Source organism: Parasteatoda tepidariorum, chromosome 2 (assembly GCF_982258835.1).
Source record: "Parasteatoda tepidariorum strain Cologne lab strain chromosome 2, Ptep-v5.0, whole genome shotgun sequence".
NCBI lineage: Eukaryota > Metazoa > Arthropoda > Arachnida > Araneae > Theridiidae > Parasteatoda > Parasteatoda tepidariorum.
In genome coordinates, this window is record NC_141756.1 from 28,375,787 (window position 1) to 28,496,250 (window position 120,464).

A 120,464-nucleotide genomic window follows, 5' to 3' on the forward strand; every position below is an offset into this window, starting at 1 on the left:
TTGTTGAACAAAAAAAAGGGGAAAAAAAGATTATTTTTTTATACACATGAGTAATTATTAAAAAGCAAAGAGAACCGAGTGCATTTTAAAATTAGTATAGCATCTTAAAAGGTTATTAGAATTTTGAACAACACTAATTTTTTCTTTATTTTGTAAAAATTACTTTAATTTTTATTCTAAGAAGTAAATAAAAAAAATTCTATTTTATAATAAGTACTTTCAATTTTGTAGTACTTAGTAATTACTCTTTTTTGTTTAACTTATGAAAAATAGTAAAATTCTATTGAAAAGTGTTAAATAAATTTTTCTTAATAAACATTGAACTTCATAGCAGAATAAGTTCTATTTAAAATCTAATAAATTTACTCAATAACCATAAGGAAAATGAAATATCGTAAGATTTTATACAAATTTTTTATGAGAAGCAATATTCAAAAACATTTTTTAAAATTCAATAAATAATGTCAAAATTATGAAAAATTCAAATGATTTATTCATGAAATTAGTTTTCGTAAGTTCAGAACTGTGGTATTATTAAATCGCTATGAGAAAATTGAAAAGCTAAGATATTAAATAACACGCTATTAAAGTAAAAATTTCATACAAATTGTGAAACACTTTTTATTCTACACACACAAGGAAAAGGTAAAAGGATTTAATTCCTCTTAAACACTATACTGATGAAAATTACAACTAACACCCTTGACGTCTTGAGCATTATTGCAATGTATCAAAATTTCGAAAACCTTGGCTATTTATTTACATCTAAGCTAACAAACAAGTTGTTCAAATATGTTTTCATAACATTCAATTTACACAAATACTGTTTCGCCCTGCATTAGTTTCATTCCTTTTAGGATATCAAAAATTTTTTATTGATGGACTGGTAAAAAAAAGAGCCTATTGAAAGAAAAAAAATTTTTTTTTGAACTTTATGATTTCACATTATTTAGAATCCAAATTTTTTTTCTTTCATAATCGTTTTCACTTTTAAACATTAAAAGTGAAAAAGATTCTGGAAAAAATCGTTTTCTTTTTTAATTGTTTATTAGAGTTACTTGAAACTCCTTTTCAATCAAAAAGAACAATCATTGATAAATAATTGAAACCATGTTTCAAAGCATTTTTTGGCGTTTCATAATTGGTTGACAGAAAACTAATCAAGAAATCAATTTGAATTTTTAATTATTGTTTGTCATTTGCCTTAAAATTTATTCTGTAACGTTTAGATCGCCCTTCTCGTTGTTTCCTTTCATTATTATTCGTACATATTACTCCTCTTTGTTTATATGTAAGAGAATTAGTTTTTAAAAAATTTTAATCTTTAGTATAAAAAAAGTAATAAAAGTAACTAACACTTTAGAATTCTATAAAATCTAAGAAGTAATCTAAGAAGTATGTTGTATATATGCTATAGAACTGTTGCAAACGATTCTAAAATTTCGTTTTTTTTTTTTTCAGATTTATTTAAATTTTAAAGGAGGTTTTCTTTAAATAAAGTCAAAAATACCAAGACACTTTTTGGTCTTGGTCTTAACTTACAAGTTTAATAAGTTTTGGAAAATTTTGATTTTAATTAAACAATTTTTTAATACGATGTTTTGATACATTTTAGCATTAGGAAAAAAATTTAAATAAATATGAAAACTTTACTCTTACTAACAGTAATAAGCTTAAATAAAAATAGACTTATTTTATTCTGAAACAAAAATTTTGATTTCCTTGTCAGAAAATGGCTTTCAAGTGCACCATTTATTAAAACCATTAATTAAAGCGATTTTTTTCCCTTTCTGACTTTCAAGTGATAATTTTTAGTAAAATAAGACACAAGAAACAAATTGTGAGTTAAAAATTGAACCTGGCCCACAACATGGAGCTTTTGGAGCTCGCTGCAGAACCTTTCAACTTTTGAAAAATAAAAATAATTTTGAAAAATGAACAACTTTCTGGTTGTGCCGGTTCATAGTTCTCATGTGACGTCGTTATTCTTTAGTTAATAATAATTATTTTATCAATTTTTTAATTAATTCTATCGGAAAGCAGACTACAATAAGAAAAGTTAAAATTTAAAAAAATCTTAAAATGCTATTTAAGATATTTTGAAACTCAGGGAACATTCTTGCTGAATTTAATTTGATCATTCTGTTTAAAATGCACCAATCGTATTCTCAAAATGTCTAATTCGTATGAATTTTTATTTTGGTAAAATAGTTATAATAAAAATACTGTTGGTTCAGTGTTAAAAAGTATTTTGTATTGAAATAAAAGTTTGTTTTCAAAACATTTTAATTCAAGACAGAATCATTTTTTTATTACTTAAAGAGAAGAATAGAATATTTCGACTCTTCTCTTAAGATAAAAACCAATTAAATTTGGTATCGTCAAATCATTTAGAAGCAAGCTCCAAAAATTATATGTCGGGGAATGTTTCTAAAAAAATTTCTATTTAAAATCGATGCATTTTAAATTTACATGCATCAATTGTGTTCTTGCTGACAAATCTAATTTCAATTCAATTCATAATTTTTACTTACAGTTCGAAATAAATTACTTAGTTCCAAAAGTCACTTTTGTGAAAAATAAAGTCAAAGTAACAGTTTTATATATATAGTTCCTTAAAGTTACTTTATGTATTTTATTTATTTTCGAAACTAAAGGCCACCATCAAAAATTTTATTACAGTTTATTAAATTAAATGTACATTTACAATTCTCCAATCCTCTATCCAATATCTTTTAAAAATCTACTGTAATTTTGTGGTAAATTGGATAATCATACAACACAAACTGATTGCTGAGCCAAGGGTTAGTTGTTGAACAACATTTGGAAGCCTTTACTACTGATTCACAACATACACAAGGAGTTTTACATGTATTTATAATTATTATATATGTATGTATATATATACTGTATTTACACACATAAAGCTGTGATTTTCAACCACTGGACCGCCTTTGAGCAATCATTTGTAATACGGAATGATGTCCATACTACTAAAAATTCAAAACATATCGTTTTCCAATATACAAATAGCTTTTCCTTAACTATCACCCTATAAATATATATATTTTTATAATCCTTGATAAAAAGAAAGTCATTGAATCCTACGCATTAAGAATCGCAAATTAACATTTAATTGGAGGGGAGAAAACGTCAAAATTTGTTGAATCATTATTGATAATGGAATCAAAATTGTCAAAAACCTGGCTAATTAGGCTTGTTTAACAAAAGTTTTAAAAGGTTTTCTCTCCCCCCCCCCGCAAAAAAAACTAAAAATTCGACAGGGTAGAAAGGGACTGGAGGAAAAATTCTAAATATGCCTTTAATCTTTTATATTTAATTTTCACAAATAAGTTGATGGCTGTTATTTACTCTGCTCGGCTCATGTAAAATACAAGGTCGTCATATAAACAAAATTTGAGTTATAGGATGTGTAGTATTTTGTATTCTTTATTCATTTTTTGCTGAAAAAATTGCTCCAATACAATTTATCTACCAGCATTTTTCAATTTGTAATTTGTTATAATTCAGTTTTCTGTTTTTAGATTGAAGATTCTTTATTTTTGCGTGATTGCCCCAGGGACCGATCAAGACAAATTCAGGCCCAAGGCCCAGCAAATTTTCCGGGCCCCTTACTAAATGTTATGAAATTAAATTACTGAAGAAAAGTGCTAGCAATAAAAAAAATCTATTGAACTGCATGATTCAAGAGACATGTTCTAAGAAATTTTGAAAGCAGGCAATTGAATATTATTTTTCTAAGATAATGTTTACGTATCTATAAATTAAAGCAAAATATAAAACAACAAAACGATGTTATGTCAAAATAAAAATAGTTTGGTAACACAAACAATTAAAATCAGTGATTTGTGCTAAAAGTCACTAATTAGCTGAATTATTTTTTATTGTAAGCGGTAATTATTTTTTTATTCAGTGCTTAAACCAACCCAAAACTAGCCAATCTTTCATTAGACTTTTTACTATTTTTTTGAGGCCCCTCAGAAATCGTGGGCCCTAGAATCATGCCTATTGGGCCTAGGCGATAATCAGGCCCTGGTGCCGTCAAAATAATTTTTTAGCGTCCTCCAAAATTCGAGATGGCGAAGGGAGAGCAAAAGATTTCAATATGATGATAAATATGGCGAGGAAAAAAAAATTCCCCTTCTGCAGTGATTTGGATGATTATTCGTCAGACATGAAAATAGCTTTTGTCTATTTTCTAACATATTTATTTTTCAACCTGTCCTTGTGTGTATATTCTTATGACTTCCTTTCTAAGAATGATTCTAAAAACATACATCCAGGGTAGTGATTCCGTAAACCCAAACATCAATAACGATGAAATAAAAAATAAAGAAATTAAATTTTGATAAAGCTTAACATAGAAACTATATCTTCATCGAAATAGCTTCCTTTATTTTAAGAATTCATATACAAAAAAAAATAGTAAATTGCATTTGAGTTGACAATTTTGATTCACTATTAAACAACCTGGTATCATAAATAAAATTAACATAATTATATATTTAGTGATATAAATTGTTTATGCTTCGTGATTGTAGATTTTTACAAGAATAGGCTTGTCATATTCTTTTTATAACTATAATAACTTCTTTGCATAAATGGACGGATTTTAGCAATTTATTTATTTTGATATTTGCTCCGTTTTCATAATCCGTTACATCGTGTTAGTAGTATTTAACGAGAGGAATTAATTTCTATAAATGTATGTATTAATAACGATTTTTTAATGGTGTTGATGTTAAAATATCTATTTAATGAACGAATTTAAATGCAACAAATATTTAAATTGATATTTGTTACAGTATTAACTGTTAAGGCTAGGTATTTTTCAATATCGAAAATATTAGAATGGATTAATACAGACCATTTAAAGTATAACAGTTATTTCATAAAAATTGGTTGTATTATAACTCTAATTTTATTACATTTAACTATTGGACGTATTCATAATTAATTAAAGTAGAACATAATAATTGGATGATTAATGTATTGTTGATTTTTAATACGCTAGATTTTATTATTATTATTATAAGACAGTGCCGTGTTTCGTGTGACATCAGTAAAATTAATGAAAAAATAAAATTTATGGAACAAAATTTTTAAAAAATCAATTTTTAAAATCTATTTCTAATCAAGTTCTGGCATTCTAATTATTGAATAATTATTCTAATAAAATAATATAAATGATTTTATTTCAGTTGATGGACTTTAGGTTGGATGACTTTGAACTATCTAAATACAAAAAATACGTAAGCCTATATTTTGCTGCCGATTATTTATTTATAAATGTAGTTATAATAATATATTTTTATTTAATTTGTTTTTATTTAGCGCAAATAATAAATTTTAAGAAATATTAAATTAGGCCGTTAGCTTAAAAGCCATCAGCTTAATAATGTTTTTTTTTTCTTCTTTTTCCTGTCTAACTTTAAATCAATTTTGCTCTCAATTCTCTTCAGAAAGTTGACACTACACTGAAACTATGACAAATGGTGAATCACCTTTATATGGTCTAATAGTGGAGGCATTTGCCTTCAGCAATGATGATTATTATTAAAACACCTAATTATTGGTAGCAAACCCTCTCTCTCTTTTTGTAGGATTAATTATGAAATATATATATGGACGGCCGTTTGAACGAAGTATTAATTAGCTTTTTTTATAAATTGATATAACATTTGATATTTTTCATCAATTAATATTATAACAAGCTATACCTAAAAATTACTTCCATTATTATTAATGTTAAAATGGACGGATAAACTGCAATAAATTTCTGAAGCATAAAATTTGTATTATTATGGACGGGCAACATGATATGTTAATAACTTATTTCATTTCTGAACATTTTTATGATAGAAGAAAAAGAATTAGTTCAATAATTATGTTTCTCCTTCAGCACTGATGTTACTTTATTTCTTTTAAACCCTAAACTTTAGTAAATGCAATGACCTGAGTACCACAAGAAGAGTATCTAAATTTTGGTATTATATAACTATTTAATTTAGTTATAATTTTTTAATTTGTATAGTGCTTATTCTTATTTTTTCTTGTAAACGGTACATAAAAATATTATATGAATTCAATTTTAATAATGTTATAAATGCTATAACTATTAGTATGGTAACAGCAAAAATCTCTATGGTAAATGATACATTTTCCTTACATTCCATAGCATTTCACTCCGTAACAAACACATTCTAAAGATGGACTCAACTTTAAAACACGAGCTTGAGACAGTACAAGTTTAGTATCACGAGAATCATCTCTTAATCTCTCGATTGTCAATTAAGACGGATGTACTTGCAGATGGTCAAAAGTGGTATCCGTCGTGAAGAAAATCACGGCACTTGAAAAGCAAAATATTTTCACAAACAGTTCATAATACTAGAGTAAACGACGCTGTATTCATCAGTATACGTGGACATGATCCAGATCACTGAGGTCGTCAAGATCGAGAGCTGCAGCTTCCAAAGCTGCCTTGCACTCGGCCCATGGCTGATTTTGCAGCGCATCTTGCTGCTGTTGAATTGGAGGCCTGTCTACCACGTAAGAGGCTGCATTCTGAACGTATCCATTGATAAAGATACCATTGTTATTATTCCCAATTACAGCGTTGGTGGTGGAAATAGGCGTTGCACCGGGTGTACCAAATGGCACTGAAATACTGAGCAGGGGTGTAAGGGTCACATCCAGAGAGGGGTGTTGAAAACCCCACCAGTCTGTTGTCGTTTGCATTGCATGACCACTTCCATTAGTAATGTCCAATTGATCTGTAGAAACCAGATCCAACTCTGTTGGCAAATCTGAACTGCTACCATCTGAGCTAAACAGATCATCATTGAGTGCCAGAGCTGTGTTTACCACAGAGGAAATGGAATCTTCTGGGCGATATTTATACAGGCTCTCCAGCTCCAAGTCAGGATCGCCGAGAACTTCATTCCAGCACAAATCATTATTTGACTGCCCATTCATGATTGCGGTATGAGCCACTCTCAATCCGTTATTCGCAATGTTAGAGTGAGGCAAAGGCTCCAACGTTTGAAGAACTTCCTCGTCCTGTTGACTGAGAGTAGTAGATTGTGGCATTTTGTTATTGTGTGGCTGTAGAAGAAGTCTCTCTGGTTGAAATTCACAGATATTATTGACACTGGCATAACCGAATACTTCCTGCTGCGATGGAGAAGATGACATGACTGCCAATGGCTTCAAATCCGCCATTAACTCAACTTCAGAATGCGATACCAGAGATCCGGCTGAACTGGGTGGAGTGTCTTGCTGAAATGTCTCTAAGACCCTTGTTAATGTGTCGTTTTGTCCTTTCAGTTTGTTGTCACGTCTGCACTTCTTCGCTGCTCCACTGCCCGCTTGCCGTTGTGCCGGTCTCCGTTTTTTAAAAATTCCATCTACAAGTGATTCGGCATATTGAGGATCAAGCCTCCAGAATCCTCCTTTTCCAGGTTCATCTTTGCTTCGAGGTATTTTTATGAAACATTTATTGAGCGACAGGTTGTGGCGAATAGAGTTCTAGAAGAATAAAAAAACTTTATTACAATCAATAATTCAGCTTATATATATAGCACATTAAAGACAAAAGAGATAAAAAGAGAAAAATTAAGAAAATTAATAAGTTTTATTTACTGCGCATAAGCTACAAGTATATAGAAATCATAAAATAATTTAAAAATATAGAGAAAACATGAAACATTTATATACATATAAAAATAACATTATACGTTATAGCAAGGCACGGGACCGAACATTTCGTTCACTATATCCGGGAGTTCACTATAAACCGTGTTCACTATAGCGGGGTTTGACTGACTGTATATATATATATATATATATATATATATATATATATATATATATATATATATATATATATATATATACATATATATATATATATATATATATATATATATATATATATATATACATATATATATATATATATATATATATATATATACACACAATAAAGCTTTATGGAAAAACATGTTAATATGAGCCACTGAAGCAATGCACTGCAAGTGATCAACTTACGCAGATTTCACTGTTTATCAAAAATTTCTACTAAAAGCTATAAAGTAATCGAATAAATAACAAAATACATTACAAATTTTACAAATACCACCGTAAATTCAACAATAAACACACCATAAACTCAATACTTGTTTCGTATAATTAATAAACTTTGTGTTAAGTTTTATTAATAATAAGAAATATTAGATTATTAATAATAAGATCATAACAATTACTTGGCGTTATTTTTATATATTAGTTTATTTATAAATTAAACATTTTAAATTCATCATATCTTTGGGCATAAATGTCAAGACTCGCATTGTTTACTTTTGATATTAAATCAGCAATTTAACGACATTTGTGCAGCATTTATTATTTTGATTTTTTTCATCGACCAAATTTTCAATTCAATTTCCGTAACAGCAAGTGTAGTCACTAATACTGATCTGATACTTTTATACTAGAGCAGTACATCATTTTGTTCTCATTTCACGCCCTGCTTCTCTATAGGCTATTTTTAGTTTCGCGGGACAGAGATAGATTTTATGAATAAAAACACCTAACATGAACTGCGAAATCATATCAATAAATTTCTTGAACAAGGTAAAAAATAAGCATTGGACTGCAGAACTCATAATGATATTTTTACGGTTTTATTTGTTAAAACTACTTTTGTTCTAAAGTTCAGCCACTTTAAACAATTTGCTATTTTTTAACCCTTTGACTCAAATGGAGCATTGGTGTACCTTCCATATATTTTTTTCTGACGCTCAAATTACAAGCAAAAAATATATTTTTGTATTTTTTAATTATAAAAAAACAGTCTAATAGTTATTAAAAAAAACCTGTTACATTATCGCAATCATATTTGTACTGAAACATAAAATCTAGTTTAAAAAGAATATAGTTTAAAAAGAATTTTTTTATTCATATTCAAAATTTTATCAATATTTGATTTTGTATATAATTGAATAATTGTTTCTCTTAGATCTAAATTATTGTTTGGAAGTGAGCCGCGATTGGAAGATTTTACATTTAATGCAGAAAAAAGCACCGGCTATATTTCATGCTATATTTCATAACCATAATTTATTGTAATAGCTAAATGTAATATTTTTCACTTATTTTGATCTAAATTAGTAATACAAAATAATTTTTAAAAAAATGAAAAATATGTTTAGTTAAATTTCCTTGTCAAATAGTTAAAGAAACATATTTTTAAAATTTGGATACAAATAATTAATATGTTTTATTTATTAGGGCAAAATTATTATCAGGTTAAAAATTTTAATTTATTTATATTTTTTATTTAATTATATAACTTCTATCGAGTAAATTTATTGATTACATAATGAATAAAAACATGTATATTTATTTTTAAGTAATTCTACATGTTTTATCTACAACATGTTTAAAATCCGTATTTATAAAAGTCAAAGTCCTCATTCACTCATACCCACTTCTTCCACACCCCATTAAGTTGGAAAGTTAAAATTTTTATGGAATAAATAGAAAAACTAAAAAGATTTCATTTTGATATTTTATTAGTGTCGGGGTAATTAAGGGTAAAAAAGGTATTTGACAGTCATGAGAAAGAACGCGTTCCAACCAAAATTTAAGTCTCAAACTTGAACAATGTGCTTTTTTATCAAATAAATAAAGATAAATTAGACAATTTTTTATTTCGATGTATGGTAATTATTGTGATAATTAACCTCATCCATCGCAATGCTATATAACACGTTTCTAACAATAATCAACAAGTATTTTGTGCAGTATAAGCTGATTCTGGCTCTTGTGCCACTAAACCGCGAAAAGGTGTGTTCGTGTAGATTAGCGGTTACCAAATGGCGGCCCGCGGGCCACATCCAACCAGCGAAGCCTTTTTTTGCGGTCCTGCGGAACTAAAATATATTAGTTGTCATTTTTTCGTAAAAGATCTATATATATTTTTAAATAACTTCTGCTTGCACCGACCACAGTGGTGAAGTGAAGTATCCTCAGTGGTAGACGGATCATGGGTTAGAGTCCCCTTGCCGTCAGGCTAACCATGAGAGGTTCTCGTGGTCTTCCTCTGCATGTAACGCAATTGCGGTCTAGTTCCATCAAAAAGTCCTCCACGAAGGCAAAATTCTTCCAATACTTGATCCAGGAGTTCCCTTGTCTTCTGGATTGGGTTCAAAATTATAACGACAGCGTTCAGTATATAATTTTAGAATCCTTTCACAAATATAAGTTTAAAAAAGTCAGGGTAATTTATTTGGTCCCACAAGTCAACGTGAGAGACAAATAACACAAGGATGAACTAAAACACAACAGAAATCTGAGGAATCAATGTGGGATAAAAAAAACATCAAAACCAATAAGATTGCCTGATGAAGCTTGGAAGTATATGTCTTTTTCAGTCTCGCCTTCCTTATTAGTAATTCGTTCGATTTTTGTTTTGTTTTTCTCCTTCGTGTTTATCTTGAATTTGTGGTTGAGAGCTTAATTTTCGTTAACCGTTTTTTTTATTAAATCGTTTTTGAAGATAGAGTGCTATTCAACAGCACGACACCTTTCAAAAACACATTTTTAAATCTTAAAATTGTATTTTAGGAATGTACAACTAATTCGATTTTAAAGATACAATTAATTCTGTGAGATACAACTAACTATATTGTGGAATTGAACTACTGAAAGATATTGTACAATTATAAGTATTATTACGCTTTGGGAGAAGGGGAATTGAAAATGTTCAGAGCTTCTGCAAAATTGTTTTAAATTCTTAAGCCAATCAAACTTATATGGTCAATAGCTCATGAATTTGATTTCGATTGAAATAATAAATTGTTTTAATTTCGGTTAGTTAATACTGTGTGGATGTTTTTGGGACTTTTTAAGATTGATCCATTTTCAAATAAGCAGTGATAAATAAAATAAATTGAAGCGTTTTCTTGTCATTCACAATTAAATTGATAATTTTTCGGCTTGAATTAATTTTATTTTATAGCATTGACTTAGAATCTCGATCGGAGTTTTCAGCTATATAAATGTACAATTCCGTCGCCTTGTAAATTTGGACCCAACTCAGCAGACTAGAGTGCTCTTAGATAAAACTATGAGACAGCCTTTGGGAAGGACTTAAGTGAAACCAATCCACTTTTGCGTTACATCGAGAGGAAAACTATAAGAATCTCTCACGGTCGACCGCAGAAGGGACTGCCAACCACTCTGCCAGCCACTCTTCCAAGCTCTCTTCCAACCACTCTTCCAGATCTGCCAACCACTGAGAAAAATATTGGTTTTTTACGTCAGGTCTGCGATAGGCCCGCGCCGGAAGTAGATGTCAGAATTTCAGGTTTTAAAGTACGAGAAACTCTGACATACAACGCTTTTCGCATCTCAGCTTTATAAATATTATATATCTTAAAAAGATTACATTAATTATATATTATTTATATTAATTATACATCTTAAAAAGATTTTATAAAAGAGCTTATAGTTACAAATTTATAAATTATTAAAATAAATAACGAAGAAAAAGAAAAATGTCATCACTTTTTTAACAAGAAATGTCATCACTTTTTTTCCTCTTTCTGAAAAATATTTTATAAAGAAGTAAAAATTAAAAATAGAACAATTTTGTTTAATTTTCTATATATTTAATTATTTCCAAATTTATTAAAATGCCTTTTATTCTCTATATTTAAAAATATACTATATTTAAATTTTTTTTTTTTAAAAAATCGTACGAACCAGATACATTTATGCCACACAAAGCGTATAAATCGAAGATATTGCCCGCAAATCGGTGCAAGTTGGCATCTTTGTTGATATATAATATTTTTTTCTTTTCACACAATTTATACACAGAGTACTATTACAATTTATCTCATGTCCTTCCTCCATGGTTATGGAGAAGGTATATGATTTGCGTGTCTGAAATTTATTGCACTGCGTGATTAAAAGAAACATTGAACTGGGCGTGGGTGTTTCTTCGCAGAAAACCTATCTGATGTGTGATCGCCTTTTCATTAAAAAAAAATTTTAAAGCATTTTTTAGAAAGAAAGATAAACTATTTTATAAAGCATACGCAATGAAATTTTATATATATATATATATATATATATATATATATATATATATATATATATATATATATATATATATTATCAACTATTAACTTTCTTTCATTCTCCTTCTGTTTTCGTTTTTATTTCCAGTCTTTAGAACGTTACGTGTGATTAGGATGTTGCTCTTTGAGCCTATTTTTATGGAATTAAACAATTATCACAATTTAGATCCTGGTAAAAAATGTGTTCAATATTTAAATTATTCTTCATGTTGTACCCGGTACGGAGAGCCTAAATCAGAGGGGAACTTCGGATCGACATCCTGCTACTCTGAAAGCAAAAGCGAAAGCAAACGATTTTTTGAATTGCATTCTATTCCCGAAACTTTACCTTCTTATAAAGCGTGTGATGATTAAAGATGCAAAACTTGCCCTAATATTGACGAAAAACATACTGTTCTTTATAACGTTAGCTCCAAATCTTTTTGTAAAATTAAAAATGTTATTTATATGTTAACCTGTGGTTTCTGTAATATGAAATATGTTGGACAAACTAGTAACTCACTTAACATTCGAATTAATCAACACCGTTCTGATATTAACAGTAATAAGACTATCAATAACCTGGAATTGAATCATTTTAAAGTACATAAATTTAACAGAGTCAAAATTAATATCTTAGATATTATAGAGGATTTAGATTTAAGACTACAGAAAGAAAATTACTACATGCTTCTATACAAAACAATTCTGCCGTATGGGCTAAACGATACCTTCCAACATACACAGATTAACTACAATAACTCATCAACTTATTCACTTTTTCATATTAAAGATAAGCATACAAATCGAGATAAACGGGGTTCAAGAAGTAATAGAAACTCTCTTAATAGTGACAAATTAAATATAAAATTTCTTTCTAATATGGAAAAAGACTTTAATAAACAATATAGCATTAAACCAATTAAAGATTTTGTCTTCTCCCTTAAGAATTATGAAATATATAAGTTCTACGATCTTATTATTAACTTTTCTTTCATTAATTTACATTTCAAAATTCTTTGTTTCGATCTTATAAAAGCCAAAATGAGCAAAATTTTGCCTAATAGTAATAAGAAAAGTTTAGATAATTTATATTTCGTTATTAACTTTCAAAATCCTATTTTCGATAAGATCAAATTTCAAAACATTTTTGAAAATTTTAAAGCTTTATTTCCATTAAAAGATTTTAACAGAATTAAAAGTTTTAAATATAACAAATCTCTTGGTAGAACCATATTTAACTATAATGATATAAGCAAAAATTTAGGGAGTATTAATATATCCGATTTTGAATGTCACTGTGAGGAGGATAAATATTTTGATTTTGTTGATAAACATCATAAACATATTATTACTGGTAATTTAAATATTATAGAAAACTTGGAACTTAGAAATTTAATGATAAAAGTCACAAAATTTAGACCCATTTACCATATATCAATCAATAAGATTCTAAAATACTTTCTTAATGATCTCAATAGTTTTTGTTTAAAGATATCAAATAGATTCTCTTTACCTTTAGGTATGCTAACAGAATGGAAATGGGGAGTTTATTATTACTTTAAAAACTTTATTTTCAATAATAAGGATAATTTAAATAAGAATAACAATTCAACAAATTTTTCTAATATTGTTCAATCAATTAAGCAACTTCAAAAAAATTTTGTAATTACTCCCATAGACAAAGCTAACAATAATTATGCTATATTCTGTAAAAAATTCTATGCTGAACTTTTAAATACGGAATTAAAAAATAGTAAAAATTTTGAACTTAGTAATTTCAATAATAATATTGCCATTAAAAAATTTTTAGCTTTTTACAAGAGATTAAAAATTAAAATTAGCAATATACAATTTCCTTACTTAATTATCAGTCCTAAATTTCATGAAATTCCAGTAAAATTTAGAACTATCACATGTGGGTCTAATACTTATTTAACTAAACCTGGCACCATTTTCTCTAACTACTTAAATAAGATTATTAACTATATTACTAAGGAAGGTTTCTCTTGGATAATCACTAATAATCAACCGATTTTAGATTTCATTAAACATAATAAAATTAATTCTATTGCGACTTTTGATTTCCAGGATCTTTTCAATAGCATTCCCCTTTCTAAACTAAAAGATGTCCTTTTGAATTATTACCATGATTTTAAAAATATCCTTTGTTACGATTTCGATTATTGGGAAATTCTGATTAATTTTTGTCTTTTTAGTAATTATCTTTACAATGGAAGGGATATTTTTCTTCAAATTAATGGAATACCACAGGGATCTAATTATTCATCTCTCTTAGCTAACTTATTTTTGCATTATTATGAAAAAAATTATACTCTGAATATTAAATTTGTTTTTAGATATATTGATGACTTAATTATCTTTAATTTCCAAGATTTTACCGTTTTATTGAGTGATATATACCCTGAGGAATTAATCTTACTTCGTAATCATGATGATAACATTAATTTCAATTTTTTGGATTTGGGTATTATGAAAGTTGAAAATATCTGCTTTGTTGATTTATACGATAAAAGAAATGATTTTAATTTTAATATTAATGAACTAGTTACTTGGAATTCTAATGTTTCTAGGAGCATCTATTTAAATACCACTTTTAATGAAATGAACAGAATTAAAAGAATATGTAGTAATATTTATTTATCCAAAAAACAAATCGATAAACTCTTTCAAAATCTGATAAAAAACAATGGATACCCAACTAATGTAATAAAATTTTATATAAAATCATTAAATTAATCGTATATTTTGGTGGATATATTTACTAAACATTTTTTTTTTGTTTGTTAATTTTTATGATTTTCCCATGTGCAAATCCATTTCAGGCCAAAATTCATTGCCAAAATTATTTACTAAATAATTTCTTTGTTAATGTATATAATTTTTCCATGTGCAAATCCATTTCGGGCAAATCCGTGGTTAGAATTATTTACCAAAAATTCCTTTACTAAATAATTTCCTTTGTTAATCTATACAGTTTTTCCATGTGCAAATCCGTGGATAAAATTGTTTGCTAAAAATTTCTTTATTAATTTATACAATTTTCCATGTGCAAATCCATTTCGGGCAAATCCGTGGCTAAAATTATGTACTAAAATTTTTTCTTTGTTAATCTTTCCATGTGCAAATCCATTTCGGGCAAATCCGTGGTTAGAACTATTTACTAAAAATTCCTTTACTAAATAATTTCCCTTGTTAATCTATACAGTTTTTCCATGTGCAAATCCATTTCGGGCAAATCCGTGTTAAAATTATCTATTAAAATTTTTTCTTTGATAATTTAAATAATTTTTCTATGTGCTAATCCATATTGTGCAAATCCGCGGCTAAAATTATTTGCAAAGCAGGCAATTTATGTTTCTCTTTTCTATTTTATATTTTTTCTTAAATAAACATCTATCTTCTAAAACTATTTATGATCAATTTTTAAAATTATCCAGTATAATATTACCTTGCGCACATCCATTTCGGGCCCATCCTTGGTAACTAACAAATCAAAACTCAGAATAACAAATCACTTCAGCAGTGCAGTAAGAACGACACTTTAAAACTCTCTTGTTACACTCAATTTGCGCTTTTGTTTTCATCTTCTGTTTTCATATTTTGTAATCTGGCAATCTTTCTGCGAAAACATTTTTAAATCATTCTTGAAAAATATCCGTCCATGTAAGTTGTTATGATTTTGCTACTCGCTTTATAGTCTCCCCTTTTTAATGTTTTTTCTTTTTCTTTGATTTTATTATCTGTTTTTACATGTTATTTTTACTTTTTATGATCTATTTTTTTGTAGTTATTTTATAAAAAAAAATTTTGAGTGCTCCTCACACTATTGTATTAATATATTTTGCTTTGGCTTTATTGATACAATATCAGAAAGCACTCTGTTTTGCGGATATAATCGTGTGGGCTGAAGAAAAGATTATATCTTTTTTTCCGGCTTTTTTTCCGGTTTTTTAATTAACATTTCATTTTTTTTAAATTTTTTTTTTAAATAAAATATTGTTTGTTATTTTTTTACTTATTATTTCCCACCCCCTTTTTTTCATATGTCTATAATTTTTCTTTGTTTTATTCTTCATTTTGAACTTGAGAAATTATATTAGAACATGTTATTTTATTTTTATTTTATAACCGCCGTTAAACAGCCGACCCAATTCTTTCGGGTTTACAACTACTAATGTTCAACTCCGTAGCCTTGTAATTGTGAAACCAATCCAGAAGACAAGGGAGCTCCTGGATCAAGTAATGGGAGAAATTTTTTTTCGTGGAGGCTTTTTTGATGGAACTAACCCAGCATTTGCGTTACATGGAGAGGAAAACCACCCATGGTTAGTCTGACAGAAAGGGGACTCTAATACATGATTCCGTCTACCACTGAGGATATTTTACGTCAGCACTGTGGTCGAAGCAAACTGGATGCGGAAAAGCTATCGCTGGGATCCTAACGCGGTTCACCTCATTGGAAGGCGAGCACTCTATCCCCTGAGCCATCACGACTTTATATAAAAATATTGTACTATGTGGCTTAAATGATTTAGTTTTTACCTTAGGTCAAACAGCATATGAAAGTACTCAAATGCACAAAAGGTAAAAAAAAAGAAAGAAAACAGCACTGACACACTACACAATGAAACTAGCTCTAGATTTAAGTTTTCTACTACTTTTTAAAATATTTTGAAGAAACAGTGTAGTTGGCCCCTCTAATTGCATTTTAACTTTTGTATACTCTGCATACCTAAGAACTGTCTCTTGTCCACAAAACAAATAAATAAATAAAAATGCCTTAATACCCTTTCCTTCTAACTGTCAACAAGTAAACGAGAAAATCTTTACCTTGATATCTTGGTACCCTAAGTGTCATTTCAAAACATGCTGAATTTTTGCTAGTGTTAGTTTTTCTGGTTGGGAAATAATCTACGCAAATAAGTATGCATATTTCATTTTGGTTGCGGATATAAAAAAAAAAAAAAAAATTAGATCCTCAAAAATAACTATAAAAAATTATTATATTATATAGGGAAAAAAACTTACTTTTGCCAAATGCGCGATACGGAATATAGTTGGAAGATTTTCAGACTATTTCCCGTGAGAATTTTAGTTCATCAAAAGCAAATAAATTATTACATTCCATATTACAGTTAAAAAATAATAATTAAATGTAGAAATATACAGAAGTACTTAAATGTGATACTCAAAATAATGAAGTTTCAAAGTGGAAGACGTAATAGCGGTGTTTTTCAAAACTTTTTCACCAAGGAAAATAAAAATGTTACAGTTAGGTGCCATATAACTACAGGCAAAACTATAATTTTAAATTATAAATACTATATTGACGGACGAAATGATCTGAACATTAAAAATTAAGTTAATAGTTCGTTCTAAAGTCATTAAATTTATTTAAAAAGTCGCCTATTTGGTGAGATATTTTTGTTTAAATGATAATAATCAAAATCAATGAATAATTTTTCAAATTTCGCAAATTTTTATGAGTCTAGCTCTAGATAATGCAGTGTTAGAATTACTTTTTAAATATTAAATAATTAGATCGCAAAAGATTTTTAGTTTCACAAAACTGTCTTTGACGCTTAGCGTTATTTTCAGAACTAGCATAGAGGGCGCTGGCTAAAGATAGGCAAAACTTGACCAAACAGTCATGAATAACAGTTTCAGACTCACAGCAGTTATAAAAGTAGAATATTATTTTAAAAAAAAACATTATTTTATGTGTAATACATATTTTAATACTTATTAATGTAACTTCGTTAAAAATACTCGCTTTTTTAGGTCAAAAATAAACTATTTTCACAAATTTGAATAAAAAAAAGTCCGGTTTCTAACAAAATGCTGAATAATTCTTTGTCTTGATGTTTATATTGATATAATACCTAAATTATGCACAAATTTAATAAAAAAACATTTAATGACAATCACACATTACTTTCAAATAAAGAAAAAACCTTATTAAAAATTAAACATAAATTCCTTGTTCTAAATATTAAACAAAATTCAAACGATCATTTTCACTGCAGTTCAGTTCTTAAAAATAGTTCAAGAGGACAAATAAAAATGTAGGTTCATGTTTTGGTTTTCTAACATCATGTGATGGCAAAGCATTCCGAACTCAACTGTCGAAGGTCTGGAGACAGGGAGGGAAAATTCTAAATATGCTTTTCATCCTTTTAATTGGGCCGGGATAGCCTGGTTGGCAGGGAGGTGGACTCATGTTCCTGATGGGAGTTCAAATCCAACCGGCCGTAATAGTGACTGGTGCACGTTGAATTTGTCGGATCACAAAGTCTTCCATGTTCCCATAACAAATTAAACCTCTGGGTGTACTGAATTAAAGATTGATCGTTTTCTGGTTAAGATCAAAGTAAATATCTTATTTTTGTACAATTTACGTTATAAGAATCATCCAAACCTGTTTTTATCAGTTTAAACAGTTTTTATCAGTTTTAATAATGAAATTAAATTTTAAAAAAATACAAAAATTTACAAATGTGTAGTATTAAATTATTGATTCAAAACCACAAATCACAGATTTTTATTTCTTTAATGTGTTGAGGAAAATCTCATAGAGAAAGTCTAAAAATTATAGAGCTCTATTTCTTCTGATCCAATAAAACGATCCTTTTATTTCCTCCTCTTTTGAAAGATATTAGCTATCGAACACTCTGTAATTAAAAGTTTCTTAAGTCAAAATAAATAAAAAATAAATAAGAAGAAAAAAAAACGAAATTCGAAAATTTAACCTGAAATCCTAGATGACGCGGGGGGACGCTTAAAGGCAAAAATTTAGTTTTTTTATAATTTACAACTTAGTAATTACTTCAAACAAAATTTTATTAGTTATTTATTAATCTGAAAATAAATAAATAAATATTATAAAAACAGCCCGATGGACACTTCGAGTACCTTTCTTGCAAGAATCCACAATAAAAATAAGCATATTTCAACCTTACCACTATTCCTGGAATAATCTGAAAAGTTCAAATAGAGTAAGAAAGAATATTTTTCGTTTATATACTTTCGCAGCTTAATCATGATTCTTCCGAGTTAACAACCAGCGCCAATTTCCGATAGAATAATTATGAAGACAACAAAGAAAGTTCGTTCAATAATGCATAGAATATAATCTCTAATCGATAGCAGCAAACATTTTTTTCTTCTTCTTCTGAATGTGCAATTGGCTGGGTGCATGCGCGGATCTGTTTACCCAATTTACTGGAACGTCTTTCTTGTTCAAGTCAAGATATCGACAGGACATGCTTTTTCATCGAAGTAATTATAGACTTCATCCTACAATACACGCAACATTACCGCATCTAAATAAGCGATTCCTAGATATTTTGCAGGACGGAAAAGGTCATGGTAACATATAAAGCCGATGATATCTTTTTATGGTTACAAAAATTCCAGAAATGTTTTGTCTCAATATACAAGTAGTTTTGACTTATTCTATACATGGACTTACAAATCCCATAGCTTGCCACATGTAGTACCTTCATATATATATATATATATATATATATATATATATATATATATATATATATATATATATATATATATATATATATATATATATATATATATATATATATATATATATATATATAAAATACATTTTGTTGACTAGTGTATTCTTCAATTTGATCTAACAAACTATAAATTTAGTTAAACAATATGATCAGAACTTTTTATAACAGTGAAATCTTTGTATTATTTATCTTTTTATTGATTTAATACTATAATTTTATATAATATTTTTTCCCGGAGATCCAAAACCAACGACTATATATATGTATATAGTCGGACTTCTATTTAACTAACTTCCATTTTGCGAATTTCACTATTTTGCGATTTTCTTTTGAGGAACCAAGAACATTTTGGAGATTTCTTTGTAAAATAACTTCCACATAGTGAAGTGAATTTTCTATTTAATGAAATTTTTTGTGAAATTCACTTTACCAATTTCCCATAATATTTCAAAACATTTCAAACTTGTCAACGCTTTCGATGGGGGAATGAACTTCGAAGCCTCTTATTTTTTAGAGCAAACAATAAAATACCTTTTCCTTTTTGTTGGCATTTCAAACGAAAATCTCAGGCAAAATTAATGAATTTGATCCGCAGCAATTAAACTTAAGAACGCATGCGGTAATGCATAATTAAAATTACTTTTATAATAAATGCAGTTATAATTATATGCATAAATACATTGCACTATAAATACATTACATTTTATACATTAGCTTTTCTTAATTGAAAATGTATGTAGCATGATAGTGTAACACTGGATCATATTTTGCTCCATTCTTGCTTTCCATGCAAATTTCTTTTATAGTTAAGATTTATAAAATAAACAGTAAATACTAGTTTACAAGATAAAGGTGCATCAATTGCTATTTAAATTATGTCTAGTGTTTATGAATTCAAAACATGTTTTGTGTTGTTTAAGTATTTCAAATTTTTTTATTTTATTTAATGAATTTTCCATATAACGAACTTATTATCGGGATTTAGCAACTTCGTTAAATGGAGGTCCGAGTGTATATATAAAATCACACTGCTAATAATAACCATCCTCAGTGGTAGTTAAATCGAAGATTACGAGTCGTTGGGAAAAGCTTAGAAACTTTTTTTTTGGTTTACCACTCTTTGTAATTATCTAATATATATAATTCTCTTGCGTGGCTCCCACATTTTAGCTTTATTTCTTTCCCACCGGTGGCAACGTTTGCTTTGTTTTGTTTACTTTACTATTTGTCTTACCCGGCGAATCGACCAATGATTGCCGCTAAAAATGTCACATGCCAAATCTAGCTGAGGTGGCTCAACATATAGCGCTTTTAAAAACGGAAACTGAAATAACCAGAGAGCATCAGCTGCGGCAATCTCCTACTATTAAGCTAAGCAGAAGTGAGTAGTCTTTGTCGATAGATCTCTATTTTAGTATTTTGTCGAAAGTGCTTTTTTTCACGAATTTATATATTACGAAATTTATTTGATGATTTCTCATTTATATCACGAATTATACTATAACACATTTCTAATAGGTTCAACGAATTACATGTCATTTATTTGAATTCAAATTTATTTTAATGACTTAGTATTTACTAAAAAGATGTAATTTTTTTTAAAAAAAAAGTCTTTATATGGATTTGATTGATTATTTTGAATTCTTAGAATTTTGTGCATTTGCAATGCACCTAAGTTAGTAGCGAGCGAAGCGAGTTTGGTTTGCGAAGCAAACCATATAAGATTACGTAGCAATTTTCAGGAGTTGGCGAGCGTTAGCGAGCAGGGGGAGCAGCCCACTAGTTCTTAATACTTTTCTTAATAATTGGAGTAAAAAAACATAAAGGATGAGACATATGAATTATGAACTACAATAAATAAAGGTTGAAATTAGAAGTATATTATGAACTTTTTATTAATAAAATGGTTTTTTCTTGATAAATTTGGTTCATTAATAGTTTTTTCTGTGCAATATATTGAATGTATATTGACACAACATATTGAATTAACACAAATATATTTGTTTTTCGTGAAAAACATGGACATTTTATAGCGAAACAATGATGAATGTAAAGCAATAATGGGGATTAGTAAACGGAGCCTCCTAACGCATAAAAAGTTGCATGTTTCCTTAAAAATTAAGTTGGAACAGATAAGTAATGCACTGAATTGGAATATTTCATACATTGACGTCACATTGTATTTCATTTAGAAAAGAAGTTAAAGACAAAAAACACAATCTAGAAAGAATAAAGTTAGTTACTCTCGAGTTAAATCTGTTCGTTTGTATCTAGCGCAACTGTTTCAAGATTTTACAAACAGCAGCTAGCTTGCACTTTTTATTATAACTGCTTCTTTTGAAACAATCATCCCATTAAAGGATATTTGGAGCAGGAACTGATTTACGGAGCACGTGCTCATCCACCCCCCCCCCCCGAGATTGTGAAAGGCACCAACACAAATTACACATGAAAAAAAGTTTCTTATTTATTTCTCTTAACTAAACTATTTTGCCCTTTAACTCGTAAGGGTTCTCAAATTTTTCCTTTAATTCTTTTTAGTAAAAATATTAAAAAATTTATATATATATATATATATATATATATATATATATATATATATATATATATATATATATATATATATATATATATATATATATATATATATATATATATATATATATATATATATATATATATATATACATATATTACAAATGATTTTTTTAATGCTATAGATATTTTGCAAGATAAATAACAAATAACTTTTTTCTGCATGTTTTTTTACCATTCTCACCAACAGCTCTATTAGTAAAATTTTAATACTTTGTTATAGTTCAGCTAAATTAAATTTTGAATTCCTATACGAGACCCTGATTTAAAATGCTCCGACAAAGCCTTAATTGCAATATGTTCGAAGCAGCTTAAAGCAACTAATTAATTGAAATAAAAAAACAATGTAATTTTAACAGGTGATGCAGTTTTAATTTTTAAATAATTATTTCTAAGTCATTAATATACAACATACATCACTACAACATTCCACCGATATTAAGAATTTAGGTATGGTATCATTTTATTGCAAAAATGAAAATTACTCAGTAAATTTTTAAGTTCAACAACCTACCTTCTAATTCTAAAATTAAGAATATTTAGCTAAGTATTTAGTGTGCACATCACATTCAAAACTTTTCAGGTAAGTATGTGTTTTTCGGAAAATCTCTGAAATATCTCAGTGGCTAATTCCATGTTATTTTTCATCCATGGTACCCATTCCGACATAATTAAAATATTCTTTGAATTATCAGCGATGAAATCTATCGCAAAAGATTTTAGACCTTTATGGGAAACCATGTCCGCAAGTGCTGCAATTTCACACGCATTTCTATCTGATATTTCAGACTTCAAGAAGGATGCACACATTTCCTTCAGACGAAGAACTTCATACTTTTCAGAAACGATTAATAGATTTTTAGCGCCGTCATAATCCAATTTTTCCACGATATCACAGTATATATAATTCATAAACGTTTTAAAAGTGTTAATATCGACATCTTGAATGTCCACAATTCCAGTTTTCGCTTCAACCATATCAAGTTGGAACATGGCATGGAATACTGGCGACCGGGCGGCTAGAATTGATTTGTGAGCTTGTACGATCTCATCCTCAACTCGTATCTTAACGTCGCATAATGTTTTATCAGAAAATAAATTTCGAATATCACTTTGCAAGGTGTGTAGACTACTATCGGTGTCGTTGACGTTATCGACAAGTATTTTTCTTTCGTTGTTTCCATATTTAACTGCTTGCAACTCTATGCCTCCAGAACAAAATAATTCGCACAAAATAAGCATTCTTCCATTTTTAATGTATTTATTTCGATTATGTTTTATTTCGGAGACGGGAAAGAAGGAAGGCATTGCCCACTCGTTATTGTCTTTTGAAAAGATAGTCTTGTCCTTTATAGAGAATATTTGATTCCCTTTGGCATCTAGCAAACTAATTTTGCAGACGATACATTGCGGTGAGTCATTGCCACATCTATTAATTCTTATTTGTACATCTTCTATCATTTTTTCAAAAGTGATACACCATTCAGTCATATCTGAAAAATAGAAAAATTTCTTCATAATTGACTGATTTTTCATGTCCAGCAGTGCATTTATCTCGTTTTTTTCCCAGGTCAATCGAAGGTTTAGTTGATTAACGATAATTTTAGTTCGAGCAAGGCAATCTGGAGAGTTCGCAACACTGGATTCTGTACTCGATATATGACAACAAACAGTCAGGAAATCTTTATTCACTCGAAAAATATCCTGTTCTACAATTGCACTTTCAACTAGATTACCTCCTCTTGACAAGTTACCTTCATTAAAAACTACATTCTTTTCTTCATAAACGCCTAGTAATTGACCACCTGGCCCGATTATTTCTATTTTAAAATCAATGACAATTTCCATCTCTTCTTCAACTGTCCATAATTCGCAATACACGTTTGATACACTGTCGTCATGCGATGGATCATCTTTTGAAAATAAAACCAACTGCCAATGAATTTGATCAAAATTTTCATCAGGGAAGTATGGGCTTCCGATGGAATTTTGAGGGCAAAAAGAGAAGTTTTCGATTTCCCAAGTAAAACTAAAACCATTCTTCTTAACGGCTGACATAATTTCAAAGACAGAAAACTCTCTATTGATATCAGAGTAGAAAATACTCCTCTTTTCTCTGCCGCTGATTAGGCTGTAACGTATACAATCTATTGTGACGATCTAGATCACATGTAGGTTTTATCTTTTTAACAAACGAAAGTTGCTAGTGATATACCTTTTTGATAAGGTAAAGGCTGGTGAAGAAAGAGGGATTTCAGTTTTAATTTCGTTTTTCATCATAATTATCTTCCCCATTAGCAAAACACTTTCATTGAAGTTGAATATTATTTTTCAAATAATGTTTTTTACGCACTCACTAACCAATATTTCGATTATTCAATATTAATTAAAGATTTCAAAAATAAGTTCTAATAAAAATGTAATTTTTTCATACTATTCATTGTGGAATTTTTAACGGTAGAATAAAAAATCGTTTTGGAACATTTTTATTTTTTATCTCTCAAATACATTGGAGCCTTTAAAATAAAAATTTTTACGCATTTCAATTAACATGAAAAAAAACAGAATGATGAATGGAAAAAATCATTTAGTTTAGAATATAAAGTATACGAAATATTAAAAGACAATACAAACTCTATAATTCTTCCTTAAAAAAAAAGTTAAAAAACAGATTACATACAGTTCTTATTACAGATTTTGACGAAGTTCAACGTTTTGAAACAATTTAAAAAGAGCGCACACAGACTTCGCCACAATACTTAAAGCGAGAGCAAATAAAAATTTAAGGTAAACTTAATTTGCTTAATTTGTATGCTCTTACAAACTTCATTACACAGATATTGGATCTGTTATGCGTGGGAGAGTGGGGTTTTCAAATTCAGCACTCTTCTATTCGACATTTTCTTAAATAATAATAATAAAACTCTATTTTTGTCTTTTTTTTTTTTTAGTTTAGGTAACAAATTTCAAATAAATAAATAAATAAATAAATAAAAGCTAGCATTATAATTGCAACCAAATACTGCCAAAAGGAAAAGCTAAATAAAAGAGAGCTAGTCGTTAAAGGCCGCTGGCATGTAAATTAGCCACCCGGTCATAACTTTTTTTTTAATGACGGAAATGCACCTTATGTGCATTTTATTGTCCTTTTGTTTGATAAACATTGAAATATTATGAATATTTTATAATATACTGAAAGTTACTTTTACCTCCCGCTAGCTTCTTATAATTTTCCTTTATTTTAGAAATAAACTTTGTAATATATTTTGAGAAATTCTTGTCTTACATTATTAATATACAGTTTTCTTCGTCGTTTAAAATTTCAACTGAAATGCCCAAAACATTTTCGATAAACAAAATATTAGATTAAGATGCTAAAAGGTATATTCCTTTAGTTCAATGGAGATTTCAATAATTTTTAGTCTTGAAAATTTTGTGTTTTGATACATTATTATCAACGAGTAACAATAAAAAAAATTTTTCGCAAAATCTTTCAAAAAAGTCTGATACCTTTTTAGGATTTTTTTTTTAAATTACTCAAAATATGATAGAAAGGATGCTCTTGATGAATGAAATACAAAAATTTATTTGATTCATAAAATCATCCCAGTTTATGCTTCCTCACACGAAATTTTTGTTTAAAAATGTGCTGAGAATTCTTTTGTAATTCAATAAATCGTAAAGGGTCATAATTGGTCACCGCAGGTGGCCAACCGATCCGCGAAACTGTTTTGCGGCGTTTCACGGCCATTGCGTAAAACATCAACCACTGCACTTGCGGAGGTCCGAGGCACCTAGACCCCACGGACACGGAAACCACACAGCCATCACCCAGAAGACGTGTAAATCCTACAACCCTGCAGACCTGCCAAAATTGAAAAGCATATTTAATTAACATTGTCTGATGGATGAAGGGTCATAATTGTCGTAATCATCAACATGGTGCAACATTAATATTGTATTATAAGTTTAATAATATTTGATTTTCTTGTAATGAACGTTGTTGAACAAGCGACTCAACTTTGGATTTACAGCTATTAATGTTCAACTCCGTAGTCTTGTAATTTTGAACCCAATCCAGAAGACAAGAGAACTCCTGGATCAAGTATTGGGAGAAATTTGCCTTCGTGGAGGATATTAATGTTGGAACTAACCCACATTTGCGTTACAAGGAGAGGAAAACTATGAAAACTTCGAACGGTTAATCTAGTGGTAATGGAGACTCTAACCCATAATCCGTCTACCACTGAGGATATTTTACGTGAGCACTGTGGTTGGTGCGAACCGGGTGCGGAATTCGTATCGACTAGCTATAGCTGGGATTCGAACCTGATTCACCTCATTGGAAGGCAAGCACTCCATCCCCTGAGCCACCACGACTCTAATATGTTTGATTTAAAGGAATTTTTAAAAACCATTATCCATAAATATTTTAAACATGTATATAAATGACCGAATAATCTATTGACATCGTAAAAAATTGCTTGTAAAAAATTTCTATCTTAAATTTGTACCATATTTCAAAAAAGCATTGGAGAGCCTGCAAAATATTTTGCTGAAATAGTATACAACTACATAGCTGCCAACCCTTTTGGATTTTATGAAGAAAATTTTTTCTTTCAATAACTTTTTTTGAAAAATCATTTTTCTGATAGTAGTGAAATTACAATTATACTGTGCGCAGAACAGTTTAAAATTTCGTCAGCATCTATAACCGCAAACACTGCGAGACAATGTTTTTTAATGTTACATGAAATTTTTGATCGGATCTTAGATATTTCCGCGTCGCCGCTACAAGCTACAGTTTTTATGCAATTTAATAATATATTCCTAACCAGGAGTTTTTAGGACTCACTCGAGTGAATATTAAGTTTCTCTACTTCTCTCATGAGTAGGGAATGGTGGAAAGTAGGCGATTCCACACTTCAGGATGCCATACGTTAAAGTTAAATGTTTTTTTTTTTCAAAGTGTGTATGTATGCATATAAACCTTTACCTTCTTTATAAACTTTTACATTCAGACATAAATTAAACTAAACTTAAAAATCATTTTGAAAAAAATATGTCAATCCAAACTAATTCAATGTTAGATATTTCCCCATCCGAATTAAGTAAGATAAAAAACTTGTAACAATGCAACGAAATGTCTTCTTCACTGTTTTCAGACATTTTATAAGCAATGTTTAAACTAATTAGATAAATGGTAAATATTAAACTTATTGTATCAAGAATAAACTATCAGAACATAAATTTCACTATCACTTCAGTCGGTAGTCCTAAGATATATATGGATTTGAGGGGATTTAATTTTAGACTATGTTAACCTTCATCTATCAAAAGGTACCTCTTGATAGAATCAAGTTAACATGTCTTGTATACAAGTGAATTGGTATTTAATATTTATAACAGTTCCACTATAAATAAATCCACTATAAATATTAAATACTAATTCACTAGTATATAACACATATTAACTAGTATATAAGAAAAATTCATTAGCTTTGAACTATTATTAATTAATATCCTCAATTAATTTAACTTAGATTTTTAAACTATTTATTAGAAGTGGTAGTCCCATCTCAAAGCTCAACCTTTGATACCACAGTTGAGATGCCAGTTACTCCGGATACGATTAAATATTTCAAAAAATAGTCGAGAACTGCGAACTGAAATTTGTAGATTTTCGGTTAATTATATGAGCTTTTTAAAGTCTCAACACGGTTGAACTGAATCGTTTTATTGAAATTACATACATTTGTAAGCTTGTGTGCTCAGTTTTTAGGCTTATAAACCATTGTGAAATAGAAGGACAGATGAAACAATTCAGAAAGACATAACGAAGAATACATCAAGGTTTACGGCGGGATTCGAACCCGCTACCTCCACGCTTTGCACAGCATTTGGCGGCGATATCGCTCGGACAGGGAAGCTCCCAAGGTTGAACTGTAGCTAAGTGGCGTATTACATAATTTTTTGGTCCCGCAGTGGACTGATCGTTAAGACACGGTTCCCAGCAGATCACCAAAGTCAAGCATCACTGGCTGCGGTCAGTGTGCGGGTGGGTGACCACTTGGATCAGTCTGAGTAGGGACCGAGGGTGTGCGGTATTGGTCCTCGTTAATGTGCTCGACTTCGCGCGCAGGTCGTCGGGCTACCGAAGCGGGGGTGCCATCCCCTCCGCAGATTATCAAAATTGTGATGGCATGTCTTCGGATCATTCTCCGGGATGCTTCCCAGACCGTCGCCAATAGCCCATTGTGCAGCTCTAGTGCGACGTAAATCAACAACAACAACAACATAATTTTTTTAATTATTTAAAAATAGTGGTAAGTAAAAACCCTATAAAAATCAAATTTACAAAGCCAAGAATCATACATTAAAAGACTACCATATATTCGAAAATATCTGCCTCAGGCAAAAATCAGCTGCTACGTTAATTTCGTAGCATTTGGAGGGTATGAAATAAGTTTAAAAATTAAATTTATTAAATTTCTTATAATACATACAAAAAGTAGAGTTTATTCCATGAGGAAAAACAACCTTAAGTAATAAAGTAAAAACGAAGAACAATGGACTAGATTGGAACAATTAATTAAAATTCCATTAGAATGCGGAAAAGAGAGTGTCCTTGAAGTAAAGTTGTGCCTCTTTAAATGCCAAATGGCCATCGACCTTTCGGCCACTGGACCGCGTCCAGTAAAGAGGGTGGGCGGAGTTCCTCTTTTTCCCATTCACCGAATATTGGTGGGTTCAAAAACCCAGTCCGGCTGATTTAAAGGGGCTCTGCATCTCTTATAAATCGGCGGAGAAGTACCCGTTAAGATTTCGACTGACAACCATGAATTTAAATACTTTTCGAGGTTAATGTTCGAGAATATTCGAATTTCACACGCGATCCAGATCTAAATTTAAAAATAACATCCCTACTATTTGGTATTTATGAGTGTTTAACTAATAGTTTGGGGGATGACGTCCCATATAAAGTGATATTTATTGAGTTGCAAAGCTGAAATCGATCTTTATTTGACAGAAATAGATGTTCGGTTATTACTAAATTCCAAGCATGGAATATTTCTGCAGATTTAAATAATTATCATTAACAGTCGTAGATATGTATTTGTAATAGAAAATAATTTTGAAATAGCTGATCAAAACTAATTTTTAAAAGCAATTAGAATTTCTTTGGTGCAGATTTATTGTGATTTCACTTCAAGTCCGATACAAAAGACGAGTTTTAAGCCATTAATGGAAACCAGAAACCAGGACATTGATAGTTTACTGAAGAGGTCTCCACATATGTTTTACACGGTTAGAAATTTCTCGGAAAAAATGGTAAAATAGATTATTAAATGGTTATTTAGTTTTAATTGTCAAATAACCATAAAAAATTATATTTAAACTGCATGTTAAGTGTGAGAAAAACATTTCCTTATACTGTTAAGCAACCAGAATTCTGTTTGCACCAACAAGGCCCACTTTAATCCGTGCAACTGGGTACATACTGCAGCTGAGATGGCTGATTGCTCAGTCTCATGATCTGCTGAACAAGGGTACGAACCCAGCGTTGAATCTACGCTATTTCTTTCATTCCTTCAATCCATGAAGTGTCCCGCATTCTTCAATCGGTGACGTTGGACTATTAGAATACGAAATTATCATTCCCGCATTAATGGCGCAGCACCCACAGGGCTCTAATGTCCGTTTAAGTTTCATTTTTATGATTTAGAAACAATGCCAGTTGTAAATCGTTACAAAACTGTATAATTTTGTATTTGCTGTTTTTTTTTAAACCGTATTAGTTGTAAGCGGTTTCAAAACCGTAAAGGTAAAAAATGTTCTTAACCATAAACTTTATTGTTAATAAGATGGACGGATTGCTGCCGGTCATTCTACCTAAATTATAGAATGAAAATTCGAACAGTACAGCAAGATGGCCACTCTTAATTCTCCAGTAAGTCCCAAACTACCTCCACAATTTAAGAATTTTTAAGAAATATTCTCATTTTACACTGTATTTTGATATTATTTATTTATTTATTATTATTTTTTAAATTTTCCAAATCACGACAATTTGGTTCTCATGTCTGTTTCTAGTAAGGGAACTCAAGTCTTATAAGGTATTGAGCATTTTGATTCAATAACTTTGCTTATTATACGGTAGTTTCGGAGAAATAAATAAGGTTAGATGTTAATATCTTGGATTAGGAGCAACAATAAAAATCATACAACTAAAGTGTTCAATTTCATTATGTATAATGGTCATTGTGTTTTTTCTGATTCAACATTGAATTGAACTTTCTTGCTGTAAGACGTGGTCTGCAGAGAAGGGGCAAGGGGAACGTGTGGCATTCAGTTGATGACTACGGAACCTTAAATCTATAGCTGCATTTACTATGGAATTAGGATTCAATTGACTACTACGGAAACTTAAATTTATAGTTTCTTTTACTTAGAATTCAGCATTCAATTGACGAATACGGAACGTTAAACTTATCAATTGACGAAGGAATTCACGACTACAGAAGCTTGAACCTATAATTAGTTTCATTACGAAATAAAATTTTTTAAAAGTTTAAATATTTGAGCCAAGCAAAATATTTTGAAAAGAACTAGCTGAATACCCGTTTTTCGCACAGGGTGTAAAAAGTAAGCAATCAATATCAGTTACTGAACTGCATTGCGAATTCCAGCACGAAACTGAAAGACATATACCAACACAATTAATAGCTAAAATAAATCCAATTTTAAAATTTATGATCGTATTTTGTCCTTTCTGGTGGCTTTATGTTTTTAGATTAAGCGAAACGCGTTCTTAGCAGTTCAACCCGATAAAATAAATTATTTACTCCAACGACGGTTACAAAAATAAAAAATATAAATTACTGTTGACTTTAAATTATTTAGTTTTATGAATTCACGTTTTAGGAGCATAACTATAAACAATTGGTTTCGAATAATTCTAGAAATGCTAAACTGTTGACGTAATCTACCAATGCTATCATGTTCATACTGATCAAGTTAATCTGACGTAACGAATAAAAAATAATTAATATTAAAGAGCATGCAAAAAACTTCCTTTTTTAATGAGAGCTATAAGCTAGCAAATTACGGTCCTTCCTTAGAAATAACATTAACGTTTCACGAGTGTACATTTGTATGTGAAAGTATGACCATAGTAATTATTTATTTTTCGTAATGGCTAGTTTAAATATTAGTTAAAGGTGTTTCTAAATATGTCCCGCAGCGGACTGATCGTTAAGACACGGTTCCCAGCAGATCACCGAAGTCAAGCATCACTGGCTACGGTCAGTGTGCGGGTGGGTGACCACTTGGATCAGTCTGCGTAGGGACCGAGGGTGTGCGGTATTGGTCCTCGTTAAACTGTGCTACCGTAAAGTGCTCGACTTCGCGCGCAGGTCGTCGGACTACCAAAGCGGGGGTGCCATCCCCTCCGCAGAGGATCAAAATTGTGATGGCATGTCTTCGGATCATCCTCCGGGATTTTTCCCAGACCGTCGCCAATAGCCCATTGTACAGCTCTAGTGCGACATAAATTAACAACAACAACAAATATGTAATTCTTGTTAACGCTCGGCCTCAGGGTCATTTTCATTGCATCCATTGATGGACCCGCGAAAATTTGAAATCATCAAATCAGAAAAATTAGTTGAGTTAGAGCCGTGTTTCCTTACTAAACTACGTTATAAGTAGAATCGCTGCAAATACTGTTTTTTTTTCGCACTACTCACTACACTAATTTCCTTTTAAAGAAGTAGCACACTTCACTGCAAACTACAAAAAAATAGCGACTATAGTAGTTTCACTACATGTAGTGTGCGACCTCCGACCACTGTTTTTATCTCTGCAATGATCAAAAAGAGCAGTGAATAAATGAAAAGCTTCACTCCTTTTTCAATACCACTATAATTAAAAAATTATTCCACTATGAATATTGCAATCCTATTTCATCGATTTCAAAATTGCTGGTATTAAAACTAGGAAGAAGTAATCAACTTCCTCTCCACATTTTGGTCGATTCAAATTTTATGAGGGTAAATATTACATAATTTCTAAAAAGCTTCAAGCATGGTCTTTCAAAACGTGCAAACAGTTTAGTAAAATATTACATGTACTAGGTGGCTTCGCCCCCTGCTCGCTGGCGCTCTCCAACCCCCGGAACTGCTTTCGCAGTTCATTTCGGATTTTGCTCGCTCATTGGATACGTTCTTAACGTCTAGCTTTTGTATACTTTTTTGAACACTGAAGTTCCGAAAACTTTTCACTGTAGAAAATTCTAAACCTGTGCATTTCAATATTAATTTGAAATCGCAAACAGTTCACATATTTTTCGTAATCACACTATTCTAAATTTCAGTTGTGCCGACCAGTCTGTGTAGGGGGCAGGGAACTGTCCTTGCATCAGAAAGGTTCTGGGTTCGAGTCCCGGGCAAGGCATGGATGTTTCTTTCTCTCTATCTGTGTTCTATGTCCTTTCTCCTTTGTGTGTGAATGTGACCCGCCCTATAAACGGGTTGTGGTAGTGTGACGTGGGCGACGCTGTTCCACCGCCGTGACTTCGCCACAGGTGCCCACTGGGTAACGAAAAGAGAATTAGCAGTTCTGGCACTTTCTGTGGCCAATGGACAATAGCTCCAAGTGCCCGCCATTAAAAAAAAAAAAAAAAAAAAAAAAAAAAAAAAAAAAATTCAGTTGTTGAGAAAAGTAACTGTTGTAAATTTTGTTTTAAAGTCTTTCCCACCAGAGGGCTAAAACCATGTATTGTAAAACAATATGAAATAGTACTGAATGCCGGATGTAAAGCATCGGCTTCGATAAAGATAATTTTGTGAGAATTTTTTTGATAATTCGGTGAGAATTCACTCGATTAGACATATGATGCTCACTACGTGCTCTTGCGCGCCGAAGACTATCAATTAAAACGTATTAGCGTTTTATATAATGTAGATTAGCCATATGATGCTCACTACGTGCTCTTGCGCGCCGAAGCCTATCAATTAAAAATGAAAACTGTTGCCAACGCGAGAAAAGAAATATAATCGGTTTTATTGATACATACGTATTAGCGTTTTATATAATATAGATTGCTAAAAAGGAAAGATTTACAAAGCGTTAGTTTGGAAAGAAAAATTCCCATAATTTCCCATAACTCGTGTATATGCGCTATTACTCCGTTGCCAATAAATAGTAGAGCAGTATGCGGCACTGTATGTTTGAAATCTCTATAGCCATTTTAGAAAGGATTACAAATAATTATTTCGTAACTACTCGTAAGTTTATATTCTTATAAAAATGCAAAATTAATCTAAATAGATAGAAATTTAAAATAACAATACGAAAACACTATACCGTGGAAATTTATGATTCAAAAAATGCCGTATGACTCTAATTTATACACAATACGATAAATAATTTCAATCATAATTCTTAACAAGAATATATGAAGGAAGAATTTGTATATTTTACTTTATATTACATTGCTCTTATTTTTTTTCGGCCTCTAAAAAACTTTAAAAGTAAAGATATTGTTTTGATAAATTTTCTGACGAGAAAGCGCACCTATTTTTATTAATCTGAAGAACTCTTTTACGTAAAAAAAAATAAGAAAAAGTAATTGAATACTCACACTGTACTAAACATGGTATACACACAACGCAACATAACATAATTAACAACATAACTAAACACAACAGAACATAATTAAACATTGTATAATTATCATAATTAAGTATTATATAATTGTCATATTAAAATTATATAATTTCAGTGCCATAGAATTTTAAAATTTTAAAGAAATTAAGCGTATACGAACCTCTTGGTTATCCAGCATAATTACTAACATTATAGTTTTTGAGTTACCAGCCGTTATCTTTTTATAACAGAAACATTTTTAAAATTTAACCTAGACGTTTAAGCTGTTAAAATGAGTTTTTACCGTAAAACTTGTTTGAATCTAATTTAATTATTTTTATAAAAAATAATTTTTCTAAGTTGGGAAAGTAATATAACACGATTATAGGTCAGAGGTCGCCAAAGTGGTCTATATAGACCCCCAGGGGTCTATTTAACAAAAGTGGGGGTTGATCTGAGCCAGGGGGTCGATCCGAATCGGAAGGGTCGATTGGGGGTCAAAGAAAAAACAGTTCTTAATACGTAAATCACACGTATCTAATTGAGTGTGTAAAATTTGTGAATTTTTTTTATAATTGACTTAATATCAGTTTCTTTATAGAACATAAATTAATAAACGCATCATCAAAAACGTGAACATCAACCTGCAAGATGAGTTTGCTGAATTATTATCGGATCTTGAAGCAAAGACGCTTTTAAAAAATTTAACAATAAGTAAATTTCGAACAAATAATATAATGCAAAAATATGTAGAACTTTATGAAATAGCTCAGCCTTTTAATGCTAGCTTTTCCAAGTTCCTTTATGGTTGAAGCCGGTTTCAGTCACGTAAATTCAATCTTAACTAAGTACAGAAATAAATTAAATGTGGAGTTACGAGGGGATTTCCGATTAAAATTGACCAATTTTGAACCCAATATAGCGAACCTTGCAAAAAAAACACCAGGTACACTCATCTCATTGGTTAAGAAGCAATAAATCTGTAGTTAATTTACTTATTATTTCTACTTATTTATAATTACTTATTATTTAATAAATATTAAGGTATTTAAATTTCAAGATTAATATGTTTTTCATAAAACTATTGTTACACAATGTACTATTACTTTAATAAATGTTTAAATCATAAAATAAATGTACAAACACAGTATCTAATAGAGGTCTATAGGTCAGTATCTATAGGTCAAAGTTGTCCCAGTGACATTTTGCCAACGGACCTTCACAGACGCCATAGCCCTCCAACGATTGACCGTTAATGCAATATGTATAACATTAAGGATCATAATAAGAGATATGGTGACTCAGGGGATAGAGCGCTAGCCTCCCAACGAGGTGAATAAGGGTGCGAATTGGGGTTAGTTCCATCAAAAGGTCCTCCACGAAGGCAAATTTCTCCCAATACTTGATCCATTGTCTCTTGGATTAGGTTCAAAATTACAAGGCTACGGAGTCGAACATTGGTAGTCGTAAACTTTAAAATTGGCTGTTCAACCGCGGTCGTAAAATGGAAACTATCATAATAATCAATTAATCGCTTTCAATATTAAACTTATTTTTTTCAAATATCTTTTTCCTCTTGATTTTAGTGAATTTAGTCTGATTCTAGTGAACTTAATTTATTTTGTTCTATTTTTAATTTTCTTGATTCTTAAGCTACGAAATGCGTCAGTCGCTTCCTTCACACAGAGAGATGAATGGCTGAAAAAAAGAAAGAAAGAAGAACAGAAAGAAAGAAGCGGGAAAGACCTTGGATCATGTTCATAGAGGTATAAAATCTAAGCCACAAGGTAAAATAAAAAATAAAAAAAAGCGAAAAAGAACTATTTCCAAATCAATATGAATTGTGCCGCACTTTATATATGCATACTTTTTTTGTAGAAGCATTAAAAGCCTCAAAATCAATACAAAATGAGTGGGAACAATCAATTCATGGCATTTTGTTGACTGAAGGGGGTGCAACTGCTGGTAAAAAAAAAAAAAATCGATTTAGTTTTTCTCTACCCCCTTCCCCCCGAAAAAAAAAACATTTTCTCTTTTCTATCTCATGATGAAAAATGGGCTGCTGTGTCACGTGCTCTGTCACGCCCCCTACCTGAACATTTTGGTTTTTTTGGGAGCTCGCCAAATAAATTTCTCATCCAGATGATGAAATACGGAAGCCTTGGATTTTTTCCCCCATGGAATGTTTTATAGATGTTTCTTGATTTGCAACTGTTAGTGAATAACTAGCCGTTTTTCTATTGTGCAGTAGCACCTCTGTTTCCTATTGGTGCTCCGCAGAACCCTAGGGTTCCGTGAAATGGTAACAATTGACCGTGAAGTTAGGGCTTGTTTTTACCACACAGTAATGATTTTTGAATTCAGTATTTATAAATAAATCTATTAATAATCTTATTTAACATTTCGGTTCTCTTTATAAAATTAAAGTGAAATACCAATGAAAAATAATAGAGTTTTTTAAAATTATTATTTTTCCAATATCAATATCTTGAATAAATTATGAAAAGGACAAGCATTTAGTATTTTTTATCGTGCTTTTTGACACAAAATAAAATAGCTAAATTTATTAATAAATAAATATGTTTTCCTGGTAACCGTTTTCAAGCGTTTGCAGCCCTTTTTTTAGCTTTTATTTCCACGAAAACCATAATTCGTATAATTCATTTTAGTTTAAGCTTATGTATTTAAAACAAAATAATAAATAAATAAAATAAAATTAGATTAGATACAGTTCCAGAAGTGCGAATTCAACTGTCAGATATGAAATCTAATTTAAGACTGCGTATATAAATAAAACTAAATTTCATTAACATCTTATTAAATATTTTCACAATAAAGTAGTCTTTTATTGTTTAATAGTTTCTTAATTGTTTTTATGTACTTTATTTTACATCGTTTTATATACTTTATTTCACATCATTTTTATATACCTAACTAGCTGTACCCTGCGTGCGTTGCAACGCTTTCAATTTGAATTTGAATTTTGTATTTAAGTGTGTAAATGACATTTGCGATTATGATTTGAAATGCAAATTTTATTTAATGGTGAAAAAAAGCAGTTAATTCTCTAGGATATCATTAGTGCATTTTCAAACAGACATGTATGGTGATGCACACGGAGCATGAAACATATTTTGGACAATGATCTGAAATAAGACTGGATCTATGGTGACATCAAGAATTTCTGCTGATATCTGATCAGTTTTAGAAGGTGGTTTTTTTTCAATAAGCCAAATTAGAATGTGTGCCTGAGGCAATCCTCGTTTTTGCCATTCAATAGAGTACACCCAACACCGTGTCTCTCTAAAAACATGACGCTTCACAATGAAATCAAGTAAAGATTATCATTTTTGTTTGAACACACGTGCTGTAATATCATGACGATCCGATGATGATTGTCCTGGTAACAAAATATCTCTAATTTCAACCCAAGCAGAATTGCACGTAAATGTAATAAATAAATCTAGGAGCCCATATGCGAGAACATATGTCATTGCATCCTGTGAGTATTCATACATGTGCCTTGGAGTCCAAGGCACATGTATGAATACTCAGACATGTATGAATACTACATTTGCAGGGAGTCCAAGTTTTTCTCCCTGCAAATGTAGTCGGCAATATAATCATTTTCCCCACATCATTAGGATTAACGTTACCATCATTAATTATTGCATCCCGTAAATGAATGCATTCTTCTGAACGTAATTTGGTTTGATTTAATTTAATATACAGTAGGCGTTCAGTTTCAATTTTCGCATACATATCGACAATGTATTGATGAACTAATTGTCGACATTTTAAAGTATGATTATCAGCGTTTTGGCAATCATTAATCTATATGCATAAAAACTTATTGCACTTGCTTTCTTATTGGTTTTCTCGCCTGTTTGCGGATTTCTTAATTTTATGTTAAAATAATATCCCTCCTCTCCTCACCAAAATAAAATAGGATATTGCAATGCATCATATGATCGATACGTTTCTGAGAACTCTTTGAACGTCACGATTTCTGCGATGAAGAACTGTATCGCGGGAGGTAAATTCTTCGCCAACTATAACAATAGCCACTTCATCCAATGTTGGCGCATTGTATTTTTCTTTGTGGTGGCCTACAGGTGTTTTTTCAGCTCTAATAACAACTTTGTAAATATCGGATGACATTTAGTCTAGGGCAATTGTGAACAGCCTAATTAACTGATTATGTTGATCGAAAAATTTTTGTAATACGGTAACAATTTTTCGTTTAGTGCCATTGTTTACCTGACAACGTTGATTGACTTGATCATTTGTGTTATCCATGAAATAAATTTGTAGAAATTTATGATCTGCGTTAGGCATTGAAAGAAGTGATCCTTGCACGATGATAAATTTGGCCTTGCACTTTGAATGTTGGGATGTAATTCTCGTTCAGGATACGTGTAGCACCGAATAAAGTCATTTAGAAACACGAATTGTACCGGCGTATATGCGCCAAAAAATGTTTCGATTGGTTTGTTTGACCTGATACGAAGGTTGATAATGTCTCGGCAGGCGACGTAAAATCTTGTAGTTTCTGTATGCTTCTAGAACAGCAAATTTCAGCTGTTTCATTTTTAAATTTGAGAGCATTACAAAACATACATAATTGATATATTTCTCCGATGATGACACTTGGGGGAAGACTATAGTTTGTTGTCGGATCATAGTGAAATGCACTGAAATTCAAATCAGAGTATTGGCAGCGTCTGAATAGCGAAATGCGTTCTCGGTCGGTTTTCATTCTTGCTTCCCGTTGCTCTGATGTTTCCGACGAACGGGCTTGTGTAGTTCGTAGTTGATTTGTTGACAGTCTTCTTTCCTGTTGCTCAGACGTTTCTAAGGAACGGGCAAAAGCATTCTGTTCTCGATTAGTTTCAAGTCTTTTTCCCGTTGCTCCGATGTTTCTGAAACACGGGTAGTTCTCTTTTTGCGCGCTTGAGATGTCGACCGACTAAGAGCGATTTGCTTAGGCGGCATATTTTTGCAAATATTCTTTCTGACAACGAAAAAGAAATGTAAAAGTTGGCAGTGGTCGCAAATTTGCTAAATCGAAATATCACATACATATTTTAAATAATAAAAAGAGCAATAAACATGAGATGAATAAGAAATATGAAAATTATAAGATTTAAAACAAAAATCAATTTTATAAATGAAAGAAATAAAATGGATGAATTCGAAAACTTTGCATAAATAAACAAACAAACTAATAGTTTTCAAATGACAACTGTCATAGCACTGAAATGTTCGAAAAGTATATTTAATTTTGCTAACCTAAAATTACGTACTAAATATAAATATTTCTGAAAACGTGCAATTTGAATGAAATTTGCTTTTGTCTTTATATTTATTAAACAGTTTTCACAGTACTGAATCCGTGATACGACCAACAATTAAGAAATCTATTCTCGTTGATTTTACTTGCTTGTGCTCACCTGACATAAAGAAAAGCGCGAATTAAAAATTAAAGTATATGCAATTTACTTTAATTTACTTTTCTAAATGAATAGAGTTATAAGATAGAAAATATCACTGTTGTTATCTTCAAGATATTTGAAAATTGAATCGTTTATAGCAAAATTTAAAACAATGGCTAGCTTTTAACCAATCAGAAAATTCCATTTCGACTTTCACTGATATCGCTGGAACGGTTTATCGCACGGGATAAAAAGTATCCTATGTCCTTCTCCTGGCTCTAAACTACCTCCCTGCCAATTTTCAGCTAAATCGGTTCAGCCGTTCTTGAGTTATAAGTGAAGTAACTAACACGACTTTCTTTTATATATATAGATTATTTGCAAAATCGAAATCCCGCCGAAAAAAGTTTAATCACTTATGGCGCCTTAGCCGAAGAGAAAGTTGTACATTTAAAATTCGATTTCTCAGGAACTATTCAACCGATTTTGTTCAAATTTTGTATTTTGCCATGTGAAATTAGATACTTTAAAATGATGTAAAAAATTGTATACCTTACAATTCAAATTTTTTTCAACTAATATTAAATGAAATAATAAAGAATAATAAATATTTTCTGAAACTTATTTTTTGCATAGAATTATGTTTGGATAAACGAGTTTTATAATTATGTGCTAAAGTTTTTCGATTCGTGTAAAAAGTTCTTGAGATATGGCGAAATACGCAAAAAGTAAAATCATCTAGGGGTCCAAATTTGGGCTGCTTTCCTGATCAAACTATTAGGACCATAATTTCCAGATTGCGACTATCCCCTATATTTTGGGAGTTAGAAATCCGAATCCGGCGAAAAAAAAGGTATGTTTATTCAGATAAAATACATTTTCGTGTCTGATTTCGTAACTTAAAATATTTTCTGCACTAATTAATTAACACATTTAAGGTCACTCCCTCATTAAGGTTGAGTTTTAGAAAGTGAAGATCGATTCTTTAGATCAAAAGCTATTCAGGGTAGTAATCTGTTCTTCTTTTTTTTTTTCGGAAGGGGGGAGGCGAACTGTACAAACTTTATGTTTTCACTAAAATTAAATTTATTATTAAGGTGATCAAGGATAAGATAGAAAAGTCAAATAGATGATAATGATTAAATAATGAGCCGCGACGGCTTAAGGTCCGGTTTCTTAGGACAAGCGCCTTATCTGGGCGTCAGCGGGACGTCAACGTCCTGCTGACGCCAACAAAATACTGGTTTGTTAGCTCAAGGCCTGGTTTCTTAGAACTAGCGCCTTATCTGGGCGTCAGCGGAAAGTTGACGTATAGCTGACGCCAAAAAAATACTTTTTTGTTAGCTCAGCGTGAGCAGTTGGTCCAACGCAGACATTATCTCTCATTGCGCATGCGGTAATAACGTAAACAAATATTTATTTTGAATTTGTATTGATTTTGTTTTTGTCGACCAGTGTTTTACGGAACAAATAATGACTTTGTCCAAGAAAAAAACACATTATAGCTGAGCTAAATGAAGAGTGCTATGTTTAATGAAGAAGCTATGTTTAATGTCAAAATCAAAATCTTGGCTGATTTCAATGTGCTGTTGGATGTTGTCCGCCATTGCTTCTGTGGTTAACGTCACGTTGTAATCCAACTGCATTTGAGTTGGACGGCAATTGCAGTTCAAGATGAGCGCTCGATGACGTATACTATCAAACTCACAAATGGACCAATCAGAGGTTAGCGCTGATTTCCAGCTGACGGCGCCCTGTGCTAAGAAACCAGGCCTTTAGGAGTCAGAGCGTTCGTCTTCCAATGAGGTGAACCGGGGTTCGATCCCGGCAATGGCTGGTCGATACGAATTCCACATCCGGCTTACACCGGCCACAGTGTTGACGTGAAATATCCTCAGTGGTAAGCGGATCATAGGTTAGAGTCCCCTTGCTCTGAGGCTAACCGTGGGAGGTAGCTATTATGAGGCAACAGAGTTGAATTGTAACTTGGAAGTCGTGAACTGAGAAGTTGTAAACTCTGAATCGGGTCGGCTGTTCCGAGTCAGTTATAAAATAAAATACCACAAATAGAGTCGCGGTGGCTTAGGGGATAGAGAGTTTTTAAATGAGGTTAGCAGGCTTGAGTCCCAGCGGTTGCTGGTTGACAAGAATTCTGCTTCCGACAACAGTGTTGACGTAAATTCTCAGTGGTTGAAGGATCATGGGGTAGAACCTCCTTGCCGTCGGGCAAACCGTTGGAGCTTTTCATGGTTTTCCTGCCCATGTAACGCAAGTGCGGGGTAGTTCCATAAAAAAAAATCTCGCGATGGCTAGTTTGTCTCAGTACTTCATCCGGGAGTTCCCTTGTCTTCAGAATTGAGTTCAAAATTACACGGATGTGGAGTTGAACATTGGAAATCGTAAACTTAGAATTGGGTCAGTTTCTCAACAACAGTTCTAAAATTAATACAATGTGATCTAAATTCACACAAGTGAGAAGGGTGAGGGTAAATTTGACCGACACTACCAAACGAAAAATCTTTGCTTGCCGAAAATTATCTCGTAGATGTAAAGAATTCTTTCGTATTCCTCCAACCCAGTGGTTCACGGACCATCGTTTGGTGACGGCTGCTCTTTAGAACAGCAACTGTTGAAAACCCAGCTTAGTATGAAGTAGCAAAAGGAATGAGAATATTTGAAGCCTTTTCACTTAGAGCAGGTACTTTATTTCTTAGAGATATTCGAATATCAATCAACTTTTTCTATTAACTAGTACCCTTTATTCTTTTGAGTCATAAGATTTTACTATAAAAGGAATAATATTAGACTTGAAAACACCGACGTTTCACCCCACATTTTTCCCTACGGCACACGAAGGAGAAGCGGAACACGGTTTCAAAAGCTTTTGCCCTTCACATTGAAAGACCGGGGGGGGGGGGAGCGAAAACACTACAGACTGTTAGATATATATATATACATATTTTTTATATATATGATTAAGTAATTTATTCATTTTTTTTAATAAAAATGCTTAACAAAATTGGTTTTCCTTAGTTGGGTTACAAAAAAGTTATCGAATGTGAAAATAATGAAATCGTTTGATTGTAAAAAAAATTATCACAATCAATAAAGGAATTCTGTGTTCTAGACCCTTTATCTTGACTTATTAATTCATTGGAATCTAAAATTGAAGGAAAATAATGTTTTCACATTTCTCGAGATGCTATTTGGATTACCGCCAAGATGGTCGACGCTATGAGTGATGTTGTACGATATGCCTCAACACTTGTACATTTACGATTAACTAGTACGATTTGCGCCAATAGTTTTTTAAATTTTTACGGCTCCCTAAGACGAAATGGTACCTAAAATTATTATGTATGTGGTCTGCAGAAACTATATATTTTGTTCAGAATTTTCTAATTTATCTCCAAGATCATTTCACATAATTTATACACAATAGGGTGCATTTTACAACTCGCCTATAGTTAATTAAAATTGTACCACAAGTTTAATTTTATCAATTACATTTTAGTAACATTCAAAAGTACTAAGAATTGGTTATAAAGTAAAAAAATTTACCTGCCAACTAGGGTCAGCATTCCTATAATACATAAAATTCTCTTTTATCCATTTATAAATGGCTGAGAGAGTCATTTTGTTCTTGTTGGCCTTCATGGCCATGCATATTAAAGTTGCATAAGAGTAAGGTGGTTTTACTGTTCCATTCGTCTTATAGTCCACATCCTCTACAACAGGTTTGTTGCAGAAATTGTTCTTTGATTTATTTACTAAATTCCTTTCTCCACAACATAGAGATGTCTTAGACGATAGGAAAGAGTCCGGAGAGGGCACAGGGCTGGCTGGTGGTGTCTCGGGGGTCGGTGCCCCGATTTTTGTCATGATGTTCAGATTTTGCAACCAATTAAGGTTAGTAAGACAATCGTCGACACCTCCGTTGTCGTCGACAAAATCATCCGGGTTCTGTTCTCGCCAGTTCTGATGAAAACGTAGAGCCATTTCGTCCTTAGACACTATAGGCATTTTGAAGGTCATCTTTTTAAATAAACCATCAGGACGGCGTTTTCTTTTCGGACGGAATAACCTAAAGAAACAAAATTATCATTGAGTTAAAGGTTAAACTAAAAACAAGTTTGAATTGTCAAAAAAAATAAAAAAATAAAAACTATTTGGAATTTGTAGACAAGGCTAAACAAACTACGTCGCTAGCAGTGACAGTTACGATTATGTTCTAATATGCATCAAGGCTGAACTAGATCGCTCTTCATCAAGTTTACACAAACTTAAGTCTCCAAGTATAATGGCCAGTAACTACACATTAAAGTAAAATCGCCATATTCCCGACGGAGGTTCTCTATATTATCAGCAGATGGCACTACAATAAGAGGTGTTTATAACTTCCTCGATGATGCGAATGCATTTTGATTTACTTTTACACTAATCTGCGAAGCTATGCCGTCATAGAAGGACTGCAAGACATCCATTTTGATTTTTTTTTTTTAGGATACTGGGTAAATAAAATAAAAAAATTCTACGCTGCAAATTCCCTATTTTTAAGCAGCCTTAAATAAAAATTCAATACATTTTCGCTTAAAATTTTGGAATAAAATTTTTAATAAAATTTAAAGAGATTTTTAAAAACTTCTTAAAATTAGTTCAATTGTGATAAACAAATCATGGGTTAAATTCGTTAGCTTGGCAACCAATGGCGATTTTGTGGTTTTCCTCTTCATCTAACATAAAAGCGAAAGTCATCACAATGGCGAAATTATCTCTGCTCTACTAAGTTTCCATATACTTGCAAATATACATATATATATATATATATATATATATATATATATATATATATATATATATATATATATATATATATATATATATATATATATATATATATATATATATATATATATATATATATATATATATATATATATATATATATATATATATATATATATAATGACAAGAGAAACTATGGTAATGGAGGAGTAAAGCGTGGAGAGTGGAGCTATCGTATAAGCTTCACCAATGCTATGTATAAGCTTACCAATTCTATTCACAAAAGGGAGTATAGTTTTATTTACCTTTGTTTATTTTGTTTTTATTTAGTTCTGTTATCTGATAAATACTACTATAAGTAGAGAAATGAGATAATTTATCAAAAAGTACTTATGTAATAAGGAATAATATTTATCCGTATATAATCTTCCGTTAGTTCATAATTATTAATGGGGCACGCCAAGTATGTTATTATATTCAACTTAGAAATACAATCGTACAAGAAAAATAGAGAATCGTAATTAACTTTAGAAAATCAAATTGACTACTTTAAGTGCTAAAAAATGTACTTTGTCTTCATAAACATTTGACATCATGAAATTTTTTTAAATGAATAATAATAATAAAAAAAATCGAAAAATAAATAACCAAATCAAAGAGAATTTCATAAATTAAGTAAATATATTAAAAAAAAACCATTACTTTATGGTTCAACAAGTAGTTAAGCTTGCTGCCGCTGGGGAGCGCTGTGTACTTTAAGAAAGGCATCGTTATTTTCCTGAGCTTTGAAATAAATAAAAATACAAAGCTCTGATTTTGCTTACAAAATTAAAAATAAATGATCTCGAAAACAAATACTGATATACTCTAGATATATAGAAAGATGATGCGATTTTTTTTTATCGATGCGCGTCAAATGTCAACAGTCTGGCACAAACAGTTTTGGCTCAAAGCTACGCCGAAAGATTAACTATTTGTTCGATTAATAAATTTATGAGTTTATTGTTGTCTCTTAGTATTTTTAATTGAACTTTTAAAGTTCCTTATAAACGTTTGATCATTTATTTTATTTTAGTTTTATGAGATACTTCAATGCTGTTAAGGATAACGTTTGTTAATGAGGACAAAAAATATATTTTCAAAGTAAATGTCGATTTATTTTAAATATTTTAACTTCTCACCTTTTATCTAATTATTAAATTTATATCACTGTAGAATAAAATACATATTTTTATGAATGACATGTAACATTCCTCCTTTTAAATTGAAGAATAAATTGCGAAAAGTATCCTTTATGTAGATTTGCTTATTTTTATTTTCTCTGTTTATGATAGAATTTATTGCATGAGAGTTAGAAATAAACATTAGTAAATAAAAATATGAAGGAAATATTTTTTACGTACTATAAAACTAAAATGTAAGAAACTTTCATTTTTCTAAGTGTTAGAAATTTTATGTTTCTACATAAATGCACAAAATATAAAAATTTTGGATCACTAACATAAATTCACACAATCAAATCTTAATTCAATAACTCTGATTGAAATGAAGCATAAAAACTCAACTTTAAAACAATAAATCATGAAAAAAAATTTTAAACAACAAAAAACAAACAGCAAACAACAAAAAACAACTTTAAAACAATAATTCATTTATGCTACAAATAGGATCGTAAAGCAGTAAAAAAAATTTGACCGAGACACTACTTTATGTACCGTAATGTGGCAACTATTCTATTGAATACTATGGAACTAATCTACTTATATCTACTGAATAAACTGTTTCTTTTAAATGCTGCAAGAAGGCGCAGTTGGGTCAAAGAATGTACTACATAGGGGAAGAAGTCTAGCTTCCATTGGCATAATGTAAACCAGTCTCTCAAGGCTAAATGAGGTCCCCGTGTATAAAGAAGAAAACAACATTTAGGGACACAATAGTAGAGGTTCTTGAAACGAGTTGGCACCCTCTTCTCCTCCTTACCTGTATTGGGGTTAAGGAAGAGTTGAAGTGAAGAAGAAAAGCTTTCTCTTGTTGCTTTGCTCTGTATTTTTGCACTATTGATAAACAGTACTGTAGTATTAATTAAGATAATTCTTTGAGAATGCATTTATATCATTCATTTTAACTGAATCTGCTAACACATTTTGACATAAAAGAAAGAATAAAATGGCGGTTGGCAGAAAGCAACGTGCCCAACCATTCATGGTAAGTTGTCCAACAATCGGTTCACAGACGACGTACCACACAAGTTTTTCGTTCATCGATGAAATTACATATTCCACAAAAACAAATTGAAAGAAATATTATATTTCACAATAAAAAATTGAAACGTAAGGCTTTCTGTTTTCTAATTCCTGCTGACCCTACGGATGGTCTGCACACCGTCCGAGCCTCCGTCTTGTAGCGTCCACCATGTAAAAAGGAGAAGGCGACCAAAAACAATTTGTAATTTACAAGTTTTTATTGCTTGAATCAAAGCTCCTTGCGCGTAGCCTAACTGTTACTTTGCTTCTAATGCGCATGCGCTGGATCTTAGTTCAAATAATACTTTGCTGAATTTGAGTATGTTACTCACCCTGTAGGTTGTTTTTCTGGAATAGCGTACCGCACTGAGCACTTCTCCTCCTTAGTTCGAAAAGCTGGACTTCTCCTTTCTATATTCTTTGGTTGGGCCAAAAGAAACTTAGTGACACGCGTTATGATGACGTCAGAAAGGATCGTCCTTAAACGCTTAAACATTCATGATTTAATTAATGAGCATCGAGTATAATTGTTCTAATTTCACGTAGAAAATATTCAACCTTTATGTAGATAACTCATGTAGATAAGCGTCAAATCTGAAATTAATATACAGGTATAATTCTATGAACTGCAACATTGAACGACTTGAATTAGAAACAGCGTATAGTCAGCAAAAGCATAATTTTCTTTAAAAGATTCGTCTACTTTTTTCCGTAAACAACATATTTTTGATAAACTGTCATAAAAACGAAATATAATTTTTGACTTATTAAAAATAAGTCGAATGACTTGCAAATTTACTTATATAAAAAAATGAGTCAAATAAAAAATATATCTGATTTGTCTGATGTGGAATTGAGGCAAGAATTAAAGAGATGCGGAGAAAGTGTTGGTCCTATCCTACCCGGTCTCAGATGCTATTTTCGCAAGCGCTTGGAGTATCTATATCAGAACTCACAGTCGAAAAACCTGGTCAGTGGTCAAGTGATGGAAAATCTCCCAGAGCCAGAAAGTTCTAAAGATGGTCAAAGAGGCAACTCGAAACAATTTGGCAGGATTTTAAGCCAACAAGAGAGGAAAGGAGATGTACCTGAACCTATGGATTGGTCTTGAAGCAATGGAACAATTGAATCACTCAATCTAGTTAAAGTAAACAATGATTCACCGATTTTTTATTTTAATAAATAAATAATTGCTTTTAAATGTCTTGTTTCCCTTCATATGTTTATTTTTTATTTATTATTATTTTTTAATTATCATAATATATAAACTCAAATCGGTAAAAATATACTTGAGGGTGCCCCTTGGCGAAACTGGCGACTTATGTTTGGCATCATTCCTGTTTGCGCGGAACACCGTGGTAACAGGAATGGCTGCCAAAATATAATGATATTTCAATAAAACATTGGAAAATTTCAACGAAATATCGGCCAAAACTTTATAAAATTGCAATGACCCCAATATAAGAAAAATTAATAAACCCAATAAAATGCATTTTGAATCGAAACGAAAATTAATGGTGTAAGCACAGAAAGAAAAGGAAAAAAACAACTCCCTTCTCCATTAAGCTTGAATATCCTTAGATTTAGGTGCACAGAATTCTCTAATAACAGTTAGATACTGTCTGAATTTATCATGAATAGAATCTGTGTGCCTCCATCGCCACATAAATTCGGCGAAATACGAATCGAAAATGGCGTCTGTAGTACCGGACTGGCGGTGACATTTTTTCTGAAGTCCCTTCTTATGACTGCCCACATACCTTCGATCTTATTGACGAGAAGCAAAGTAATCTTGTCAGCAGGTATCCAACGTAGAACTGACGGACCTTTGAAATTAAACTTCTGTTTGTGAAAATTGCAACACCATGAAGGAATCGTCATAATTGAATGAAATTTAATACACAGTTGAGTGGTAGTGATACAAATAAATGATTAAACTTTCAAGGCAAACAAACAATAACAAGAGATCAAAATCAGTATTTTATGTAGCCACCACGCTCCGCCATAAGTGTTACTACACGACATGGCATGGAGTCAAGCAAACTTTGAATGTCTGTCTGAGGAGGAGAATTCCATACTGTTTGCATGTGTACCCAAAGTTCGTCTGTAGAAGCAACAGAGCGAGGATTACGAGCGAGACGCCGACCAACGAAATCCCACACATGTTTAATCGGTGACATATCCGGGGAATACGCCGGCCAAGGAAGAAGTTGTACCTGTCGCGATGCAAGGAAGGATTGAACAGTCCTAACAATATGAGGGCGGGCATTGTACTGTTGAAATACAGCACCTGGCAAGGCTTGAAGGAAGAGAACAGCTTGGGGCTGTAGAACTTCACTGATGTACCGGTTGCTGTTCAGATTACCCACAATTCGTAGCAATTGAGATCGTCCATGATATGCTATGGCACCCCAGACCATAACTCCGGGTGTTCGTCCACTGTGGCGTTCGATAACGCACTCCGGAAGACGGCATTCACCGGCATAGCGTCTGACACGAATGCGGCCATCATGGTACCTCAAATTGAAGCGAGATTCATCAGAAAACACGACACGCTGCCAATCAGCACGCCAGTCCCTATGCTGGTTGTCCTATTGCAGCCGCAGGCGGCGAAGGTTTAGCGTGAGGGGATCCTGTATAAAGGAGTCCTTGCGCGCAGTCCACGCTGCAGCAGACGTCTACGAATTGATAAAGCACACAATGAAACACCTGTAGCTATTGGCCACCGTGCTGCTAGTTGTCTAGAGGGAGCCGTACGGTCCGTTAGCGCAACGCCGAACAAGTGTCTATCATCACGAGCTGACGTGACATTTCGGGGTCCACTCCCAGATTTCCGAGTTGTCCGACACTCGTCCTTCCACTGCTTTCAAACACGCATCACTGTGCTGCTGTTACGCTGCACACGAGGGGCTACTGTACGATAAGATAATCCAGCTTCACGAAGGCCGATGATTCTCCCCTGTTTAAACCCCGTAAGTTGTTGAAATCTCGCTCTCTTTCGTCCAATAGGCATAAGTAATGACTAAGCTAACGTTTACCACTAGCAGATAACCACCGATAACCATACTAGCTTTGCTACAACCGTCTATTTATTCGGATCCATCCGCCGTTCAGAGGGCGCTGCTCAGCATACGCATGCGCTACGGGTCTGAAATTCTAATCATTTGCATATCATGCTCTACTTAAGATTTCCTGAAAATTTCAGCTCACTCGCGTAAGTCCTTCATGGTGTTGCAATTTTCACAAACATGAGTTTACATATACCGTTGAACATTTAAAAATAAAGCTAAAATCTAAACCAATCAGAATTACAATTGGGTTTCAACATCGCCTAGCTTGGCGATCAACCGCTATCACAACTTGGCTAGAATCAAGGGGCACCCTCAAATTCTCTTTATTTCTTTAAGTGGATGCCATACCGCGGGAAAAACTTTTCATCGCAAATTATATTTCGCCTCTTAAACTAATTAAAAATTTTAAGTATAGAAAATGTGAGTTCAAGCAATAAAAAGATAGCTAATAAAAAGACTAAAAGATTCAGAATTTGAAAATAAAGGAGAAAATTTGATAAAATGAAATTTCAAGATATCTTTTTTCCCGCATTAATTGCTAATAGACTATAAACGTACTGGTATATGTGGATATTATTTAGTTTTCTTACTAGGCAAGATTTTTAATTTTTGGTTTAACATTTTTGCTTTTCCGTTTCTAAATGTTGCTTTTCTTTTTCTTTCTTTATAGTTTTAATGTTAATCATTTTAAACTATTAAGTATTCAATGATGGCAATTTCTTTATCATTTAGGTTATTTTGCTTAACCGCAAGCGTTTATCAATCATTCCTAATTTTGTTCAAATCAAATGTAGCATTAATTATTCTCATCATTGTTGATAGGGTTGTTTATAGGTGTGAAAAGGCAATTCTACGTACTGTTATTCGAGATACTCGTAAACGTTTATTGGATATTGAGAGAAATCTTCTTAATTTTTATTCGTTGCTTGATAATTCTTTTCCTAAGTTTAATATTTGTGAAACTACGTTGTTGACTTTTACATAGAAATAAGCTCAGCAAAAAATTGAATAGTCTGATTTCTGTAAATCGGTGTTTCCCAAACTGTGCCACGCGTACCCTCAGGGGTACAGGAACAGTTTAGCGGGGATGCGCGTCCTTATTCGAAATATCTTGCAACGAACAAAAAATTAAAAAATATATATTTAAAAACAAAGCTACCCATGAAAATTTACGATTACGTATTTTTTTATTGGCTATTTTTTGCAGAGTTAGCAGTTAATAATTAGTGGTGTCAACAGTCAGTTGTGATTTTTAACTTTAGTGCAATTTTTTAATAGTAAAAAATGCATTCATTTTTTTTTTATTTGTGGTACACAGTGTTACGAAAAATTAAGAAAGGGTACGCAAAAGTTATAAGTTTGGGAAACACTGCTGTAAATGAACAATCGAACCTCAATGTCAAACCATTAACCCAACTTCTTTTGTTAATTTTGTTAATTCAAGACTCGATATGAGGCCCTTAATTTAGGTTTTACGATTTTACACCATGCTAGAATTATTTTCACTTTCGAAAAAAATTATTTGGCGAGTTTAAATTTCAAGTGGCAACATACTTTGAACACCCAACACCGACAATAATATGAATTCGTACAAAACTAAGTAAATGGTGGTTATATATTATAAAATTATTTTATACAGTTGATGGATTTATGAGATTCTCACGAGAATATAAATAACTTTATTTTACAACTAAGAATAGAACATGAATAACATAACAGTTAAATGAGTAGTTTTTATTTTATTTTATAACCGTCGTTGAACAGCCGACCCAATTTTATTGGTTTACGACTACTAATATTAAACTCCGTAGCCTTGTAATTTTGAACCCAATCCAAAAGACAAGGGAACTCCTGGATCGAGTATTGGGGAGAAATTTGCCTTCGTGGACGACTTTTTGATGGAGCTAACCCTCATTTGCGTTACATGGACAGGTAAATTACGAGAACCTCCCACAATTAGCCTTACCACAAGGGGACTCTAACCCATGATCCGTCTACCATTGAGGATATTTCACGTCAGCACTGTGGTCGGTGCAAGTCGGATGCGGAATTCGTATCGACTGGGATTCGAACCCGGTTCGTCGCATTCGAAGGCGAACGCTCTATCCCCTGAGCCATCGTGGCTCGAAATGAGTAGTTTGTCAAATCAATCCAAGAAGAAGATTGAAATTACTTGGCAATTAATTGACCACAATTTTTTTTTTTTACCAATAATTAAAGAAACCGCCACATTGCCATTGTCTTGAAATGTCACAATTATTCACCAAATATTATGTCCAAAAGCATTTGTTATGCATTTAAAACATGCCCTACCATAATTTAACAGAAAAAATTTACTCTAATAATTCGCCAAATTTACGGAGCTCCGAAAAACGCGCCAACGAAAGCGGTGTACGCTTTATTTATTATTGGTGATAAGATTTAACTAAACCCTTTGAAGAGTGTAAGAATGCTCAATTTGGAATTAACTTGAAATGAAGTAATCATTCACACAATTTTTAGTTTTCCAACACCAAATTCGGATGGGTATTTCAGTACAGTTTTTACAATGTAGGGATCAAAGTTTTGAGACGATGTTTTTCTGTAAGCGGAAATTATTTTATGATTTTAATTAGTCGTTTGTAGCTTTAGTCATCCTACTTTAGTCAACTACATGGGACTAAACAACTAATAATAGGCTTGAAAAAATTTAATTTAACGAACACCAACCGAGAATTTGAAAAAATTTTTGAGATGTTTCAGTTTTTCTAAGCTTTTCTAGAAATTAATCATCTTAAAGGTAGAAAATGCGGGAAATTTTTAATATTTCGTTGCCTAGCATTTAGCTTTAATGACTACGGCACACCATCTAGGCATGAAATTAAGGAGGTCTTTTATAACGGACTTAGAATTTCGTACATTTCGACTTGTCCATTCAGGAGAATACTTTCGTGCTTCTACTTTTCTTCCGATAAATTCTCAAAGGTGTTCTATTGGTTTAAAGGCGTTATGAACGCATCTTGTAACAATTTTGGAGGTGTGCTTAGGGTCATTATCCTGATGAAACATCAATTCACTGGGCATCTTTTTACGAGCATAAGGTGGCATAGGAACTTCAAAAATGTTTTTATAAACATATTGATCTATACTACCATCGTTGTGTAAGAAGGGGGCGACGTCTTTATGAAGGAAAGCTCCCTAGACCATTACTGATCTGTTTCTGTTTGGACTGTGAATTAAACGTCAGTCATCACTCTCAAACAAATCGAATTTAGATTCATCATTCCAAAAGACCTTCTTCCAATATTTGGGTTTCCATGCTTCGTGCTCCTTTGTTAATTTCAATCCGTTTATCTTATATTTTGTCCGGATAAGAGTTTTTGTTATCTTATTTTTTAATTTTTTATTTATTTATTTTTTACAAGAATTCGTGCATACAATCCAACTGCTTTCAGGCGGCTTCGTATTGTGGGTTTTACTCACTGTAAGTCCATGTTCGGTGGACATCTTTTTGCGTATTGGATTAGCGGCTCTTGTTTGTGTCAGCAACCGAAATTCTCCGCATTAACGTGTTTTGACGCTGAGTCGTTTTTCTTGGGGCTTCTGATCTTAGAAGTCCTGTACACTTTTTTCATTCTTCCACTTTCTAACTATGTTGTCTGTGACCAACAGTTGATTTTGGAATTCCAAATGCATTTTCATACAGTTTGTATAGAAAGAAAATAACGAATTCAATACTTAAAAGGCAAGAACTGGTAGTACGCCAACATTGCTGTTTTCAGAACTGAAAATATTTCGAGTATGGTGTGAAAGCGTGAGAGTTTGGTGTAAAATTATTCAATTTTAAGTGTTAAGATTTAAATTACACTCTTTAAATCGAATATGAAAGCTAGATTTGAAATTTACCCGGAATAAAGTGTTCCTTAACGCAATTTTTTGGGTTGTTCAACATCAAATATGGAGAGATATTACTCCATAGTTTTTACAGTGTACATAAAAAAATTATAAAAAAAATAATTGGAGTTTTGCCACTATTTTTGTTGAGGTAAAATAAATGCACTTTTAAGTACAGAACACTAGTTAGCGTACAACAAAACAATAATTGTTTGAAAGAAACAGTGCGAATATATTACAAAAATGCGCTTGGTTTTTTAAACGAAATGTTTTTACAATGGCTGCATGGTTTTGAGGCAGGCATGGCAGGCAATGTTTATGCAATAATTTGATTCTAATGCGTGTAAAAATACGTGTCAGTAAATAAACAAACAAAAATGAATTAATGGATATAACTATAACAACGAAAAAGTAAAAAAGGTATATTATACACTATAAAAATTTCAGTTTAACACCAAAAACGTGGCAATTATATACCAAAATGTTTCACAGTGTATGACATTTCACTACACCACTTAAGTGCAAAGTAGTTACCACCGTTTTTGGCGTTAGGGTACACAAATTTTTTTACAATATAGTAATAAAAGTTCGATTTGGTGTTAATTTGAAAAGAGAAAAAAAAGGTGTTCCTTCGCAGAACTGTTTGGGTTGTTCAGCATCAAATTAGGAGAAATATCAGACCACTGTTTTTGCATTGTCCAATTATCAAAAGCTTTTATTACTGCAGAAATTTGTAGCACAATATTCGATAAACAAGTTAAAAAATAAAAGAAGAAAAAAAAAACAAGACAAGAAATTACAGATCTTCCAAACTAGAAAAAGATTTTAAAACTGCTTCAATGACTTTGAACACAATATCGAATCAACAAATCGAAAAAAAAACGAAAAAAGTCACACTAAAAAACAGATCTATAAACAAATAATTTTTATGATATCGAAAAGTGTGGATAAACAAACAGTGCAATCTTTAACCAAAACAAAAGACTAGAAATAGACACTGATCGAAATTACTTCCATAAAATCGCCAAAGAGCCATAACATATTTCATTATGCTTTATTGTGTCATCTGTTAATAGCGCTCTACTTCATTTTTACGGCTCTATTGATCTTGCAGACGTGTGGGGCAACGTCTATCTTAGTGGGCGGGGCCACAATTTATCCCCTACTGAATGCAGATGATGTCATTATGCCGGACATTGCACCGGTTCGTGTGATTTGCATAAATGTTTATTAGGACAACAGAATCCTAATTGATTTGGAAAAGAAAAGGGTTGAGCCATTCCGTGTTTGTCTTTTTAGAATGTTTTCTGTTTCATCAATCAACAAATTATACAGTGAGTTTGCTTGAAATGCTTATTTATGAGAAGGTAATAAATTAAGAATGAGAATATGGTAATTACAATTGAAATAAATAAGCGCAATTTCGAATTTTTATTACTAATTTAGTTGTTTACCTGCATTTTTAATCTTCGTCTATTTGGTAGCTTATACTAATTTTCAGATAAGGAACGAATAACTTCAAAAAAATCATGTTAAATCAAAAATGCAAGAACGTTTTTAACCCTTATTCGGGCTAAAGTATGTTAAAAACTATTGTTTGTTTATTACTTATCTTTACTGTTATCGAAATATTAATCTATTAACATTTCGATATTATTAAATCTCGATAATATTTCATTAATATTCGATTAAATCTCGTTATTTAGACTAACTGTGATTTTTGTTTTAACATATGTGATATTTTTCAGCGCAGATTTTTGTCCAGCAGCGGATAGATCGTAAAGACATGGTTACTAGTAGAACACCAAAGTCAAGCATAAGTACCCCCAGAGTTATGATTTGTTATGGAAACAATGGAGGACTTTGTGACCCGACATATTTAACGGGTATCAGTCACCATTTACTACACGGGGAATCTTCGGCAGGCGGAGATCGAACCTACAACCTCTTGGACATGGGCCCTAAACGTTCGATATAACGAGTATGACAAATTACGAGAAGTCCACTACCACGACAAGTTTCAGAGCCACCGCCATTTTGGCTAACACTAAAGAAGAAAAAAATTATGTCCACAGCGAGATAAAAATTTTTAGCCTTCCCCTATAACAACAAAATATTGTTTTGAGGGAAAAGACATTTTTTTCTGTTTGAATTAGTAAAAATATACAAAAAAGGAAAAAATGGGAGATGATTTTATTGATGCCTGATGTCTTGTACAAAAAAAAAGGGGAAAAACAAACATTATTTCTCCTAATTTCCTCCTTTCGATCTTAATTCTTTATGTCTATGAAGTAAATATATGAGATTAATATTGTGCAAATATTTGCTCCGATCATATCTTTCTCTTTACGTTAGTTTTATTTATTTATTTATTATTTTTATACATTTATATTTCCTAGAATTTCGCAGGAAACTTCAAATGAATGTGTATTTTGTTGGCTACTTATCTACCATTTATCCTCTTGAAAGCTACATATTGATATTAACATTCAATGCTATCAATGATATCAACAACTATTGAATACTATTGCACCCAAGTTTTTTTCTCTTTTTTTCCTATTTACATTAAATATGTGCAATTGCTTAAAATATGTTCCCAATAAATATGTGCCCAACCAGGAACACTGATAAAATATGTATTTCATTTGTTTTTTTATTTATTTAAATGGGAGATTACAAAGTAGAAGGCAATAATAAAATAAAAATGATTTAAAAAATATCGCACAGCAAAAAGGATTTTTAAAATAAATTCTACCCCCCCCCCCCAAAAAAAAAGGAAAAAAAAATCGATAAAAAATTACAGTTCTCACCCAACTAATTAATAACTTATAAAAACTTTTTTCTAATTTTTAATTTTGTTCTAAATCTCGTTCTTGTTCGATAATCGAAAACATAGTAAGTTTATTTAAAAAATATCGAAAGCAAATTTTATAATTATATCCTTCCTTCCTAAAAGTATTTTTGCTTTTTTGTTGCTCTTAGTGGTGAAACGCACACTTCAGATGAAAAAAGAGTTACAGATTAAGTACATAGAGGAAAAAAGAATGTACATCTAAATACAATTTTTTAAAATCAGTAAAAGGCATATTAAAAACATCAAGGTGTTTACCAAGTTCATTAGAAGTGTTCTAAAATCTTATTACAAAATAATGTTTACAAAATATCCATTATTATGAAAATATCCATTATAAATAGTGAAAGTTTTCCCTCAAACTATTTTCCTGCTATGAAACAAGAGAAGTATTCAAAATATTAAAAAGTGACCACCCCTAAAAAGAATATGTTGACCTGTCCTTGATAGCCCGCTGTGAGCTACCCTATCTACAAATAGAGTAAGCATAATGATTATTTTAACTTATTCAGAGTAAATATTATGAAAACTTTTTAGAGCGGAAAAGATGCTGCGGCTAAATATAACATTTGATTGGTGGAGAGGAGGTGAGATATGAAGATTTGAAACATCCGGGATATGGAGGACGAACCAATCGATGAAGGTTTCTTTTGAATTAAAGAGCGAATAGCTGTACGCGTTTCTTCTCTTTTATATCAGCTACACAACGAAGAATGACTACAGGTACATATGGATAGATAGTATCATCATGGCCGCGGTGATTCTGGTTCAGCAGTTCCTCAGTTCTGGAACCTTAAATCATCAAGCTTCTTTAGGCGGAAAATCCGACTTCATCAATAAAATTTACCAACAACAAACCAAAGAAAGACTATAAATTATTTTGAAAACATTTAGTGTGAAATAGTTTGAACGCTCTATCAATAATAGTTTTAAAATTAGGCTTCATACCAGAATGCCAAATTCATAATGTCCCATAAGTTGAATAAGTTGCTCTTGGTGTAAGCATGAGTTGTTTTTGGTGTATGCGTAAGTTGAAAATGAATAAAATAAACAGAATTATGGTTTTCGAAAAAGAACTTTTATAGATATTGAGAATAATTATCAAAAGAACGCAATTCCTTCTTCTTGAATTCAGTTACATTGTTCTGAATTGAAAATTTCAATGAGAAATACTAATACAATTATTTTTATAAATGTATATTATTTTCATAATTTGATCAGTATATTGTTATTAAAAATATATATATATTTTCAAAATATTGCTATTCCATTGGCATTTTCTTGCGTAATTTTATATAAATATACAATACTATCGACCTTTGGCGACCAGATTGGTCACCTTTCAAAATTTTCACGTACATCATATAAACTTTAATAGTTATCAAGATGAACGCGCAGTACAACTGTATTTAAATATTCTAATTCTTTAACAGTTTAAGGTTTTTAAGATTTGAAAATCTTAAAAATTCTAAATAATATAGTAACCAAATTTTTTCATCGTCTGTTTGCTGCCAACGTGGAAGTAACTTTAATTTCAATTTTAACTATTCATGTCCACGATGTTGTCAAAGTTCTTTATGTAACTTGAGTATCTTATAACATTATGCTATTACTCGAAAAACACCAAGTTCCGTCACCAATAATGGTATGACAGTATGCGGCACCATAGCACAGTTTGTGTTTAAAATTCTTACAGCCATTTTAGAACCGATAAAAAAGAAATCTAAGTTTTTATTTCTATAAAAATACAAAATCATTCTAAATAAATACTTAAAATATAACAAACTATTCAACATTATTTAAATTATTACTTTTAAAAATTTTACAAAATGAATAATAATAGTGTTGCCAGTCGATAGAGAAATGCCACTTGAAAGAAATATTATAAAGATTATGTTATATAATTACAGATTTTAAACATCATTATTGGGTAAAATAAAGCTGTGCTAATACTTGGAAAGCCAGTGATCCTCCACGGAACACTAGGGCTCCACTGCCCACTTTTAGGAGACTACTGTTCTAGGACAACGGTTTCCAATATTTTCAAGCTATGTATGAAACCCTAAATGATTGAGCTTCTGAATTGAAAAGTTTGATGAAAAAAACTCTAAATGCATATCGATTTTATATTTTATTGAATATATTTATTGAATTTATTGAGTAAATGTTTCTAAAATTATGTACATGTTTCATAGCAATTTTTTCACAAATTAATTTCGCATGAATAACCGAAATATTAAATAAATTATGGATTGGATATAAGTAATTGTCATCTACCGGTTAAAAAAAAATCCTAACTCTCGGAACCCTTGTAATTTTCCTACGGAAACCTAAAATTCTAGAGAACACCTTTTGCAGACAGTTGTTCTGAGAAATTAGATAGTTCAGTCAGTTACATAAAAACTTATTTTCCAAGAAAAATCATTAAAAGTAGGATTCTTTGCTGAAATTGTTATTTCGAGAAAACTCATTAAAAGCAGGATTACTCATAAAATTTTTGTATCCAGAGAATTCGTCGAAAACAGGATTACTCATTTAAAATTCTATTTCAAGAAATTTAATTAAAAGCAAGGTTGATAAAAACTTCTTTTCAAAAGGTTTTGTTGAAAATAGGATTACTCATTAAAATTGTTATTTTGAAAAAACTGGCAAAAAGTAGGATTCGTACAACGTTTCTTCAATATCACTATTATAAATTTCTTGAACCCATAACAACCTTATATAAAGTACTGTTGACTTTTAATGTCTGACAAAAAAATAAAAAATAAAAAACATTTAAAAAATCCAAGATAAATTTTCTAATCCACAACAAGGCAAATGGACAACAATGCATTACGAATTTATCTAGATTCATTAGTTTATTCTTTAAAAAATAAAAAGAACAATTTTCATGAAAGATGTTTTTAAAACGACGGAATCAAATGCAGTGTCCATTTTCTTAACACACATTTCGAACTGAGTCCATTTTGTAAAACACGCATTTTAAGCTGTGTCCATCTTTTCAAACATGCATTTCAAACTATAGGGGAGAGTGGGGTCAATTGTAACAGAGCAAAAATTTCGAGTGCCGAGTTCCAGATTTGGTTCCTAGGTGGCGCACAAGGTGTATTTAATAAATCTCTGTTACATGAACACCCCTGCTGGCAACCATTTTTATGTACTTTTGAAAGAGTTACATCACAAAAGATATTTTTACGATACGTAAGTACTTTTTTTGGTATTAGAATATTATATTGTAACAAAGTAATTTTGTTTAAACAAATAAAAATTATTAACCGAATATGTAATTGGACGCCTTAATTAAGATTTCAACAACAACAAAAATATTAGCTTTGTTAATTAACTAGCATTGTTTTTAACAAATGAAGCTAAAATGGCGTCTTGGGGACGATTGAAACAATAAGTAAAGGGACGATTGTAACAGCTGAAAATAAATAATCGTATGTTTACAAACGATTACTTAACTCTTTAAGAACCACCAATAGTTTCCTATATCATTTATATTATGTTGCATGTGCATTATTTTATCTGTCACCTTTCACAGCATAAATTAAAATTTTTAATCCCTTAAAGTTAAAAGTTTAACCCTTTAAGTCTCTGCTCATTATTATTTTTACTCCTAAAATATCACTACTATTTTGATCAATAAAAAAATATCACAACTATGATAATATGCATAATTGACTATGTTTTAGTTGAATTTATGAACTGTTACAATTGACCCCGTAAGTGGGGACAATTGTAACAAGTGCACAACTGTCAAAAATTGTTAATAACTAATATAATAACATTTAAAATAAGGTATTTTTTTCTAGTAGAGGATAGTCTACTTTACTCGTTACAATTAATGCTAATAATATATTGGATTTTTTGTTAGTTAAAAATAATTAAGTAAAAAATTTTACAATTGACCCCACTCTCCCCTATTATATATTTCTAGAACTCGTAACAACCTTAAATAAGAAACTTTTGACTTTTAATGTCTGACAGAAAAAAAAAAAAAAAAATTCCAAGATACATTTTTTAATCCATAATAAGGAAAATGGATAACAATACATTACGAATTTATCTAGATTCATTAGTTTATTCTTTAAAAAATAAAAAGAACAATTTTCATGAAAGAAGTTTTTAAAACGGAATCAAATGCTGTGTCCATTTTCTTAACACACATTTCGAGCTGAGTCCATTTTGTAAAACACGCATTTTAAGCTGTGTCCATCTTTTTAAACATGCATTTCAAACTATACCTATATTCTTAATCACGCACTGTGAACTATATGCATTTTCTTAAACACACATTTTGAGCCGTGCCCATAATAAAAAGCTCACCAAACTATAGATAATTAACTAATAAATGTAAAAATAATCCCCAATTCAGCAAAGAAACCGAAGAAATAGGTATAATGTAGGTGAGAAACAGACAACTTTCTTGTTTATTTTCGTTGTCAATTTTCGCATACTTGATTTGAATCGATATTTTATTTTAGCAATATCTTGGCATCGGTGTCTTGATCAAAATTATTAGACTATGGAAATTAACATGCGTAAAAACTGTGTATCCTCCATGTGGATCGGTTTTGATTCAAGGGATAGAATTCAAATACAATAAATTAAATGAAAAATAATTGTTACAAAAATATCATAAATGTATATTGCAGTTTCGTTGAAATAGCTGCAACCTTGATAGCTTGTTTAGAAAATAAGCTTGAATGTTTCGTTCTATAAACTACAACAGAACACTGCAAAATCGTACCTCGGTATTCCGACATTCCGAATAATCTGAATTACGAATGAAAGAAACATTTGTAAATATATTTTTAACATATCTTCGAAAAAACAGCCGCTTACAGGATGACGTAATAGAAAGACAAAATATGTATTTTAATTAAATTTAAAGATTTGGAAAAATCCCACGATAATATAAATTCGCATTATCTCTTCGAGTTTTAGAGTTTTTCAAGTGTATAATTTAAAAATTATATAAAGCGTGATGTAATTCAAGTGAGTAAAATAACACTAATTTGAGTACACGTGAGTTAGATGAATACGCGTGAATACGAATCGCGATAAATCATCATGACTCACGTGAGAGTTTGTAATGTATTTAATCACGAGAATAAAGTTAGCGAAAAGTGGTAAAATCTTTATCTTTACCATCCATAGATTGCCTAAGGAAGTCATTTTGACTGCTTTTAATTTCAATTAGAAAAGCAATGATGTATATAATGATACAATTTCTTAGGATTTTGTACAACATATGTTTTTTCTATTGTTAATATTTACTGATAACTTGTTATATAACTGAAAATAATATAAAAAAAAACATTAAAAATTAATCTTAAACAAATTTCTAAACACATTATTTATTCTTTTACAATCCTGTCATTTTGACTGCTTTTGGGTCAATATTGGGTCAAATACCTATGTCATAGGCTAAGTGGTATTTGAACTTTGGAATGCACCAAGCAAATTGGAAAACTCAATATTTTTCAGGCTGTTGCAATGAGACCACGCAAATATTTTTAGGCTTATTAAAAATATGTAATTTACAACTCAATTAGAATAATTTATTTCAAGCTGTTTGCAATTAGGCTATACAAACACTTTTAGATCAATTAAAAATATATCATTATCTGATCAATTAGTCAGATTTACTACTCGCTTCAAACTATAAGATAAAATTTAAAATTTAGTAAATTTTAATTTAAAAAAATATATTTTTCAATGTTACAGTACTCTTATATCTGATTTCATATTAATTTACTCGTCGATATTATTATATTTATTCAATATTTAAATATCTGCTGATGATAGATTAGGAGAAACATCAGTGTTCGGGGTATCGGTTAAGTGCATACTGGGCTATGGAACTTAAATTTAAAAAAAAAAAAAAAATGATGTAGGGCATACCGAGCAAATGTATACCGGGCAATGGTACTTAACTAGACCTAGTTTTAGACATTTACCAAAGTGAACAACCACGAATTTCGGTCATTCTCAGTAACGTAATCAAATCAGTACTTAAGGGACAAGGGATATGAGAGGGACAATTATCCCAAGGCCCAGAACAGCTGAGGGCCCAATTAAAATTCCTTTTCAAAAAAAAATTTGTGTTTATTAATGTTTTTTCTAAAGAAATAGGCAGTGAATTTCTTTATATCAATATAAAATCTTCAATTCTGTCTAAAAAGTTTTCGCAAATTGTTCAAAATATAAAAAATAGCGTTTTTTTGGTTCGAAATGTTCAAAGTATATTAAGAATAATGTGGGTCCAGCAGGGACACAAATAAAAGAAATTGGGGGGGGGGGCGAACCGGGTACTTCCCATCCTTACCTCTCGAGTGGAGGTTATCGAAATGAAACAGAACAGCACTACTTATCGGGCATAAATCTTATTGCTTATTTGTTTGGATATGAATCTTTAATCATATCGTACTACCACTAAACCACTAAACATAATAAAGTCGTGGTGGATCATGGGTTAGAGTCCCCTTGCAACCGGGCTAACCGTGAGAAGTTTTCGTGGTTTTTCATCTCATGTTACGCAAATGCGGGTTAGTTCCATCAAAAACACCTCCACGAAGGAAAAATTTCTCCCAATACTTTATCCGGGAATTTCTTTTGTCTTCTAGCTTGGGTTCAAAATCACAAGGCTACAGAGTTGAACATTAGTAGTTGTAAACACAAAATTGCTGTTCATCGACTGTAACAAAATAAACGTATAATAAGCTGGACTAAAAATAATTTCTGCAATTGTAATGACCAATTTATAACGATAGCTTAAAAATAGGAGAATCTTAGAGGGTAGACGTAGTAAAAAATAACTTATCCACACAGACGTCATGAATTAATCAATAACAATTAATCATATAGTAGGTCCTTCTTCTTCACTAGTCAGAGTTTGTCTGCTAGAAAACAAAACTAATTTTGCCAAAATCGAAGCACACGCTTTCACCCATCTCTCCCCTATATATATATTTTTCACGGAATATTTAGATTGTTTATACAAAAGCTACTAACCTTGTCACGCGACTTATTTCCTCTTTTTCCTTTCCAACATGAAGGTTAAAAAAAATTTAAAGTATGTGTTAAATTTTCATATCTTCAAATTTTGAATGTCAAATATATTGCAAAACAGTAAATAAATTAAAAAAAAAAATGTTGAAACTTATTTGTAAGCAGGCGAAAGTTACTTCTACGAAATACATTTTTAACTGATACGCAACAATGAAGTAAGAAAAGTTCGAAGGAAGAAAAATGTACTTTAGTTCTGCATAAGAAATCGATTTTTCATTCGTCATACTTTTTATTCTTACTTTTATATATAATTCTGGGAAAGCTCCCCTTTCAGATTCTATCTTAATCGAAAATCGATCAAAGAGTCGAATTTTTTTATCCGAAATATTCTGTTCCACGAACATCAAACCGTGGAAGAAAATGACAAAAAAGATTAACTTCTGGGAATTGTAGAAGAAAGATGAGTTATTTATGGCTGAATTTAGAAGGAAATGGGAAGAGCATAATATTGTATGCCATACATATATAGGAACCATTTATGCGGTGCAGTATTCTTGTATGCTGTTAACTACACAAGAAAAAAGATTTTATAATTTAAAATACATAGAATAAGATAAGAAAAATAAGTTTGGTTATTTTTCTTATCTTATTTTATACATAGAATATATATAGAATAAGATAAGAAAAATAATAATCAGTTTTATTTTCTGAGCAAAAACTGCACGTTTATAAAACTTATAAAAAAGTTAAAAGTATAGAGAAAACATGGAAAAGACATAAAGATTTATGAAAAGAGAAGAATTAAATTTATAAAATATTAAAATTTTTTAATATTGCTTAAAAATATTTTACTATAATTTTTCTTATTATTTTTTCATAAATTTTCTATATTTTAAATAAAATTTTAACGCTAACTATTTGCGCAGTTATTCGGTAAGCCTAGAACAAAAATTTCATTTGATCCTACGCCCACGATTTTTAAAAAAAAATAAAAATCATTAAATAAATAGTTCATTAAATAAATTTAATTCATGTTATGTGAAATTGCACCGAATTACCTCGATAGCTTCTATCTAAAATATTAACCTCTCATTTAGTTCAACATATAATAAAAACATGGAAAATAATGAAGATTGATAAAAAGAGAAGAAGAAAATTAATAAAATAAAATATCTTCAAAAATATTTTTAAAAAATTATCAAGAAAATATATATAATCTTTTTATCAGCTCACACGATTATATCCGCAAAAAGAAGTGCATTCTACTAATATTGTATCAATATAGCCAAAGCAAAATATATCAATACAATAGTGTGAGGAGCACTCAAAAAAAAATTTTTTTTCCTCCAGATTTTTATTATTATTATTTTTCTTTTTTTCATTGTTTTGTAATTTTTCCATGTTTTCTCTACATTTTGAACTTATTATGAGTTTTATATACTTACATTTTATGCTCAGTAAATAAAACTTATTAATTTTCTTCATTTTCTTCGTTTTTATTTTTATCCTTTTTGTCTTCATTGTGATATATATATATATACATATATATATATATATATATATATATATATATATATATATATATATATATATATATATATATATATATATATATATATATATATATATATATATAAAAATTAGATATTTGTAATTTACTTTTTATTGGCAAATAATGGTCACTGTTTTGTGCCTCGCATTGATTCATCTTATACATTAGTATTACATTTTAAGCAATACTGATTATGTTCTACTTAAGAAAATATCAAAACAACTTTTGGATATTATTATTCCTCTTAAGTATACTTTTTGCCTTTCTTTTGACTTTCTTTAACCTGAATAATAATTCAAGGCTGATTAAGTGAAATAAAACGATGTTACAAGAAAGTTGTGAGAAAAATAAAAGAAGGCCGTGCAGCACAACGGATGAGCAGAATTTATTGACAGATTAAATGGACATCGTATATAGCTTACACGGAAGGAGACACGCAAGGATATGGTATTTCTTTTCACACAACAAGCAATCCGAAATTAATCTAGATAAAGCATTCTTTTCCTGAAAATCTTAATACGTTTCTCAATGCTTTCACTGTTCTTTGGAGAAATTGGTAATGAAAGGTGCATTTTTTTTCATGAAGATAAAAGTGCCACTATCATTTTCCTTATAGATTCATAGGAGATGTGTGGAAATTTTTTTCAAAAAGGGGGGAAAATGATGCGATATTTTAATATTGATTCAAAGGGGAGTATTTTATTTTGTAACCGTCGTTGAACAGCGAAACTAATTCTGAGTTACAATTATGGTCAACTCCGTAGCTTTGTAATTTTGAATCCAATTCAGAAGATAAGGGAACTCCTGCATCAAGTATTCGGAGAAATTTGCCTTCGTGGAGGACTATAGATGGAACAAACCAGCATTTGCGTTACATGGAGCGGAAAACTACGCGAATCGGCCATGGTTAGCCTGACGGCAATGGCACTCTAACCCATGATTAGCCCACTGAGGATATTTTACGTCAGCATTGTGGTCGGTTAAACCCTAGTGTGGAATTCGTATCGACCAGCCATCGCTGGGGTTCGAACCCGGTTAGGGAGGAATAAATGGGGCGATAATTTTTATTAAGAAAAAAAAATGTCGCAGTATAGATCCATGAGAGTATCGGTTCCCAAATAGTGTTCCGCGGAACCTTAGGTTTCCATGGAAGAGTTTAAGGGCATACGAGCTTTGAGACGTTTATTTAGACAGTTATACTTTTTTTTCAAACATTTTTAAAATTTGTTATTATATTTAGATCCAATTAATAATCAATTTTTTATTTTATAATTCGGTTGCCTTTATGATATTACTTTAAATGAAATGCCAATATAAAAGAATAATTATTCTAATATCAATGTCTAATAACAATAATGTTAGTAATAATGTGTAATAATAACAATTTCTAAAAACGGCATTATTTCCCATAACTGAATCCGTTATTAAGGAAATGTGTTTCCCTAATAACAATTTCCAATGTATACTTTCAACGTCACCGGCAGTTCTTTTTCGTTTTCATTTTAACGAAAATCACAACTCGGTTTATTTTTTTCATTTTCAGCTTCGGGTATTAGGCACAAAAAACAAATTCATAGTTAGACTAGTTCCAGGACTGCAAATTCAAATGTCGGGCATAAAACCTAATTTAACGATGAATGATAAAACTATGAAATTTTTTTTCTAACTAGTTCTCATCTATAAATACATTCATAATTGTCTTTGTATACTTTTTGATGAATTTGGGGAAATTTGGTCACTTAGAGTTCCATAGCCGGGAAAAATTAGAAAGTTGTGTAATGAGTGAAGCAGTTTCAATTTTAGTTTTTTTTCGTGATCTTCTTAAATGACGCCACACTTTTTTTAATCTTTATGTCACCTTTTCTTTGTCACAAAGTATCACATTTCACCATATACCCCTACTCCTTCTTATCATGCTATTATAGATCGCTCTAATACATAAACATATCTAAGCAAGCATAGAAACAAGTATCTCTAGAATCTCTACTTTAATAATAATTAAAATTTTATTTTTAAGCTTTTAATTAGGCTCTTTAATGACAATTGTAATTGCAATTAATAATGTAAGTGCTTAATTTACAATATAAAAATAAACAATATAAAGATTAATATTATTCAAATATTTCATCTTCTTATTGTAAATGTAGACCAAAACGTGTGAAAACCAAACATTTTAAACAAACGTGTGTGAAAAATATTTACTCTTGTCTTAATCCGTTAAATTTTCACGAACTCTCATCCTTTCCTCCAAGCTGGACATTAAAGGACGGCCGCTTACAACAAATTACCAAAGATAAACTATTTAGAAACAGTGCAAAAAGTTAATTCTAAATCAGAATTCAAATTTTTTTTTTTTTTGTGTGTATGTGTGTTTTATTATTTTTGCATATGTTGATTAGACACAGTTTTATATACATATTCACCATCTATCCTGGAAAAAAAAAACCGCCGGAATTCTTGACATCCCTTTTCTGACGTCATAGCATTGACGTGATTATTTCTCTCTCTCTCTCTCTCTCTCTCTCTCTCTCTCTCTCTCTCTCTCTCTCTCTCTTTTTTTCTTTCTTTGACACTCTGGGTTTGTTTGTATATACTCGGAATATTCAGTTGCTCTAAGTTAAGTTTTTGTACCTTAGTGAATAAAATTTGTTATAAGAGTAATTGTAACTTATTGAAAAGTAAATAAAACTTATTCAAATGCAACTTTTACATATCCTCTATTTAATGATTATAAAACGCTAACTAAATATCTTTACCATAAAATGTTGTATAATAATGAAGAACACACGAAGAGTTTCAATCCATAACACAGTAAAAAAGCAACACTTTTAGTTTTAAGCATTTTTTCTTGAATAACAATCAAAATCGAAAAGTGGTTAAGAAGTGAATATTAAGAAGGGATGATAAATAAATATTACGGGTTAATATGCTAGCTATTTATGCTAATGACTGCCCAATATTTATGAATATTTGTCTATTGATGATCATATCATATAATTTCTTTGTCCAATATGAATGCGCGAATAGATAAATATGGGAAGTGGTAAGATGAAAATTGTCTTCTTATTCATAGATAAATTAATATTAAAAGATCTAAACAAAAATTATAAAAAAAGGAGCCGCTGTGGCTCAGTGGGTAGAACTTTCGCCTCCCAATGAGGTAACACAGGTTCGAGTGTCGGCGGTGACAAACTCTGCTACCCACTTGCACAGACCAAAATGTTGTCGTAAAACATATCAGTGGTACACGGATCATGGGTTAGAATCCCCTCGCTGTTCGGCTAACTACGGGAAGATTTCGAAGGTTCCCTCTCCATGTCACGCATATGCTGGTTAGTTTCAACAAAAAGTCTTCCAGTATGTCCCAATACTTGATCCAGGATTGACCTTGTCTTCTGTGTTGAGTTCAAAATTACAAGGCTACATGGATAAACAATGATAGCTGTAAACACAGCATTGCTGTCAACGCCGGTTGTAAAATAAAATAGTTCTAAGGTAGTAAATAATGTAGTTCTTCCTTTTGATTTCATTACTTTAATAAGAGCAAGTTATTTTTATGTAGGCGATAAAAAAAAGAACTAAGCTCCTTACTTAAAGATTATTAATTATCGCGGATTTAAATAAAGAACGACAGTAATAATTTAAGGTTGCAAATTGAGATTTCTGTTTTATGATCTTATCGTGAGGAATAAGAACATTAACATATTTCGTTAGATCGCTGCCATCCGTCATAAAGTTATGAAACATAACAAAATCGTTTTAGAATCTAAAGAACGAGCGAGAATCCAATAAATCACAATGAAGCTCCAATACCCAGAAACCGTAATTAGCGGGGCAATCATGTAGGACGATCCGGAAATTTAGACCAACTTTCTGCCACCCCCCCCGCCCCCACCAAAAAATAATTATCTTTATTTTTTTTATCTTTTGTTTGGAAGTGATATTCGAATCGCGCCATTCCTTCTACCTGGTTTTCATTAAAGACAAATGAAAAATAAAATAAAAAAAACACAAGAAAGATGACCATCGATTCTTTTTGTCCTAGCCAATGGGAAAGCTCATGGTAGACGTGCCTGTACATTTCCACTGTACTGTTCTCTGATTCGTTAAAAAGGAGCTATGACGTCAAGCTTTTCGACTGTGGTCATTTAAACAAAAACGAAGGGAAGTGGTAAAAATATGGATAGAGTATTTGTACAACACAGATTTCTCTTTCTCTATCCCTTGATTGCATCGTTTCCCTTCATTTTTATTGACATTGTAGAAGCTGGCTTATGACTCTAATGATTCCTGTTTATTCTTATTTTCTTTTTACGGTGAGAAAGCTGTTATTAATGGACGATCTAAATGGCGTCCATTTAATCTTTTTTTTTATTTTTTATTTCCGAGTAAAGCTATAAAGTTTAACTTGCTTATAAAGGCGTAATATGATTTATTTTTCAACTAGGAGGAAGAAAGTGATATTAAGAAAAGGGAATTTTAAGGAAAAATACAATTTTAGTCCTTTTTAACTATATAACATTGATTTATTATTCAAAATCTTTAAATTTCGCAGTCTCAGTGGAGAACGGTATATGGTACTGAATAAATGTGATTGGTGCGGAGTAGGTAGAAGATCTTATAGTCGATGAGTAATTTTAGAAAGTTTATTTTTTGATAGAAAATTTAAACGTCAAGAGTGTGAACGCTATGACGCGAACAGTTTTAATAAATGTTAGGGATTTGCAGATTTCGTCAATTGAAAGCTTGTGATGGAGAAATAAAGGGAATCGATAATATTTTTTACTTAAACTTACTAATATTTTCTGCAGAGTTTTCAACAACAATTTTTAACAGTTTTTCAATTAAAAATTTTATTTTATTTACTTTTTTCATTTAAAAAATTTCTTCGTGTGTCCATGTTTAGATTTAAAAAATACTGACACGATTCCACGATTGAGAATAAGAAACTGTATGTAAGATACATAGATCATACAGTGTGCAAAACAAGGATATAGCAGAACTGAAATAATGTACAGATTTTAAAATATATTTTTAATTATAAAGCGACTTATTCTGTTATGTTATACTCTTTTACTGTACTAGCTAACTACTGTTTGAGACTTGAAGTAAAATTTTGTTTATAATGTCACGCAGTTTCCTAAATCGAACTTTGTGTACTGTCCTAAATCATACCGGTACAATTTAGTACCAGCGTATCAATTTCATCTACTGAACAGGTCTATTTTCACGCCATATATATAATACGAATATGCGCCATATGTATATATATATATATATATATATATATATATATATATATATATATATATATATATATATATATATATATATATATATATATATATATATATATATATATATATATATATATATATATATTATTTATAATTTTATAACCGTTATCGAACTTTCCAGCCCAAATTTGGGTTTACGGCTACTAATGTCCAGAAGACAAGGGAACTCATGGATCAAGTATTGGGAGAAATTTGCTTTTATGGAGGATTTTTCGTTGGAACTAACCCGCATTTGCGCTTGCATGGAGAGGAAGATCACGAGAATCTCCCGCGGTTAGCCTGACGGCAAAGGAACTCTAACCCATGATCCGTCTACCACTGAGGATATTTCCCGTCAGTACTGTGGTCGGTGCAAGTCGGATGTGGAATTCATATCGATCCACCCTTGCTGGGATTCAAACCCAGTTCACCTCATTAGAAGGCGAACGCTCTATCCCCTGAACCATCACGGCTCACTCCATATATATATATATATATATATATATATATATATATAGATGTAATACAAAAATTATAAAGATACTTTTGTATTAATAAAAGCATTAAAACTCTTTCGTTTTCATGAAATGTCTTTGGTAAAGAATAGGTGTAGGACTTCAAGGCTGAAAACATGCCAATGAATTTTAATTAGATTTATATTTAAAAGGAGGAGTTATTTTAAAATCTTTCCCTCTTTCATTTCCATATTAGGAAGCATTCTATAATTTTCGATAATGTGTAGAATTACAAGGAATGCGACGACTGAGCCTTTTTACCTCATTTTGTGTTAGTATTTAATGCGGGAGCGATTGTTTTTGCATGACTCTAGAAGAATGCTGGGGATCTGCTAAGCTGTGATCGAATTGTCCGAGAGTGCAGTCCACCCCCTTTACTTCAGAAAATCTTTTAGTCTATTAGTGAATCAATTGAAAAGAAACGAAAATATTTCAGTAAATTCAACAACATTTAATATCCTTATGATAACTTTTATTTTCTTTATGCAATTAAAAACGAGGAAAAACTTTTAAGAAAATGAGACTTCTGGTTAGTCAGGCAAAGATCATCAGTGATTTGTGACTGATATAAATTTAAAATATCTAAACATTTATAAATATTGTGCATTAAATTTACTGACAGTTGTCCGGAATAATACTTATTTTTTTATTTGTTAAAGAAAACTATTTTTAGGTTCTTACAATCTAGAAATTCCACAACAGTCTATAGTTTTCACAATATCGAAGTTTAACTTTTTTCCCCTATCATTAAAGAAAACGGTTATCCTTTAAATTTTAAACAATTACCATATTTTTCCTTCAAATTAGATAATTATTATTTATCAAATTAAACAAGCATTGCTATCCCACTTTAACAGAGGGAGGTAAAAGAATTCTTGGCTCATTTCCAAGGAGTTCGTTTTCATAACTCCGTTGAGAAATCCTCATTTCACTTCATTTAACACACTTATAAAAACGAATTGTCACGCTTTTGAATAATCGTTTGCAAAATAAATTTCTTTAATCTTAGTCATTATTAGGGAATTCATGCTTCGAAAAAAGTTTATCGCCATAAAGATTTTTTTTATCTTGTTTTACGAAAGAATGGAACTAACTAAGCATTTATCATAAATATTATTAATAACCATTTCTTTTTAATGGTAAATTTGCTTTGTACATTAGAAGAGATTTACTTATCATCAGAATTTTATTTCTGTGTGTGACGAAATCTTGGGTAATTTTGTTAATTATTCCTTCAAAGCAGTTATTATAGGAAGAAATCTGGAACAAAGCAATCCATTTTTTTGTTTAGTTTTGAAGTTATACTTCTTATGCGACTTCCAACAAGGTTGCGTTAAGCGTTTAACGCTACATTTTTATAGGCCGGGAAATCACATGGTAGGATCCATTTTTCCCTCATTCATTTCCATATTGTTTTGGTTCTCACTAGCATAAAAATAATAAAAGTCATAAAAGTATTGTTTTTCTACAAATATGTTTTTAATTTGATTTGATACACATATAATTTAATAGGATAGCATCTTTTATTTTCAAATTTAGTGGATAACAATCGTAAAAAATGAGTGAAAACAATCCCAAGGACAATGCGACGGATTTAAGGTTATGTCAAGGTACGTCTCTTGTGAATATCAATTGATTGTTAGGTTTTCTCTTTTGAAATTACATTGTGACGCATTCACATATATTATTACATACATTATTAATACAAATACATTTTCCATGGCGAGACGATGAGGCAACCACAAGCACTTCCACTAGTTCAAGAGGTCCACAAGGGGAAAATGCACAATATTACCGTTATTACAGAGCACGGAAGCTAGCGGAGCAGGAAAAAGAGTCGTTGAATAGAACTAGTGATCCTTCTACGACTGCTGATTCTTCTACAATTAATGTCGCAGGTTACGAGGTTTAACTTCTTCCGCGCGGAGGGACTCCACGCTCTATTTTTTATTTGTTTAATCATTCATACACTGTCGAATGTGTTTTTTTCTTAAAATGAAAATTGAGTTCTACTAACATTCGGTAATTTATTAACTCAACACATGAACAATTATTGTTAAAAATTCAGACTGTTGTAACTAAGTAATTGAATGATTTAAAGCAGTTACTATAGTAGAAAGTATTTCAAAATTGCATCGTTAGTTCAGAATAATCCTTTTTTTATTATTACATTTTTATTAATTCGCTTTCAGGTCAATGAGGTGTTTTGTCTTGAAATCAAAATTTTCAGACTAACTAGAGTTCTTAAATCCGTACTAGAACTCCATCGTTGATGAAAATACAAATTCGAAATTGTTTCCTGATCACTATAATCATATAAGTCATTGCAATTTTATCAAGAAATAGAATTTAATAGAATAATTAATAAAATGGGCAACCAAATTTCAACCGATTCACAAAAATCATCAAATTTCGTAAAAACTATACTCAGTTCTCTTTTGACAATAACCGTTTTCTGTTCGCAACAATCTGAATTTATCGCCCAGCAAAAATCTGAAAATTTTCCGATTAAGTAAAGTTTTCAATTGTCATTCAAACTGATCAAAGTTGATGACAAAATGAGTTTCAATCACATTCTGACTACAAAATACAAAATTTATTTTACCGTTTTGCAGTCAACTATAGAACTCTTCCTTAATTGGAATTTTGACAATTTAACGATAAGCTAGAGAACTTAAATTACGACTGGTGCGTTGTCCTTGATACCAATTCAAAACAAAACCGTTTTATAAATTGGGCAAATGAAATTTATCTTTATTTCATAGTCAATAGAACTTTTCGGCACAAACAAAACTAAAAGGAACGAAAATATAAAATCGAAATTTAAAAATTAAATCTTTGTAATTTTTTTTTTGGGTAAAACGTTGTGTGTATGACTTGCAAAGAGACATAGGGGGGGGGGGGAGAAAATTTCCAATTATGATATCAATTATGAAAGCTTGGACGCTTTCATACACAATTTTTTTTCGTGTTTCTTAACACAACTTTTAGGATTGTTTAGTATAGATATTTGGAAAGATATTACACTACAGTTCTTGTGCAGTGTAGAACAATTGCAGTGCTTGCTATTATTTTTTACTATCTCAAAGTATATATATATATAATACATAATTCAAGTGGTAAACATATAATAATGTTACACTATTAAATAACAAATTATAAATTAAATTTAACAATATGATCAGAACTTTCTATAACAGTGGAATCTTTGTGTAATTTAATTTTTTATTGATTTAACACCAGAATTCTAAACAATATTTTTTCCCCCAAGATCCAAAACCAGCCTCCAGGAAAAAGATTTACTATCCAAATATTCAGTTTGAAAGCAATACTGTTTATAATTTATTTATTATTAATTAAAATAAAGCGAAAAATTGAGAAAAAAACCAAAAAAAAAAAAAAAAAAAAAAAAAAAAGGAAGGAAGAAAGAAAAAAACGATAAAAATAAACGAATTTACAACAGATAAGGCAATGGATTTTTTCTCTAAAACAGAAGCACTTGAATGGTAATACGAGTCATCAATAACAATAACGCAAATAAAGTATCTTAGAATTGAAAACAATTAAATTTGTAAAGCACGTAATAATTAGCGATAAACTAAAAATAATAGTGTTGATAAAATAAGAAATAATTATACTGATAAATTAAATAATAATAAGATTGAAAAATTAAATAATAAGATAATAGAATAAGATAGATAAACTAAATAATAATAAGTTCGATTTACTACATAATAGAAAGATTGAGAAGTTAAATTATAATGTGATTAATATTATAGTATGATTAATAAACTGAATAATAATAGGATGGAACTAAATAAGATTGATAAACTAAGTAACAAATTATTGATAAACGAAGTCTATGTATTTTGTTTTATTACGCGTTTTAAGGGAAAAATTCATTTAAAAATACAAAAATAAAGAAAAATAATTAGTTTCTATTTTCTGAGAAGCCTTGGTGAGCCATCAACTAAGCAACGCGATCCGAAATCGTATTAACTTATTAGTTGAGATTTATAAACTGAACTCAACTATCAAATCACTAACAGCAGAAATAAACAAAGCTCTTCTTATTCTCTGAGCTACCAAAATCGCAACATTATTTCGTTGAAAAATAATAAAATTTGCTACATCTTCATCAGAAATTTCTAGAGACGTCTCCTGGAATTCTAACTATCTCTCCCTCTTTTTCTGGAATAAAAAAAAAAGCAATAGTCAAAGGAAACCTCCGCCCATTCGTTACGACGAATTCATTACTCAGAGTGTATATGACGTCATCCCTTCCAGTCTTTTTTTTCTGAAACCAGCTATTGTTTCTTTTACAGGTAGGGAGGGGGAATTCTCGGATACAGTTTAACCACAAATTGCGAATTCTTGAAGCAATCTTATGAAAATATTTCCTAATAGCTGAAATACGTCACAAAGTGAATGATTATCTACGTTTTATGCGTTAGTCTTTTCTTATAATTAAAGAGGGAAAGGAAATTCTATTTACATTGGCGTTCACAATTAAGAGAATTTTCAGAGATACGCCCGATAATTTCTTGAACTACTGGGGAGAATTTAATAAAATCTTGAATTAACATAGATTGGTGCAGCAATAAATAAAATAAACATGCTATAGTTATTCATTGGAAACAGGGATGGTATGAAACGAACTTAATTGAGGCTAAGCCCTCTGTTTGCTGCTGCTCACCAACCTTAAATGGTTGCTCCGAAATAATTATTGTTTATTGGCATAAAATAGTTTTTTTTTTCTCACCCAAGTTGAAATTATTCACTTAAAATATACACCGAAGAGCCATTACATTATGACCACCCTCCATCTATAACAATGGGCTCGCCCAGGTTTTCATGGTTTCTCGCTCAGGAACAATGTTTTCATGGGGCACATTAGGACCCATAATCCTCGTAGAACAATCCCTGACGTCTGTAAGCTGCTTGAACATAGTTGCAGACCAGGTTCAGCCATTCATGGCAACAGTTTTTCCTGTGGGGGATGGTGTTTACCAACAGGATAATGCACCATGTCATAAGGATCGAATCGTCATGGATTGGTTCGAGGAACATTCCAGTGACTTTCAAGTCCTGTCTTGGCCCCCAAATTCATCTGACCTTAATCCAATAGAGCATTTGTGGTCCTACTTGGAAAACCAAATTCGTGCTGCCACGCTACCCCCTCACACTGTGAGGGAATTGCAGGACCAGTTGGTGAGCGCTTGGTACCAGATATCTCAGACTACCTATAAGCACCTTGTGGAATCAATGCCACGGCGGGTGCTAGCAGTTTTGAGAGCTAAAGGTGGTCCTACATGTTATTAGCAGGGTGGTCATAATGTAATGACTCTTCGGTGTATGTACTAACAAGAATTCTGTTTGCTTACGATAGTGTCCCCATTTCCCAGTTCCATATATTTAATTCATGATTCTGTTAAGATCAACTAGTGAAGACGGCGGGCCTGTGTCGGGGTCAGAGAACTGGGTTCGAATCCCGGGCAAGGCATGTATGTTCTTTCATTCTCTGTACTATCGGTTCTTACTGTGGGAGCAACGTTGACCCACCTAGTTTGGTGCCCCTGGAAAAGTGGCCAACAAATCTGCCCTTCAGATTCCTGTATGACATAGGTCATTCCCCAGGCGGGCATTGGAGATCTACTAGTGAATGCAAGTAGTTTCTCTAGATAATCATTTTTTAAAATAATATTTAAAATTAAAAGCATATTGTTGTAACAAATTGTATGAGTTCACAACGGTAATTTAATATATTCGCTTACCAAACGGACGGATATATGAAACACAATTTTTGCATATGAAACACAATTTTTGTGCGTGAAGCTGATCGTTAAATTCTAAATCATTTAACGAATCATTTCACAGTATATTACTATATTCATTTTATTTGCACAAAAAGTAATATTCTTAAAACAGCTAATAAGACACCGATTTAAATAACTTTAGCTTAAAATGTGGTGTAGAATTACATTATAAAAATAATAATTAACAATTTTCTTAGTTTTAAACTCTTAATTTAGAAGAAAAAAAATCAAAATCAGAAACGTAATATTAGCAGTACAAGTTGCCTTCGAAGTAGGCCTTTGAATTGCCAAGACCCTTGAATTAGGGATACAAAAATTAAAACAATACCTTTATGACTTTTATTAATTTTATGATGATGAAAACCAAAACAAATTAATGGAAATCAATGTACTAGAACTGGATCTAGTGATCCTACCATATGATTTTCCAGCCAATAAGTATGCAACAATGGAAAACTTTGTTAGACCATTATGTTTTTAGGTAACATAGATATATAAACCAAATAAATGTGATTGATGACTTTGTTGTATCTCTTTAGAAAATTTTCAGATTATGAAGCATCCTTTCAATAACTGTATATGAGAATTACAGAGTTATGAGAATAATAGGAGGATAGTTAAATCATTGCATTGCTTATTATTGAGGGAAAAAAAGGCTCGTTAAAATATTAAAAGGCCGTTATTTAAGCAAGCATGCTATCAAAATGTTTTTACTTTATTTCTGTATTAATTTCAGGAAAAAAAATAAATTTTTTTTTTAAAAAGTTGACAATTTAAGTCAATCGTTATCTAAGGTCAAGTGAGCATATTTGAAACAAAGTATATCATAATGTAACTTTTCTTATGCGAAATTTGCCGACGACTTTTGTTTTTACAATATTTCAATTCAGTGTTACATTTACAATATTGTTGGTCAGATATTTAAAAAAAAAAAAACAATCCAGCAAAAACACCCTTTTTCTGGTCATGTTTTTTGACCTAGGAGCCAATGGTCACCAACCCGGATGTAAAAAACTCAGATAATTTATATTGCCAAAGCGATTAAAACAAAAAAATCCTTACCGGCCGTTTTTTCCCGAATTGGGCCTGTTTCTGTTCCCTAAGTACTGGACTATATCTTGTGGTAGAAGATTTTATGTTTTAATGCATAATACTTTGTTTAAAGTCCTGGTGGCTCATGGGATAGAGACCCAGGTTCGATTGCCAGCGATGGCTGATTGATATGAATTTTGCAGCCCGGCTAGCACCGACCACAGTGATGATTTAAAATATCCTCAGTGGTAGACAGATCATGGGTTAGAGTTCCCTTGCCGTCAGGCTAACTGTGGGAGGCTTTCGTGACTTTCCTCTCCATGTAACGCAAATGCGGGTTAATTCCATCAAAAAGTCCTCCTCGAAGGCTAGTTTCTCCCAATGTTTGATCCAGAAGTTTCCTTGTCTTCTGGATTGGGTTCAAAATCGCAAGGCTACTGAGTTGAACATAGGTGTGGTCGAATTCAAAAATAAATGAAATAAAATAAAATAAATGAAATAAAATAAATGAAGTAAATAAAATAAAATAAAATAAATGAAATAAATAAAATAAATAAAATAAATGAAATAAAATAAATGAAGTAAATGAAATAAAATAAAATAAATTTAATAAAAGTATTTGTTTAGTAAATTCGATTTATTGGTGTGGTCGACTTCAAAATTAAAATAAATAAAATAAAATGAAATAAAATAAAATGAAATAAAATAAATAAATAAAATAAAATAAATGAAATAAATAAATAAAAAATAAAATAAAATAAAATAAATAAAATAAAATAAAATAAATAAAATAAATAAAATAAATAAAATAAATAAAATAAATAAAATAAATAAAATAAATAAAATAAATAAATAAATAAAATAAAATAAATAAAACAAACGAAATAAATAAAATAAATGAAATAAAATAAATGGAGTAAATAAAATAAAATAAAATAAAATAAATTTAATAAAAGGATTTTTTCAGTAAATTCGATTTAAAATTATTTTTCACGCAACTACCTTTGAATGATTCAAAAGTTTACATAAAAAGCTACTTCGTTCTAATTCTTTTGTGCTGAAGGTATAAAAATTTTGGGAAAATTACCCTAAGCTTTGAAAATTTTAGTTTCTTATTGTCTACCAGTCTATAAAAAATTTTCAAAAAGCCTAGTAGTTGGCAGCCCTGAAAATAATATCTTTTTGCAAATCCGGAAAAGTTGGTAGCTATGACACTGATACCTAACTAAAGTCTTCCTGCGAAAGGAAAGCTCTAATAATCTTCTTATAAAAATAGTATATTTTTCTGTAATGTTGATATTTAAAATATTTTATTTTCCTAATATGTACTTCTCGAGTAAGTTAATTAAAAGTGATCGTTTATCAAATTCCCGAATTTTATGCTTATTCTTAATTTGTAAATTACACAACAAGCGTGAAATTATAAAAATTAAACTCCATTTAAGAAATATAGTAACTGTTTACGGGTTGATCGTGTTTGCGATTTGATATACAATAAATATATGTGTCAAATATATTAATCATATTATAATATCTGAAATCCTTTTCTAGCGCATAATTATTAAAAGCTGTTAATTCATTTTATTCCAAAATATTTATTACATGTTTTTCAGGCAATTCTAAAAGATAACTCCAATGGATTTTTTTTAAAAATTTTATTTTTATTTATTTAATTTTGAGAGAGAGAGAATGAGAGAAAGACGGAAATAAATACATTTTCCTTGGTTACCGCAATTCAGCATATATATTTTATCATTTGACAATTATACATTTTACAATGGATAAAAATATTTTTTACTCTTGAATACTTTTTCTACATACTTCTTTCATTTTTTTTTTTTTTTTCATTTTTCATTTTCATTTTGCGACACCTGGCAGTATCACTTATGGTTGGTGTAATAAGGGTTAAATAATAATTGAAAGAAGATATAGAATAAATAGTTTAATTATCTTGCGTACAATGGACACAAAACTTTTTCGAAAAAGTATTCAGTGGAGCAAAAATTATTTCCAGAGAAAAGTACTAATTACAAGCATAGAAACAACAATTTTTTAAAAACTAGTTCTATAAAGTTGCATTTAATCGATACATATTGTTATTATAGTAAAAGTTAAATGGTTATTAAGCTATATATTTACATTCAACCTTTTCCTAATCGCACACATGTCTGGAAAGTTCGGAAATTAAAAATGCCAAAAGGCATTCAAAGTGCTTATTGGCATTTACTCATTTTTTCTTACATACCTTTTTTTATTTTATAAATAATTGGATCATCGCGTGAATGGATTAAGTTATAATTTATTAACGTTTTTACGAACAGAGAAAAAAAATATTAGAAAAATGTAGAAAGGTTTAATGGAGTGGTGGAGAGGATTTAATCGATATTTAGTCAATAGCAAGATTCAAGGTGAATGTATGAAATGTATTATATTGATATATATATCAATCGTAACTTTTATGGACATAACATGCCATGTTAACGATATATTACTTAATGCTACCTAGATACGTTATTGAAACGACTAAATCAATTTTGGTTTACTTTATTTGGCATGTGACAATAGCTGGATATTACACAACATATGAATCACGTAGCTTCCAATATTTTTAATTTTTAATGAACGCTTTTTTCGATTGCTAATTGAATTACAATTAGATTTACCCGTTGCATTTAAGAGGTGTCTCTCCGTGCCAAGTGGTCTTGTCGATCTGTCAAACGCTCAGTAGCATGGAGGTAGCGGGTTCGAATCCCGCCATGATCCTGGATGTATCTTTGTGCTGTCATTGCTAATTTTTGGTATCTGGTCTTCAATTTGACAAGGGCGTCTTTTTAAAAAGCATGAAATCTGTATATGCCTGTGTAATAAATCTACCATATGCATGTCTAATGTTGTTTCGAAAGACAATTTGACAATCCAAGCTGACCAGATATTGGCTTTTCGAAAATTAAGTCAGGAAGGTGCGCTTTCGTTTGACAAGAGAGCACCGCAAGGGGGAAAGTACGTACTGGCTCAGAGCCCAACAGATAAATGGCAGCACTACTCATTTAAGAAGTCACTTCCTGAATTTAAACATAGATTTGAAGGGAAAGGAAATTTTCCACAGGTTTCTGGTTGAATGGTACTGCTCAGCGATGGACCGCAGGACTTTAGATTCAACAAATTTTATGGGCACGTATATAGAATGTACTCGGTGGGTTTTAGCGGAGTCGAGTATGGAAACCCGGCCCCTCCCGGACTGGAGTCCGATTGTCTAACGTCTCGGCTACCACGGTCTCTTGTATGACTGATAAATAAATGAATAAAAAATATATTAAGAAGTCTCCAAGGGCTATGGTAAGTGAGAGTAAATATAAGTATTGAGTTTAGAGAGTTGCTCTACTTCGTGGGAATTTTTTTTCTACCACGTAAAAATTTCAAAAAAAGTCAGTTAAAGTAATTTTTACAATACAATATAAAGTAAGAATCATTAATTTAGTACGCATCTATACTCCAATTCTCAAAATAAAATGAGTCTGTAAATCAAACACATGAGTAGCAGATAGAAAATATTAAAACGAATTCGAACAAGGCTTAATAGAGCGAAAGTGAATAGAAATTATACATTATAAAATTATTTAATACAGTTTACAGAGACTTGAAAATTAAAATATAATTAACCTTATTACTCAACAAAAAGCATGCATATATTATGAAACGGTTATGTTTCTGTACAGCAGCATTGAATGAAACGGTAAATTCGCGCCATCTCGTGCTCGGTTGTAAGCAATCTACATACGATATCTCAAGTATGCCAAAATAGGTGTTTTTCAGAAACAAAATAATTCACAAATGGTGTGAGAGCACGATTTCTTCATTATTGGTGCTTAGCTGTGACTATTTTCTTTAAAGTGTATATGAAAGCCTAATTTGGTGTCAATTTGAGAAAGAGTATTCACAATCCATAGGGTTGTTAAACTCCAAATTCGAAGAGATACTACTCAGTTTTTACAGTGCAGTTAAGAAAAAGTCCAGTACGTACAATGTGCAAAATAAAAAAGCAGACCCTTTAAATAACTTTTGATCTAACGATCGGATCTTTATGTTCTGTTCTAGGCAAATATGCTAATTAATTAGAGCAGACGATATTTTAAATTATGAAATCTGGAGATATTTTAAGTTACTAAATTTTGGAATTCGTATTTTTAAAATTCGATTCCTCAGGAGTTATTGGACCGATTTCGCAAAAAATTTTGAATTTTGCCATTCGAAATTGCATTCGTTAAATTGGTGTAAAAATATTTAATCCTTACATTCACAATTTTTTAGACTATTATTAAATAAAATAATAAAAATTAATATATTTTTACTAAAAGTTATATTTTGCAGGGAAATATTCTTGTAAAAATAAATTTTATAATTGTGTGCAGAAAATTTTCATTTTGCTTATGAAGTTAAAATAAAATGTTCTCGAGATATGACAAAGTACGGAAAAAGCAAAATTAACATTAAAGGTTCTAAGCTTTGGACCGTTTTCTTGACCAAATTATTGAGACCATATCTCTTCAGACCCAAAGTATCTACACATCAGTGCAAGTCATAAAGTACACAACCTTGAAAACGAACTTTTCCCAAGACTGCTTACAATTTATTAAAGTTAGCTTCCAATTTTTATTTTATAAAATCAGTTTCAAAGTTCTCCCAATGCGATAAACGAAACGAAAATATTTGTAGCAGATATGACTACTTCAAAGTATGTTTATTTTTCAAAATTTAGCTACCACTTTATAACAATTTCCAGGCCGTGTTTAGTCAAAATATAATCAGATCTGAAGAAATTAAATCAAGTTTACTGCATCAAGAATCATCCATTAAAACTTTAGCTGTCTTTAGAAAAACTTTACCCACTAAGTGAAGTATCTTGGCACCTCTGAATTTGTAGAAGAATAATTTTTGCAAATATATCTAATATTGAAATACTCCCCGAAAGAGATCTAGTGTTGTTGTTTGTTTAAATCGAATCCCAGTGGCGGCTTGACACTCACCTAACTTTAGATCGATGGGTGCCAGTTTATGTGGGCCAGACCACATTGCCATAATCTCGCCGTTGATTATGAAATTGTGAAACCTTATTCTTCATGATTCACCTGACCCACAATGGGCTGCAGTGAGAAAGTTTTTTTTAAAAATTACTTGTAATTTTTTTTTAACTTTCAACATTATTCACAAAATCAATAGAGAAAAAAAATGTTCATTCTAGTAAATTTAAAAGAGCGCAATTCAAAAACATAATCAAAATTAATAGTTGAATTATAATTTAAACTTATTCATCAAATTATCAGGGGATCATTTTCCCGCCGAAAGGAAGCTCCCACTCACGTTTTCCATAAAACTCCCTCACTTTACCTGCACCGGGAACGGAAATAGCACCCCGCGGAGCACCTTCTGCCTCTGTGGGACCTACATTTTCCCAACCAAGAGCAGTGAGCAATCACATTTAATGAGTCCACCCCCAAAGCCTACGGATGCAGGTAAACTTCTCTTCACCCCACCCTCCACTCTGAATGATATACCTACGTGAATGGCATGCGCCACACATTATTTCAATGGTTAACGAATGCCAAAATGTTGGAGGGGGGTGCACACACAGCCAAAACGAATGTTTGATTTAGGTAATAACGTGGCAGTTAATGAAGAAGGGTTCTTTCGAATATGAATAAAGAATTGCATGCTGGAAAAAGGACGTTTTATGACCTTTTATTTAATAGGAATGGTTTTGCAGAATGTTATGACACAGTGGACTAAAGCATCTGTAGCTGTAACCGTTAAAAGGGACATTTGTTTTATGTATGACTTAAATTTGTGTTCATTATTTTCATGTAATTATAGAAATCGACGCCATTCATGGTTCATAAATTTATCGAGAAAATTTTAGTTGAAATCAATTCTAGGGTGACGAAGAATTTTAATGTGCTTAAATATCCATTAAAGCAGGTGTATCGGATATTTAGTTTAGTCAAAGCTGTAGAGTCAGTAATTTAAAAGTTTAACTCTGGCTCAGGACTTATTTTTCTCAGACGTTTAGCTCCATTAAAATTTTCGTTGCATTCTAGAAAGATATTTATATTATCATCGCCGCAATTTTTATGAATTTTTCGCTATACTTTTCTATTCATACGCATTCAGAAAATTCATATTAAATTTATATTTCATTCAGAAGATTTATACTTTTTTCCCTAGACACTGTGAAAAAAAATAGTTACCCCTTTTTTTTGGTGCTGCGATAAATAAAATTTTTTTTATAGTATACATGCAGTCATATTTTTATTTACTTTTTTACTTTATAAATTTTTTTCACTTATTTATTCATTTTTTGTGTGTTTGTTAATCGTTAAAATATTTTTATGAGCATTGAAGTTAATTAATCAGCTTCATTGTAAAAAAATTTCATTTAAAAAAAACATAGTTTTAGCAATATATTTGCACTAGTTCTTTCAAACAATTGTTATTTTGCCAATTTTTTATAATTGTTTGCAAAATAACTGCAGTTCTGTTCTTAAAAATGCATCTGTAATAGCTTTATACAGTCAGACCTCGATATAAGGTCACCCTAAGGGACATCGCAAAAGTGACCTTATAAGCGGGGTGACCTTTTAACCGATTCATTAGCAGTTCGTAACTAAGCACGTAAATAGTACACATTAAGACTTTTTAAAAATGTTAATACAAACGAAAACGATCAGCCATAAATTAAATGTTTAAGTCAATAAATTTTACCAGAATTAGTAAAGAATTAAAGAATGCTAGATTTAAAAAAAAAAATTTAATTTACAATAAAGCTGTTTACAAATTTCCTCAAAGTGCACATACATACATTACATCTTACCTTATTTAAAATAATCATTTATGCAGGTCTGTCTTGGTTTTGTTTTCATTTTTTGAACAATGTTTTCTAGATTTTGTAACTTCTCAAAATGTTACTCAGCTCCCTCATGATTTGTAAAAAAATTTCGTATCACATTTATTGCATTGGAGGTTTCCACATGGGTTACAGCTACAGTCTCAGGATCACTATCATTGTCCTCACTGTCCACAACTTGTGAAACAATTTCAGAGATTGTAGCTTGTTCGTTGGCTGCAACATTTTCCTAGAACTCGAAATGGGTAATTGTCTTGTAAGGAAGTTAAATAGGCTTTTGTTAGAAAAGAGCTTTCCTCGCTTCAGATAAAAATGACCTTATAAGCGATAGCGATTTTTAAAACTTGACCATATATCCGATATTTTGTAACAAAGAATTCCTATTCAGTGAGCCGGGACTTTGGAAAAGTGACCTTATATGTGGATGACCTTATATCGAGGTCTGACTGTATTTGAAAATACATTTGCAACAGTTTTATATATTAGTTAAAAATACACTTTCAAGTACTGATCTGTAAGTGTGACGCAAAAAATTATATAAAAGTGTCTAAATTTCACTTGTTTGAAAGAATTAGTGTGAGTACATAACTAAAAATGTGAGTTTTTTTAAACAAAATATTTTCGTAATGAAGCTATTAAATTGATTCAAATGTGCAGGAATGATGTCAATAAACAAATACAGAAGAACAATCGCTCCCCTTGCCTTAATGACCTATGACAACAACAACAACAAGTACAGGAAAAGTAAATAAATAAAAAAAATCTGTAAAAGTAAAAAGAAAAAAAAAATATATGACTACATAGCACTATAAAATTTTTTATTTTATATCACAATCACAAAAGGTGGCAACTACCTCTTTTTACAGCCCACTAAAAAATTTTAGTGAATCTTAACACCAAAAATTATTGCAACTACTTTACACCTAAGCGGTGTAGAACCATGGTGTAACCTTGTGCAGTTAAAATCAAGAATGTTCTTTTTACCCTACTCGGAGTAGAGTAGCTGCCACCATTTTATTACCACGTTTATATTAACTTGCCTTCGTGTATGTCTGCTCGGGTGGAATTTTGTAATCGATTTTAAACTAACTTCCAGACTAGCTACAGACTTCAAATTTGGCACATAGTTCAGAATTATGAAAATGAAGCGAAGGAAGACATACAAAGTAAAATAAAATTAAAATTAAAGAAAAATTAGTATTTTCGGTCTTTTGTTGTCGATTCGATTATTTCAAATTAGTGTCACATGTCAGTTGAAAAGTTTTGTGTACAGTGAGTGAAAAAATTGAGATTTTGGAAGTGAGTACAAAAAAAAAAAAAATCAAAATAAAAAAACAATATTTTTAAAAACCACGCTTTTGTAGTGGAAAATAATAATTAAAAAAATAAAAATTTGAAAAACGGAAAACTTGGGGAGCATGAAATACATAACAGTACATATGCACATTTTCTTACTCATACACATGCACAGCCGCATGCACATCCACATCCACATACACATGCATATACACAAACATATTCCACATCCACATTCAGATACAATTACAGATATACATACACATATTCTCAAGAGCACACATACACACACTAATATAACATAACTGTTATGTATTTCGTGCGCCCCACGTTTTTCGTTTTAATTTTTTTTTAATTATTATTCTTCACTACAAAAACAAGGTTTTTAAAAATATTATTTTTTTATTTTTATTTTTTTGTTATTCACTTACAATAATATTTATAATTACATTAATATTTATAATCACACAAGAGTCAGTAAAGTTATTTTTATGAAACAATATAAAGTAAGAATCATACATTTAGGATGCATAGAAAATGTAAAAAAAAAAAAAAAATTCATGCTACTTTTGACATTGAGGTAGACTAAAATTTTTTACAGTGCAGGTAATCACATTTTTTGTTTACTTTTTCGCTGCAATAGTTTAATTTATTTTTTATTTTTTTTATTTTTTTATTTACAGCACATATTTTCGTGTGCATTCGAATAAATTCTTTGTCTTAGTTGTAAAAACATTTAGTTTAAAAAACGAGCACCCATTCCTTCAAACAATTATTACTTTGTCAATTTTATATAAATTTTTGTACGATAAGTACAGTTCTGTATTTAAAAATGTATTTAGTTTACGTCAGCACCAAAAAAGGCGGCAACTATGCAAAGAAAATTTTTTACGATGCACTAATTCTTAGAATAAAATAAATTTGAAAATCAAACAGGCGTGTAACACCACGATGATTCTAATACAAATTCTGTTTAGGCTTAACTGAGCAGATGTGGATAGAAATTATATCTTGTAAAGCTATTTAATTCCTTTTACGGAAAATTTTAAATCAAAATGCAAATATAGCTGTTACGCAACTAAAAACATGTATACATATTTTAATGGTGAACTTTTCTTTCTGTAGACTAGCAATGAAGACAACAACAAACTGACGCCAACTCGTATTTGGCCGAGTTTAAACAATCTAGAGACGATATAAAAAATGCGCCAATATTGGTGTTTTCGGATGAGAAAATAGTTCATGTATGGAGTAAATGCGCTGAAATTGGTGTAAACGTTTCCCATTGTAAGGATTTAGATTTAACTACTCCCCTTAAATTGTAAATGGAAGTTCGATTTGGTGTTAACTTAAAATAAAAAGTGTTACTTCATCGCGTTCCTTGAGAATATATAAATGAAATATTTAGAATCCCTCGTCTTTTTCAAGCACTGTGGGGATTGATATAGATCCATCGTCTTTTTCAAACAAAATGGCGATTGATATAGATCCATCGTCTTTTTCAAACAAAATGGCGATTGATATAGATCCATCGTCTTTTTCAAACAAAATGGCGATTGATACAGATTTCTATCAATCATTATTATATTTTTTCATTTAATCACTACGGTTTCCCCTTTATAATAGTTCAAAAAAGTTTAGTTTCTCTATAATTCATTAGTTCTTTTGCAATTGTTCTATGAAATATAAGATCAAAAACATTCAAATGCGATGAATATAGAGTTATATTTTAGTTTAATAATTATTAATATTTGTTTACAAAATGCTCACGAATCATCAAAACTTTATCTTATTTTTATCTACAGTGCCTCTTTTTGATTCTAGTTTTTAAGTTGACATAAATAATCATTCATTAGTTTTGTCATTCCCGTTAAAGTTTTAAAAACAAATAAATAAAATTAATAAGTCGGATCCTTTAGGGGGTATTCAATGTAACTAATTTCCACTTTGTATATTTCTATTTGAATATGAGGAAGAGTTAAAAAGAATATTATTATAATATATTTTTTATCTTTTTAAATTATGAAATCTCATTTAAATTTCCTTATTAAGTCTAAATTTTATAATTATATTTAGCACATTAATAGTATGAATCGGGAAATCAACTGGCAATTCTATTAAAAATCAATTATAAAAATCTTGCACTTAAATATTTTATTTCATTTAAAAAAAAGTTTTTGAAAGTTATGAAAAGTTAGTTACATTGTGATGACATTTGATGTCATTAATATTATTATCATTTAGTTTTTGAAAAAAAAAATGAAGAAAAAGAGAAGAAGAGAAAAAGAAAGTAAAAAAAAAGAAGAAAAAAAAAGCAAAGAAACGAAAATAGTTTTAAAAAAACAAAAGGACGCATGGAGTCTTGTTTTAATTATAATCTTCAGTTGTTCGATTCTCAAGTTTTAAATTTATAGTACTTTAAATGCATAAGTTGTAAAACTATGACATCTGCTAATAATTTCATGAATGAAAACTCGAGTTCGAAAGAGTAGAATGTTTTGCGTGTTCGTGTTAGGTGTTGCGCAACAAACCATACGGTGACTGCCAGATTTAATGCTTATTTTTATTGTATTCGTGTGCACCAGGTATAAAATAATTTTCGTCGATCCCAGGAGGCAACAGATGTTGCCAAGTTCCATTGTCATTTCCCTCTTTCTTTTCTCACTGAAACAACGCTGAATACCCACTGGGCTGATTAAAATAAATGCAGACGATTTTCCACTTTATTTCGTTTTTAAATCTGGATACCATATCATATAGTGTGTCAAGAATTGGAAAGAGTTTTTCTGCATGCTGTTTATTTTTCATGTACCTATTTTATTTTATTTTAATTGTCTTAAAGAGGTTAAAGATCGTCTTGAAGAGGTTTGCGACAAAAAAAATTGTGTTCCTTTAATTTTTTTTGTTGTTCTTTTGGCTTTTTTTTTCTTTGCAAAAATTATTTTTATTCCATTTATTTTTTAAAAATTGTTTACATTAAGAAAATTAAAGTCTTACATCTTTATTTAATCTTTAATAATTTTGTTTTATTTAATATTTTTATTAACATTTCATTAATTCAGAATTAATGGCTATAAAAATATTTCTATTTCAATTTTAAAGCTTCGGGTGAATCACATTACTTCACTACTAATTCACAATAACTTGGATAATAGATAGCAGGGTAGCTTTAAAACAACTTTACAAAATAAAGAATAGAAGACAGCAGGTTAACTTTAAGACAACTTTATAAAACCAAGGACCATACACTAAAACATAAATTTTGCTACCACTAGAAAAATAATCTGCTTTCAAGTTTGCAGCAAGTTGGTATCTTTATGATACTGGTCGTGCCCGGAGTTTGGAAGTTAAAATAATGGCGAGGAATCTTCTAATGGTTGCGAATTGGAGCCATTCGCATTTGCAATAATATGATCCCCACAAAGCTCCACTAAAATAATTTAAGTAGTAACAAACATTTTATGTAATAAAATGTGTTTTCGACTGAGTTCCTTTCTAAAAAATTCTCGTTAAATGTTGCTGGATGCAATAATAATAATTGATTATAAATATGGAAATTACTGTTATTTAAATGGTTGTCAAATTTGAGAAATTTTTATTTTCTTTAATGATTACAAGTTTCATTTTTGTGTAAGATTCTGGAAATATTTTTTTAAGATTCTGAAAATAATAAATTCCTGCTCCTAATCAAGAATCGTAATCAAGAACCGTAATGAAGATTAATCAATATTCATATTATTTTACCTAAACAACGCTCAAAACACTCTTCAATTTCCTTTGATTACAGTAGGAAATAAGTTTTACAGAAAGCTACAGATTTTTTTAAAATGATATTTTTAGATTAGTTAATTTTAGCTTTTGTCTGAATATACCAGTTTATTTAGAACTTATAGGTTTATATACATATATGTACACGTGCCTACTCTTTTGAAAATTACACTTAAAAAAATATGACCTTTAATGGATAGCATCATTAACTGAAATGTATTATCAATCACCTCCTTCCTACCACGTCCTACGCAGCAGAGAAATGGGGACACTTAGTAGTCACTCGAGTGGATTTTAAGATTCCTGGATTTGATAATGTTATTAAATTGCATAGGAATGTAGCTCGTTGAGAAAACGCGATTGCAAATTTAAAATCAGCGACACGAATCTTTTGAAATCTGTTTGAATCCGCTTAAAAATTTAAAGCAACTGAAAACAAAGCAAAAAAATGTTCAATCGTGTTATTTATTTCATGAAAATCATTCAATCTTTATGTACAAACTAATTTATAAATTGCCAAAATAATAATTAATGCAATAGAAATCTGAATAATTGTAACCATATTTCATGAACATCATTTCATCTCGCATTGTAACCCGAATTTGCTAGACGAACTAAAATAACTCGCAACAGTGTTTATTTATTCGCAGTGTAAGAAAATAAACATTTTAAAAATTACGCATTTCAAGTGGACTAAAATGGAGAAAGTAGTTTCATTTTCATGTGATCTAAAATGTAAAACGTTATTGACTGTCGAACAACCTGGGGAGACAGTTTGGTGGTGGTAGAAATTTATTACGAAAAAGTTACGGTTTTCTGTTTTCCGTTGGAAAAAATTAAATCAGTTTTCTTTTTTAGACAACTTAAAAAATATAGCTTTTATAATTTTTTATTTTATTTCAATTTTTTCGTTCTTATAGTTTAGTATGGATGTTGGAAAGTGGATAAGCTTTCCGATTAATGACAATATAACGATATATTTTTACATGAAACTCGTATCATCATCTAGCAAAGAGCACCAGTTTCGTTTTGAGCTCTGTAAGTTAGTCAAAAAGTGGTTGGAATTTCGATTGACTATAAATTCTACTTTTAGCGATGAGAAAGCAATTGAAATATGTACTGTCATCAGACGTGTAGTCTTGTCTAGAGATTTTTCTCTAGCTAGACGGGAAGTAGTAAAATTTTCGATTGCAAAATGATTTTATCTCAGACTCGAAAATGAATGAACTCCTTCTGGTAAATTGATAAGTGTAGTTTTTCATCAGTATTTTTATACAGTGCAGGAAATGACGAGTTATACTCGTCTTGCGGTTAAATTACTGTTAAGTAAGATTATAAATTTGGTTTACAGTTTCTAGTGTACTGGATTTCTCTGCATTTTCAGGATATGTTATTTATTTATTTTACTATTAAAAGCTAAATGAGTATTTGATTAATCTTAATCTACTTAAATCTTACCGTAAGAAGCTAGTAAACACGTAGATGGAAAGAAAAAAAAAACTTGTGGTGCAATACCTATCCGAATTTAATTCTGACTAACTCTAGAAATTGACGCCCAGTGGCTGAGTGCCACAGGTCATGGGTTCGATCCTCGGGTCGGGCATGGTTGACTCAGCCTTTCATCCCTCCAGTGGGTCGACAAATGAGTACCAAGCTTGCTTGGGAACTAAACACTGGGGGGTTCCGCTTTCGGCTGACCACCTAACTGGAATATCTGCTCCTGCACCCCAGAGCCCAAGGTCAAGAAAACTGAGATGGGCACAGTAAGCCTTGGCCCTCTATGGGCTGTCGTGCCACTGAGTTTAGTTTGGTTTTTATAACTCTAGAAATTATATGTTATTTCAAGTTAATGCCGAATTGAGCTTTCATACTTACTGTGGAGCGAGTAGTTAAATCTAAACTCCATTAAATGAGAAAGCTTGAACGACCCTCAGATGCATTTACTCTATTCAGAAATTTTTTCTAGCCGATTTTTGCGTACGTTCGGAAACCAACAAATGACAACGGTAGATTATTTACAATCGAGGAGGAGAAGGTGAAAGATTGTTTTCACCATGCACGATGTTGAACATTCCAGAGATCCTTTTAAAAGGTATAAATGTATAATAAATATAATTATTTTCTCCTATAAAGATTCACATAAATCTGTCAATTGTATTAAATAGTTTCATAATATTTAATTTTTATAGGCTTCACTTTTGTTAAGCCTAGTTGAAATTCATCTTAAATATTCTTTAATATTCTTTCTGTGCTGTGTGTATACATTGACTAGCAAACTGATTTCATTTTAAGAAAGTTATATATATATATATGCACCCCAAATTAATGATTCTAGCTTCAAATTGTTTTCTAAAAATAACTTAACTGACTCTGATGGGGAACATATCTTACTGTAATTATAAATTTTAATGTGTCTGAATAACAAAAATGGTAGCGGCTAATTAACAACAAATAGTGTTTCTAGCCGGGATAGCAGATTGGTAGGGCATTGGGACTATGTCCAAGAGGTCGTGAGTTCGATCTTCGCCGGCCGAAGACTCTCCATGTAGTAAATGGTGACTGGTGCACGTTAAATCTGTTGGGGCACAAAGTGCTCCATGTTTCCATAACAAATAATACCTCTGAGGGTACTGAACTGGATACTGATCGTTCTCTGGTTCAGGTTAAAATTACGATTTGTGGATGACTGGATGTATAAATGGGTCAATCTTATAAAACGGGCAGTGACGTGTGTGTGGCTGAAGTTGTATTTTCACTTAGTTTCACCAAGCAGGGTTGCTGGTATTGGCAAGTGGCGTTAGAAGCAACAGCAACACAGTGTTTCTTCTTCGTGTTTCACTATAAGTACCAGTAATTATACTTGGTGTGGTGAAGAACTAAAATTTAAGAGTAATGTGTGGCATTGCACAACTTTGTAAAGTAGTTGTCACTATTTTTAGTGGCATTTTCACTAAGATTTTTATAGAATAGTTATAAAAACTACAGATACACTTCAAAAGAAAACCCGTATCAATAGTAATGCATGGTGTTTCACTACATTACTTTGGTGTAAAGTTGCTATTTTTGGTGGTATGCTCACTAAAATGTTTTACAGAAGAGTTATGAAAACTGCAGATACACGTCAGAGGAAAATTTATTAAATTTACAGAGAAAACTGTCAGCTGGTGTCCCAATATATAATGCAGATAAATACTGTTATTTTAACAAATAAACTCTGTTATTTTAACAAAAAGCAATATAAAATAACTATGTCAGCATTGCAGCCAGTGCGAGTCAAGAGCAACATTCGTACAAGCCGTTGCTGGGATTCGAACTTCGTTCACCTCATTGGGAGGCGAGCGCCCTCTCCTCTAAGCAACTGTAACTGTAGTGCCTTAGTATAAAAAAGAATCCTCAAACTGTTTTTATCTTAAAAGTCCTACTTATTGAAATTATATTTAGGTGTAAAACATTTAAAACTATAGTGGCCCATACGTTTAAAAATGTCTGGCAGTTTAACTTAGCAAAAGGTTATACATAAAAAAATATAATAATTAGGTAGAGTATCAATTTGACAATAAAATCAAATCACAGTTTTATTTATCCGATGTTCAAAACCATAAAATAATTGTTGAAAAACAAAAGTAAATATAGAAAATAATCATAAAATGAGTTGAAGAAGGTAGAATTATCGAACGGCGATCAAAACTGCATGTCAAAAACTAGAATTAAAAACTGAGGGTTTTAATCCGTCAATAATTAGATGGAAAACAATGAAAAACCATTTTGTCAACAAAATAGCTTTAAGGCATCAAATATGCATCGAAAGTCTGTAAAAAGAACGGGTATTTTTTACAGCGTATGCTTTGCGTGTGTATTTATCACATTGTACTCTTTAAATTTCTGTATCTTTATTCACCACGTTAATGAAAAGACAATTCCTAAATACATTAAGTCCCATAATTAATCGATTCCTTAACATTGCTGCCTTACACACAGGCTCAAATGAAATTTACTCTCCATATCAGTCACACTCTGAGAAATAAAACTCTCACATTTGACAATTCAGCAATCCTTGAGCTGTATTTCGTTAATTTTCAGAATCATTTCGTCACGAAATCACGTGATTTGAGACAAAACGTGAACTCTCAAATATGAGACAAAAATGGTTCCTTAACTCGATACCTCATCGTAATGAATTGTGGTAGATTGTTAACTAGAATGAAGACTAGACGATCGAAAATAAAACGAAGATAAAGCGGACCATCTGCAAGGTGGTCAAGGAGTGCCTCGTGTCATGAAGATCCCGGGTTAGAATCCCGCTTTGGGCATGGGTGTAACTCATCTCCCTGTTCTCTCAGCCTTCCTTGTGCTGTTTTTGGGTGACATTGGTATGGTGCTCATGATAAAGTGGTTATTAGATGAGTTATATGCATTAATTTTTATTTATTTATTTATTTACTTATTTGAGAAATAATAGAGTGACGGAATTTCTTTTAAATTTTGCCGAAATTCGTTTCTTCGAAGAAGTAACGGTAAACAAAACTGCATGCTAGGAGTATATACCAGGAAACGATTTCGTCAAAAACAAAGTAAGCTTCGGAAAATTTGAGTGTCCATTTTTTACTGCGCAGAGGAAAGACAATATCCGATCAAAATAGATACTGCGAAAGAATAATATTCTGATCAAAGCTCAGTAGATAATCTTCCCAGTTCCATAGTCTAGCTTGTGAAGTCATGTCGAGGACTTTTTTTTATTGTTTTCTTTTAATGTAGCGAGTAGCAATATACCAGGGAGGATGATTGAATGAAAGTGATCCTTATTTAGAGATTTCCCCATATTCGATGCCCCCACCCCCCTTGAGATTGGTCATCTGGATGGATCACGTGATAAACGCTCCCGTGTCACGCATGCACGCAACTTCAATTACATACAGGAACCGCGTGTTGGCGTACCTGGATGTAGGGGTGAGCTTCACGTTTCTATGATTTAGTACTCAAGGGTGATTCGCAGGGTGGGTACTTGAGGGGTCTAGGTCATTCCGCCCTCACTTATTTCATGGGTTTAGATTTTCGAACAAGTGCTTCCCAATCTGGAATAAAGATAAGCTAATTTGTCCCCAGGAAGGACACGGAAGCACTTCTTTCTGTGACAAGTACGGAAGAGGTAATGCTGCATGTTCTTTTAAAGGGCGTGGGACTTAAATTACCAATGTAGGTAAGCATGGCGAACCAAACCTACCAATTTCTCACTTAAAATACCGCCTACTTACTTGCAAGAAAAACATACCTAACAATTTGAATGGTTGTTCAGTGTGAAAAATGGATGCTCAAATTTCACGATGCTTTCTTCGTTTTCGACAAAATCGTTTCCTGGTGTATGTTACGGGCAAAAACTTCTTCAAAGTGACGAAATAAGAATCGTCACTTCTTCAAAGGAATAAATTGCATCAAATTAAAAAAATATATATATATTTTGCCACTATGTAAGTAGATCAATGTTGCCCGAACAACACAATAAAGACAGATGGAAAAAACGCTCAAATGCTCAAAGCGAGTCTCGAACTCTGCCATGAAGGTAACTCCTTGACCACCACACAGCCGGACGGCTTGTTTCGTCATTTTACTTTCGATCGTCTAGCCTAGTTTCCACGTTCTAGTTAACTATCTCCCATAATGCCCCACGATAAGGTTCCGAGTTGAATAAACATTTTCGTCATGGGTTTGAGAGTTCCCGTTTTGTCACAAACAATGTGATTTCGTGACGAGATGATTCTTTAAATTAACGAAGTACAGCTCAAAGACTGCTGAATCGTCAAAAGTGTGAGTTTTATTTCTGAGAGTGTTGAGGAATCGCTTCATAGTGGTAGCAACATTTATGATTCAATGATTTAGTTTTTTTAAAGTTTTAAAAAAATGTTTTAGCCAGGAAGTTATCTGCAATAGTTCAAACATGTGTTGATAGGAAGTTAAATATTCAATAAATAGTTTAAAGAAATTGAAACTGAAGGGTGAACATGATTTAAATTTTCATTGGCTTTAAAAAAATTCTCATATTATTATTATCTTTATTATTATTTTTTTTTTTTTTAAGTCTATGAAGTTTTAAAGCAAGTAGGGATACAATTTACCAGATTTCATATAGTATTTGCTTTTCCTATGAGTTGGTAGTTTTAGGCCGTTTTTCGAAGGCTCTGTCATCACATAAAATTAATCTTTTTTTTTTCTGCGAATAACATGTTGCTTTCATTACTAAAGTGAGTTTGCAACAATTGCTCATGACTGATAGGCTAAGTTTAGCCTATCAGTCAGTTTCTTAAGTTAGCTAGCGCCCTCTATGTTTATTCTGAAAATGGCACAAAACGTCAATATGGTAAAAAACACAATTTTGAGAAAATGAAAAGTATTGGTGATCTAATTTTTTTGATATTTAAAGACTTACTTATAGGCTGCATTACCAAAGGCTCATAAGACTTTGCAAAAATTGGGAAAAAGGCATTAATTTTGAGAATTTTCCTTTAGGAAAAATGTCGTCAAATTGGCGATTTTAAAAATTGCAAAAAATAAAAAGCGCAAAAAAAAAATAAATAAATAAAAATACTTTGAATGATTTATGATCTAAAGATCAGATTTTCACGAACTAGGACTCAATGGTTCTAGAGTGCGAACTCAAATATAATAATTGGTGAGTGCATCCGATATTTTAGGTAGCGAAATCACATACAAAAAGTATATTCTTTTAACAAACATACATTGACGGATTATGATTTTTGACTCCCAAAATATAGGGGGTAGGCACAATCTGGAAAATATGATCCCTATGGTTTGATCAAGAGAGCGATTGAAAGCTTGAACCCCTTAATGTTAATGTTAATTTTACATCATTTTGAAGAATGAAATTTTATATGGAAAATTGCAAATTTAGAACGATATCGGTCAAATAGGCTTTCAGAAATCAAATTCATATTTAAATTATTAATTTACATAGCTGTGATCAAATCATTTTAAATCAAATTTACTAAATTAATATCAAGGAATACCAGTTTAAATATTGAGATGAAAACTTTTGTAAAAATGTGATTTCGAATCGTATATTTTCTATGTAAAAGTTTTTGTGACTTTTTATTAAAGAATAATGTAAAAAGTGCAAATATACTTTAAAAAAAAAAAAGTCGCAGTCTATGTTTAAATAAACAGATGTCTAAAAAAAATACTACAATTGTAAAATTTCTACTCAAGATTCTACTCATTTCTACTCATCACATATTTGATCAAAAGGTATATTTTTGCTTTTTCTCCAATAAAAGATAAATAATTCTTATAAAAGTTTTCTTCTTCCTAAAAAATAGCAGGACTTTTCAAAATATTGCAATTTTATTAGATTTGCAATTATGTAATTATGGAAATTATTTCCTTATTATCATTTGCATATTTTAAAATTTTTACTTTCCTAACTATCAACTAACACGCTACAAACCATTAAATATAGTTTTAAAGCTATTTAGAGTTAAATAACTATTTACTATCACGGAAAAATTTTCGAAACATATTGATTTGCTATTATAGTAGAGTACTAGAGCATAATTGTCATTTTTTCTCCCTAACCCCAGGCCTGGCAAATACTACGCTTTCTATAAAACATTTTATAAAGTGGTAGATACGTAAAAAACAAAGTTTTCTAATTTTCTTTTTCTTTTTGCCAACATTTTAAAAGCCTTACCACGAAAGAGATGGGATTTGATTTATTGATTTATTGGATTTACATACATTTGCAGACTTTTGTGCTCAATTTAGGTTCATAAACCTTTCTCAAATAGAAGGACAGATAGCACAATACAGAGTAGTATAGCACTAAGATACATCCAGCGTTACAGCAGGATTCGAACCAGCCACCTCCACGCTTTGTTAAGCGAGAAGAGATGAAACAAACAACCCGAACGAGATAGAACAAAGTGGGGCTGCATAAGAACTTTTAAATCATTTATAAGTAGTGGTGGGGAAAATAGGCTCAAATGAATACATTAAAACATTAACTTGGTTAACACTAGAATGAATTTTCATTAACAGAGTAGAAAGTTGACAGCTCTGCAACCTGCTAATGCCGATCTCAAAAAGTGGTCTACATATGAAAAGCACCAATCCGAAAAAAGTGGTAGTTTTTCTATTATTTATGTTTATACCAAGGGGGGATGTTTCATTCTCTTACTTACTACTTAAGCCTTTGATAAACACTATGGTTTGACTTTCGATCTAAAATATTTATATAGATACTTGGTGGCTTCGCCCCCTGCTCGCTGTCGCTCACCAACCCCCGGAACTGCTTTCGCAGTTCATTTCGGATTGCTTCGCAATCCAATGCTCGCTTTGCTCGCTCATTGCATACGTTCTTAACGTCTAGTTTTTGTATATTATTTTGAATACTGAAGTTCCGAAAACTTTTCACTGTAGAAAATTCTAAACCTGTACATTTCAATATTAATTTGAACTTGCAAACAGTTCACATATTTTTCTTAATCACACTATTCTAAATTTCAGTTGTTGAGAAAAGTAACTGTTGTAAGTTTTGTTTTAAAGTCTTTCCCACCAGAGGGCTAAAGCCATGTGTTGTAAAACAATATGAAATAGTAGTCTGCCACTGAACGCCGGATGTAAAGCATCGGCTTTGATGAAGATAATTTTGTATTTTTAATTCTCTGAAGGGCGCCACCTTAATAATATGAAATTTGTAAAATAAATGTATATATTTTTGATTGTTGATGATGCCCATCATTTTGTGTTTTCATCAGTGTTCAGAAGCAGAACAACTATAAGTTTTTTATTTTATCACAAAAATATAAAATGTATAAAAAACAAAGAAAAGAGTAAGAAAATGAGTATAGTCATAGAAAAAGTTAAAATTATAATATAGTATTTGTCAGTTAAAATAAAACTTTTTGTTTAAGTCATTGCTAACAATTCAAATTTCTCCGAGGCAATTCTAAAGTATAAATTAAGGTAGTATTGTTAAGTTGAAACACAATATTTTTAGTTTTGATGTCAACAATACAATTCAATTTTTTACAAAAACGATTGTTTCCATTGTTAAGTTCAATGTCAACAATTCAAATTTTTCTGAGGCAACTCTTAACCTCTAAATATTATTTTTTGTACACATTTATATGCACATTTCTAAATGTCAGTATTCAACCACAAAACAACTTAAAGTCCTCAAATTTAGCATGAAGTTGTAAAATGAGGGTCATAGCAATAATGAAAGTAGAAGTAAAGTTAGTACTGTAAAATTAAAACAATATTTTTAATCAATGAGCAATTTATAGAATTTCTTTAAGAACACAATTGTTAATTTGGGCATTTGGCGATACAAAACTTTTAGAATTGAAGGATTTGTTACGTCAAGTGCTCAGGTATCATAATTTTGATCTAGTTGCGCTTCTATGTCATTTTGATTTATATTGCTAAGTTAACTTTCAAAAAATTCTATGGCTGGCAACAGCATTTTTATTTTTTAAGTTGTTTATTTTTATTTCTTTAGAATTCGTTATTTTTTTAGCGAAATGTTTTTCAACCTAATATAATTCTTTGCCGACTGTTTTCTCTATGAATGAAGAAAATGAAGTAAATATTTAACTGCTGTGAAAAGAATCTTATTTAGTTGTACAAAGTACTTCAGCTAAATTTGGGAGCCACGTAAGAGAATTATATATATTAGATCAGAAACACTTCATTAAAAGGCAGAATGCTTTGGTGTTTTCAAAACAAAGCAAACGTTGCCACCGGCGGAAAAGAAATACAGCCAAAATTTGGGAGCCACGTAAGAGAATTATATATAATAGATATTGCGAATAGAACTGTCTTGACTTGCAAAATAAATACCAAATTAAAAAAGTGTGATACAACTTTTTTCTTTTCAGGAGAAAGAAACCGTCCCAATAAAAGGACGCTAGGCACTAATGGGTTAAACATGTTTTTCAGTTACAACTTGGACTATACCTATTTTGGGTAATAATTTCCGAAATGAAGAATAAATTATTACAAAATAAATTTAATAGTTATAATATAGGTAATAATCAAGATAATATTGAACCTAGTTATCTGTTATTTATTTCATAGGTACAGTGAGCAAAAGTAGAATAGAATAGAATAGGATTGAATGAACTAACTGTGTAAAAATGTAAATTTTCATGATTATTTTTCCAAGATTATCTATAAGAGTCAACAATATTACGACCAATGATAGCTAAGGTTATATCAAAATAATAAACTATAAATGTACAGAGCTCAAAAATAAAAACGGACCACTCTGAATAACTTTGATGTAAATATTGGATCTTCACGTTCAAGGATTCAATCTTAATGGTTCAAAAGAGTAAACTAAAATTTGTTAATTAATTGAAGCAGATGATATTTTATGTAAAGAAATCAGTCAGATAAATGCACTTTCTCTGAATAAGCATACCATTTTTTTTTACGAATTCGGATTTTTTACCCCAAAAATATAGAGAGTAGACGATATCTGGAAAATATGGTTTCAATACTTTGGTCAGAGGAGCAGTCCAAAGTTTGGAACCTTTAACGTAAATTAACGTAACGTACTTATTGCGTATTTTGCCATAACTCCAGAACTTTTTAAGCGAAATGAAGGATTTTCATTCACAATTATAAAATTCGTTTATACAGAGATAATTTTGTGCAAAAAAAACTTTAAGTAAATATTTATCATTTTTTTAAATATTTTATTTAATAAATGCCAAAAAACGTTAATAGTGAAATGCATAAAATTTTTTACATAATTTTAAAAAATGCAATTTTATAAGTAAAAATGCAAAATTTCATCAACATCGGTGGAATTGTCTAGTTTAAATCAGTCAAATTATTCCTGAAAAATACAATTTTAAATATCTCACTTTTTTTAATATTCTATTTTTCGGTCGATTCCCCTTAAATTTTACGTTTCGCCATGCAGCATTTTTTAAAAAGATGTAAGAAATAGCATACTCTTACAATTCAAACGTTGTTTGTATATTATTTAACAAAATTAAATAAAATAAATATTTTCCAAAAATTGCTTTTTTTTAAAATTATCTTTTGATACATTTTTTTTTTTTTTATATTTGAGTGCAAATTTTTTTTATTCGCTTAAAAAGTTCTCAAAATTTGACGTACTGCACAAAAAGTAAAATTAACAATAAGATTCAAACTTTGCAAAAGGCATTAAGTTCTTTCAAGACGTTTCTGAAGGTATAAGACTTTGCTAGTAAATTTATTGAATAAATGCGATTTTTATAACTTCGTTGAAATGTTGTGTAACGTGCTAAATAACATAAAATAAGTATTGTAAAGATCCTTGCAAAAAACATTGAATGACTTCCAGGCATTTACAAAAAATGTAGAACATATTTGATGATTACATTGCAATTTTATGCGTATTTGATAAACATAAATGTAATGTCCTCACTCAAATGATTGTAATGTTTAATAACACGTTTTATCAAGATAAAAGTCTCAAGTTTGGACGTCATATTCAGTTATAGGGAGAAACTAAAGTTTCATATTAATATTTTGTAGCCATCAGTATATTTTACTACTATCGGGACAATCAAGGGTAATTAACCTAATTGACAGCAATGCTAAATAACACGCTTTTCAAATGTAGGAGTCTCAAATCAAATTTGAACATTGTATTCCTTATTAGATGTAAGAAAAAACTTTAATATACAAAAAAATGTTTCAAAATTAGTTTGTAGTTATTGAGAGGTAATTACCCGATTTGAAAGTTACGCAAAATGAGAGCTTGCAACAGAGATAGAAGTCTCAAATTTTGACCACGTGTTCCTCGTCAGATAAAGAAAAAAACTAAAAAATGTTTTATTTCCATATTTTATATTGTCTATCAGTTAGCGTTCAGAAAATGATATCCATCAATAATTTCTAACACAAAGCATAAATGCGAACCAGCTATATACAGCTATATGTATAAGGGAGACAAGGTATATAAACAAACTTTGTATAAACGAACTAATGACTTCACGGGGTGTTCAAGTCATTATTAACAGAGTCTGTTGAATGAGAGTCAATTACAGGGGTTGGTGAGCGGAAGTCAATGTAAAATACTGCCCCCTGCATAAAAAGAGTTTTTGTGTGAAATTTACAAATCTTCTTAAGAAAATTCTGTTTTATTTTAATTCTACTGAATATAACTTTTGCAAAATGTGCATTAATTGAAAGCTACGTATTATTTTCTTGTAAATTCACTATAATTTTGCTTCATAAGAGTAAATATAATTATTATTTAGATTCTTAATTATTTCCTGTGCTAAAAACTCATATAAATAACTTTAGCAACATTCGCACTACACTAAACTGATTTTGGTTCATCAACAAAAAAATTAGCCATGTAAAATAATTTGACAATAACTTTTTCTAGCTTGTTTAATAATGAAATAATAGCATCGGCTGAAAGAAAGTAGAGAAGTTTAATCTCTTGAGATTAGCAGAAAATGCTGCAAAAATACCATCTTATTAATAAAATCGATAAAGCAAAACATCAACAATTATTCCTTTTTGTAATTATTTTTAAGCTGAAAATTGATGCCATTGTATAAAAGAGATTAATCTATACAGATCAATCTATTAATTTAATTAAAAAAATCACTTTGCCGCCAAAATTTGACAAATAAATAGCATACGCACTTTAGACTGAACAGGAATCATCATATCAAGAATTAAGCTCAAAAGAATGTAATGAACCTGCCAAAGGGAGGAGCTTCGTGGGACAGAGTTTTTTGGCCAACCCACAAACCAAAAAAAACTCAGGAAATTTTTTTTCTTTTTTTAAAAAAAACTTTTTTGTTCAAAAAAAATTCCCTATAAAACACGGACTGAAGTAAATTATTCAAAGTAATAACAATTAACGTACAGAAAAGTCTTATTTTGCTATCACTTAGAAACTTCATCGCACTTAATCAGAACTTATAAATTTGTTTTAATTATATATCATGGCCAAATTGTTATAAATCAACTTTATTATAGGAAAAATGAAACATCAAAGAGTAATAATTGCTACCACTTTAAATACTCAAGATAACACTCTCGTTAAAACGCTAGAAGTTAAAATTTATCTATTTATTAAGCTTTAACATTAATTATAGCTATGCATAAGGATTTTTAAGATAATTTTCTCAATATAGTATTTTTAAATTAAAATTTGTTTGATTTTGATTTTATTTGCTTTTTATAATTATTAACAATAGCTTATAACTACATAATAAATTTTAAGAAGCGCACCTATGATATAAAGCTAATATGGATTAAAACAACAATTTTAAAAAATATATATCATTAAAAAACTATCCAAATTGGCTTACTTTATAATTCAAAAAGGAGATAAATGTTCAAATGTTAATGAAAAAATACAAGATAAGTTCAAAATAATGATTGGTAAGCAGTTTTTTTTTTTTTTTTTTTTTTTTTTTTTTTTTTTTTTTTTTTGGCAAATTTGCGAAAACAGTCAACACTCACAAAGTTACTTATGTTCCGACTACTTTATTCGAAAATCATAAAAATATAACAAAATAATTTATAAAGCAGAGTTTGGAGCTGATAACAGAATCAGAATTTCTAATGTTTTAAGAACAAATTAGAATTTTAATAGTTATTCTTGTCTAAATTATTGAGACCACATCTTCTGGATTGCAATTAAACTCCATACTTTTAACATCAAAAATTTATATCCTTTGGGGAAAAAGAGGAATGTTTATTTAGAAAGTAAGCTCTGTGAACTTAATTTACAGGCGTCACTAATTAAGTCTAGTTATGAAGGATGAGAATTTAGAAAGAGTTTGGTAAGAATCAAATGTTAAAAGCTTGTTCTGAGTCGAGAATAAAGCTAAACAATGGAAAATGAGCAAAAACAATGTCTCATAAATATTATACAAGAAAAAGTTATCGAAAAAAAAATGTTAGGGCTCCCTCAAGCTCGGAAAATTTGGCTCGATTAATTTGGAGGCGTCACTAATTAAGCCTAGCTAGGAAAGCTGAGAATTTAGAAATAGTTTGTAAAGATTCAAGTGTTAAAGGTTTGTTCTAGGTTAAGAACTAAATGTTAAAAGTTTGTTCCAGATTGAGAATAAAGTTAAACGATGGGAAACGAGAACAAACAATGTCACATAAATATTATACGAAAAATGGCATCTTTATTAAAAGAAAGTAAGTTTTGTGCCTAACTTAATGCACAAGCGTCACTTATTAAGCCTAGCTATGAAAGATGAGAATTTAGAAAGAATCAGTTAAGAATCAAAGGCCTTTGTTCTAGTTTAATAATAAAGTTAAAAGAATGAGAAATTAGCACGAATAATGCTATACAAACACTAAAAAGAAAAAAGGTATGTTCATTAAAATAAAGTAAGTTTTGTGTCTAACTTAATTTACAAGTGTCGCTATGGATGATGCTATGCTTAGCTATGAAGGAAGCAAATTTAGAATGAGTTAGTTTTGAATCAAGTGTTGAAGGTTTGTTCTAGGTTAATAATTAAGCAAAACAACAGTAAATGACCACAAATAATGTTAAATAGACATTATACAGCAAAAAGATGTGCTTATTTTAAGAAAGTAAGCTTTGTGTCTAATTTCATAATTTAATTTACAGACTTCACTAATTAAGTCTAGCTATAATTTAGAAAGTGTTACTAAAGAATAAAGTGGTAAATAGTAGTTTTAGACTAAGAATTAAGCTGAACAACGGGAAATGAACCGAAATGATGTCAAATAAAACAGACACACTATGGTATTAATTCTATAACAATACCATAGTTAAATAGACATTATACAGCAAAAGGATGTGCTTATTTTAAGAAAGTAAGCTTTGTGTCTAATTTCATAATTTAATTTACAGACTTCACTAATTAAGTCTAGCTATAATTTAGAAAGTGTTACTAAAGAATAAAGTGGTAAATAGTAGTTTTAGACTAAGAATTAAGCTGAACAACGGGAAATGAACCGAAATGATGTCAAATAAAACAGACACACTATGGTATTAATTCTATAACGAAAAACCTTCGTTAGTGTCGAAAACACCGAGACACGGGAGAAAGCTTGTCCTCCATACCTTATTGGTCAATCCATTTCATCCTTCTTATAACTTGTTTGCCATTTCCTTATCCCGTATGTCTCTCTTTTTCATTTATTATCCATTAATAGTGCATTTCAGTTAGTAAAAACCAGGTCATTGAATAAAAAGTTTTTTTAACTTTCTCTGGTCATTTTTGTATTACCCACTGTTTACGCTAAACACAGCACAATGCAATAATTTTTATAACCTTAAATTAATGTCGATTAGCACTTAAAATGCCTGTTTTAGTTAAATTGCGCAATCGGCTAGGAATTTAAGCGATTCTTTCATATTTCCAAGAACATTCTATGACAATCATGTTCGAAATGGGAAACAACTTTCAACTCCTTTCAGGATTTTACTACGTTGAAAGCTACGAGAAAAAGAATATCTGTATATCTGTACCAAATTGAGTGCCACCCCCTCCACGACTCTATGCACGGAACAAGCCTGGAGTTTCAGTCACGAAAAATGAATACGGATGGAATTCCGTTGTTTTTACGTTTCTTTTTTGTTATTGCATTTCTCCCTCCCTTCTTCTGGTTATAAAAGCCATGTGGAGATTTGCAGAGTCGCGTGACAATCTCGCAAAACATTCTATCCACCCCCACTCCCTCCTGTTCTACGGAAGCGTTCTTTCTTTCTGTAATTCCTTTCTTACAATTGAGAATAATTCTGTGAAAGTTCTTTTCTTTTTCCGTATTCGAAGACCAATAGTGGTTCGAAAAGCACTTAAGGAAACGATTAATGACGCAAAAACGTACTGAAATTGACGTATTGTGTTTGTCTACATTATCTAAAATCATGTAAAATGCAGTTGTTAAAAAAAGTTTGAAAAAATTGCTTTTGTTTAAAAACTATGTAAAAATTTCATAAAAATTCTCTCTCGATTAAAAGCCATCTAAAAATTTAACTTGTTAAAGACCATGTAAAAATTGTATTTGTTTAAAAAATAACGTGATTAAAAACGTGTTTAAAAATTGCATTTGTTTAAAAACCATGTAAAAGCTGAATTTGTCTGAAACCGATAAAAAACTGTATTTAGGTCACGTAGATTTTTTAAAAATAATGCCGAACACTGAATTGTTTTTCTCTGCATAATATCGATACGTTTGAACTTTAATCGAGGGCTAATTTGCTAGAATTATAATGTTTTATTTCAAAAGGCGAAATATTTCGTTCATTTACAGCTTTTCATGGCTAATAAACTTGTATTTTGTTTTTGTTTCAAAAATAATATTAACACAAACAAAAAGTACTGAAGATGTGAGTGTTGTATTTATTTCAGACAGCTTTACTTTGCATCTTATGTGTTTATACACAATAAAAATGCTGTAGTATCTTAACACTTTTTTCACCGTCAGTTTTACACAGAAACTACGTCAGACGAGTTAATTTGTCACCGGTCAACAATATGTCAACACTAAAAATGATGGTAACTAATTTTCACCGAAGTGGTGCTCCGTAGATGTATTGCACCAAAATGGTGCTCACTAGTTCACATGCGTTCCACTATGTCTATACCAGGAACCAAACGTAGTTTCTGGCTTAGGGAAACTCTAAAAATGTTCTTTTACACTACTTGTTGCCACATTTTTTTTGTATTCAGAAGCACTAAAATTTATAATTTCAGTAAGATATCATACACATTAGAGTCAGTAAAGTTATTTATACGACGTAATTTAAAATAAGAATCATTAATTTAAAATGAATTTCTTTATTGCTTTATATAAATGGTATTTGAAATAAATAAAAAAAAAACTGAAAGAAAAAACATGTGTAGTGAAAAGAAAAATTAATGAAGAAATTGTACGAATTCTATTAAGAAAATATTAAAAAATTGTAATGCTATAATTAACGCCGATTTTAACGAATAAAACGAGTTAAAAAAATAAGCTATGTACTAAAAAGCAAAATAATTAGAAAATGTCAGTGTTTGGTTTGGAGGACATTAAAAAAATCGCCATACTATCATTGACACCAATGATATCCAATTGAGGCGTGGTGGCTCAGGAGCGTTCGCCTTCTAATGAGGTGAACTGAGTTCAAATCCCAGCATTGGCTGGTCGATACGAATTCCACACCCGGCTCGAGCCGACCACAGCGGTGACGTAAAATATCCTTAGTGGCAGACGGATCATGTGTTAGAGTCCCCTTGACGTCAGGTTAATCGCGGGAGGTTTTCGTGGTTTTCCTCCCTATGTAAAGCAAATTCGGGTTAGTTTCATCAAAAAGTACTCCACGAAGGCAAAATTTCTCCTAATATTTTATCTAGGAGTTTCCTTGTTTTCTGGATTGGGTTCAAAATTACAAGGCTACGGAGTTGAACATTGGTAGTCCTAATTGGAGTTGAACATTGGTAATCAAAATTGGGTCGAATGTTAAACGACAGTTATAAAATAAAATAATGCCTAATTAATTTAAGTAATAGGGGCTAATGATATTATGGTAATTGGTTCAGTTTTATCAGATAGTAAATATACTAAAACTAATGAACTCCAGCCCCTGTTCGCCAACACTCACCAAAGCCCGAAGATTGCTATCGCATTTTTTTGCAATTCAACATTTCCGTTGCAAATAATAGTCCCTTCGCTCACTATTAAGACTCATTTGAAATGTGTTCTAGTGTAAAATCTTAATTTAAATCAATTTCTATAATCTTTAAAAATTCCTCTTTAGAAAATTAAAATTTTCAGTCAATAAAAAGTTGCTGAAATAAACTTTTTAAAATTGAAATAAGTGACTCGCTGAATATTAAGCCGAATAGAAAAACTTAGATAATCAAAATAATAACTATGCTTTTAAATAACAATTACTATGAAAGATTCAGAACTTTGATCAAGACAGAGTTACAAATTTGAGAACTTGGGGCTGTCACTTTATATCCATCATCATTATTATTATTATGAATAAAATTATTATTACAGAACCTGCATAAGTATAATTAAGACATAATGTTACACAAAAATGATAAATTTGTTCGTTGACATGAACTATTCGTTTTTAACCTTTCAGTTCTGGTAAATCTACATTGCAAAAAACTTTCGTAGCGAAGGGACATTGGTTTGATAAGAAAATATTAGATAAAATTGCATAGCATAAATAATCTAATATATATAATTCTCTTACGTGGCTCCCAAATTTTGGCAGTATTTCTTTTCCACCGGTGGCAACGTTTGCTTTGTTTTGTTTACGCTACTATTTCTCTTACACGGCGAATCGACCAATGATTGCCGCTAAAAATATCACATGCCAAATCTGCTGAGATGGCTCAACATATAGCGCTTTTAAAAAAGGAAACTGAAATAACCAGAGAGCATCAGCTGCGGCAATCTCATGCTATTAAGCTAGGCAGAAGTGAGTAGTCTTTGTCGATAGATCTCTATTTTAGTATTTTGTCGTAAGCGCTTTTTTTCACGAATTTATATATTACGAATTTATTTGACGATTTTTGATTTATATCACGAATTATACTATAGCACATTTCTAATAGGTTTAGCGAATTACATGTCATTTATTTGAATTCAAATTTATTTTAATGACTTAGTATTTACTAAAAAGATGTAATTTTTTTTAAAAAAAAGTTTTTATATGGATTTGAATGATTGTTTTGAATTCTTAGAATTTTATGCATTTGCAATGTACCTAAGTTAGTAGCGAGCGAAGCGAGCTTGGTTTGCGAAGCAAACAATATAAGATTGCGTAGCAATTTTCGGGGGTTGACAAGCGTTAGCGAGCAGGGGGCGCAGCCCACTGGTAATTTTTAATTAATTTATGAAATTGCATAGCAATCTTCGGGGGTTGGGGAGCATTGGCGAACAGGGGCAGGAGTGCACTAGTTTTTAGTATACAAACTAGTTTAGTGTTTAATACTTGTTTAGTATTTTCTTTCCAGAGACAATATAAAAGAAGAATCTGTAATTTAGGTTGTATACACACTTAAAACAAAATTAGTTTATAAATCAAACATGCACGTAGTACGGAGAAAACATTAAAACGAATTCCAAATAGGCTTAACAGAATTAAAGCGGAAAGAAATTGTACACTATGAAATTTTTTAATACAGTTTACAGAGATTTGAAGAGTATAATATAAATATCCTTATTACACAACTAAAAACATGCGTAGTACATATTTTAACTATGAACTTTTTCTACAGATGAAAAGCCATTGAAGTCAATAAAGATTAAAGTCAAATAAAGATTGATGAAATAACGATTCAAGTCAAATAAAGATTGAAGTCAAATGAAGATTATAATATAAATATCCTTATTACACAACTAAAAGCATGTGTACATATTCTAACGAACTTTTTCTGCAGATAAAAAGCAGCATTGAAGTCAATAACAGACACTTGTCAACTTATTGATTATATAAACAATTACAAACAATATCTAAAAAACGTGCCAGCATTGGAGTTTTGAAAAAGTGTTCCTGTAAACAACTTTTAGAAATTATTCAATTTCACTGAGAGATATTGCACCACAGATTTTCAATACAACACTGTGAAGTTTCATAATCGATAATGTGGAAAGAGATTTTTTATAGCCTCTCAAAAGGGAGAAGTATCGAAAAAAATTGCTGATTGTGGTAAAATTTGAATATCAATTAGTTGACTACGAGCAACATAAGTTTTCTTCGATCCTACCTCATCTGAGATGATAAAAAAAACGAAATATGCTTGAGAAAAAAAATAAGGCATCAATCTTAATGACAATAATATGAAAAAATTTTCAAGTTCATCTTGTGTAGTAACTTATTTTTCTTCCTTTTTTTTCCAAGCTAAAATGCATTTATATTCTTCACTCTGAAGAAAGGAAGTACAATACTGATGATTCTGGAACACTGTGACCGATATTAGTATAAATAACAGAAGGAGATTCAATACCTTTTAGACAGAAATTTCGATAAGAAAGTATAATGGTTTGGGATGCTTTGCAGAATCAAAGCATCCATTCTAAGAAATTTGGATTAATTTAAAAAAAATCTTAAAATTTATCAGATACATTTGATTGTTTCAATGAAAACTCGCTAATAGTTGATACTATATTAATACACAAATTTATCAACACGTGAACTGAAATGCTTATTAAACAGGTGAATCCCAAGAGCATAATTTTAAGTTATAAAAAGAAAAATTACTTGTCTTAGAATTTATATAATGCCTTAGAAAAATACTTATTGTAAATGTATTCAGGAAATTTGAAGCATCATCCCGAAAAAATTTTGTTAAATGTATATTGATTTGCTATTTAATGTTTAGCCAGAGCTAGCATAATACAATTTGTATAATAAATAGAAATTTTAATCTTTTTAAAAATTTTATATACATATGCATATAAAAAAATAAAATTACTGTTAACTTTTAATATAAGGTTATATTAGAATATAAGGTTATACTTTCGTTACAAGAAGCAGGGACTTTTTTTTTCCTCTTTCATAACTTTGTAATTTTAAATTAATTGAGGAACAAATATTATTGACTTTTGTACACAGCAGTATAATTTGAAGTTCTAAAGGAGAACACGCTGATTAAAATATTTTGTTTATTTAAAATTAACCTTCTGTTTAACGCGCTTAGTATGATGAAGCCATTCAGACCCCCTTATTGTACCAGCCTATATAAACAAAAGGTTAGAGAAAATCTGGATGAGATTGCAATTTCCGCAAAGTAAAATTGATTTTGCTCTTAGAAATGATTGAAAGAAGAAAAGAAAAAAAAGGAATGAATATTAAGTAAAAACTTTCCACTAAGTGTAAAATATGGAATGTTTGTGGGGAAAATGTTCTTTATTTCCGGAAAAAGATGCAGTTTCAATGCAATGAAAAAAAAATTAATTTTATTTTCATTTAAGTTGGCGCTAAATAAATACTTCAATATTTAGTGTCAGGTCATTTTCCGAAATCATGGCGCATTTTTTTGTTTTTACTTTGAGATCACTTATTTTTTTCCCATAGGCTAAAATGTTAGCAAAAAAGATATTCACTATGTAAAATAGCATACAATGTAAAATGATGCAGTCGGACCGAGCAGGGAAACAGACACAGGATTTTAACGAAATCAGATGTATTTTATTTAGATCATGTTCTTATGGAAGACCAGCGAATAGTGATGTTAACTCCATTCAGGATCAGTCTTTCTGGTAGGGAAAATCTTGCAAAAATCCAAAAATGTCTCTATTTAGGGAAATCTTAGAAATTACTATTGGTTAATTAGCTTGCTCGACTGATTCCCACGGCTTAAAAGGGAAAAAAGATCTTTATTTAAATTTATACATAGTTGGGCCAAAAATAGAATTAGAAACAGGATGTGGCTTTTAAGAGCGTGAGAAAGTATTTCGATTAGAGTAATTAATTAGGATAACATAAAAAGATTAAATGAAGCTTTTTATGTTAAGTGTATATATATATATATATATATATATATATATATATATATATATATATATATATATATATATATATATATATATATATATATATATATATATATATATATATATATATATATATATATATATATATATATATACAGTAAAACTTGTGTAAGTTGATCACTTGTAGTGCATTGTTTTAGGGGTCAACTTAGACAAGTGGCTAACTTATAGAGGGGGTGGGTCATTGTTTACTTTTTCGTTTCCTATATCATGTTGCTATATATTTATTTTTTACTTGATTCAGAAAATTTGCAAATGAATATCTTAAGAAATGTGTTTAAACCTGAATGAACTTCAATTTGATACATATAATTCTAATATTTAACTAATTTTTAAAAAAAAAAAAATTTTCTTTAGTTATGCATGTAGTCTTTAATAAATATAATTTCTTAAAATATCAGAACACGAAACACGACACATTTGAAAACTTTAACAAAATAAAATTGTTTGAACACTTTAAAATTTATTTACTACACTTAAAGATCAAAGACCATAAATAAAGGATCAAAGCATATTTCAGAGCATTCAAATAGTCACTATTTCAATGAACGGATGAAAGAAATGGTCAAAAGCTGAACCCTTACAGTTTCCCCTGATGGTCAACTCACAAAAGGGTTTAGATTAGCTTTTTACACTATTTCACAAACAAGTGAAATTTTAACATACATTGCCAAAATGACAGAAAATTTTCTGAACTTTTTTTCTGGTCAACTTATGAGGGTTTTAGAATAGAATTTCATAATACTCCTAGGCAAAATTGACTTATTTCAGTGGTCAACATACAAGATGGACAGGTGGTCAAGTTACAAAGGTTTTGCTGCTTTATATTATATAAGAAAAATTCTGTTCTTGATAATTGAAGTCAACTTATGCAGGTGCCCAACTTACAAGGGTGGTCAACTTGGCAGGTTTCACTATATATATAAATATATATATATATATATATATATATATATATATATATATATATATATATATATATATATATATATATATATATATATATATATATATATATATATATATATATATATATATATATATATATATGAATGAGTGATAAGTAGCAAAATTTACTACCTTAAAAACGGAATCTTTACAGAAAAGATAGTCTTAAAAAAAACAATAATAAAGAAAAACAATAATAAAAACGGAGAATTAAAATCACTTTTTTTCTCGAACAAATTAATAATAATTAATGAATTCCTCTCCCTACTCGCAATTTAACGATTGATTCGAAATCACTTTTGTTCCTTTAAATAAACAAACTTTTTAATCAAAATTAGAAGTATTCAATTAAAAGATCCCAAAATGTTATCTTCTATAAACACAGGTTTGGCTCCACAAATTAAGTACCCGATTCTATTATAATAAATCTTAAATCTAATTATTTTACTCGGCTATCTTTGCAACTTCATTCACAGAATCTTATTTATTTACTGGTTACTAAACGCTTAAATGTTTTTCACCAAATAGATCATTCAGCTATAGTGCCAAAAGATAATTCTCAATATTTCTTTACAATTTGAATTAGTATTTAATAATGAACATCATTTATTGCATAAGTTAACTGTACACAGTTTTGCAAAAAATATGTTATAAAAAATTGTAAAATGTTAATTTAGAATCTTAAAGATTAAAATGACAGTAATATTGGAATTACTTTATATTAATACGACTTTTGTACGTTAGGTTTTAAGCAATTAATTTTTAAATAGGATGTTGATTTCGATAAAATTGTCGTGATTTTTATTTTCCTTTTTAGTAAAAATATCATAAATCGAGCTGAAATACCCGGTTGAACCAGATCTGAGAAAAGAAAGCCTCTCTGAAATAGAATTTTTCTTGTGGCATTTTGGAAGAATTATTTTGTAAATTTAGGATGTAATTTAGAATTTGTAACTCGGAATATGATGTTTTAGAATGATTATAAGTAATTAAATGATAAGTTCTTAAATTTAGAGAAATGAAGTAATTATTTTCTTTAATTAGAATGTTTCATTCAATAAAATTGTCGTGATTTTTATTTTCCTTTTGGGTAGAAAGATAATAAATATTGTTGAAGCCACCGGTTGAAACAAATCCAAAAAAAGAAAGAAAAGCATCTCTGAAATAGAACTTTTTTTGTGATATTTTGAAAGAAGTACTATGTAAATTACTGAGGTAAATGAAAATCTGTAATTCGGAATATGATGTTTTAAAATGATTATAATTAAATAATAAATGCTTAAATTTACAGAAATTAAGTAATTAGTTTTTAATTAAAATGTTTTTTCTATAAAACTGTCGTTATTATTATTTTCCTCTTTAACAAAAATACAACAAACAATACAATAAATATTAAAAAAATACAAAAATAAATACAATAAATAGCTGAAATCATCGGATGAAACAGACCGGGGAAAAAAAGCTTATCTGAATTAGAACTTTTCTTGTGGTTTTTCGAAAGAATTACTATACAAATTTATGAGATAAATAAAAATTGGTCATTCGGAATATGATATTTTAAAATAATTATAGTTAAATAGTAAATGCTTAAATTTACAGAAACGCTAATTAATGATAAAAGTTTTATTAAAATGTAAGTTTTGTGGGAATAGTGGTTTTGTGTTTCTAAAATTCTGGTTTTGATTGGGAATAAACCCTAAAAGCGCGACACGAATGTTTTGAGTCATTTTAAATCATAATGTTCGAAAAAATAAGACGCACAGTTTAAAAAAAAAAAAAAAAAAAAAAAAAAAGTATTTCTGTTACATTTTTCTTCATTACTATTGCATTTGCATTTCTTCTTCTTCGCCTCTTCTCCTTTTTCCTTCCAAAGAATTTTTTCAACGTGTTTTTTATTATTTAATTTATTTTTTAAAACTAATCTTTATTACTTTCGTTCACATGTATGCGATATTTCAATTTCTATTCATTTAATTAAATTGACATCCTTCCTCCTGATTCAGCACTCTTGCAAGTTCTTGAAATTTGTCGATGTTACCGTAATGTTACAGAACAGTAACCTTTAATTCACCATATTTTAGTTACCTCTTTGATGAGTCAAATAAGGAAATAAACTATCTCAAACAATAAAAATCAACAATTGCTTAGGGATTCAGACGATTTTTCCCAGTAATTTTTATTTTTTTACAAAAAATAATATTCAAATTAAGTTTGTAATGTGATGAAATTATACGATACACACCCCAATCTTTCCCATGAGATTGCTAAAGTTTGAAGCATGATCATCATCAAGAGAACTAAAGAGGAAAAACAAAAGTTTTCTAAAGTGCTGATTAGAATCTTGTTAAAAATACTGATAAATAATTATCTAGCCATGAAAAGAAATAACTATTACCAAACATCTTCAGTAATCATACATTGATTGAGGACATCAGTAAGAGATTAATTTATCAATATTATTAATAATCTAAACAAGAAAAAATAAATAAATAATCCACTTTTTAATATATATTTTTTTATAAACTACTGTACAAACAAAAAAATTGTAATAGATTTTTTATTATTTTATCGTTTACAGAATTTTCTTTTTAAAAAAGTTCCTTTTTGTTATTTGATGCAGACAATTAAGTTTTGAAAAAATATAGCTATAGCAAATGTCCACTATCTTTATAATTTTTCAAATAAATTTTTAAAAAAACAGCAACAAAGGAACGCATTATCACCTTATCGTTTGCAGAAAAGTTGAGAAAAATACAGATTTTTTTAAAATAATTATAACGATTATTCTTGAGAAAAATGTAACTACAAAATAAACAAAAATTTTCCTTAAAATTTTTTCAAAGAATCATTTGTCAAAAAAAAAATAAATAATAATAAATAAATAAATAAATGAATATATAATATAAAAGAAAAAACATGCAGAACGATAAAACACATTATCGTTTGAGGAAAAAATATTAAGAAATTATTTTTCATGCTTCGTGCAAACGATTATTTTTAACAAAAATATAGTTTTTAAACAAACGCCTTATTTTCTTTATTATTTTTTGAAATTACCATCATATTAAAAAAAAAAACAATATAACTCATTATCGTAAATAGAACATTTAATAATTTTCGTTTTCAGTACAGATTATTTTTTGCAAAAATATACCAATAAACTAATTTTTTAGAAAATAACTAAGGAATTTATTGTACTTAATGATGAAGTAGTACTCTATAATGAAGCAATACTTAATAATGAAACCAATACCTGGCCACTACAAACATAGTTTAAAATTTAAGAAAAATTGTAATACCAATACTTTCAACCAAGGCTACGCCATAATTTCGCCAAGGCGTCGAAATTACGCAGCGCATTCAGTGTTCAATAATCCCAAAAGAGGAGGAAAAGAGGAAGATGAAAAAGAGCACTTACTTAGCCTCTGGAAGAGGATAATCCGGTTAGAAGAGGTGGATGCGATCCCATGATCGGCATCTCTGTTAGGCCTATTAGAAAACGATATTGATAAATAAGAACAAAAATTGTGGACGGATAAAAGCTGATAGAGATAAAAGCGATCGCACTAGGTGGTTTGAGTGGAGGACGGAGTTCGGAGGTAGGGAGTACCTCACGCGGTGCTAGCCAACCGTAGTGTGTCGTCTGCGCCAGCTGCCCTTTGCGCAGGTAGGTGGACATCGACCAGCTCCGGCAGCAAGGTGTCCAGGAGATCCTGCTCCCGATTCCCTGGGCCGGACATTTGTCGCTAACTGCGCATTTTCTTTCTTTTTTTTGTGACAGTGGGTGCTGTGGATAGATGAATGCAGGCTCATTATTTTGCTGTAATTTTATCGAATCTTTCAATTCTTCGAATAAAATGATCAGATTTTTACTGATTGTATGGATGAATGGTATAAGATATCAATGAAAATTGTTGGGGATTTCAAATCTTCAAACGCTTTTTTTTCTTCCAGGATTGGTTAGTAACGTTTCAGCTAAATTTTAGCATGACAAAGGCGTGTCAAACATGTGAAAACAGGCAGCATGAATGGAGAAAAATATTTTAATCTTCGCTAAAGAGATAAATAAGAAGATCTATCAGAATTAAATAAGTTTTTCATTAATTTTATGAATTAAGAGGGATAATAGATTTAGAATAAAATGAAATAACTGATAATGATAACTGCTGTTTCAGCCAGTGAAAATTTTCATAATTAAACAAATTGAATCGTGATTTAGATTTACATCCAAAATCCAGTTCCAACCTCTTAATTGGTACTTGTCAAAAATGAAATTGTTTAATCCAGGCCTTCCAGTTTCGTTAAGATACGTATTTTTAACTAGATAATTACACTGAAGAGCCAAAAAAACTGGTATTCGTGCCTAATATCATGTAGGGTAACCGCGAGTACGCAGAAGCGCCGCAACACGACGTGGCATGGATTGGATCAATGTGTGAAGTAGTGCTGGAGATAATTGACACCATGAATCCTGCAGGGCTGTCCATAAACCAGTGGGAGTAAGAGGGGGTGGGGATATCTTCTGAACATCACGTTGCAAGGCATCCCAAATATGTTCAATAAAGTTCATGTCTGGGGATTTTGGTGGCCAGCGGAAGTGTCTAAATTCAGAAGAGTGCCGCTAGCCACCAAAATACCAGTTATTTGACTCTATTTGGTATACCAGTTTTTTTGGCTCTCCAGTGTATTTAATGATTTCAAACTTAAACAATTAAAACATTTTAAAGAAGCAACTGAGTTTAAGAAATTTATATTGACCTCTATCTTCAGATCAGGCAAACGTCAATGCAGTCTTCAATGCTGACAGAATAAAGGTGAATATTTTTTAGCCAAAACCAGGGCTGCTAATTTTTGGAAAAGATAAAAACCAGGTTGTGAAAACAATTCATTCATTTTTTTTCCCAAGAGAAATAAATTATCCTTGACTACCGCTACTTATTAAAGGTTATAACATACATATGCACTCGTAAAAATTATTGACTTATATCTGTATTAAGTCATAGTTGGTCGTTTTCTCCATGCGAAAATTTTTTGCTGTAAAATGATTTTACTGCCAGTATAGGAAATACTGTTAAGAAAATCATTCCGTTTCAGCTTGCCTTCAAAAAATTATTTTGTATTTATATATTTATTTTATCGATAAAACATATACAGAGAGGCCAACTGCTCCAGATTCGGATTTGCAGACTTCTGGTAAATTTTGCCAACTTTTCAAAAGGCTCAACATGGCTTAACTGCAAATAAGTGGTGCATACAAAAGTCTGTGAATTATTTAGAAGTAGTGGTGAGTAAAAACTCAATAAATTGAATTTACTAAACCAAGAATCATTCATTAAAAGACTACCACTCGAAAATATTTATCCACTGTCCAGAGCACGTTGGCCTTTCTGCTTATATATCGGACAGATTTTTTAATGGAGTAAAAAGGAATAGCGATGAATGTTTATAATCAGGAATAGTATTTTATTTTATAAAAGTCGTTGAACAGCCGACCCAATTTTAAGGGTTTACGACTACTAATGTTCAACTCCGTACCCTTGTAATTTTGAACCCAATCCAGAAGACAAGGGAACTCCTGGATCAAGTATTAGGAGTAATTTGCCTTCGGGAAGGACTTTTTGATGGAGCTAACCCGCATTTGCGTTACATGGAGAGGAAGACCACGAGAACCTCCCACGGTTAGCCTGACGACAAGGGGACTTTGACCTACTTTTACCTAATTCTACTTCGTTTAAAGATTATTGTAATTCGAAGTGCCTTTTTTTTCTTTCCATCTTTCTTTTTTTTAAATTCAACATTGATTGATATTGTGTTTCTCATTTTAACAGTATTTTTTCTCTAGAAATTTATCTCGCAAAAACGAGACTGTCGTTTGACATTTACATCAGCTGACTGAAATATTTTAAAACTAAAATGGCATCCAACATTAGAAAATATCAAATTACTCCAATAATAAATGCTACTCCAACACTTTTTTTTCTGCATAAAAAATACTTTCTAGATAGCAACAGTAATTCAGAATTTGTTTTCAGTATTCGAAGCATCCTATTAAAATTAAAACGATTTTAATAAAATCATGAAATTTTTTTGCTTTTTTTTTAATAATCGAGATATTTTAAATACCACATTATGTTATTTTAAGCAATGATATAGTTCTAAAACTAATTGCGGTGTTATTTTGAAATTAAAGTTTTTGTTTAAAGCTAAAAGTAAAGTATTTTATTAGCTTTAAATTGAGTTAAAGCAAATTGGCTACCATGTTTTAAAGGACACTTCTTTCACTGGTTTAGCACAATATGTCCGGATTTTCTGAAAGATTTTATTTTCATATTTTAAAGGGGTGAAGAAATTTATGTTATTCAATTAAATTCTTTAAAGTCCAATATAAATTATAAAGGAATTTGACCACCACTATAAATAAATAACACTTGGAACAGTTTTTTTTTTATCCTATTTTCTGTTGCATGATATTTTTGAACTTATCTTATATATTTTCACGTCTCTACTTTCTAATCTTCAATCGGTTTCTCTTTACTAGCTGTAGTTTTTATACAATTTAATAATGTATTCCTAACCAGGATGTTTTAAAATTGACTCGAGTGAATAATAAATATCCCCACTTCTCACCTACTAAGGGAGTGATAGGATGAAGGTGATGATGCATTTTAGTTTATGATACGATATGATTTTAAAAATAATGATAATAAATAAATGAAATGAAATAAATGTTTAGTATTCAGAACAAAAAAAATTTTGACTTGAAATCCTGATACCTGAATAAGGTAAAATCTAATTTTGGTATAAATTTAACTAAAATTTTTTTCTTCCTCAGAATAATTAAGGCAATAATTTAAATGCACAATAGTCCTGCGATTGGGAGACCTTGTTAATATTTTTAAATATTTTTGTCTCTAATTGTATTTCGGCATTACCATTTGGAAAATTTAGTTTCAGAAAGAGTGATAGTTGGCAGTAGGTTATATTCGCCAGATACCTCGACTTTCAGTCGGAGTTTATTGCAATGGTTTAAAATGATAGCAAAGCTTGCGCTATGATCTGAAAAAATTTCCTCAATGGTAATACACAATTTTAGAAATGTATGGGTATAAATATATATATATATTTTCTGGGAAAAAAATACTACCCTTAATTGGGGAAACGGCCGATAATGATTTAAGCCGTTCATTTTATATACAAATATATAAATTTAAAAAAAAGTTCTCGTAAGATTTTGCTTAAATGCTGAACCATATAATTTTAATAATCCCGATAATCCCGAGGAACTAATAATCCCGAGAAATTGAAGTGGTACGATATTACTTGATTAGAAACTTCATTCGCTTCAAAAATAAATAAATAGGTAATAACACCAGACATGTTTCAAGCTCTCTGTTCAAGCCGGCACCCACTTTCAATTGTCAGACGTGAATTATTTGAAACATTGAAAGTGACTTGATAATTCAAATCACTGTTGCTTCTTCTCATTCCCGTCTGGCGAGCCTTGAAAATGGGTGCATGTCTTTGCGTGCTTGCAACACGTCGAGTGTTATTGCACATTCATATATTTTTGAAGCGAATAAAGTTTTTAATTAAGTGATATAAGCTTGTGTTTCATTCGTTTTTGTAGGATAGTTTTTAATGAAAATGTCATTACGTTATATATATATATATATATATATATATATATATATATATATATATATATATATATATATATATATATATATATATATATATATATATATATATATATATATATATATATATATATACATATATATATATATATATATATATATATATATACATATATATATATATATATATATATATATATACATATACATATATATATATATATATATATATATATATATATACATATATATATATATATATATATATATATATATATATATATATATATGTGTGTGTGTGTGTGTGTGTGTGTGTGTGTGTGTGTGTGTGTGTGTGTGTGTGTTTGCACGATGATTTCACTCGGATAAAAAGTAACACTATTAAAAACCAAATGAAAATAATATAAGAGAGAGGAAAGCTCAGATAGACAGTTTTTCTTAGATCAGCCAAAAAAGCTTGCTAATCATTATTATGAATATCTAATAGCATTTTTCCCCCATTGAAATTTGGACATCATGAGTTATGCATTAATTTAATTTGTATGCATCATGAGTTACGCATTAATTGAGGATAAGGATCATATTTATTTGAAAGAATGCGATTACTTAATTTCTTGTGTTATAGCACTTCTTATAAGATTTCTTTTTATTTGATCATTTGAATTAAGCATGTTTTTCTAATAAGAGTCTCTCTCTCACAATTTAAGACATAAATCACATTTTTATTTCAATTTAATTAACACCTTTTATTGCATTTCTTTTAGCATAATATCAAAAGTTGTTACCGTTTTTATTAATTGACATTCTTGCCTGTAAAAAAAGAATCTTACATTTAAAATGCAGACTAATTTGAGTCATTAATTCGTTATTTGGAGCTCCGTGATATTATTTTATTTTGTAACGGCCGTTGAGTAGCTAACAAAATTTTGAGTTTACGACTATCAATGCTCAACGCAATAGCCTTGAAATTT

The 120,464-nt window shown here is 30.5% G+C and overlaps 2 protein-coding genes across 2 annotated transcripts; both read right to left on the reverse strand.

Moving 5' to 3' along the window:
- Positions 1 to 6,096: 6,096 nt before the first annotated feature.
- LOC107447875 (uncharacterized) lies at positions 6,097 to 115,497 on the reverse strand. Its single transcript, XM_021148952.4, has 3 exons — positions 115,275 to 115,497; positions 42,955 to 43,477; positions 6,097 to 7,551 (listed from the first exon to the last, which is right to left on the reverse strand). Exons 2-3 carry the CDS (start codon positions 43,426 to 43,428, stop codon positions 6,436 to 6,438), a joined length of 1,590 nt encoding a protein of 529 aa, XP_021004611.1. The 5' UTR covers positions 43,429 to 43,477; positions 115,275 to 115,497; the 3' UTR covers positions 6,097 to 6,435.
- On the reverse strand, positions 22,660 to 24,457 carry LOC139424968 (speckle-type POZ protein). Its single transcript, XM_071177324.2, has one exon. It carries the CDS (start codon positions 24,365 to 24,367, stop codon positions 22,889 to 22,891), a length of 1,479 nt encoding a protein of 492 aa, XP_071033425.2. The 5' UTR covers positions 24,368 to 24,457; the 3' UTR covers positions 22,660 to 22,888.
- Positions 115,498 to 120,464: the final 4,967 nt, after the last annotated feature.

Coding starts and splice junctions, on each gene's coding strand:
- LOC139424968 (XM_071177324.2), bottom strand. CDS start 24,367: ATGTCAGCCGTTAAGAAGAATGGTTTTAGTTTTACTTGGGAAATCGAA.
- LOC107447875 (XM_021148952.4), bottom strand. CDS start 43,428: ATGACCTTCAAAATGCCTATAGTGTCTAAGGACGAAATGGCTCTACGT. Junction 7,552..42,954: donor ATGCTGACCCTAGTTGGCAG/GTAAATTTTTTT, acceptor TTATTCTTCTAG/AACTCTATTCGCCACAACCT.